The 126,868-nt window shown below is 40.4% G+C and overlaps 3 protein-coding genes across 8 annotated transcripts; 1 reads left to right on the top strand and 2 right to left on the bottom strand.

Moving 5' to 3' along the window:
* Window positions 1-29,597: 29,597 nt before the first annotated feature.
* Window positions 29,598-49,736, bottom strand: TMEM182 (transmembrane protein 182). 3 transcript variants are annotated; one of them, XM_061459613.1, is made up of 6 exons: window positions 49,424-49,735; window positions 48,957-49,056; window positions 47,525-47,623; window positions 40,454-40,591; window positions 38,006-38,066; window positions 30,953-31,342 (listed from the first exon to the last, which is right to left on the bottom strand). In XM_061459613.1, the coding sequence occupies exons 1-6, from the start codon at window positions 49,562-49,564 to the stop codon at window positions 31,297-31,299; spliced, it is 585 nt and encodes a 194-aa protein (XP_061315597.1). In that variant the 5' UTR covers window positions 49,565-49,735; the 3' UTR covers window positions 30,953-31,296. The 3 variants fall into 3 exon arrangements, with proteins under 3 accessions (XP_061315594.1, XP_061315597.1, XP_061315595.1); XM_061459611.1 differs by lacking the exon at window positions 30,953-31,342 and adding an exon at window positions 34,543-34,627 and having other exon boundaries at window positions 49,424-49,736; XM_061459610.1 differs by lacking the exon at window positions 38,006-38,066 and having other exon boundaries at window positions 29,598-31,018; window positions 49,424-49,733.
* A 9,636-nt stretch (window positions 49,737-59,372) lies between these two features.
* MFSD9 (major facilitator superfamily domain containing 9) lies at window positions 59,373-71,653 on the top strand. 4 transcript variants are annotated; one of them, XM_061459614.1, is made up of 6 exons: window positions 59,373-59,577; window positions 61,778-61,865; window positions 63,605-63,648; window positions 65,190-65,319; window positions 67,084-67,293; window positions 67,805-71,653. In XM_061459614.1, the coding sequence occupies exons 1-6, from the start codon at window positions 59,407-59,409 to the stop codon at window positions 68,593-68,595; spliced, it is 1,434 nt and encodes a 477-aa protein (XP_061315598.1). In that variant the 5' UTR covers window positions 59,373-59,406; the 3' UTR covers window positions 68,596-71,653. The 4 variants fall into 4 exon arrangements, with proteins under 4 accessions (XP_061315598.1, XP_061315601.1, XP_061315599.1 ...); XM_061459617.1 differs by lacking the exon at window positions 59,373-59,577 and adding an exon at window positions 59,696-59,925; XM_061459615.1 differs by lacking the exon at window positions 59,373-59,577 and adding an exon at window positions 60,186-60,517.
* Window positions 71,654-75,572: 3,919 nt separating this feature from the next.
* On the bottom strand, window positions 75,573-109,503 carry SLC9A2 (solute carrier family 9 member A2). Its single transcript, XM_061459618.1, has 12 exons — window positions 109,107-109,503; window positions 103,084-103,547; window positions 97,245-97,495; window positions 91,826-92,043; window positions 90,466-90,668; window positions 87,672-87,761; window positions 86,301-86,371; window positions 83,801-83,962; window positions 83,097-83,193; window positions 82,067-82,198; window positions 80,095-80,185; window positions 75,573-78,044 (listed from the first exon to the last, which is right to left on the bottom strand). Exons 1-12 carry the CDS (start codon window positions 109,387-109,389, stop codon window positions 77,674-77,676), a joined length of 2,433 nt encoding a protein of 810 aa, XP_061315602.1. The 5' UTR covers window positions 109,390-109,503; the 3' UTR covers window positions 75,573-77,673.
* Window positions 109,504-126,868: the final 17,365 nt, after the last annotated feature.

The following is a 126,868-nucleotide window of genomic DNA, read 5'->3' on the forward strand; positions in this document are numbered from 1 at the left end:
ACTTTGTTTGAAAATACATTTTGGGAAAAAATACTGCTGTGCTAAAGTGAGTTGTTGACATCTTTAATGATCATGACTTTGTATCAGCTCTTCTTAAAGTTCTCTATTAATACTATCCAACTTTGAAAGTGCTTCAGAGAGGCAGATATCACAGTATCTAAAGCACAGAAAGTTGAAAGGAGTTCCCTATATGCAGTATACCTGACAGTTGAAAGGCTTTGTCCAGGTAAATTGTAAGCAGTATTCCAGGAAACTGGGATAAACATGTAGAAATGATGCTGAAGATGCTGAAATGTCCTCAAAGCCAGCAGTGGGAGTTAGATATACAGGATTATTACGCAACCATCTTTTTTTCTTCTTTTTTACCTACTGCTGAGCACCCTACGAAACCCCCTTTGAAACTAATAACGCTAATCTGTGGTTGCATTTATGCTTCACCATGAAGTCTCTCCACAGACAGTGGTATCAATTCTATACAATAAAGAATTGTCTAAACAGGGATTGCATGGTAGGGAAACAGGAGTATGCAGAAGTTAGAGAATACATTGGTTTTCATTCTGTTTTGGTGTGAAAATATTGCAATCCTCGTGGATTTTTTACAGTTGTTTAATTTCAGACTAAGGGGGAAAAAAAAGTATTGAACTTTCAACCACATACACGTGTGTTACAGACACACATCAGAACCCAATCAGGTGTATGGACACAAGAAGATTTTGACACCATTTAGTGGAAGCATATGCACTCTACCGTTAGCATTTCAGGGCATTTTTTATGGCCAGATAAGAATGAGGTGGCAGTAACATAAATGAGAATCAAACTCCATACCTGTCTGAACAAATTTCTTGCGCTATTGGGTTGAATTACAGGAAATGATCTTATTGCCATATGTACATTTTGCTCCTCTTAACCATATGGCTTTATTGCTAAGCAAAATATTTCTAGATTTCTATTTTTTCATCCTCAAGCTGGGACAAATGTCAGCATTTTGATTTTTTTTTCCATATTAAGAATCAGTGGAGAAAATTGTACCAAAGCAGTTAAAATATTTTTCAGACTTTTATAAAATTTTATAATAGAATTAGCCTGGCTTACAAAGCAATCAGTTATCTTGAGCTGAAAATAGGGATTTTTATACAGAGAAGGTCAGAACAGAATGAGAATTTATCAGGATTTTGAAAAGTTTGAGTTATGAATGAATCAGCGAATTTAGTAAATAAATACTATTTAAGTTGAACATTGTTTCCAGTCATCTCCAAATACATACAATGCATGCTTTATGATTTGAAGAGAAGCCAATAAGCTTTGGTTTAGGGCAGGAAGTGACTTAGGGAAACATGAAAATGGGAGAGGGAAGGCAGATAGAGATAGATTTTGAAGATCAGAGGTTTCAAATCAGGCATGGAATGGGACCACAGGAAGAAGAAAAAAGAATATGAGTAAATACATGGGGAATGGCAAAGCACAGAACATGAAAGATAAGGGAGCTTTGGTAAAGATAAAAAGAGAGAAAATGTGAAGTACTCACTTTGTCATTAACCTAGCTATGACTTGAGCAAATTGTTACCCTTATTTTGGATTTGAGTCAAGAAGGGCTGATGAACCCTGTGGTCATGAGAGAATATTAAACTGTGCCTGTGTTTTCAACACTCATTACTACATATAGCACACAAGGTCAATTCTTGGAGTGCTACCTTCTGGTTTAGTTTCAAACAAAGGATCAGTTTCACATACCCTGAGACTACCCTATGATGTGAACCAAACTGCTAAGAAAAGCCAAAAGCTGGAAAACCAAAAAATGTTATCGTTTCATGCCCGTTCCCGAAGTGTCCTTAGAAAGAGAGACCTCATCCTGTTTAAACCTTCAAAATTGATCTAAAAGCAGAGGCATTCTCTGTATCAGTGAGAGAAAAAATATGGGCAATTATGTATATTTCATAATCATTCTAGGTTTTAAGAACTCAATTAATGCAAAGTTAATGCATGTTTTCCCTGATATTTTTAAAGGTCATCCGTCCTTTTCTTTAAAAGATCAAAAGTATGAGCTAATACCATAGTAAATGTTCAAGCTCCAAAGTGTCCTTCCTCAGTGACATGACTTGGGTTTGTTCCCTTCCTTGCTTTTATCTTTTTCCAGTAGCACACAGGCCCTATAACGTTTAAGTCTGAATTGCACTTGCAAAACCCTAATGACTGAGCAGGTTCAAAACTGAACAAAAGAAGTCTTTTCCATTCATTACTAGCAGGAATAGAGGAGTCTTCTACACTTTACCCTGTCAGCATGGAAGAAGATGTTCATTATTATTTACCTTTAAATTAAAGAAGAGCTTTTCTACAGCTGCTGCTAAAGCTAAATTTTACCAGTTTTGCCATGCAGATGCCCTCAGAGAAAGCTGCTGCGTTCAGGACCAACAGTTCACGTCAGTATTTGTCTGGGAAGAGAAAGATTAATCCTTCAATGATAAACAGGAATTTACCCCTTTTTCTGCCTATAAGGGTAGGAAATTTGCTCAGGAAGCATCTTGGGAAAGAAAGACCTTTGTCTTCAAAAAGCATAAGCTAAGAATTCAGGGGACAATTTAAAAGACATTTAAGGAAAGTAGGAGCTAATGCTATTTGGCCATTATTACCTCTGCTGTATTTTGGAGTATCATTACCTCTAGTGATGCTCTTGAGTCAGAGTCAGCTGCCACTTGCAATGTCACTGTTCACTAAATGGGTAGCTGGTCTCATTCTAGACTAGTTATTTGCCTCATGTTGTCCATTTTCTCACTGCAGACCTACACCATAGAATCATAGAATCATAGAATGGTTAGGGTTGGAAACACCCTTTAGGATCATCTAGTTCTATCCCTCCTTTCCATGGGCAGGAATACCTCACACTAGACCATGCCACCCAAGGCTTTGTCCAACCTGGTCTTGAACACTGACAAGGACAGAGCATTTACCACTTCTTTGGGCAGCCTGTTCCAGTTGCCCAACATACCCCCACAGTAAAGAACTTCTTCCTTATATCTAACCTGAACGTCCCCTGTTTAAGTTTAAATCCATTACCAGTTGTCCTGTCACTGCAGTCCCTGACTAATAGTCCCTCCCTGGCAAGTTTGTAGGCCCCCTTCAAATACTGGAATGCTGTTATAAGGTCTCCACACAGCCTTCTCTTCTTCAGGCTGAACAGCCCAAACTTTCTCAGCCTGTCTTCATACGGGAGGTGCTCCAGTCCCCTGATCATCCTCGTGGTCCTTCTCTGGACTTGTTCCAACAGTTCCATGTCCTTTTTATGTTGAGGACACCAGAACTGCACACAATACTCCAGGTGAGGTCTCATGAGAGCAGAGTAGAACCCAGGAGAGGGCAGGATCACCTCTTTCAACCTGCTGGTCACGCTCCTTTTGATGCAGCCCAGGATACGGTTGGCTTTCTGGGCTGCAAGTGCACACTGAAGCCGGCTCATGTTTTAACTTTCCCATCAGCCAACACCTCCAAGTCGTTCTGCGCAGGGCTGCTCTGAATCTCTTCTCTGCCCAACCTGTAGCTGTGCCTGGGATTGCCCCAGCCCAGGTGTAGGACCTTGCACTTGGCTTGGTTGAACTTCATGAGGTTGGCATCAGCCCATCTCACAAGCATATCGAGGTCCCTCTGGATGGCATTCCTTCCCTCCAGCGTATCAACTGAACCACACAGCTCGGTGTCATCAGCAAATTTGCTGAGGGGCACTCAATCCCACTGTCCATGTCAGCAACGAAGATGTTGAACAAGAAAACAAAAAATAAAAGAACATGGTCATTAAAGCCAGAGGCTGTCAGAGTGAAACACTTTAGCTTCATGAAAGGTATGAAGGTGAAGCCTGAAGAAGGAGAATTAGCCAAAGGACCTTTAGAAGACCCAACAGCTATAAGGTATCCATCTGCAATGCATATGGGAGTTATGAGGTCCTGCACTGATATTATCAAACCAAAATTCACAGTAACTGGACAAAAAGCCTTAATATCAGGCATTGTTTGTAGACTTATTTTCCTGTGAGGGTGAGCTAAGACATTTTTCATCTTTGCTTGGAATGGAGAGTTACTGAATGGTGACAACCTGAATGTTAACCTGATGAAGTCATATTTTTAGTATGTGCTAAAGCATGCTGCAGGGTACACATATGTACCAGCACTTTTTCCTTGAATTTAGAAATATGACTTCTAAATCAGCCTTTATAAAACTGTGTACAGATTTAGTTATTTAACAGCAAAATAATGATCCATTAAAAATGGTCTGGGACAATAAGCAATGAATCTATCTGATAAATTTAGCTTTCTTTTTCACAATTCCACTTATTATTAAAATACCTTTTAAAGTCTCTGAATTGATTTGAAGCAGAGCTTTGTGGATATCTGATACAATCTCTCCAGGAGAATTTGGAGATTACAGAATGTTCTGAAAGAGCAATGAATGTACTGCCCCTTTCCCTGCTGTCAGCAGGTAATGCTGTCCTACAGTGATAGCAGCTAGATCTCAGTAAGAAAAAAGATTGAGAGCTACTGCTCAGTTCTGGGATAGTTAATTTGAGTTTCTTATTCAGTCACCTTTTTTGTTAGGGATGGACTTTGCTTCTAGCCAAATTTTGAGGGCAAACTTTAAAACCAGTATTTTATTTTTGATATGTATGTTTGTATGTTTCAGATTCACTTTAAATTGAATTTATATATGCAATGTAAGGCAAGAAGGATACATCAGACTATAAGAACTCGATTTCTTGAAATGTGACCACAGCAGTATGCAGAAAGTAGGTTTGGAATACTTTTTTTTCCTTTTGTATTGTTTAAATCTGTTAGATTTTGGACCTGTTCTATTTACACATCTCTGATTCAAGAAAAAAAAAAGTTTTTAAAAAAATGTTACCCAGCAAAAGGCACTGGCATATGCAGAATTTTCAGAATTTGCCCAGAAACCATCCTACCAGAAGTAACTGATAAACACAAATAGTTTTTCTGACTCTGCGATATCATGAAATAAATGACAGACCTCATCTTTCTCAGGCAGCCAACCCTCTGCACTAAAGCTAAAATCTTACTTGAGGATTAGTTATCAGAAAGGAGAAAACTTTGATTCCCTAAGTCAGGAGTAGATGAGTGCACGTCATAGCAATGTTATGACCATTTAATCGTTTTTCCATAAGAAAAGATTAAAATGCCTTAGTTATGCTAGATTAAATGCTCATTCGATAATTGCAATGGACAGTATGCTTTCAGAGTAAGGGAATTAAATTAAAAGAAAGACAACTACAGAAAATGTACTAGTGGTAGAATTAGACAATGTTTCATCAGTGCCTGATGTCTCTACAGTAATGAACCTGTCAAAAGATAATAATATTTTAGTGAAAGGTGTGATTGGATAAGTCACATTATTTATTAACTGTTACCCTAAAATATCATTTTTGTCTTATTATTAAAGAATGGTTAGAGGGCAGCAGGGATGCCTGACATAAAGCATTAAAATATGGATTATGGCTATAACAGGCTGTGAAGTGTATATGCTATATTGTAAACTCTATAGCATAACTTGTTCATACCCAATGACTGGGAGCATTCAAGAAACCATAAACGAGCAGACTTTGTGCAAGTTCTTTGGCTTGATCTGTTAATTCAGTGGTGTGTTTAGCTAGCTCCCTGGAGTCCTGTGTCTACATCCTTAGCTTCTAAACTTGATTTTCAAAGCATTGCAATTAAATACATTCTTATTTCTTTTTTTTTTTTATTTTTTTTTTTTATGATGGTGGTAATGGTAATAGACAGGGATGTGTTATGGAAAAAAGAACTATACAGCAGCAAACACCAAAAAAATACTGTTCAAAGATCACAGCAAGCTCTCTGGTACTCCCATAGCACATGCTTTTTATAGCAAGCCCAGACTAGGTCATCTAGCAGTATCTTAAAGAAGGGACCTTTATAAGTCCACTGCACAAGATAATGAAGAGGGAGGAAATAAGCAGTGACACCACAGATGAGAGCAAAAGAGCTATTATGAGAAGGGAAGGATGTGGCTACTATGAGGAGACTATATCAAAACCATAGATAGTATATACACAGAAAGGGTCACTCAAAACATTACTTATTTTGTTTTTGTAAAAGCAGGAAAAGTGAAAAATCAGTAATCCAGACTTCTCAAGCAATGCCTCCCATTTTTGCAAAAAAGCAAGGCACAAATAATTTTGTATTTATTTTATTTTTTTCTATCTATATTTCCTCAGCTCAAAATCGGCAATTACAAGTAAGATTCTGACAAATCATACTGCCCTGCAGCAGTTGCTGGTTACTCAGGATATTCTGTCTTTCCTGTGCCTGTTAGATCACATCACATTGATAAAATGCAAGATACGGAGCTAAATACAGTAGAAGCTTTTAAACAGCAGACTGTACCACCTTTAACTAACTACATGCAACTACCTACATGTGTCTCAACTTCATTTTCAAGGAAAATCTATGCGGAATTTCCAGAAAGTGTTTTAAGTAAAGATGAAAAGTTACTAATTATACCGAGAAAAAGCTAACCTTGTGGAAAAGGAAAAACTATATAAAGTGAACCCATAGTGATAAAAACGCAATTACTCCTGTTCAGTGCAACTTGATCCAAAGTGCTAAGTGTGGGTTTACAATACCTCATGTTTCTTGAAATATAAGACCTTCAATAAGTCAGGGGCACCAGCAAGTTGTTGACTTTTTCCATCATTGACAGAAGGACTTCTGTTAAATGCATTAATTCAGGGAATAATAGGGCAACACTGGACAACACCGAACTGGCAAAGTCCCAAAAGAACACCTAAACTTTTCAAGCCTCGTATGAAAGGCTGCTCATAGACAAATCAAGATTTTTATCACAGGAACATAAAAGGATGCATGACACTCTAGGACAGATGAGAATGCCCATCACCTCAGCTTCATCAGTATCATTGATCATTGGCACACCCTCCTATGAGCCTGCAGATGGGGCATTTGGGGCTGTATGAGACACAACACACACACGTGTGTATACACACTCATGTGGAAAGACAAAATCCCACAGAGTAGAAATGTACATATTAAATTCCCGAGCTTTAATATTCAGTAAATTCCATCAGCTTTTTTTAAATTAATTAAAGTTATCAAAACCAAAGCAGACACTAAATTACTGAGAAAATCCAAACCCTGGAGCTGAGTGAGGCTACACTCCTGTTTGGCTAAGTGTACAAATCTTGTTCCATTTTCCATTCTGTGAAAAACTGAAATCTTGAAAGTCTTCCTGACCTAGTTCACATTTATGAAATTGTAACTGAATCAGTGTTCCGGTACCAGATCTCTGCAATACTCAGAAAGACCATGAAGACCTTTTTTTCATGGCAAACAAAGGCTCATCGCTGCTGAAGAAATGATGTGAAATAGTTTTTACTGTTTGACTCTTTTAAGGATGATTACCTTCAACCTAATGTGCAAGTGGGAGTATCAGAAATACACAGATTATACACATTTAAATCCTAACACAGGATGATATGAAAGTACCTACTATCACAGCGTTTGCCACTGACACAGTATCTTTGAGATAATGTGGCTTTAGCAACCAAGGACACCACGGCTACCATAGTACACAGTTTCATAGGGGGAGAAAAAAATGGACATAAACAAAGCAAATGTGTGCTTCACTGCAAAGCTGAACGAACCACCGCCCAGAGCAAATACAAATGCAAATACAGTCAACATACCCTCCTAATATGGAGACCTCCCCAGATACATTGCAAACCACCGATGACAGGAGCTAAAAAGGAGGTTTCTGAGGTGGTTTGTGTAAGGGCTGTTAAACAGCTTATTTGCACCTTTATGCGTGGTAATTAGATGGCGTAAATACCTAATAACTGAACACATACCTCTACACTCTTACAGGAATACTCTTGCCCCAACACTATACAGTATCCTTCGGAAACAGCTGCTTTTAATGGGACAGAAGGCAACCCACAGCTGAGATTTCTAGAAAAAAAAGATGAAATCCCAGAAAAAAAAAATTTGTTTTCAGCTCACAATAGATGGATACTATTTGTGAAGTGGCAAAGTGAGAGTTAATCTAATTCCTAAAGCTCCTTATAAAATGACAGTTCTTAAAAGGGCTGTACCTACACTTATAGCTAATGATGCAAGGAAGTGGAGAATCAGGCCCACTTGACTCTAATCCTACTGAGTAAAATATATATTTGTACATTAATCAGAGGGTGCACAGAAATACCTATATAACAATACATAAGGAAATGAACGGATTAAGGCACAGAAAAGTCCAGATGCTGGATAAGATTTTGCGTCCTTATTTTTAGCAGTCAGCATCAGCAAGATTGTCTTTCAAAGGAAGGAGAGAAACTGACTTCACAAAGACACTTGTGTTTCAGGTCAGCGGTACTTAGGGAGTATTTCTGTTCCCAAATGGCTTCCTGAGTATATTTATAAGACGCAAAAAAAAAAAGACCTGCCAGTATTTCCGCACTCACTGCATTTTAATCTGGACAAGGGAATAAAGGGAGGTTCTTCCCATTGAGTGCATAACTGTTGCTAACCCACTTCACATAACCGATGCCTCTCTGAGCAATTTCCATGCCAAAAGTACAGAAGATACTTGGCCCCTGAAGACCTACTAGAAGAGCCACAGAAAACTAGAGGATGTACACGTACATCAGCACCAAGGATCAGACAAAAGTTATTGCCAGTCTCTGTTATTTACTCCTGAAATTCTTTGCATAAGCAACAACAATGTACAATGATCTGATAAACAGTACTGTTTTTTTTTTCTCTTTCAAGGTCAGTTCCAAGAAACCCTCGCTAGAATCAGCTAATTAATTTTTGGCCTCTTTAACTACAGGGTATTTGAAGGCACATGTTATGAATCATTTTCAGTTGAGATATTAAAATCAGATTACAAGAGAAAAGCCTTGTAAATATTTGCCTTCAAATGAGGCTAAGAATAAATATATATTCAGTAATTCATCCATATTTAGCAGATATTAAAGAGACAAAGCATAGCTTTAAATTCACTTATCATTTTATACAAAGAGGGGAAATATGAAACTTGGCTTGATTAGCTTGTTTCTTCCTATGCTTTGTAATACCTTATTAAAATTTGAACTTTGAAATTGATATTATCAGTCAAATAATGTCAGCAGAAATATTTAATCTGTGGTTAGAGCTTTATTAATAGAACTTTTATTTGAAGTGTTTTATGTCCAAAGAGAAAAAAATAATAAAAAGAAAGCCCAAAATGGACTTGGAAGGTTCATGCGACTAATTCCATTTTGAAACTTCATAACTTGCGGGTAAAGAAAACTCCCTAAATCTAGCTTCCCACATACATACTTCAGACTTATAAGACTACTGTGCTTTCACTGGGGAAACTGCTCCTTTTTGACTGGGAGGTATTCAGGTCTTCATGCGACACAAGGTTCGACTGGCCTATCACACTAGGCAGAAAAAGACTGTTGTGTTCAGCGGAAAACTGAACTATAAAAAGTGTTTTCTCTTTTTCTCCCCTAATGATACCATTTTAACCATTGAAGAATGTCCATACAGTATAGAAGCGAAACAGGGAAATCATTGCTTCTTGCCAGTTTTAGACAAATGAGTAATGTTAAATAATGAGACAAATCTGTAGACCTGTGATAGATCAAACCCCAAAATTAAATATAATTATTCTGGCAAAAATGGGGATGACATTGCAGAGCCTCCAAGGGTGACATTAGAAATAAAAATCACTTCAGAATTTCACTTATACAGTAGCTGCATTTATGGAAATCTGAGTGACTGTCATTCATAGTATTCCATTTTGTGCTATAGTAATGTCATTGGAAATAGATTTCAGTTTCCCTGTAAAGTATCTTTTCATCTCCACTGACACATGCACCAAATACTGCAGAATGCACCCTATAAAGAAATATATATGAGAAAGAGAATCGAGAAGTCTTGCTGTGCATTCTTATTTTTCCAGTAAATATTCTAGCTTTCAGCCCTGTCAGTTATGAATTTACAAGGATAGGATTTATCTTGAAAATAGCTGAAGGAGAGATATGAGGGAAAAGAAATGGAGAGGGTGAGGGAGAAGGAAAGGAAAGGGGAGAAGGGAAAGGGGAAAGGGAGAATGGGTAACAGGAAAGGGAAAAGGGGAAAGAGAAAGGGAAAGTGAAAAGGAGAAAGGGGAAGAGGGAAAAGGGGGAAAGGGAAGAGGGAAAAGGGCAAGGGGGGAAAGGGAAAAGGGGAAAAGAAAAAGGAAGGGGAAAAGAAAAAGGAAAGGGAAAGGGAAAATGAAAGGGAGAGGGAAAGGGGAAGGCAGAGGGAAAGGGGAAGAAGGGAAAGGGAAAGGGGAAGAGGGGAAAGGGAGAGGGAAAGGGAGAGGGAAAGGGGAAGAGGGGAAAAGGAAAGGAAAATGGAAAGAGGGAGAGAGGAAAGGGAAAGCAGAAGAGGGGAAGGGAAAGTGAAAGGGAAAGGAAAAGGGAAAGGGAAAAGGAAAAGGAAAAGGGAAGGGGAAGAGGGGAAAGGGGAAGAAGGGAAAGGGGAAGAGGGGAAAGGGGAAGAAGGGAAAGGGGAAGAGGGGAAAGGGGAAGAAAGGAAAGGGAAAGAGGGGAAAGGGGAAGGGAAAGGGAACGGGAAAGGGAAAAGGAATAGGAAAAGAAAAGGGAAAGGGAGACAGGGAAAAGGAAAGGGAGAAGGAGAAGAAAAGGGAAAGAGAGAAAAGGAAGAAAGGGAAAGGAAGTTGGAAAAAGGATGGATGGATAGAAGGAAAGAAGGAAGGGAGGGAGGGAGGGAGGAGGGAGGGGAGGGAGAGAGGAAGAAAATACAGGTTATGAATAGAGATATATTGAAAGAATTAGAGAGAAAGGAAGGAGAAAGGAGAATGTGTCCTAATGGACAGATTCCAATAAGACCCCAAGTTTTTTTGTGTATGTGAAGTAACAATGTTGGTTTCACAGGGAATCTGATTTTAGAAGTGTTCAATAATCTTAGACTCTTTTTAAAAATTTACTCTATTTGTTACCTTGTTACCACCAAAAAGTATTCCTTATGTAAGAATAAAATAAAAGAATACTGCATGTACCAAAAAAAAAACCCATACTAATATACCAGACTTCCTTTTTATCACATATGCATAGGTCTGAATATTTGTTTCACACAAAAACTACAGGTCACAGCTCTTAGGAACAAAGAAGGGAAAGATAATGCTTACCACTTTAGCATGGTTTTAGTCAAGCCAAAACCAGTATGAAGTCTAAAAACAAGAGACACCTGAAAAGATCTGACTATCAGACTTTGTTTTGACTAACAAAAAGCCTTTCAGGTCTCTACCTCCCTGCTGATTTGTGAATGCCTGGCTTTGATAATACTGCATGTTACCAGTAGAGGTTATGGCATTATCCACTGTGAGCAGTTCATGAAGACAGGCACTAAAAAGAGAACTTTGAATTCTCTACTTAGCATTTTTCTTTCAGAATGAAATTTATGAAATGTGTTAGAAATCACTCTGTAGTAGCTGGGTGAAGCACACTGCTTTACTCCTGAAAACCTGACTAAAACCACACAGCCACAATTGAAGCCTCTGTCCATAGCAAAGGGGGCTAAATAAATTACTTTCCCAGGATTATGAAAGTGAGGATGAGAAGGGAGGATGAAAGGAGCTTTTTATAAGCATTGAATATTAAAAGACATGACAAAATCACTGAAGTTTGTAACACAGAAGGGTTTACTCTGTTGCTGGTGCTTTTTTGCAACCAGTCTGAAGGAAAATAAAACCTCTATATTTAATGCTCTCCCTAGTGCTGCTCCTAAAAACAACAACAATGTCAAATGGGAGATTGTCAGAAGGAAACAAGGGATTGGGATCCCAAGTGTCACTGCTCTGCAGAGGAAATTCTTTCCCAAAGAGCAGCAGGAGCTTTTCAGAGTCCTTCTTCAAATTAGCAACAATTTTAAAGGCAAGTGTTTCTTGATCGTATCAGCACTTCTTGTATTTTCTCTCCAGCACCTCAGTATACTATATTAATTTAATTCTTCCCTTGGGATGGAGGCATAAAATAGCATAAAAAGATACAAAATAGAAGGATACCGTTTTTAGCAGAGGGGGCTTATTTATGCTGCTCTCCATAGCAGTGCAATCTCCTTAAGAAGCAGAGTGCACAGTTAGTTTAAAACGGCTTGCGTGTGACCATGGCTCCAGTATGCACCCTTTGGGCAAGTCCATGGGATATAGCAACCACTTGGTATTATCGAGATGAAGTGGACATAGACATCTCCCCTGAAAAAAAAAGTAGCTGCGGGCAGAATACTCGCTTTGTTGGGCACATAGGGCTGGCTGAAAATTGTTTCCCACTGGTAGAGAAGCAGCAGCCCAGTCATGCTCCCAACCTGAAAGTTACCTCCCTTCACCTTTGCTGAGCTGCTGGCAGGAGCTGGAACAGGAACATTGAGGACACGGTGGGAGCTGGAGGTTTGGAAAACTGAATTGTGCAGGAAAGAAGTGGCTGCTCAGGAAGGGAGGGAGGAAGGTGACAGCTCACCAGGCTGAGACTTCCGAGATGCCGAGGAGGAGCAGAAGAGGCTGAGAGTGTACTCTTCCAGTAGGCATGCCAAGCATAGGATTGCTGCTGATAGGGAAAGAGCTTCAGTGAACAAGCACATCCTTTGTAATGCAAAGGAGGTGTTTCATTACGAACTGGTTGAGGAGCATAACTCCAGCTCCATGGATGCAAGAAAAGGAGAGGCAGCATCCTGACCCATATGGTGTGACCCAGCTGTAGAAGCACCATGATTGCACGGGCCAGAAAGCTGGTTTTCTGAAAACATAGCACAGAGTCAGCTTCTGGGCTTTTATATTTAAACTTTTGAATTAAAGTGTGTGGCAGCTCCCAGGACTATATCCTGCAGTTGCTCAGTGTGCAGACACAGCTACAACCTTAGCATTTAAAACAATACCTGAAATACATTTTAAGCAAGAAAGCAGCAAAGTCATTCACCCTGGCTTAAAAAAAAATACAGACTAGCTGTCATCTTGTTGGCATATAATACCACCTACATGGCCGCAGTGTGTTTCTTGGCCTGACAAAACCCTGCAATGCTCATGTTGCAAATGTTGAGAAATCTTTAACCTTCCCAAGTGGACTTTTTTATAACGAGTTAAAAATATTTCTATCCAGCATCAGTTCTGCAATTTTCCCCTTTAATGAGTGAAACCAAAGCATAGGGCCCAACTTTTCTGCCACTCGCCTACCATATGAAAATGATGCTGGCATGTGCTTCGCACTGCCTTCCCCCATCACCCAGTGGGTGAATTTTGTAGCTTGCCTTGTTAGTGGCACAGCAGGTCGCCAAAAAGAAACCGAGTTGTTTGTATGAGATGAGATGTTGGGCTGCCAACTGTTATAAATCTTGTGCTACTTACAGCTTCGGCTTTTCTTCAAGCCTACTCCACCCCCTGCTGTGGTTTCGACTGTTGGAGCAACATTAGGAGGCACAACTGAAAGCAGTAATATTGGCATTTGTGGGGAAAATAAGAGAAAATGCGAGGAAGTGGCTAGACACAAATGTTTCATTGCAAGAACTGTATGCATAAGACCTGTAGCCACAGAGATTTAGGTTCTGTGATGGTGGAAAGGGGACTTGCCCCCTGCAATATTTACCTGTAGCTGTACCCATTGCTACAGGCTTGTTTTGTAAGTGTAACTGCTTGTAGCCTCACACGTGCTTCCTCACTGTCATATCATATTAAATGAGCTATAATTGTAGTCTATTAGAGTGCAATAACCTAAAAGTGATAGTGCATGACAGCACCTGTCAACACGTCATGGAGGGCTGTATGGAATGCTGAATTATACCCATTTTATACCACATTAATGAGGCAGCTCATTCTTATCCAGTCATAAATAAACAGGTTTCAATTTCCTTATACACCATGAGAAGCATTTTTTTTTTCCCCACTTTTGCACAGAGAGCCACAGAAGTGATGATAAGGTGATCTATTGCCTGAAAAAGAGTATCTGAGTGTGGTCATTAATGACAGTGATGATGTTATTCTTATCATTATTAATTGCCTTATGAATACATCTTGGTGTGACTGGTTTTTTTCCAGTTTTCTGGAGAATAGAGAACCACATAAAGAGAAATAAGATTGGTTGTCCCTAATAAAGTTTTAATAGAGAATAAATGAATTGTCTGATTGCTTCAGCAGCACCCAAAGGATGGACTGATATAGGAAGAAATCTGCTCCCCTTAAGATCAATGACTGTGCTGGAGCCTGGTTCTCCTTCATAAACTCTTTAAGTCAGGTTTGAAATGGGAATGGAAAGAGAAAAAAGGGAAATGACAGTAGAGAGAGGAAAGACAGAGTATGAGAGGCTTTCAGCCAAATCAAAAGAAAAGTAAACGTATCAAAGCACATGCATAGTGCCCATTATTTTCTGTAGCCTAACAATCAAGGTGTCTTCATTTTGAATAGCTGCTTAGGCTTCAGAGCCATAAATACTTGTCTGTACTCTTGTGCTGAGCCCATGTGTGGAGAGGTCAATACAGTGCCCCACAAGTGAAGATCTCTCGTCCCTGAGGATGGCAGAGGCCCTGTAAACCAAATATACCAGTCAGTGATGCTGAGAGATAGACATGGGAAAGGGCGATCATGTTAGACAATTTCTTTCCTTGCTCAAAGTTACTCAGCTAATGCAAGAAAGAAGTAATCTATTCAGGATTTTTTTTAAGTACATATAAATTATGACGTGCAGAAATACAGCACACATCTTAAAAGAGAGTACCAATAAAGAGTAGATGGCATTCATAAGACAGAAAATATTTTCAACATAAGGAAAATTAAGGGTGGGAAGGAACCAGCTCCTAACCAAAATGACAAATGAATCCTGTTTCTTTGCAGGCACTTCCCACAGGGCCCATGTAATGGGTATTTTTCAGGATCCCGGGAAATAGCGTCTGCTCTTTCTTTGATCAACTGTTCCTGGAAGAAGAGTAAGCCTGAAAGCACAGCCCACAGGAGGCATGCCAGCTTTTCCCTCATGAGTGGAAATGAGGGATCCAGCCTTTGGAACTGACACCCAGGCAGCCAGCACGACTAGACTCTGATCTCGCCTGTCCATGGGTCTACATGGGACCCCAGAGTAGCACTCTGCACCCAGGGAAACCACCAGTTTGCTGCAGGAATGATAGCTTGTAAATCCAGTGCAAATCTGTGACACTTGTCAGTGCATACTCTGACAGAGCATGATATTTTATTCTGGTTTATTTCTCAGGACTGGTAATTGGTAATTTTACCAGTAGTGGTTTTGATGGACTGAAGAAGAGCTACTTGCTTCATTTGTCAAGCTTTATTTATTTATTTGCATATTACTTAAAAAAAAACCACAAAAACTAAAGAATTGCTTCATTTGAACATTTTGTCTGTAAATCTTAGCTTTATAACAAAGTGTTGGTTTAGAATTATGTCCTTTGTCTCCAACAGAAGTGAGACAAAAAATCCTCATTTAAAAATCAAATCATCATTTCCCTCAAAAGTTGTTTGCAACCCTTCTTTCAACAAATGTACTATCATCGTGTGAAAGCAAAGTGGAAGGATAGAAGGAACCAGGGGCATCAGGTACCAGATAAATAGATCAGGTCCTGATTCCAGCTTAATGTGGTTAATAATTTTGACAGAAAAAAAGGTTACTTAAAGAAAGAGAAATGTTTTTCATATTTTCACAGTATTTCAACATTTTGATCAAAAGTTATTATTTTTAAATTTCTCTAAATAAAAAATGTGCTTAACGAGCATTTCAGTTCCCCCAACTAAATGAATCATTTGACTTCAACCCCGAGTCACTTTCTGAAACTTTTTTTCATTTTGCCAAATAACCCAATAAAATTTTATGTTTCGGGTCGGACCAAAATGAATGGGGTTTTTTCTTCAGTTTGACCAATGAATGGAAAAATCAATTATTCACACAACCCTAATTCACAGAACTTTAAAATGGCTTGGAACTGTCTAATCGTGCGTGTAGGTAGTTACTTACTGTGTGATCTTATTACTACTCTTGTGATACTTGCTCTTTCCTCTCCTAACTGTTGTCCTTTAAGTCAAACCATAGACTGTTACAGGCAGACACTTTGCCTTCCTATATGTCTGAAATGTGTGTGTAAGGCAATTACCCCTATACCAGTAGTATGTAAGTGGCACAGAGCTGTGTCCATTACATGTCTATCAGCCCTCCCTAACACCTAGATGCCTTCCTGTCACTGTGAGTGACATTCTCAGAATGCAGTGCTCATGGACTTCTATTTTCTCCTGGAAGTAATAATTCAGTTTTACAGACTAATCATTTGACCTTTCATACTGGGCCTGTCCAGTGCTATGTTAACTGGAGGCCAACTCATGGAAGGAAACACAACAGAAACCTTCCAAATCTCCATAGCACTAGGAAAGCTGTTTGATTTCACAATTGGAAAGCAGATGAAAGAAGCAGCAAATGACAGAGAAGGTTGGAAGAGTTTCATTCCTGCTCGCTCGCCAATGCTGGCAAAGGAAGAATAGATAAACGAATGAATGGCTTTTGGTGTAGATATAATTACCAGATCATTCAAATACATCTTTATTTTTCACTTTCTTCCAGCTTTTTTGTTGTTTGGTTTGTTTGTTGGTTTTTTCTTTCTTTCTTTTTCAAAGAAACATGTGGTACTGTTTTCTGGTCTCTGCTTAAATTGGTCTGAGTTTATTTCATGGGACTTACACCTCATTTTCAGTGTGGTAGCAAAGCCTTCCTTGCAACCCAAGAACAACACTTTAAGTAAGATGATATGCGCTGTAAAAATGTTTGATTTCTTCTCAAAACCAAATGGATATTTCACCTTGACCTAGACAAATGGCAGATGCTGCCAAAAGCTCTCTATAGCAAGCAGAGACAGAGGAAAAAGCAAAGTTTCACTCTTACAGTAGCCCCCAGATTACTCTTAATGATTTGTAAATAACGTCTGTGTTGTTTCGGGTTTCTTTTAATGATTTTTAGTGTCCTTATAAAGTTTCACTGCAGCCCTCTTCACCCTGTTCCTAACAAGACAGTTGTAAGAAATCTGCATTCAAACATGATACAGAGCCTGAAAAATATGTTTCTTTCTGAAAGGGGACTCACTGGCAGCTTATAAAAAAGCCCCTTTCTATCTGTGAAGCATTTCCCACACATCCTCTCTACATATAAGTCATAGCCCTCTGCCTCTGTGCCTGACAGAAGCTGACCCAGAATCCATGCATGAGACAACTGGATAGTGTTTCAGTGCATGGAAGGAACACTGGTGGGGATGACCATGAGCAGTTGGCATGAAGATTCTACAGAAATCCTGATGCTAGGCTTGAAAAGTTACCTTCCTCATCCTGTCCCCTGCCCTCCACACTGTTACTTTTCAACTACATGAAGCTGGAACTTTGAACTGTGCAAAGAACTATGATTGTAGACCTTCTTTGGGATCCTAGTTTACAAGGTAAGAGATGGCAAAGATAGCCAAAGAAAAACCATCACAAGTCCAGACCCCAAGTTCAAAAGAATACTCAACATTTTTGGTGAGCCATGGTCTCCACAACCCTGGGTGCAGGCCATGGTCTTGCACAGAGCATGTGAGAAGGAATCAGTACCTGAGACAAGGACCACGAGGAACAACTCTGGAAGCAACATCTCACATCACTAGCAGAAAACTACACACCATTTTTTATGTAGAGAACATACTATGGAATAAATTGTACCTACTTAATTAACTGTACTTTGCAGTTCTATATTATTAGCTGCTGAGGGTAACTGGCAGCTTGGCACTGTAGATGGTGTGGATTGCATACACAGCCTGAACCTGCTAATTGAGTACGAGCAAGTGTATGCAGCTCAGCTGGCGGATGTCCCAGACCCTCCCGCACTGCTAGCGAAGGGTCTCAGGGTCTTCTGCTGGACACCCGGTGCAACTGTGTAGGTTACAGTAGCATCACCTCTGTCAGCTATGCGTGGGGAATCACTTACAGAGCACTTGCTCACTGCATGATGCCAAATTTGAGCCCTGATTTGCAAGGGCTGGATATGGAAGGAGGTTTTCTTCTCTTTGGCTGCATTTCTAAATGAATCTTTATCTGACACCCAAGAACCACCCACATTTGCCAGCTGACGTCCTGCTTCAGGCGCTGCTCCTGGTTTTGTAAATTCCAGGGAGACCCCAAGGACAACCAAGTGCAACAGTAGATAGATCTTGGGGCTTGGTTGGGGGTTTTGATGGGTTTGATGGAGTTGGTTTTTTTTTTTGCTACTCCTTCTCTATTCCAAATTAGAAATTTAGAATTCTGAATTTGAAATTTAGAAAGATCAGTGAAAACGATACAGACGTATATAATGCTTGACATCAATGTCAGCAACATCTGAGCTCTCTATAAAAGAAGTTTGCGGATTAATTAGAATGGCTTACATCCAGCAAGTGCGTTCAGAGTAAACAAAAATTAGAGCATGGGGATCATTTTTTTTTCCCCTAATGGTAGCTTAAATAGGGAGAGGGGAGAATTTAATTACATCCACACAGTCCGAGTCTGTTTTAGAAGCATACTGCCAGAGCAGATGCTTGTGGTTGGTGGCCAAGGGGAGATGTCGCAGGCTAAGTTAGGTGAGGCGCATGTTGTCCAATGTGACAGTGGGAAAAGGGAGGGACCTATACTAGGCCTTTGCCCAGAACCCTTCTTTTTGTGGTGCTGGCTCAGCATCAAGTACAGGAAAGTGTATGTGAAGCCTCATTGTCTTCATAGTTTATTTCCTATCTTTTGAACTCCTCTTCCTCCTGAAAGTATCATGGCTTAATAGCATTAGCTTTGACGTGAGCCTTTTCCAGTACCCCATAAAACACACCAGGGCACAAACAACACCAGTAAATGGGTGCATTTAAGGTCAGGGTTTTATGAATCCATCTGCCAAACATTTTTTCACAAGAGGAGAAATACACTATGAGTTTAAGCAGATGCTAGGTCTCACCAAACTGTTCATTGCCAGCAAAACATCAAGCCATACCCATGTTTTCTTGACCTGGTTGCTACATTTTGGAACTGAATCTGAAGAAATCACTGAGGTCCTGACTCTGAAGGAGCACTTCAGGGCATGAAGCATGACAGGAGATGATGCTGAGGGCACTGAAGTATTTTCTCTGTTCACCCTGGGCCAGTCATGGTCCTCACCTGCAGTTTTCTGAGTTCCTCCTAGGAACAAGGAGAGGGAAAATATATACCAGATTTATAATCAGTTGAGGGGATGTCACATTCAGCCTTCCTGATCTCTGAAAAAGGCAGAGCAGAAGAACAGGCATTGCCACTACATAAAACTGGTAAATGGCATGCGGAAAACATAAAGGTGTTGCACAAGAACATGAATAAGTAAATGTGACTCCACATTCATAGAATTCATAGAGTTATTTTAGTTGGAAGAGACATTTGGGGGTCATCTGGTCTGACCACCTTCTCAAGACTGAGCTAGTTTTGATATTAGTAAATCAGCCTTACCGTAGTGAGGGGGTTCAATCAGTCACAGAATCATAGAATCACAGAATGGCGAAAGTTGATCTCATGTCACAGCTATCAGCCTTTTTCTTCATTGTTGTGACCAGTCTCATAGAATCTTAGAATGGTTAGGATTGGAAAGGACCTTAAGATCATCAAGTTCCAACCCCTCTGCCATGAGCTGGCCTTGAACACTGCCAGGGATGGATCTTTTACCACTTTGGGCAACCTGTTCCAGCGTCTCATCATGCTAACTGTAAAGAACTTCTTCCTTATATCTAATCTAAACTTCCCCTGTTTAAGCTTAATCCCATTACCTCCCATTCTATCAGTACGGTCCTGATGAAGAGTCCCTCTCCAGCACCCTTCAAGTATTGGAAGGCTGCAATGAGGTCTCTATGCAGAACAGGCTTTCTAGAGCCCTGATAACACACTGACACCTTCAGTCCCCTGGAACAGACAGAAGTTCCTTTGAGGAAGAACCAGGGAAGGACAAGTGTCCCAGGCAGAGTTCAAGTTGCCTTGTAGCACTCATCAAGCTTTACCATTTGACTGGGACAAAACCATAAGAACTGGGCCCAACCCAGATTTCCCAGCAAGAGAGGCAATCCAAGCTAGGCCCAACATTTGTGCAACCAGTGTGTTCAGAGCAGGTGTAAGATGCTGAATTCCTCTCTGCCTCTCCATATAGGCTGTGCTTGCTGTAAGACATACTGCACAAGGGCATTCAGGGGTCAAAACACATGTGAAATGTCTTCAGGTGAGTATCCTTCCCACTGTGTCCTATTCCTGCCTTTCTTCTCTCTTCTGCTATTGCTCTTGCTGATGTATAAACTGCCAGAATTGCTGACCATTTAGCTTCCACCTTCTCGGGCCTCTAAACACCTCCCCAGCTGCAAACAAAAGGGCAGAGCACAGGTACACCCTTGCCAAAAGGGCCCATGCCCTGGGAGAGATGTACTATTTGCACAGTCAAAAGCTCCTCCTGCACACCTAGGTGCCAGCAAAACCTGACCACCCAAATGTTTGTGCAAAGGGAATAAAAGGAGCAGGAACGTGATCAGATGGAGTCGCTAGCCAGCTTCAGCAAACATGGGCTCTAATTAATTTTTTTCCTCCCACTGTTTACCCAGCTTTGTATGTAACTGACAGCTGAACTGGGCTTATCAGTAATTACCAACAGTTCTGGAAAACTTACACGTTATTGTGCTGCGTTACTACACAGGGTAGTGTTCCATAACGGTGGGCGCCTCTTTGCTACGCAATGTTTAAAGAAAGACAGAAAACTTTTCTGACCCACTATTAGGGTTGTTGTGATGGAGGGGAAAAAGGGGGGAAAGCAGAGGGAGGCTGCACATCTGTTTCAGGTCTAATTATGAAAGTTTTCCAGACACGGTGTCATGCTACCTCGGTGGCAGTGTCAGAGGATGCTCTGCCTGCAGCCAAGCTCTTTTCCCGGCCCTGGAATTGCATTTTCCCATTCCATAGTGACACCTGCTGGGAAGAACTGAGCAGAGACTCTCCCACCGCCCTGTTTGGCGAGGGGCTACGGAGTACAAAATGAAGGGCCCACAGCAATCAGGCAGATTGATTCCCCTCCTTTCCTTGCAGATTGAGCCAGGCTCTTATCAGAGGGAAAATGGATCTCTGCAGCATGATTAATGCTCAGAAATGCCCCGCGAGAGCAGCCCCTGGAAAGCAGTGCTGGAGCATAAACCAGGGGCCTGCAGGAGAGAGGAGATCAGAGGGTTGTTTGGGTGAAGAGGCACAAATGTAGCCCATGTGGCAAGGAGGTGAAAGAAGGGGTGAATTTGTCCCCTTTGTAGGAGCTGAAAAGACACATTACACTTGCTGTTTGCTGACAGTCTTTCTGCAGATACTGGCCACTGAAGGAGGACCAGTACCTTTGTTCTGATTTGATATGGCCGTTCTGATGGCAGCCCAAAGTGTGGCTTCCCTGTGCTTTCTATTCTCCTTTTCTCCTGAGAATTCCACTGCTCCTGCTCAGCATTTAGAACCTGTTATGCCTGGCATGTGGGCTGCAATGCATGCATGCAATAACCAGGGAAACTGAAAAATCTTGCCCTAACCCTGCACTTCCTTTTCCCCCACTCAAAGCTGAAGGGAAAAGACAACCTGGCAGAAAAAGTGCCAAAATGTTTTAGAAATAAATGACAGACACCAGAGTCATCACACATTTTCCTAGGCAGGATAGTAATTTCTGTAATGTATTTTTAACGGTGAGGAGTGATGGGAGGGAAGGCACTTAAACCTAATGCAAACGGAAGATTTGTCAGTTATGCAGTTTGTATAATGTCATACATAGAAAAATGTTATGAAAGTGGAAGGGATTATGGAAAGGAGAGACATTTCTAAAATTGGAGGCCTCCTTTTAGGGCTTTAGCCCCCTCAGTCTTCCAGATCACTGGGAACGTTTTTCTCCAAGGAAGGGCAGGAGCCTATCTCAAAAACTGTGACAGCTCTCTAAGCTACATGTTACTTGAGAAACTTCACTCTCCTTCTCACTGCTACCTCTTCCAGTTTCTGCCAATTGCTGCTCCTCCTCATTTCAGCTCTTCAGTCATCCCCAACCACATTAACCACGGAGGGTCAGTTTCCAAATGCTTCCCGGCTGTTTCTTTCCCTGTATCAAGGCAGCAGCAGCTTCTGTGACCAAAAACCTTATCTAATCCAAAGGCTTCCTGCTGGTTTGGTTTTGGTTCCAGCCTCTGCTTGAAGGTGTTGGAAACAGGAGCATTTGACCGGCTGATGAACAGTGACAGCATCAGTTATGAGCATGTCTGGAAATTCTTCACAGCAGTGGTTCAATAGGGTTAATTGTGCTGACCTCATTTAAAAAGCACTTTGAGATCTTATGAATGAATATAAGTGCTTTTAAAAATCCCTCTATTATAGTTATAAATATGTATTACTCTCACGGCTACTTATTTAAGCAAGAAATTATTGAAGCACCCGTTTATAGCAAGAAGTAGAGCAGCACTGCAGGAACAGGAGTCTGGTAGGCTATAAAGAGCTTTTAGCACAACATCTAGGGCTGTCCTGGCCCAGAAACGGCCTTTGTTGTTCCTAAAGTAACGCAAGACTCCTTTGAAGGGTGAAACGTGCTGAAGTGTATTAACCTCAACTCTTGCTAAGGCCGACAGCCTTGAAACCCCCCAGAATAAACAGGGAGGCCGAGATACCTTTAGATGGATAAACCTGAGCCAACAGCAAATGCTCCACCACGGGGAGAGAAAAGCCAGACTCTCATTAGCGCTAGCAAGCCGCCTGCTCTGGAAGGAGCTCCCGGCAGATCTGCTTTCGAGGGGAAATGAAGCCCCCCAGTGGCAGCCGAGCGCCTTGCAGCAGCCCTCTCTGCCCCCGCTCCGGTCCCGCACGGCTCCCGGGCTCCTGCGCTTCGGCCCCGCGGCACCGCGGCCCTGCTGGGAAGCCCGCGATGGGTGCAGCAGCCCAGCCGGCCCCTCGGTGTGGGGCAGACCGCGCCACAGTAACTCACCCCTGCCCAAGAATCCAAGCCAGGCTGAACGGGGCTTTGAGCAACCTGGTCTAGTGGGAGGTGGCCCTGTCCATGGCTGGAGGGCTGGAATTAGATTACGCTTAAGGTCCTTTCCAAACCAAACCATCCTGTGATTATATGACTCCCTCTGCAAAACTTTTGTCGTCACAGTCTTCTTCCTTCAGCCCACTTTTATGAGTCACTAAGTGAGAATAAACAGCAGCGGGCGGACAGATGTAGGCATCAGCTGAAGGGATTTCCATCCTGTGTGTGACAGACGGGTTGTGGCTTGCGCAGGGGTGACATGGCTATTACTTGTGTACCCTGTTAAACTGAACAGCAAATATAAATCTCCATAACTGTGATGCATGTTGCAGCTCTTCTTTCACAGAGAAAGATGATGGTCATCCATGTCTTGCAAGGTGGGATTGGTTTTGCCAACTCTTTGTCTTAATGCTGGAAGGACAGGTAGTTCAGAGGCTCAAGTAGCACAAGTGTCCTTTTCAGACTTAAAACCACACCTTCGGCATTCTTCATTAAGTAGAATCCGGGTTCACTGGAAATCTGGCATGGGCAAAATGTTTTTTGTTAAATCACTCTCTCAGGACCCTGTCTTTTTCTATTATTGAGCAGTTCCTTAGGCACTCTTACATCTAAAGGTATCCCTGTGTCTAGACATACAGGTGATAACTGAACTGGCAGTGTGTTTGTGCTGGAATAAGGATCTGACCAAATAACCCAAGCATATGACTGATCAAAGAGTTTCAGATATCAAGATGCAGGGCATTAGCTTCTAACTGGGGCTTTTTCTTTGGTCTCTCTAGTTCATGAATTTCTTCCTATTCTGAGTGCAGAAGCTCCTTATTAAATTAAAGAGCCCATAGCTGATTCATGCAGAGTCGTTAAGGGATGTGCTCATTTCACTACTGCAGCAGCAGAGATACAGGCACAGATTACCAAGGGCAATCTGAAGGTGATTTCACTGTCATTGAAATATGCATAGAATTTGTTGGGGCTCTTTTCTTCAGGGAAAAAAGTCAGATATACTTTTGTATAGCAATTAATAATTGGAATATAATTACTTAATATTCCCATACACCTGTATTACCAAGTAATGTTTCTTACTGCAGAAAGGTTATCCAAATATTTTCCTACTGGGTGAATCACAGTTTAAGACTTGTAAAATGGTCTTATGTACTAGAACCAGCTGTCACCATCCCGTCTTTGAGTGTGTATGTCATTGCCTTGTGACAGATTTCTACGTGACTGTTCGCACAATAAGGTACTACTAGGTTTTCATCAGGACTATTAAAACTAAGCTGACAGGAGTTAGGGATTTTTTTTTTTGTCAGGCTAGAGGTTTTTTTTCTGATGGCAACTAGAAGCAAGTGCCTCCAATGGATTGCATTCTCTGTAGATACAGAGTCAGTAGCCTATCATCAGAAACATCTTCCAAGGGAATATGAAGCTTTTGCACAGCTTCTGTACAGTACTGTACAGATTCAGCAGAGGATCCACAGCCTATACTATATACCATGTTCTGGTATGAATCCCACCAGGCTCATGTCCTCAGACACGTCTGACATTTGGGAATCCCATGAATTAACGGTGTATTGTGCAACTTCAACGGCAAAACAAGCATTTGAAGCTGCAGTGATTCAACCACAGTACTGGCAGTCTGGGCCTTGTTTCTGTAGGAAAGGTAGCGAGTAACTGTCCAGGTTACAGTTTCTCCTCTCTCTTTGACTAACTGCCTTGATACCACAGCATAGTCACCATCAGCTGACAGAGTACTCAAGCTAACATTTTCGGAGCTAGTTGGTATGATCATGCTACCTTAATACATAGACATCTCCAGGGACTGAATTTATGCTGTATCCTCCCATGCCTGGACCCTGGTGTGGGTCCTGGAGCAGCTCACATAGCTGTGCAGGCTCATCTCAGCACCAAGTGTGCAGCATGGCAGCAACACACTGGTGCCTTGAAGCATGTGGTGCTCCAAGGGAGCCTTAACATTTCTTTCCCTAAAGCCTGCTCCTTGAGGAAGACTGCAAAGGTACTTTTGTATTGGATTATGTGATTTACGTGCCAAAGAAACAAGTTATGTTATAAACTTAGCATTACTCCTGGAATATATAGATATGCTGTTCATGCTGCGTTGACTAGTTGCTATTTAAAGTTCAAGGCATAGCTTTAAACCCTGAAAAGGTTTTGATGTAACTGCTGGACATGGGGGGGGGGGGGGGGGGGGGGGTGGCAGGGACAATGACAAACAACACAGACAAGACTTCAGAAAAAAGAAGTGAAAGAAGGATTACATACAAAACTTCAGTTTCCTAATCAATACCCACCAGAACTTCTGGGTAAGCACTATCCTATTTATGATCACTGGTCATCTCAGTACCTCGATTTAATATATCTATTAGGGTTAAAAATGACCTGCGTATGCCATCAGGCACTTTATTCCCTATGGAAGAGTATCCTATTCTCCATTAATAGAAAAAAATTCAATTCCCTGCAGGGTATTTATTGGTTAAGCCTTCCTGGGAGTCGCTTGTCTTGACTTTGTTCAATGTTTTGTAAAATTCAAGATTAGGCTTATCATATTAAGAGCAGGATTCAAATCTATTTCAAATCTCATAATGGCATCCTCTCCTGCTATAAAATCTCATCCTGGACTGAATATGGGAAGACAAAATTAGTCCTTTTCAAGAAGCAACCATCAAAGATCAATGACCATCAAAGTGTTGGGGGGGGGGGGGAAGAAAGAAGCCAAATTTCAAGATACCACAGACTGTCAATGAGACTGGAGTGCTTGGAGCTGGTGGAATTTTTTTAAGTCATTCACAAATACTATATCTACCCTTGACAGGTCGTTTCATTCTATTTAGCGCTTTTTATTCTCTGTGGTTTATAAGCTCTTAAGCAAATGTAAGAGGGAGGAAAAGCTAACGCATCTGATAATACACTATATCAGGCTGACAACCTAACTAAATTTCCCCTGAGCTGCTAGCAAAATGCTGCTCCAAAAACTAATAACGCATACAAAAAAAAAAAAAGAGAGAGAGAAAAGTGGAAAAAAAAGGATCATAGAGATCATGCCGTCACATTTAATTTCAGAGAACAAAACCTGAAGCTGATTTCTCTTTAGATCAGTTGTATACCAGTTGGAACATGGGTGCCTAGCACTGCGACAGAGTAATATGATCTGAGCTTTAAATAGCTGCCAAATAACCATGTGGTGGCTGGCAGCATTAAACGTGTTGCAATGAGAATGATCTGTTTCAAAGTAAAGCCACATAACAGAGTCAATCTGATGTGGTACAGAAAAGGAGGGGGTAACGTTTTTCATTATCTTTCTGGGTTTCTTTCTGTTTAAAAACTGTTTCCATCTTAAAGATGCATTAGTTTAAGGTCTTTTTCTTAACCATTTTAAAACCTGAATCACGTGCAGGTCATTTCAGAGAACATCTCCTCAGGCACCCAGGCACATGGTGGAGGGGGACAGTGTGCCAAATGTGAAGCACCACCACTGAGACCGTTTCTTTGCTGCAACCCAGTTCAGGGTGGCTGTCTCCTGCTGTGAAAAGCACCTTCCCCGTCCAAAGGCTCCCCTTAGTTTGCACCAAATACATGCTTGGCTGTTTTTCGGAACAGATAAGGAACAGATCTACAGCAAATAACATGGGGTGACTTCTGCTCCTGGCCCTCCCCTTATCCTTACAGCAAAATGTGGAGTCTTGCAGTACTCCGTGAGACCCCTCTGGTCTCTTTGGGATGTAGGCAAAAATCAGGTGCAGAGTTTGGGTATGTCAAATATAGGAGATGCTGCCAGCCCTCCATTCCTTCTTACCTTCATGTCAAACGGTTCTCCTGATCCCTATTGTCAACATGTCTCCTGTGCAGATGAGTCACATTGTGGACTGGAAAGATAGACCAGTTAAAACTGGTAATGTGAGTAAGAGACATGGAGGGAAATGCAGTACTGTAAATACTTGTGATTCCTCATCCCTTCTGTCACTTTTGATTATACATGATCAGCTTCTGTTTTCAATTTCAGTGTCTCCACCAACAGCAGCAGCAGCAGCAATCCAGACTTACTTTAAGTTAACACCGCTGAATTTCACGTGAACATACTTTATCTAGTCTTCAGTGCTGGGAAATCACACTGCTGAAAGGACAGGCAGGAATAGGAGAGCCAGGGGAAAATCCAGCTGCTGCATCAGAAGGTAAATAGCTCATTTACGAGGTTAAATATGACTTCTTAAAAAGATACTGAGCAAACATACTTTGCAGCAAGTTAGGATTTTGCCGTAATGGAGACAGCGATACAGGCCCTACTTAACAATTGTCCTACTAGCAGTTTACTAGCACCCTATAGAGTACAGTCTCAGCTGCAACAGCTAGGCACCCTCCAGAGAAATAAAGTAGGCTTTATTTTGCATTTCCTCAAAGGAGAACATTGCTTTACTGCAATAATGTAAGCGTCAATGAACAGCCACATACTTCATGAAGCTCATCTCCAGTGAAAAGTCCAGCTGCCACCCCAATCAGTAACAAGGATAAACTAGGGGCAAATCCTTCTCTGACTGTTTTTGTCTGCAGTTGCCTTTGCCATGTTGTGTCAGCGCATCCCCCAGGAATCCACAACAGCTGCACAGCGGGCTGGCAAAGGCACCAGAGGGACACTCACCCTCCTTTCTCACCTCCATCCCCTTGTTTTCTCACTGCCTCCTGTGTCGGTAGTCACAGTCCTTACTATGTTTGCACTGGACAAGCAGACAACTGCCAGATTGGAAGTAATCAGAAAATGCTTCTCACCTACTTGTTTCTTACCATCATTTTCCCAAACATGTTACTTAAAAAATAAATTAAAAAAAAAAACTGTTTTTTTCCCATTTGACCTCAGGCTATTAAGTGGCCAGGCAATTTAAAAAGAAGATCCCAATCAACCAAAAACAAGCTCAAAAGCCCATAGATTTGTGAGGAACATGTTTTTTTTACCAATTTCACAGAATATTTTGATTACAGTATTTAATCCCTTTACAACCTTTTATTCAGCTGTAATCATGAAAATCCCTGTATTGCCACCAAGGATTTGCTAGACAAAAGCATATCTGGAAGAATGCCATGGGGTGAGTCTCCTTAGATGGTTTGCTTTCCTGAAGTTCTTACAAAACCATTCACCTGCACATAGTTCAGAAGAACAGATAGACTGTGCTTTTAGGTAATATCCATACAGAAATGCCTTCCCACCACCCTCAACACCATTCCCTGGTCTGCGGCAGCCACCTACTATGCATCGTGTGTTTTGGAGGGAACAAGCAACCTGTCCCAGCTCTTTCAGAAGGAATCTGACTCTTAGTTCTGCTGTTAGGAGAAGGTGGCATCCAACTGAGGCAATTTGATGGAGCTACAGACTATTACCAAGACTGAGTTTGAGTAAAGAACTGAGTATTCAAGCAATTTCTACCGACACCAGAAAGGCCTCCTGAAGTTTCTTCTCAAAACACCTTGGATCTTCAATTGCCATTACATTCACAGCCTGACCCAAAGAGTTGTCTCCAAGACAGGCTGCCTCACACACAAGAGTGTAACTAATTTAGCTGCATAATGGAGAGAGTTCTGAAGATGCACATGGGCTGAATTAAAGTCTCCACAGGAGCTTTTGGCTCATTCCTTGCAGAGTTTATTAGTTGCTGCTGCACACATGGTTAGGTTTTCTGGCAGAAGTCCAGCTCTGAGGCACCTCTCAATTTCTTCAGCTTCTAAAAGTTGCAAGAAAGTGGCTCTGTATTGCCCCCTCTAAGCTCTTGTGGAGAAGGACTCTCCCCTGCAGAGAAGCAGACAGGGTTTGGGAGGGGCACCTAGTCAAATAACTCTTGATTATTGAATTTACCTCCACAATTACCAGTGAGTATCCTAGACTGTAAAGAGGGTAAATACCAACAGATTGTATTATTTGAGAAACAGTATGTGATTGTGTAATTAAGGGCAGGAATATAATACCATATGCACAAGGGTCAGGGTTAATTTCAGCATTTCCTGACTAACCAACGGCATTATGGTGTAAGCCTAATGTTCTCCGGATGGCTATCATTTATATGGAGTTCATATATATGCTTATGAATATTTGGTTAAAATTCACCCATCATACTCTCTGACACAGTAATTAAAAACACCATGTTAGCTGCCAATAAAAATATTTTTGTGATTTGGTAATTATTCCAGATCTCATACTCCCAGCTCCCCTACCCCCTGCCCTTGTTGTCTTCCTGTTCTAAAATGTATAAAGCTAATCTTGATGATGGAAAAATAAATAAGTAGCAGGGAAGGCTGGAAAGTTTCCAATCACAAAAACTCCCAAAATGGAAGCAACATCCAATCTGGCCCACCACATCTTCTAGGTGGGCACTCCTTTCCTGCCTTTTAGTGATGCTTTCAGTATTCATAACAGCTGTGGAATTAAGCATTATGAACAAGAAGAAACCAACATGCAGTCTTTACTTTTCCCCATCAGTCCTAAACTATTCCTCATTGAGTTACAAAGTGAAAACCAACAGACTCTCAGATGGATTTAATTTCAACTTGGGGCCAATGCCAGACAGTTTCCCCATTGTTAAAACCCCACCCCATCTTTTTCATGCCATGCATACAGTCCCATCCTCACCCCATCTTCCAAATATACGTGCACACACATATACACAGAGAACCAGCCACTCCTACAATCAATACAGAACCAAATCCATCTCCCCTGCTAGGCTCACTGCTTTCCTTGGGATGACTAGTAGGTGAGTTGGATTTGGTCTTTAATGTGGATTTTTAATATTTGAGAAAATGAAGGCTACATGAAATATACATTTTCATGTCCTAGATATTGTCTTCATAATAAACCTTTTTTTAATAAAAAAGTAATTTTACACAACCAGGAAAATGTTTGTGGAGAAGCCGACTATTCCAGACAAAAATAAAAGGATTAAAACTTGGTTAAAATATTAATGCTATAATGCAAAGTACAGTTTTGGCATAACTTTAGCTAGTGATTTAACTATGGCATTTTGGCTTATAGAATCATGCAAAATATGTGGATTTCAGAACACAGAAGTATACAGCTTTCAAATGCATACAGAAAAGAGAAACGTGTAACGGAAGCAGTTAGGCTTATACATGTACAGACTAGCACCAGGTCGCTGTTCATGGCAATTGTCTTCTCTCTCGTCCTCTTCGCACGGATGCTGTATGAACAACTGTACTCTATTTTTATGAAGTGCAGACATGTTTGCTTATACTGAAGCTAAGGCAAGAAGTGGAAAACAGAAGAGAGGGCAGATTGAATTACTGTGTGTGAATGCTTGTTGTCTCCTCTGCCTTGTACCATTTTCCACAAGTAGAAGCACAAAAGATGTATAAAATGTTGACTTGGCACACTTCATGTTGGGCTTTAGGCTGCAGAAAAATTTTGCCTTTCTCTAGCTGCAAAACTGCAAATATGTTGCTAATAGTACAATATGGAGAACCACAAGTGTACTTACTAAAGAATTGAAAACAACTATTTGAGGCTAAAGGTGGTTTCCTTTATGAGTTTTGTGTCCTTTACCCTTAAACAAGTAACAGAGAACTTCCAAAAGTCTGCAGAAGAACTTCCAAAAGTCTGCCTGCACACTTAGGGTTGCCATAAAGGTAATGTATAAAATTGTGTTCCAGTGATGAAGCTTTACTAGGATTTCTTTCCTACTGTATTGCCTTAAGCAGTGTACATTTAGTCTGAGTGTAAATAAATGGAACGGCCTACCAACAAAAACAGCATCCCTGCTAATAAAGCAAAAAATACTCCTATAGGAGCCAGCATAAAAGACCAGCCATAACGCACATAAACAGCAAAGTCTGGGCAATCCATTTTTTTCATGTCTGTGTAGCTTTCCAGATCAGCCATCGCCTGGACCCAGATGACATACATCATGACTACCAGCGAAAAAAAGACACCTGGAAAAGAAACACCAGGTTTTAACAACAGAGTGTGAGACAAATGCTGGGTGCATTTACTGTAATACTTAGAAATCTGTCAGTACTTCAGGTCCCATCTGCAAGACAGTCAGCCACCACCTGGGTATTTTTTTGCCTTTGGCTTCCTCTAACAAGCCCCATCTCGATCTTGCTTCTGATTTGCACTGAAAGGCATACTCCCATAATAAAGGATTTCTCTGACTTTGGTAGGCAGACTGAAACCCAGGTGTGTTTAGAGACGAAATTCAGGCAGGTATTTACTGTTCTGAATTCAGGAGCCAAGGGAGGATGGAACAGGATGACCTGGAAAAAAATACCTACTTTTATTTTCCATTTTCCAAACTCTGACATTGTTCATCTTGCAGTTTTTTGGATGAGACACGAAAAGGGGGAAAGGGCAGAAAAAACATTCTATCATCTTCATTTGCTACTTTTTTCTTATGAAAAGGGCTTTGTTTGGAACATACTACCTTCAGTGTATTCTAGTCAAATATTTAATTCAAGATCCTCCACATTAGGAAAGAAGTTCCCGTTGTAGTAACAAAACCCAACAATAATGAAATAATAGCTATGAAGCAAGCTATTAGTATTAGCCTCAGATTGGATACAACAGTTTCCTGGAATTAATCCACCACATAATTCACAACCTTTTCCCAACCTCTCCTCTGAAAAGCCTTTGGATTGTTTACACATGATATTAATAGGAGCACATGTTCTTACAAACTTTGTTAATCTTTCTGTTACTATACACCAGAAGGAGATATAAGAAGAAAGTACTTTCCAAAGTATCAGTTGCATTCCTAACATTTCATTTCTCTTTAGAGGAATGTGGACACTTGAGAAATGCAAGCCTGCAGCACAGATGCTCCAGCAGAAGATGTGCTAGAAAACTGAGGGCACAAGTCTGAATATTTTGCGTGCTCCATCCTGTACCCACTTGCCCCCTTAGGTCCAGCTGTCACAGCACAGTTGCAGCAGCAAAACGATCTATGCCAATATTAAAATATTTGAAGGACACCACCCCATCATGTTTTTACCCAAGGATGCTTACATGCCTCATTAGAACCATAAACCAGTGCATACTTCTGGGAACCCTTCTTGCCAAACCTGAGCCTACAGGATGTAAAGCTGCAGAGCAGAAGTCAAAGGTATTTGTGGTCTCTTCCCCACCCTCCTAAATATTTGCAGTGCAACCATGAACAAATGTGACACTTGTGGCAAAATCCGCAAGTGTACTTTGTAAGCACCCATGGACTAGCATTTGCTTCCATCTGTCCTGTGAATCTTTCATGGTTACCTTTCTCCATCCCCATCTTGAGATGCTGCTTCACCACCTTCTTTGCCTGCCCTTACAGTGATCTGCTGGTGTTCCTGTTAGTGCTTTATGGTCAAAATGTAATAGCTTTGCATCGTGGACATCCTGAATATCTGACAGGTGAGAGCTCACAATGCAGTCCCAGTGAACACTACCTTTTGAAGCCCACCAAATAATGAGCTGAAGTAGTTAACCTAAGGCATAATCAAAATGTGACTGAAAATCCCAAAGGATCTACAACTTTTATGAGGCTGAAAGAAAGTGGAAAAACTAAATAAAGAAGGAGGCAGAGACATTTCCTTTCTATGAAATATACTTTCAGGATTACATTTTTTGCTAGGGCTCAAATTCCTAACAAAGTTTGAAAAAAAACAACACTCAGCTCTAAAAGGCATAAATTCATTTTGAAAGTATTTTACCTGAGTAAAATTCAATTTTGATGTAATTTAATACTGTGCTTGTATTAAACATAAAACCAGTGAAACAATCAGAGAAAAGGATCACCTTGGGGCCAGACATGAAGACTGAGAAATTAAATTGAAGACACTCCAAACGTAAGTCAAATTGAGAGGAAGATTCCTATAACAGAACATCTAATGATAACAGATAATGCAGGCAACATAGGAAAATTAGAAGCAAACAGAGCTAGTAAATTTTGATGTAAAAAGATTCAGGGCCAAATTTATAAATGGAGTTATTAGAAACATAGAGTTTGTCCAATGTTTCAAAATGTCAAGAACAGAAAAAAAAAAAAAAAAAAAATATAGCCCAAAGATTTTGAAATATACATTAATAATATTACAAAATCCATACGAACATTGGAATTTACCTCTTCAGATGCTGTGTCATTTTCAAATATCTGTAGTCTTCTGTTTATTCTTGAGGCAAACTTATTCCAAAACAATAATAATTACAAAAAGTGGTGATGCATATTCCCTTACTATAGTAGCAGGGAAGTATAACTGAGCTTTGCACATCCGACATGACCTCTGGCAACCTAGGCAGGTGCAACACTAAGTAGCTCAGAAGCATCTGCCATGAAAACAAGAATCTATTAGAGTGCTTAAATCTCAGAATGGGCACCCCTTGCTCTTTGGGCAGTCTGAAACAATAGCTAGCTGGTTAAAACAGAGCCAGCACCATGTAGGTGCAAAATAGCAAGGAAGTGCTGCCAGTGGTCAAGCGACTTCAGGGAAGCTAAAATCCATCAGGTGATTTCACAGCAAGCTGCTAATACCCGTGTGTGGCAAACTGGTGGCAAACTATTGGGTATGGAAATTTGCTGAAGAAATGTATGTCAAGCAGAGATAAATGTCCTTTTTTAAAAGAGAAGAAAAGGAAAGGGACAATATGTAAACCCTCTTATTTAATTAAAGCACTAAAGGAGTATTTAAGGGTTCTCACTATCTGTTAATGGAAGCTAATTAGTAGGTATATTGCCTAGTGTGTTCAAGAATTGTCTTGAACACTAGTATCAGGCTAAGAAAAAACTGACCATGTCCTATTGCCTCCAACAGCATTTCTTTCATTAGTGCTCCTTTTGTCTAATTTTCACAGAGTTGTAATTTCATGGGAGTTAAGCACTTAGGAACATACTAAATATACATTTATTCTGGGAAATCTGCTCCGGCAATCTTGCACTACCTATTTTGAATGTTATGAACTCTCATAGCCAAGCTCCAGGGCAAAATTACTGAGATTGAAAAAAAAAAAAATCCACAATTTCATGAAGCAAATATTTTTAGGAACAATGTGTGCTATGATGTATTTCTACACTTTGGGCATTTAGACCTTTTACACAGTGTGCTGGTGTCCATATGCCCTTGCCTTTTAGTGAATATAAAATAAAACAGCAGTTGCATGAATCAGAATGATGAGGGAAATTATTCTTAGAACATGAAATATGTCTGAGAGAGATTAAGACAAATAAATACTTCCCACCTCCTCCTTTTTCTCTCCTTTTTGTCGTTTTGCATTTTTTTTAAGAACACACATGTTTGATACACAGCTCTGTGCAGTGTGATAAGACTTGGACTTCTCCGAGGTCACTCTTTCTGTCTTTTGCATTCATTCTTTTGAATTTCTTTCAAACAAACACTTGTGCATATTGCAGAGAAGAATACAGAACCTTTAGAAACGTCTATGAATTCAAGAAGCAGTTTGCTGGCCTTTAGTACTTATTCTTCCCACGTAGAAATGCCTTTCACTTGTCAATGGTGAATGGCTGTTTATGGCATGAATCTTTTACTATGCAGACACGAAGACAACAGGTGCTGTAAAGAATGATGTGAGCCTTTTACTTGCGCCTAGAAGTTTAGAACTTTTTATCTCACTTGAGGAAAACTTGTGTGCATGTATATATATTTTTTTTTTCAGTTGCATTTTTATGTCCTTTTCCTTATTACAGATTCTGACACCTACCTTGGCCTCTTGTGACCTTTATTTAAAAAGTAGGGTTGGCATTCCACTCTGAAGTACATGCAGAGGATCCCACTTAAGTGTTATGGGAGTTGGCACATATCTCTGAAGACAGATTTTTGTCCTTATCTAGGAGCTAGAATTAAAATATCAGCTTTTTCACTCTTTTGGCAGGAAGCAGAAGTCATACTGGTACTTCTAATCTTGCTTCTTTATGAGGGTGTGATTCTGTAATGCTCTGTGCACATCCTGGAGGCTTGATTGCTGGACATCAGTACAACAGGACAGTTTTCACCACTAGCCAGGCCCAAGGTAATTATGGACTTTACTGAAGGATGTCTTAAGTTATTAATTTAGGACAGCTTTCCCTTCGTTTCCTATGACCTTTGAAGCAATTATAAGGCTTCTTATGGTTTGCATTACTTTAGCTGCTCTTGGTCCACCATCTGATATTGTAGACATGGAGGTGAGGCTGCAAACACAGCACTCAAGTCACTGACTATAATATTTTTTAACTGATATGCTCTTTCCCTTACAGGTGTAGCATCTGCAGCCTCAAGGAGATAATGTGGCTACAAAGCTTAACAGAGGAAGCTGCTAGTCAATAAGCTGCCACAAATGCCAATAACTGTGTATGCCTCTCCATTTGTACTCCACTGAGTTCAGCTGCAGCACTCAACAAGAGAAGTGGGCAGCCTTTCTTAAAGATCGGGATGAAGAAAACATAGGTGTGTGACTCTGCCACAGATCAGACATCATAATTGCTCTGTGGGTAGGTTTGCTGCTATTCTGAACCCCCGATATGTGATTCTGCGGAGAGGCTTCTGAGGTCTCTTTGGCCGTTGGAGACCCTTTGTGGTTCCCCGTGAGCACCAGTGAAGCTGGCAGAGAGACCTTGAGTGAGTAATTGCAGGGCTGTAAGGGTTATAGGCAAAGGTATGTGCCTCTGGTGATGTTGGTCTCAAACCTGCTTCCCAAACAATAAAAACTATACAAATGTTGGTTTACACTCTGCGTCAGCTCCTAGCTTTGTAGTTAGTCTTGCAAGCAGGGCTTGGGCTTCTGTAACCATGAGACTTTCTCTGAGATTTGAGGATTGCTGGAGAGGGGTGAGATCCATCAGACAAGGTGGGAAAAGAACAGTAAGCTCAGTAACCTTGAGAAAAGATGAAAGCAAGGACCATCAGTAGACAGACATTAAAGCCTCCAGATAAGCAGGGGGAAGGGAATGGGACAGAGCAATAAGGGAGGACCATACACTTCCACTAAGAAAGCAGCACAGCTGAAAGCCCATCTCAAATGTGTGTATATAAATAAACCTGCTGTTGGAATAACATAGGAGGAATTCTAGTGGATGATGCCATTTCAGCTGCAGACATGGTAAGACAGTTTGCTTGACTGGAATGCTTTGCTGGGTGCATACAGACTCTTTAAGAACAAGCAGTTAAGATGCGGTGGGATGGCTGCAGCCTGTCTCGAATGGACAGCTTATGGGAGTCATGGGAGTCATGGGAGCTTATGATCAGGGTTAAGATCAATAAGGTGGACAAAAATGGTGTGATCATGGTGAGCACCTGCTACAGGCCACCCAATGAAGAAGAAGTAGTGGACTGGGAAAATAGTAATGATTTCTGGATCTTACCAGAGACTCAGCCACCCCAATATCTTCTAGAATCAATGATAACTTTTTGAAACAGGTGTGGAACAGACAAACTAATAATGGAAGTGTTTTGCTGGACCTGCTATCCACCAATAAGGATAAATGGCAAAGTTTAATATCCTAGGAGGAATACAGAAGGTGAGCAGGAGATTAAAGACCCAGAACTTCAGGAGAACAGACTTTAGCCTGTTAAGAAACTGGTAAGCAGGATCCCAAGGAAGGTTGCTCTGAAGGGCAAAGGATGCTCTGAAGGACAACAGTGCCTAAAATATCTTGTTGTTCCTCACAGGCAACTTCCTTAAAGCATAAGAATGGTCCCTCTCAGTTCAAGCAGGTCAGGCGTAAATGAAAATAAACATCATATCTGGAAAACTGTCCAGTTTGGGGCTCCCTGGTTAAAGAGAGATACTGATAAACTGAGATGATGACCACCATGATGGCTAGGGGCATGGAGGATAAGGAGAGGCTGAATAAGCTCAGGAAGAGAAGAAAAACAGACTTTCTAAATGGAGTTCTAGAGATGATGGGGATAGACTCTTCAGAGGTCTGCACACTGAAAGGATGAGACACAGTGATCACAAACTGCAGCACGGAAAATTTCAGGTGGATACACAGAAAAAAACAAGTTCTCAATTAAGTTGGTCAAACTGAGACAAGTGTCCAAAGATGCTGTGAAGCATCAGTTAGTGGAGTTTTTAGAAACTTGACTGGATAAGGCTCTGAGCTGCCTGATCTAACTTTGTAGCCAGCCCTGCTTTGAATCATGAAAGGTCAGACCTGATTGACACAAGAGGTCCTCTCCAACCTAAATTTATTCTGTGTCACTCAGGAGCTCTGTCATGGCTTCTTTTACAGCTACCTTCAAAAGGCAAGTCTAACTGCCTTAGCTCAGATAAGATGGAGTGTCCCTCTGAGAGTGTGTTTCTATTGATGGTAGAAGTTTAAGTATTTGGTTCAAAAAAACACTTAGCTTTCAGATGGCTGAACAGTTGGCATGGATTCCATTCCCAATAATATCTTCAGCTGCTTTCTGAACCCTAAGATGCCACAGCAGACCATGTTACAAGCTGTTCTCTTCAGTGGAGGCAGAGCTTTTATTTGCCATCTAATTTGTCAGTTGAGGTTGCAAAAGATACTTCAGTCCAATAACAGGTATTAAAATTGCTGCATCTAATGTTTTTCTTTAAGGATATGTAAGTAGAAAAACGACTGATTTTCCCATCTTCTACCAAACTTCCACAGAACTATCTTGTCTAACTTCTTTCTCAGAAGCACACTATTCTCTCCAGTATAACAGCTACTCAATTTTTTTGGTATGACAGCATTCAGGCCCTTTCAAAACAATGTATATAATTCCTTTTATTCTTCAAATTATTCTGCTGGTTTCTGTTTTAAAAGAACTCTAACTTCACCTATGATTTAAGTCACATCTTTTCATCTTCCCCTAAGGTCTGTGTTTAAATAGATCATAGAATCATAGAATGGTTAGGGTTGGAAAGGACATTAAGATCACCTAGTTCCAACACCCTGGCTGCATCCTGATCACATATTGGTATGAATGGTAAATATGTACCACTTCTCATCACTTCTCCCCTTCATACCCTGCTTTCCTTTTATTTTTAGCTCTTCTAGTTCTGAAGGAGATGGTTAGAGGAACAGATCAGGGCAGCAGGGCACACAGTAGCGCACACCATCCTGCCTTCTAAAGGCAGGCTAAAACCTGCCTCTTCTGCATCAGGTTCTACCTTAGCTCTGCCCCCAAGTTATCCCAGATTTCAGGTATTAACTACTACTACTGGGAGAGAAAGAAATATAGCAATTTCACGCTGTCATACCTTTGGGTCAGAGAATCCCTCTTACTCCTCATTTAATTCCATTAATGGGCCATTGATCAGTAATACCACAGTTAGTTGGGAAACTGAGTTGTGCCCAAAACATGTCACAGAATAGAGCTTAAATGATATCAAATGCAAAGGATTTATAAGCAATTCTTATGTCAGCATGGTCACTCCCACAGCATGATTTTAATTCATGATATAATTAAACCTTCACCTTGGTAATATGAGTACTTCTGAGAAGAGCTGAGAGCAACAAGCTTTTTTCAGTGTCTTTGCGGGTGATCTTCAGTGTCGGGTAGGATCATGATGTTTACAATGAGCACCTGCCTGGGCAACTCCACCCTACTGGTGAGACTGGCAGTAGATACAGAAGAGCTTGGTCAAGAACCATGTCCCCCTACCCAAGCCAAAATTTCCCGTGCAAGCTGAATGGCTCCAGGGTCCTAAACTGTGCTGTCACCATTACCTTTTGGCAAATTATAGTGGGATTTTGTTAAATATCTTTGCTTTTCAACAGCAATAATGGCAATAATAAATATAACACAGCTCTTCTCTGAAATGCTGATTGAGAACAGTTCTTAAGTTGAAAAATACTACATACAGAGTAGGAAGTCATGATTTCCCTTGAATAACATCTGCTCTAAAGAGACAGAGGGTGAGAGGGCCAAAGAGACAGGCCCAAAGTCACACACTAGGATAACAAAGCTCACTTAACTTCACACATCTAAAAAAAAATAGCCTCTCTACATTCCCTCAATAAAGGAAACAGAGGTGTAGGGTTCCTCCACAAGCATTCATCTGATCCAATTAGGCCCCTCTTTCAGGACGAAATGAATCTGCAGCTAGGGGAACTTCTTACGTACCTACTGTTTTTACCGCAAATGCCTCTTTTATTGCCTCTTGCAGGCCTCCTAGGGAAGACAAAGGAGACTAGTGCAGACTTGGGGATCTAACTTTCCCCTGCCTAGAGGAGGGCAGATGAACTGACCCAGAGAGGAGAAAAGACATGTCGCTTCTCACCTCTGCCCATCAGTTCCTGCTGTCGTTCAAGTGCCCTTTTCCTCTGTAACAGCCTCTGCTACTTTCTAGTCACAGCTGAGGTTTTTTACAATTACAAATGCAGAAAGAGTAGGGCACACATGGGCTCTTACCCTGCAAATTAGTGACAAAAAGCACTGAAATATCTTGTGATTTCCATCAGACTATGAATATATTTTGTATGTCTTTTAAAAGTGTGGAGGAGTAATTCTCAAGGGATCAAATTCAAGTATGCAGGAGGTTTTTCAGAAAAAATATTATAAAATACTTCCCACACTTCACTGAGGATCCTTTAAAATGGAATAATCATGACTTGCTGTGCATGAAGAGCTGAGAGGTGAAGTTGGTAAGCAAGGTCAGCAGGTCAGTAACAGAAGCAGAAAAAGAGCCCAGGCCTTTGGGTCCTGACATGAGTGGCTCTAACCTGTAACAAAACATTGCTCTCACAGGGCTGCCTCTCACCAGGCTATATACAAAGGAGAACAGTGACTGAGCATATAATATCATTTACATCCTGCACAACTGTATCTTACACACCAGTGTGACATCTTCCCAGACTTTGCAAGGTTAACTGAGCAGCATCCCAGAGAGCTGCCCATATCACCTGAATCATGGCAGAGTGCATCCTCCACAGTACATTTGGGTTATGAGGAAGGAGGAAGTTAGGTTATTTGTTATCTTTCATTCACAGAGGTTTAGAGCTCCCACTTATTCATATGTGACAACTATTTATTGTACTCTACTGTTCTCTGTCTTCCAAATTCCTTGAGCCCACCATAATGATCTTTTCTGTCACTTATTAAAAAGCACCTCTCTTCAGCCTTTGAAATTCCTATAAGGCAGCACCCCTAAATATGCATTCTTTTTCCTGTTAAAAGAGTAGATTGAAATTGCAGTGTAATTCCATGATTTGTCCTGGTTTTTTGTTTGCTTTTTTTTAATCCAAAAGCTGCTTTTAGAATAGTTTCATGACTAAGTAACTGTGGAAAGAATTGTCTCCATGGCAGGCACTCCACAAGCCAAAGGATAGAAGCATATGCTTTTTCTTTCTTTTAGCCATGAATAATATAATTTTGGGTCAAGGAAAATGGAAGAAATACCTCATCTTTCTATTCTTTAATTGACTGAGCAAACAGTATACCCACCAGCAATGATGAAAAAGCCTCCTCCTGCTTTGTACAGAATGTGGCTGGCAAAAGGAGCTGCACAGATGATGAAGAAACTAGCCATCACGATAGTGACTACTCCCAGGAGCATAAGAACTGTCCAGAAACCTCGATAAACTGGAGAAAGGGAAGGAGGAAAAAAGAATACAATACTTTTTAGAACTTAAACAAGTGGCATATTTGGCTAACAAAGACATTTAATTTCCCCTTTTGTTCTTACTTGCCTTTTTAACAAATGAAACATTCATTCTATTGTGCCTACAAGTTATATGTCATGTGGACTAAATTAGGTTTGAACCTCAGTCCTTATCTGATGATCATGGAAAATAGGTTATAAATTGCCATGAATAAAATCTGTCTGCTTAATATTTAGCAGTGACTTGTAAGATAACAACTTGACCAAATTTATGCTCTTTAGAAAATGGTACACCAAAGCTGTAGCAATGTTTCTTTGGGATAAATGACTAGACTGAAAGGATGCAATTGTTTTAACCCAATTGCCTGGGAGAAGCAGAAAGCTGCAACATCTTGACATTCTTAGTGCTCAGACCATATCACCAATAGCAATCTGCAAGTTCTCTACAATCTACAACTGGATAATTCCCCTTACATACAGTTATATTCAATAGATGAAAATCTAAAGCAGGTGGGGGAAGAAATTCAAAAAATGTAACCCAGCTTTCTGAAAAATGGTTACGTATTTTAAGCCAGCCTATTCCTGCTCTAAAGCTCTCTGTATTGTATTAAATTTAAAACATGATGTTTCAGAAGCCCTGTTAGTGCCAAGCGGCGCTGAATTAATGGATGCAGCTTGTGATAAATGAGCCGAGAGTTTTGTGACATACCCTGGCCAAAAGAATCTTTCAAACAATTATTTTTTTAGCTGATTAATTGCACATCCATTTAACAAAGTCATCATTTTACAAATGCTACAAGAGTGACATACATTTCTCCCATGAATTTCAAAATTGGTACATTAACACAACCCATTAGTAAAATTATGAGTTGCGAAGATCTCCATCGTCAGATCTGAAAATCTTGAAGCACTGACAATTCAGTCAGTGAAAAACATTTCCACCCAACTGAGGGAAAGCATATAAACCAGCTGTCAAGTCAGGAAAAGTGAGTCACAAAAGAAACTGCCAGTTATCATTTGACAGCACCTGCTTACTGTTATGGCAAAACACAACCAAGAAAGTATTACGCTGGTTCTTATACTTAAAAGTTTCCCATTCATACAGCTTGTTAGAGCCAGCTTCTGGAAAAATTTGGGTTTGCCCCCATCTGAAATCTGGAGGTGCACTACACATTATCAGCTTGTGCTTCCCACTATTGTGTTCCAAAAATCTATAGTTTTTAACTTGACCAGCTTAACTCATGCTAAAGTATATACCGTCTTGCGTCTATGTTAGCTAGATCACATTCACCACATCACATTAGCCACACTTCTTAAATAACATCCTTTTTAATCCATGCAAACATTCAGCGACATAATTTTCTGCCACACTGGTCAGCAGATCTGGGGATGAAAGGATGAATGTATCTGAAATAAGCCGGCAGAAGGGTTAAAACTGTGTTTTGGTTCATATCCAATACAACTCCTCTTTCCACATAAACAAAAAAGAATATGGAAATAATAGGTAAGAAATAAGGTCGTGGTTCAGCAAAGCAGTTAAGTGTATGTTCTGCTCTAAGTACTCTATCTCTTACGGGATTTAGGCACCTGTTTGAAGTTAAACTCATAGTTAAATGATTCACTTAAAGCAAATGGACAGTGAATGGAGACCTAGAGAGGTAAATCTCTCAAGTCCTTCAGTCTTGGGTTTCTGAAGCAATTTCATATTATTTTACTCATGGGACTACTTTGCTAAGCTTCATCGCAGTCCCCAAGTCCATGGGACATTACTTTCTCATTTAAAACCTAATACCACTAAATCAGTCTATAACCACCCAACTCTTTTACATGGATGGCCCAAGGTACTTCAAAGTCATGCTACATAATAGGACACATTGGCCAAAACGGACCTTGAAAAAGCTTTCTTCAATACCATTATAGTCAGCCACCTGAATCATACAACATTGTTTCTATTTTCTGAACGGATGAGGATACAAGACTCTCCAGCATTACAAAATCAGTATCCGGTTTCATTATCTGTTCCTCATACAAGAAACTCTGAAGTCTGCTTTTAGTGAAATTTTACCAGAAAAGCTTTATTTGTTCAAATATTCCTGGAAACATAACACAAAAAAGGAGTACATATGTAACTGATGAAGATTTGCTTAAACCTCTCTGTAGCTATACAAGACAAAAGCTGTTTCTATGCTCCAACAGCATAACAATTTTATACATTATACATGAAATACTGATTTGACCTGGCTATCACCTGAAATAAGCTTCCATTCTATTTCTCTAGAAATAATAATTTACTCTAGAGATTCACAGATAAATTCTGATGACCCTAATGCTTGTTTATACAGCTAACTCTCTCATTAAACATCAGTTAGAAAACACAGTATAGTTGGCAGGTAAAAAGTCTGCAATGCTCCCAGATCTGCAACTGTTCAAGCAAAAGACTATCCCCTCTAATTTGCAAGACAGTAAGTCATTTGGATCATTTGTGGCACAGGTCTGAGAAACATCTTAAGAACATTTAGACTTTTTCGTTAGCAAGAAGCCATTTTTCTGCAAAGGCCTATTTTTGCTCAGACATTTCCCATCTTCTCTGCCCAGATGGGCAAGATCAGTTTCTACAGGGCTAATAAGTCAAAATTACAATGCAGCCCTACTGTCATTTACCTTAGCTGGCATCTACAGATGGATGCAAAAGAGCCGGTTGAAATTAAACCTTCCTAAGAATGAACTTACTCTTCAAGTCAAAGACTTTGCTGCTCTGAGACTGAGGTAAAACATGACAACTAAAATGCAACAGAAGATGCTGCTCTGAATTATGCTTCTTTATATCCCATGAAAAGGGCTGACACTGTGATCCAAGAAGCCTGTTTCAAGAAATAATGGTTCAGTGCACTTACGCGAAGTGTTAACATAAGTTTGCACCAGTTAAAGCCTCACTGAGGCAGTTCTTAAGGTAGCCCATATTCTGGTCCAGATGACAAAGAGCACACTTGCCTCTGCAAGGTACTTCACAGATACGTTTGTTAGCTACCTCAAATACATGCATTAATCAAAGTATTTCTTACAACAGAAGAAATAAAGTACAAGCACTACTGCAGAGTCCGAGGTAAACCTATCTGCAGCGTTAATCTTTGATACCATTGCTCTGTGTTGCAAGACTGCTAAGCAGAAGGTTCTGTAACTTGTCTTGGTAAGCTGCCCCTTTGTCGGGTACAACATTTGCCTTGGCAGTGACATGCAGGCCTAAAAATAAAATAGTACTTATCGGAAAACAGGAGTACACACGGTATGCTTGTCTTTGAGTTCTGCACCATTTGGCCTCCATATTATGGGAACATTCTAACTGCAGTATATTCCTTTAAAACTGCATGACCTGTAGTTTTCCCTTGCTACTTGTTTTTCTCCCTAAAGATGCTAATTTGGGTCCCTCTGGAGACTTTTGCATTGTTTGAAATCTAGAAATATTATCTGGTTTTGAATAAGGGGCCAAATTTTTGAGAAATATCTGAAAATTATCTAGTACAGTAAGTCCCAGAACTGATTATAAACTAAGACATAGATTTATATTTTAAGAAGTTACTGCTGCGTGACATGAAAGAGAAGCAATAATGTGTTTTGACAAAGTTCCATAGCTGTGTCACCTACAACACACACTTGTGTAGTAGTTATACATATACACCTCTGAAGCTCCATAATGGGTTATTCAGGAACAGGTTAGCTAAAATGACAAAGTGACACCCATCCACTATTGGAGAGGTTAACATCAACCTCATGAAACCATACTACATATCTTATTGTCCTTGGTGACTTCAAGTGTTTTAAAATCTCAGCCATCAACCCATACATTTTCTATGACTTATAAAAAAAAAAAGAACAAACCCAAAACCCAGACACTTAATATTAAAATTAGTATCAATACAAATTATTAAGCACTAAAAATGCTGAGAAACTTCCGAAGCATGTGTGAGTACAGTGTTGCATAAGCATCGCTAAGGACCGGCAAAATGACTTGGGAACGTTGCCTTGAATTTTCACCCACAAGCTTACCTCCTAAATTGAACTTTTCCTGTGATTTAACTGTGGAGTGCAATTTAGAATATGTCTTTTTTACCTCTCATGTAAGAGATATCAAAATTCATCTGACATGAGTATTGCCACTCACAACATAAAATACTGTGAAATGTAAAGTGCCTGACCTGCTCTAAATTAGGAGTATCTATCTTCTCTGCAGATAAACAACTATGAATGAGGTCAGAGATCTCATCAGCACACAGAAGACATACCTGGCAGCACAGTAAACCTTGCAAGACTTTTCTCAGTTTCACTCAGTACCCTTTAATACCCCTTAGTAGTAATAAACCCTTTTTTTTTAATAATCTTAACGGTAAAACAAATACAATATTCACAGTAGGAATATATTACTTTTTTTAAATACTTCTTACTTTATCACTGCTTAGTGGCTGGGGTGTTCTCCTTTAGTAAATGTACTGTATTACAGCCTCTCATGGGCAATTATGTGACTGTACTGCATAACACCATTTTTTTGCCCTAGAAATAGGCTACTGCTAACACTTCACTGTACAATTTTTATTCCCAGATTTCATTGCTGGTATTCTTTAGATTAGTTTAAGTTAATTTCAACCCAGTAACAAACCTGCCAATAAATTTGATCACACCATTTTAGATTTAACAGTTGCTGAACCAGAATTTCACTTCAGTCTTATAAATGTTGTGTATTCTACATTTTATTAGGCATTACTTCAAATCCTGGCAATGTGCCTGGTACTAGACTAAATAAGGTACTAATAGTCAGGAAAAAAAGTATTAGCAGCTACAAATCAGAGTATTAAACTAATGTGTCAGTGCAGCCCCATTAAATGTCTTCCAATTTAGCTTCAGAAGGCGCTGGGGCAGTTTACAACAGCTAGGGAACTATTGTTCATTTCCAAATAAAGTTAAAAAAAAAACAAAAAAAAAACAAACCTCAAGAATAAAATTAATGATTTAGCTAAGTGCTAAATTTTGCACTTCTTTGTCTTAGGAATAATCCCACTGCAACCAATAGGACTCCCTGTACAAATAAGTACTTTGTACATTTTTCAAAAACAGGCCTAGCATTGTCCTGTAGTAAAAGAGTTGTATAAAAGTGTGATAGTCCTTGAATGTCACTGTTAAGTAATCTAATGCCATGATACTATGCAGTAATCTAGCTAGCAATTAATTAAGTACTATATTATTATGATTTCAAAATAGCCTGACCGGATAACCAGTCTGATTATGATTACACAAATGCATGTTTATTTAAGGATGCAGAGTTCACTATTCTGGCACTTTTATTCTATGGGCTAAATTCATATTTTTTTATTCCTAGGTTGTAGTTTGTTGCACATACATTTGTGAGTCATCATATAAATGAATCTGCTGGTAACACAATGAGGTGCTGTCTAAGTCTGCTTAGGAGCTGCACACTATAATAGCTGTCACTATAAACCACTGTACCATCACAGAAAGTCACTAGAGTCAAGCTTCCCCGAGTTCATTTAGATACCTGTTACAGGTTAAGATAAATAACATGGTGTAAAATTTCTTTAAAGCCCTTTAACCACAAACAATGTCTAGCACAGCTGTGGACACCACACCTTACACTGCAGGTGGGTGAAGTCCTCACCACTGTGCCAAGATGCTGAACAAAACTGGTGAATGAACAAAACCAGCAAGTTTTAATGAGCTCAAAAGCAATCCAACAGTATCTATTTATATAGCAGGAATGGCTTTGAGTACACCCTACCTGGGCCAGCATCCCTACTACAGTTCTGTCTATTTTTAATCTTCTTATATGAAGTATATAGATAAGAAAATTATATTTGAGCACTGGTTCTTTTGGCAAACATAACTAAAATTAATTAAACTTTTGATGATATTCATTCTCCTTTCTTTATTCTTTGTTTGTCCACTTCTGTGTAATCATGTAATATGAATTGAGGATCTTTTGTGAATGTATGAGTGAATGGTGGAATATAAACTCTGTCTAGATTATTGGGACCTGATGACTCTGTCATTTCCAAATGGAAAGATAAAAATGTTCTAGATGTGCTGTAAAATTACAGATTAGATCTCTGAATGGTGAGGTCTGAATTTTTCCTGGACAAACAGCTCACAATTTCTAAAGATTAAGAGAATCATTATCAGTCCAACTTACTTTTTCATGTCTGCAGCACAAAAAATGGATCCTGAAGACACTTTAATGTTAGCAAAGGCATAATTACAGCTTCAGGACAGGAAAGGATCACTGAGTGAGCTCAGAGACATGCAGCAACCACACACTGTGGGTTATTTTAAAAAGTCCTATGAAATCATCAGAAACGACAAAACAAAACTGTCTATTGCAACATTCTTAGGCACACACTGTTGAGAGTAATTTCAGAGCCTCAGCTCCCTATAGCGTCAGTGTAGAGGAACTGGCACATCCAGCAGTTAGTGCAGTATATCTGAATTAGTTGAATAAACTTAGACAGTATTAAGGCCCCTCTACTCCTTCCTCATAAAGTAAAACTGCAATATATTTCCACATGTGATTACTTAACAATAACAAAAAAGGTTTACTGGAATGCATGAGAAGTACTTGTTCAAGGAACATACTTTTTATGTGAGAAAATAAAGAACTTAAAAAGGAAATATCTCTTTAAAAAAAAAAAAATTACCATCATTCTGCCATTATGCTTAAAGCTAAGCATTCATTTAACTACTTTGCAACTTAGTGGCTTAAATTTGTATGCTGTAAAATAATGAGAAGTATGAAACACCAAAACTATTAATTAAACTCTGTGGAGTGATAAGGAAGTTTTACACTGAAGCATACAAATGGTTTTCTTGAAACTATAGGCATTGAATCCATTTGCAACCAAAAAAATACTTACTGATTGCAGAATCATAGGAGGTTGAGTTGTGTTCATCTCGAATAAGAGGAAATGGTGACAGATAAGCATGTGTACAATTCTTAGAAGGCGACTGGTTAGCTAAAAGTGAAAGAAAGATTAAGATTAATAATTTATTGCCTTAAAAATAAAATATTTTAAGCCTGTTCTTCAAATGGGCAAACTGGGTTCCACAGGTCAAAATTCCAGTTTTTTTCCTCAGGCAATAACTTACAGTGGATTTAGTTTGGTAGGAGATACCAGCCTTGTTATCCAGCCAAGGATATTCTTTAAAGGGCAACACAGATTTTGAGAACAGTAAAGCAGCCTTGCTGAAGGCACACTTCAATTTATATGCAATGCATATGTATGTTTTTACATGCATATATATCTTTCACTTGTGAGGGTTAATTATGTGCATCTCATTATTGCATGTCTCTCTCAAAAAAAAAAAAAAATCCCAGGAAATTACTTTTTGTCTCGTGAAAGAAAAATGAAAAATATCAAGCATCTTCAGAAAGTTTACATATGAGTTTAGTTTACAGAATCAATATCCCCAGAGAAGGGTAATTTCACCCTTTATATTAAATGCTTATAAAAACATCACGTTCTTCCTTGTGAAAGATAAAAGCTGACTATAGCCTAAATCACATTTAAATTTCAGATACCTGACCGCAGAATTCTCCAGATAAGTAACAAAGGAAAATTAACTACAGTGAATATTACATTTGCCACCTAAGACCAAGCAATATAGTTAGGAAAACATGGGTTATTGAACTCAAATTTGTATGATGGCATCTGCTTTTCACAAGGATTGTGTAAATCTTGCAGTAAGGAGAGGGAGCTCTGTACCTCAGAGATAGGGTCAAAGACAGGAAAAGATGTTTTGCTTGACCTCTCTTCATGGGACATTTTGGTTGTAAAATACTATCTGTATGTAGTGAAAGAAAGGGAAGGGTCATCTGTGCGTTTAGTAGAGAAATTCTTGTGGAGATGATGTGCACAGTTTCACTGTTTTCACAGTGAAACTACCCATGTCATCCTTAACCCACTTGTAGCACTAGCTGGAAAAACTCTCCAGACGAAAATTCATGGACCATCCTAACCACTAAGCTCTTTTCCCCACACTGCAGAAACAAACAGTCTGTTTAACGTAAGTGGCAAGAGACTGTCCTGATAAGAATGGACTCAGGTTAACAGAGCAGCCACAACACTCACAAAGCTGACAGTTAAACGTGTATCATTTTGTCCCAGGGTTTCCTTTAACTTACAAAAATGTGTCAAGAATTTCTTTTAGGGTAGCTAAAGAACCTGATCACTGAAGAAGCCGTAAGAAACCCAGTGATTCATAAGATGGGAAAAAAAAAAACACCAAAACCACAGCGATTTTGAGAACAAGCTACTGGAGATAATGTAAAATGAAAAAGTTACTTACTATACCAGAAATTCCACATGCTGGCATTATTCTCTCCTACATTTCCACTAAACCAGCACCTCCAGAAGAAACCTTCATGATGGAAAGTGGCCTTCTCTCCCTATGGGCAGGAAAAAAATATATACAAAAAAAGGCATTATCATACAACTGAAATCAGATGTTGAGGCACAAAATACCACCCTCATAATGAAACTCAGCCTATCGGAGTAGAGGTTGGCTATAGCATGTCAAACCAGTTGTACTTCATTTGAAAGAATCTCATGTTGCCAAAGTAGTATCACAAAATACAAATCCATTTTAGAGTTAATTATACCTGATTACAACAGGGTTTGAAGTAGGCTTAGAAGTCTCCAGAAGGTCAAGATGAGAATATTCAGAAGTTCATACAGAAATAAATTCTTACAAAATAAACATCCAAGAAGCCTATATATTCAATTCTCATTATAAATAAAAACATCCATACTAACCCCAGCATCTTCAGGTGCTTTTGAACACGTTCCTATTTCCGTAGCAAGAAGCCAATAATCAGTTCCAAATGCCACCAAAAAAAGCAAAACCCCCAGAGCTGCAAAGAAGCCTCCAAAAAATACCCCCACACTTAGTCTCATTATCAAAGTTATCTTACAAAAAACCTTCTTAAGTACTTTAGTAAAATAAATAAAGTTATTGGGAAAGTGACTAATAAGCTGTTTGGAGAATACAGCTCATTTCTGAAGAAGTTTCTCTACACTTGACTTTCTGCCTGTGCCTTTCCTCCTTAATGCCCTGTGATTCAGTTTGCATCTCCTAATTTGTGTTCCATGTGGCTGGCTCAAGCCTGACAGATGAAAAGGGCCTTCTATTTTAGGACACTGATGGCAGAGCTTCATTCTGTTTCTCTGTCTGGGTGAGGCCAGTCAGAAATAGCTGACCTTCCCCTAACTAATCAGGGATTGACTTGAAATATTATTGCAGTTGGTGCATCAACATCAGTGGAGATGGAGGTGCAATGGCTCCATCCATCCACGTGAACAGAGCATGTAATAGCAGCAAGGACTTCCAAAGTTCAGGCTTGGTGGTGAATGTTTCCTTAGTCGCTAGCAGGGAATGAAACACATGCAACACTTCAGAAGTTACTATGTCGTGTTAGTAAATGAAGGCTGAGAATTTTTTTATGGTAGCCAAAAAGAAGAGATGCCTTTGAAAACTCTAAACATTATTATAACTGCAGGTAGCTATAAAAATTTCCATCTTACTGTTAATGTAATAACTTTGACAACACTGAACTAAGCATTTAACGGCTTTATTTATTCATATGCATCTTATTTGCATACATCAGAAGAGCATGCAATCAAAATTCCTCCCAACACCTGGTAAGAAAACATCAATCTTTTTAAAAAAGAAGACACTTTCCCATTCATGTGCTTTGGCCATTTTGGAAGATGATGAGGTAACACATTTAAATTCCAAGGACACCCCCAAAAAAAGGCTTTTCAACAACTTCTATTCATGTAAAACAAGCCTTCCCAAACATATCTAGTGGATTATATGCTTCTGTAGATACTTGTTGAGTTTATACTATGCACCTTATTCTGCAGTCCTTACCCAAAGTAGAAAATATTCCACGAACATCCTGTGCTGGGAAGTGCTGGGATCAAGAGAAGGATGAAGTCAGTTTACTCCAGAAAACATTTGCCATGTAATCTTATTACAAAAGACTTAGATCTCCAGAGGGAGTCCTTCCAGTATCCCAGTATTTCTTTGGAGTGCAGCAGTGTGCTCAAGGAGAGCAAGGAAAAGACCTCACCTCACTTCCAGACAGACAGATGAACCAGAGATATGTTCTTGGTGTTTGTACATGACCTACCTAACACCATATTCACTTTTGTTATGAGTCATATTTTATTCAAACCTGACACTATCCTTATTTCTTACACTATAAGAGCATTTTGTGGCCTTTTTGCACTGCACAGTTTCAGTGTATGCAGAACAGTAAATGATTTTTCAGTCAAACAGACTCTTTTTGCCATATTTACTTTCCCTGCATTCATTGATGCAGATCCCTTTGCTACAGCAGAAAGTGATCTTTCAACACATCACTTTAGAAAGTAATGTTTTATTGTTCTTTATTAAAGAAAAAATATCTTCAGGAAAAAGAACAACCCACTGAATGTGCTATAAAAGAAAACAAGGCATATTTTTGAAAAGGATTACTTGCAGTTTAGAATAATGCTTTAACTTTTGGTCAGCCCTGGAGTGGTCAGGCAGGTAGATTAAATGATTGTGGTAGGTCCCCACCAATTGAAATATTCTCGTCTAGTCTCTCCTATCTTATCCACAATAGAACGAAGGAAATAAGAAAAAAAAAGTTCAAGACTAACACCCAAATTTAGACAATTTCACACAAATTTGTATTCCAATTTGTATGCTATTATAATGAATAGCAGTACAGTCAGAAGAGCCTGGAGAACAGTTCAGCACAACCTAGATAAGACTCAGAAAGCTCAGTTTAATCACTCAAGCAGACACCTAGCTCTAGTTACTTCCCAGGGTATCCTGCTGGATTATTTTTCCAGAAGGGCATATTTCTCTCCCAGTTTTAACCACACCTGCCAGCCCCACACAGGGGTCTGAGGTACCTTTTTTCACCTCAAATGGCACTAGCAGCCAACATGGTGGTGACTGAAATATGCCTAGACAGAGGGATACAGTTGCCTTACTGTCATTTCCCACCACTGGATGCTCCAGGATGTCTAAGGCATCTATATCTGGCAGACAGGTATGATAAAAGGATTTAGAGGAGACCCACACCTTTCTTAAATTACAATTACAAGCCAGCTTCACAGTACCTAAAAGTTGGACAGAGCTATATATGAGTATAAAAAGGGACAAACCTGAAGTTGGTGAATACTGAGAGTGAAAATAATACAAATACTTTTCACTGACATGCTTTACTTCAACATTCCCAAAGCTCTTTTCAAAGATGGTTATGCACTGCTATTATACTGCCATATACCTATAGCTAAGGAAACTGTGGCACACAGTGGTGAAATGACTTTTTCAACATTACACCACAAGTAAAAAGAGAACTCCAGCCAGCAGACTCAGTCACTGAACCACGAAAAATCAAAGAAATGAAATGTCTGGTTTCAGTCTTATTGCACCTACCTAGCTTCAGGTCAGAAATATGCCAGTGACTCCATGAGCCCATTTCTGCATGAGAGTAAGTTACTTTCATGAGTAGTCACTGAAATCAGCTTGCATAAAAAATTTCCCTAAATTCAAACAACAGCTGAACCACCGCCTGTGCAGTACACGTATTTATTTTTAATATACTGTACATGCACTCTGGTCTCAGTTTAGCATGTTCATCCTGAGAGAATCTGACTTAATTATTCTCTTTTATATTTATGGCACATTCTCTGGCAATGCTATCTTCTAAATACTCTAACATCTCTAGTAGTATGCCTGGCTATGTTAGGAATGAATCACAAGCCATGTTAAGACTTGTTATGTCAGCTTAAAAATTCATGTTATCCACTGCCTGAATACACAGAAAGTCTTGGGGCACTTTGTCTTCAGTTAAAGTAAATTCTGACGGTTCTTCAATAGAAGAGAAAAAGTTTCAGGGCCAGCAGAGGTAAAGCAGGGCCAGGCTTATCAAGAAAAAGAAAATCATTACTCTGAAGCTTAAACAAGGTCATGATGCAACTCCTTCCAAACCTCCCAGATTTCTACAGAAAGACTAGCATTTTAAACCAAAGTGATGTAGCCAAATTTATCCCTACTATAATGACAATTAAGCAATTATATCAGTTTTAATGTATGATCAATTTGGCCAATTAAGCCCAATATTAATTGATTTTGTTGATTCACAGTGTGAAGATTGAAGGCCCCCACATAGTGGAGGGATTCCAATTTCATTTAACAAAGCTGGCAAAAGCTTTATGATTTTGTTTTATTTTCCAGATAAATAGGGCTAAACTAACTCCTAATCTGCATATTTTATTTATGTATCTAAATAGCTCCAGCTTCAATATAGTATGTGTGCCCCTCCTTTTATTTAGAAATAGGAAGAAGAAAAAACAGACCAAAACAATAGCAGGCTGTTTCTTTCTTCCTTTTTCATCTGAAGGGAAAAAAAAAAAAAGCTTGATTAGTTTATGGGAGGGGGAGGTTGTTTATTTGCTTGTTTATGTTTGTGTGTGATTGATTAAATGTCTTGTGTGTACGCCTGGAATTGGCAGGCAGCTCCTTATCTATGCTGGCAGATATGTCCATGATCTAAAAACAGCCTTTTAGAACTGGCTGCGTGTCTCACTATACACACCAAGAAACAATTTCAGCAGCTGCCTCAGAGCTGAGTCCTTCTGAGACCTCAATGCCCATTTACTGTCTAAGAAAAACATTCTGAACAGCAACAGAGTATCTCACCCACTGATTCAGATCCTCACCCTGTCCATCTTCCCCAGCTGGGTAGTATGTTACCCTTTGCACCTAGTGCACCATTGCTGACAGTCAAATGTCAGCAGCGTGCTGGGCAGACACACAGTCCACCTAGTACACTTTGTCCATTAAATCTTTAGCTGGGATTCATTTTACCTAACACTAGACAGCTGCAGAGTAGCTGTCTCCAATTAAAAGCTGGTCACCTCTGGTTACAGTTGTATCAGCACTTTTGTGGCACAGTCCCTCTGACCTATTTTTGGATGACTACTTCAAAGTGCAATTACTTTGGGGCTTTTTTCCCTCCACTGATTAAAAGGGGGCCTGGAATAACTAGTTTGAGATAAGACCACTTTAATCTTAATACTACAGTAAACCAGGCCACAAATCACAGAAAGATCGAGGTTGGAAGGGACCTCTGGAGATCACCTCGTCAAAGCCCCTTGCTCAAGCAGTACCACCTAGAGCTGGCTGTCAAAGACTATGCCCCTGCAGCTTTTTTAATATCTCCAAGGCTGGAGACTCCAGAACCTCCCTGGGTAACCCATACTAGTCAGTGTTCAGTCACCCTCACAGTAAAAAAATTGTTTCCGGATGTTCAAAGGGAACCTTTTGTAGTCCAGGCTGTGCCCATTGCCTCTGGTCCTGTCAGTGGGCACCACTGAAAAACGCCTAGCTTTGTCCTCTTTATACTCTCCCTTCAAGTATTTATACACATTCAAAAGATCCTCCTGAGCCTTGTCTTCTCCAGGCTGAACAGTCCCAGCTCTCTCAGCTTTTCCCAGTAAGACACATGCTCTAGACCCTTCATCACCTTAGAGGCCCCTCATTGAACTCTATTCAGTATGTTCATGTCTCCTTTGCACTGGGTACCCCAGAACTGGACTCGCCACCCCCACTCAGCTGTGGCCTCACCAATGCTGAGTAGCGAGGAAGGATCACCTCCCTCAACTTGCTGGCAACACTTTGCCTAATGCAGACCAGGATACCATTTGCCTTCTTTTCAGCAAGGGCACATTGTCAACTCATGTAATATCTGAGCAGAGATTTAAGATGGTACAAGTCCTCTACACATGGATGAAATCAAGCCATTCTGAACAGAGGTACCACTGAGTTATTCGTTCCACACAAGCTCTACTAAGCACATAATGATGGTAACTACCTTTCTTCTGAATTAAGGACAAAAGTAGCTCATATCCCAGCAACAGCTCCAACAGATACTTTAATAAACCAACAACAATCTTCATGAGGCATTATATCTACACATTTTTATCTACCCAGGATCCATTGTTACAAATCCACATGAACATGTGATAAATTCACAGCCACCTAGATGAACAAACCTGCAGCGTGTATATCCTATTTGGACCATCTCATACCCTTTCATACTCAGAAATTTTGACACTCTGTACAAAGCATCACAGGTTTATTCAGCCACAGACAGGAAGACAAAAATTTAGTACTGTTTCATGTATCCCATTCTGCATTATATCTTACATTAAAGCTACATTGGATAAATTAGGTAAAAATAGGGCAAGGCATAATGTTTTCTGAGTCATAACACTGGTTCATCAAGGTGTGATGAATCCGTGTACCTGCAAGCTGGCAAAGTAACTAGAACCATCAAAGGTGCATCTGAGTTCCTCACATCCACGGTGAGTGCTCTAAACTTTTCTTATAATTATTGGATAGTCAAGCCAAATGACAGAAAGAGAGAGAGATGGAGAGGGAGAGAGAGAGATGGAGAGGGAGAGAGAGAGAGAGAAAGACAAGGGTGCATGTGTGTGTGTGAAAAGTCATCTAGTTCAGTTCCCCTTCAATGAGCAGGGACATCTTCAAGTAGATCAGAACCACATCCAGCTTGGCAGTCGCTCTGCCATGACCACCGGTACTTACAGCTTTGAGGGTGGAGTCAAAAGGTTTCTTTCCAGATTCCTTAATTCTGCAGACCTTTACAGAGCGATTACACTTTAAATGTCCTCATGATTAACAACAGTTTCCAAACTCAAGTTCATTTACAGTACATCTTCAAAAGTTCTGGACCACTGGATTGTAACTTTTTCTACTGGGCTCAATTTGTATTTGAAAAGTTGTAATGACTGTTCAGTGTTACCCTAATGGTCTGAAGTGGTAAACCAGAATGAAGTCAGTCATTGTTAGGTTCACTAAATTTGGTGATAGATTGTACTTTTGGGGATCTTGACCTTACCCATTTGTAATGCTGGAATACAAGAATACATTCCATTTACTGCAATAAAGTCCTATAGTTCTCACAGATCTGTCTTACAAAAGTATTTTACAAACTTTATTTAAGAACTTATAAGGTTTAACAGTTTCTCCCCCACTGAAGGAATGAAAGGCTCTTTTTTCCAAAACTGTTAGATTTCAAATGACTTTCACCAGTGCTTCCACTTTGTCATGACTTGGAGCACACCCAGACACAGCTGTCTCAACCCCTTGTTTGGCATTTACCACAGTGAATGTTTGTAGTAAAGGGCTGCAGATCCCTCACACCTTCTCCTCATTAGCAAACTGAACTTCAGACATTCTCCAGCAAACCAGTTCTCCTCCCATTCGTAATTTGAGGCAAGGCTAAGTACAGTCTGATCTCTGGCTGCCCAAAACTGTAAGAAAAATTTTTACTGCCATTAAAGCATGTTTTTTCCCAACCCTCTCCATTTATTCAACATTGATCTTCAATTAGGACAGCTGAACTAGATACCATGTTGCATTAATACTTAGATCAAATAACTGATACAAACATACTGAAAATTTTCCTAGCTTACTTCCACTACTTCTATTTCTTATCAAAGGATGGATATGGCCCAAAATTGTTTTTTGGGCCACAGAATAGCAATAAAAACTTCTGGTTGCTGGTTATTTACTATGACTACCAGGTTCATCTCATAATCACTGACTGCCACAACAGAGGGGTACACTTCCTAAGTGTGCATCATTCTTTCTTTGTAGCTGCGCTTTTCCAGTCAGAATACTTACATGTATCATGGAAGCTAAATGCTCAGATTTTCTTGTATCAGCAGTCTGCCTAATTTTCCTGGTGCTAGGATTGTCCATAAAAATCAATAATTTTGATTCTATCTCTTTTTCCAGGTCATGGAAAAAGGGTCAGATATTAGAAGACTATGCAGAAATCTACCCCCTCATCAGGGAAGATTATCCATTCACAAATACAGTCTGGAGACATACCAAACAATTCTGAAGCCACATGCTGTTTGCTATTTCTGAGTATGTATTGCTCTACTGCCTTTTAGGAATCATACAGTAGCAAGTCAAACACCTTAAAACTGCAACAAATCAAATACCTTAAAGCTATGTAACTGTACTGTATTGATAGTACTTTAATCAACCAACTGTGAAATTCTGCCCCCAAAGATATTAAGACTGGTTCTGTTTTCCTTAAGACTGTGATAAATTCTCTTCTGCATTTCATCTGTTACTCGTTTCCTTTATCAGTCATACCATCACATTACTTGGGAACTTCAGATTTATTTGGGAGCCTTTATCTTAAATTTTGTAATTGCAGTGACAGAACATGAGTGAGAACCTTCAAGGCTGCAGGAACCACTTGCCTTCAGTTCAAATGCAAGAGATATTTGCCATGTTACTATATATTAACGCTTTTCTCACATATTATACAAAACTAAACATGCAATATGCACAATTCTTTAATGATCTGATTAAGCTTGCCAGTATGTAAGCAGGAAAAGATGTGTTAAAGGAAGTGACATCTATATGTTTTCTAAATTATTTTTGTTCTTGGACACACAGTTTGCACTGACACTGTTATTGGAGCATCAAAAAGTGGGCTATTCTCTTTAAAAGCCATTTATTCTGCTTTACAAGGCATTCTGCATGGAGATTGCTTGAAATAATAGGCAAAACTAAGGAACAGTTTCATTGTCAGGGAATCCAATATTTTTGCCTACAATAATTTGTCCCCATTACATTAGATCATTTTTATCTTCAGAATCTAAGAAGAATGCAGAATTGCCAAATCCAGTTTCTGAGACTTATAGCACAGACTGACATTTACACAGAACCTCAAAAATTTCACCTGGGCTCAGTGTTTGCACAAAACTCAATCTGCCTTATACCTCAGGGAGAGTACCTAAACTCTTGCAATATCTTTTAATCATCCACCTCCTTAAGTTTCCGCTGATAAATCTTCAGGCCCTTTCCACTTCTTGTATCAGATAAAACGACCATGACTAAAACATAGTGCAATACTGAGCAGACAATATACTGTCAATTCCCATAATGCCTTCTCTCACTGAGAGGGTTTGTTATTCAAAGTGGCCTCAGAGAGCTAAATTAATAGTATGCATTGGTTAAGCCAACTATAAAATATCATAGCCACTGGGATAATAATCAAATCATTGTAGAGATTCTGAAAACATCTTTTCCCTATGCATATGCTAGGCTAAACTTTGCCTTAGTGTCTTATGAATAAGCTGCATATAGAGGCACACATCTTGCTTTCTACATTTTTTGGCTGGTTGGTTGGGTTTTCTTAAGCTTAATTCTTCATAATCATAAGGAAAACCACATTCCCTTCTACTTTTTTGCGACCTAAATCTGTTGAAGACCCTTGATCCTGTAATATTTATGTCTTCTGAAAACATGAAGACAAAACTGAAGTTACCCTATTGCCAGTCATTGATTAATCATTCTCAAACTTTATCAACTGGGGGTAACTTTTAAAATGTGATTCATTATAATTTTTCAAAAGCTTTCCTGATAATTAAAAACAAATTAAAGCATCTGTTTCTTTTAAAAAAAGTATTTAAAACTGCAGTCCCTTCATTGATGCCCAGCTTAGCAGCTATATATAAGGAAAAAATCCCTTCCACCTCCAACATAAACTGCAGAATCACAGAAAGGCTTGGATTGGAAGGGACCTTCAAAGGTCACCTAATCCAATCCCCCTACAATGAGCAGGGATATCTTCAACTAAATCAGGCTGCCCAGAACTACATCCATCCTGTCCTTGAAAATCTCTCAAGGATGGCACATCCACCACTTCTCTGGGCAACCTGTGCCAGTTTTACCACCCTCACTGTAAAAAACTTTTTTCCTCACATCCAGCCTGAATCTCTCCTCTTTTAGTTTAAAACCATTACCCCTTGTCCTGTTGAAACAGGCCCTGCTACAAAGTCTCTCCCCATCTTCCTTAAAGGTCCCTTTTAAGAACTGAAAAGCCACAGTAAGATCTCCCGAAAGTCTTTTCTTCAGACTGAACAACCCCAATTCTCTCAGACTTTCTCTGTACCCTCTCCAATGGGTCCATATTTTTCCTGTAGTGAGGACACCAAAGCTGGACACAGTATTTTGCATGTCACAATTACTCCACCTGTGCATCTGAGAGATTTGAGAATGTTGTTTTACTACTTTGGATGCTAATACGTTATAATAGAATAGCTCTGCACAATCCAGCTACCCCTGACTTTAACAACGTGCAGCACAGCTGTGCATGTGCCAAGGATAAAGAAGGATGCCCTTCTTCCCTGGCTCAGTACAACAACTACCAACCACCCAACAAGGCAGGAGAACGCTGCCATCAGAAACACCTGGCACCTGGCTGAATCCCATGAGAGGCCCAAGAGGCAGCAGTGAGGCATAGCCACCTTCCGCATGGATAAGGCGGGCTCGGCAATGCCCAGGTTCAAAAGTTGTATTTGTATAGCAACTAACAGAAAGGTGCAATGGGACAGTTACCACGCTCCCATTCCAAAGGCCCTCCACCCTATCTAGCTTTTCCTGCTTTCCTTCGAGCTCCAGGCCCTGAATACACAGGTTGCAAAACCCTCCACATAAGAAAACGCCAAGAAGGGCAAAGTCCTGCAGGGTAGCGGAGGAGGGGGCAAGGATCCTTATTCTTCCTCCTCGCCTGAAAAAGAGGAAACACGGAGAGTACGTCCATTAACACAACCACACCACCAAACTTTGCCACTTCCCCCCTACCCCATCACCTCCATGTTTACCCGCCGCGCCCCCCACACTGCGCATGCCCAGCGCCGCCGCTGCGGAGCGCCGGTCCGCGGCCGCATTTGGCCGGATGGAGGAGGAGGAGGACGAGGATGGGGGCCGGGGAGCCTCGGAAAGCGCGGCGGCAGCGGCGGCTGCTGCTGCAACGTCCGGCCGCTTTGTGCGGTGCCTTTACGCGGTGGGCTTCCTGGTAAGCGGGGAGGCGGGGTGCGGCTGCGGGGGTGTTCTTCCGGTGCGGCCTCCTTCGGGCAGCTCTGCTTGAGTAGGGAAATCCTCCCATCCCCACCTCGCAGGGCCCGCTGCCAGGCCCCGTGGCAGGAGCCGTGTTAGAGATGGGAAAAGGGCGATGGGACCGTAGCTTGTTTCGGAGCCTAGAGGTCCCCTCGGGAGATGCTGCAAAGCCCGAGGACTGTCCCCATAGGCCCCCGTACTTTCCTCCCCGTGGCCTTTGCCGGGCTGAATCTCGCGGGCACCCTCGGACCCCGGCTGGTAGCGGTACCCCCGGCCCATTGCACACCAGATCAGGCTTGGGTTTGAAGTACATCCCTTCACCTGCCGCCTTCTTGCAGTTCCAATGTTGGTAGTGGTATTAGTTGGTTGCTACTGTGTTGTCTTACCCGTGCAAACAGTCGTGCAGCTTCATATACGGATATGGTTTTCGTTCCGTAAATACAACGGAGTAGTTTAGCACCCTGAAAGCTAAGTCTTGCCTTGTGCTTGTCAGAGCTGTTCTGTTTCCTTGAAATACCAGTGGCTGATGTAAATTAAAATAAGTTAAAAAGTCCATGCTTTTTCGGTGAGGGGAGGAGGGCGATTTTTAGAGAAGGCTTGTATTTTGTAGTGATCCATGAGCCTCAGGAAAATGTTATTTAATGAATTTAAAACTAAAAGGTTTGACTTGGAAAATGAGTACAAAATGAGTATGACCGTGCACCGTGAAATGTGGATATATTGCCCAGCTTACCTTTAGGCTGGGACGTAGAAACAGTGCAGTTGATTTGTGTCCTGGAGCAAATATTCTAGGAAAGAGTGCATTTAGGATAAGCTTTGCTTCTTAGCTAACTTAAGTACCAATCCTGTAATAAGTGTGCTGACACTGAGCTGGTGTACACACTGAAATCAGTCAAGAAGTGAGTATCCTTTTAGAGGGTGCACCTTATGGTGAAATATCATAATGAAGAGCTGTTGCCTGTGACGCAAGCTTCCTGTAACCAGGCAAATACAGAGTATTTATTATTTGACCTAAGACATTATAGGTGAAACGAGAAATAACTACCCATCAGAGGATACTGGTTAGTAGGTCTTGCTCTACCTATATGCTTATAAAAGTCCAATACTGCCAGGATGTATTTGGAGACTTGGATGTCTCTATTGATGACCTGGACAAAGTCATTGAACCTCTCTTCAGGTTTGTAGAGGACACCTAAGATTGTGTCATTGAAGATCTTCATAAGTTGTGTGCTCTGTTTGCTGGAGCTAATATATTTGATAATGATTCTAACCTTGTAAGCCTCAATTTCAACCATCAAAAGGTACTTAATGACAGCCTGTGAGAATTCACGTAGCAATGCACATTGTTACAGTTATTCAGGCTATGGGCTTTAAAGCCTTTTCAGCTTTCATACTTTTTCAGCTCAAGTAGTCCTTGATAAAAGGTGATCTTACTCCACTAAGTCTGTAAGGTTCTGCTCTGATATAGGATACCATATACTGTGCCAGGTAATAGTAGCAAAAGAACTCCTGAGTTGATGTGGTTAGCTTAACAAAAGTTGAAAAATCAAAAGGAGTAGGAGATTCTTCTACTGCTAAGGATGGGCAGTGACCTTTGCCCTCCTCTTACAAAACATTTATGACTTAAGCTTTGCTTCCCCCCCCCCATGTGTCTGTCTTTTCAGTACATTTCTTAAATTATGCACAAAGACAGTAGGTAGGTTTAGATCTACCATAGCTTCATCCCATTGTGGATGAGAGCTAAAATACTGTAGATTTTACAAGTATACTGTCTTTGCCCAAATAAAAACTATTTGTAGGCAATTGAAATTACAAACCACTTTGAATTTAAAATACTGGTACCAAGTACTTTTCTTGTGAAACAGATAAAGTTTAGTATATATTTAAGGAATATTTAAATATATATCTTAAAAATTACTGTATCTGACAGGGGAAAGAAGATTGCTGTTTCCATAGTTTTAACTCCTTTATGTGTTTTTGCAATTTAGTACATACTGAATGCATTTTAAAAGTTAGAACGTACCACATTGGCCATGAAAAGAATTCTTTTAATCTTCTACTGCTATGGAACTTTATTAATATCGACTGTTACTAAGCCAGGTTGCCATCATCTTTGTAAACGTGATCATTTATGAAAACTTTTCCTGCCTTCTTTTCAGGATTTATTTGGTGTGAGCATGGTTGTTCCTTTGATGAACCTTCATATCAAATCTCTAGGAGCAAGTCATACAGTTGCTGGTATAATAGGTGAGTTGCAGTACTTGACTGATTTACTGAAGAATAAGATAATATGACCTGAATTATGCCTTACTGCAGATTGGAAGTTGTAACATAATTCTTCCTTGCTAGTAGCATAATACAAAGTAAGGCCAATTTCCCAATAAAACTGCCATACTTTGTTAGATGCAAAGACCTGTCCAGACTTGCATGCTGACAGTGCTTGGGAAAGAGCAGTCTTGGAAAGAGCAAGCAAGTCTTGCAGTAGTACTTGTGCAGGTGCTTTTTCAGCATCCAAGAATTCACAGCTCAGCAACTTTATAAGCCAGAGGTGTTGTTTTTAGTTTTATTGTTATTTACAGGCTTTGCAAACAGTACTTCTGTAGCTGGTTCTCCCGAGCTTTACAAAGCCTGTGATTGCTCCCTGTTTGATTAAATTTCTTGCAGCTGTCTTTTGGCAAAATATTTAATGTCTTTACTAGTGTTTACAAGTAAATTCTGAAAGTTTGGAGTTTTATCTTAAAAAATAACTGATAATTTTTGTTGTTTGAAGTTCTTGTTTATATTTTATGGCCCTGTTAATGGTTTGTAATGATATTTTTTATAGCTATGTGGTTGACATGGGCTCTATTATTCAGCTTTTTATTACCATCCTTTATTTTGAATGAAATTTAGCACTTTTCATGAATAATTTGGGTTCTGTGCTGAGTTGAGTATTATTTTAAGCAGCAGTTCATCAAAAATGTGAGAAACAGTATGGCTTATTTACTGATGGGTCTTGCCGTATTGTGGGAAAGCATCAGAGATGGAAAGTAGCTGTATGGTAAGCCTTATGACAAGTGCAAAAACTCCTGAAGGAAAAGGCATGTCAAGCCATTTTGCAGAGGTGAAAGCCATCCAGTTGGCCTTACACTTTGCTGAACAAGAAAAATGGCCAGTACTTTATACTGACTTGTGTATAGTAGCAAATACCCTATGGAGGTGATTGCAGCAATGGAACCAGTGTAATTGGCAACGCAGAGGTAAACCCATTTGGGCTGCTGCACTGTGGCAAGATATCACTGCCTGGATGGAGAGCCTGGTGTTGAAGGTATGCCACATAGATGCTCATGTACCGAAGAGTTGGGCCACTGAGGAACATCAGAACAACCAACAGGTGGATAAAGCTGCTGAGATTAAAGTGGCTCAAATGAATTTAGATCGGCAACATAAGGGTGAATTATTTTTAGCCCATGGTGGGCCCATGACACTTCAGGCCATCAAGGCAGAGATGCAACATACAGATGGGCTCATGATCAAGAGGTGGACTTAACAATGGACAGTATTGCCCAGGTCATTCATGGATGTGAAATGTGCTACAATTAAGCAAGCCAAGCAGTTAAAGCCTTTCCGGTGTGGAGGATAATGGCTGAAGTACAAATACGGGAAGGCCGGGCAGACTGACTGTATCACACTTCCACTGACCTGCCAAGGCAAGTGCCATGTGCTTACCATGGTGGAAGCAACCACCATGTCATTCTTGTGTCATGCTCAGGTCTCTCAAACTTACCCAGAAAGGTTCTGAGTTACTGTCTGAGCTTAAACTGTGAGAGTCCTTGCTTATGTGCTAAATTCTACCCTTGGTTTGTCCTGCTCCCTCTTCCTGTTATTCTAGTAAATTATTTCCAGAATGTCTTTCATGTTGCCCCATTTAAAATTTTGTGTGGTTTTCATTTTCTTAAAAATGAAGTTAAATTTTTAACGTTGTTAATTTTACTTGCTTGTTTTAGGATCTCTCTATGGTATAATGCAACTATTTTCCAGCACATTTGTGGTGAGTTCTAACACTGCATTTCTGAACATGTTGGTATTTCTATGGATTTTAAAGGGAAAAGGGGTGGGGTTAATAATAGCATTTCTTGATGTTTTGAAAACATTTATAGTGTTCATCTAAGCATTTTTACTTGAAGGATCTAGGTTTTAGTTTGCATGGAACATGTTTGTTTCATTTCTAGGAAATTGCCAGATTTTTCAGAACTAAACAGAATACGATCTTTGGTCACAAACTAGAATCCAGATTTGGTCTCAAATACGTTACAGAGTATGTTGCAGTCACACAGGGTTCTTCTTCAATGTTGGTGCTAGTAAAGCTGGAGTTTCCTTCAGTGTGGTAGCCTGTCCAAAAAGCAGTCTCACAAGTCAGCTGTTCATGAGCTTGTTACCTAGAGTTTGCTTTCCCTGCTTAACAAGCAATGCCTTGTAATTTGTCATTTAAATTAATGTAATATATCTTTGAGCTTTGTTTGGTTTTGTTTTCTGTTAGTTGTTGATTTTTTCCATCCTAATCTAAGCAAGAGTGCAGAGACTAAACCTCCTGAATATATGCTTTACCTATCAATCCCTTAGATCCCTCCTTAGCCAGGAGCACCTTTAATATTGCCCTGATACCTCCTAGCCTTTTTAAGAGAAGAGATTTTGAGCATCTCATGAAAAAACTGTTTGGTATGCCACCTGTAATAATTTGCTTCTATGATCTTATGGCATTTTCTTTTGAACTGCAAGACCATTGCCTTCTTTCTCAAAAAACCTGTTGCCTTTTTGGTATCAAGATGATTTACAAGAATCATAGAATAGTTAGGGTTGGAAAGGACCTTAAGATCATCTAGTTCCACCCCCCCTGCCATGGGCAGGGACACCTCACACTAAACCATCTCACCCAAGGCTTTGTCCAACCTGGTCTTGAACACTGCCAGGGATGGAACTTTCACAACTTCCCTGGGCAACCCATTCCAGTGCCTCACCACCCTTAACAGGAAAGAATTTCCTCCTTATATCCAGTCTAAACTTCCCCTGTTTAAGTTTGAACCCATTACCCCTTGTCCTGAAGAATGTTAAACGCAAGTTTACTGTTTGCCCTTCTCATAATTCCTCCCTGTCTGCACTCAGCTGACAAACTCCTCATAGCTAAGATCATTCGTTTTAGGATGCTCAGCAAGTATCTAATACATTGCAACCATTGATGCAAACAAATATTAGTGGTTGGTTGTAATAACATTTTCAGAGTGCCCTTACTACTGCTATTTCATGATGTATATTGCAGGACTGTACTTTTAAAAGAGGAAAATTATTTTTTAAAAAGCTCTATGCATGACATTAAATGGAATCATAGTTTCAGCAGGTGCACTGGTGGCAGGACAGAACTCTGCTTGTGACTTCAGGAATTTAAGCACTTAGGAATGTTGTGTAATAAACTTATTAAGCTTTCATTGACAGTCCTTTCATCTCTTTTCTCAGTTTAATGTAGAAGTATTGGTTGTTCACTGTACATAGTTAAGTGTTTTAAAAAGCTAATCTTAATTTCCTGATTTGTGAAAGGGCTGCTGGAGTGATATAGTAGGAAGACGGTATTCCCTGCTTGCTTGTATTCTTCTCAGTGCTCTGGGTTACTTCGTTCTTGGAGCATCCACCACTGTGTTCCTGTTTGCCATTTCTAGGGTGCCTGTAGGTGAGTAAACACATGGGATTTTGGAGTTTAAATTCCCCATAGTTGCAGTTTGAGAATTACTACTAGGAAAAACATGGTATGTAGATAGCTACATAGCATCATCACCCAGCAGTACCAACCTTAGTAACTGAAAAATCTCCACAAATCGAAGTATTCTCGTGACCTTTTCCTGAAAGTAACTTGAAATGTTGTTGTGGTTTAACCCAGCAGGCAGCTAAGAACACCACTCACACACGTAGCGGTATAGGGGAGAAAATCAGGCAGGGGGAGAGGGGGTGGGAGAGGAGGGAGAATGTAAAATTTGTGGGTTGAGATAAAGACAGTTTAATAGGACTGAAAAGGAAGCAAAATAATAATACGCAAAACAAGTCATGCACAATACAATTGCTCACAACCAGCTGACTGATGTCCAGCCAGTTCATGAGCAGTGGTCTCTAGCCAGCTTTCTTCCTACTTTATGTCCTGAGCATGACATCACATGTTATGGAATATCCCTTTGGGCGATTGGGGTCAGCTGTCCTCGCTGTACCCCCTCCTAACTTCTTGTGCTCCTCAACCTATTCACTGAGGGGCACTCAAGGTGGGGTGAAAAGCTGAAGAGGCCTTTACTTAGTGCAAACTAAAACATCAATGTGTTATCCACATTATTCTCATCCTAGAGCCAAAATACAGCACTGTACCAGCTACTAGGAAGAAATGAACTCTACCCAACTGAAACCAGGTTAACTGTATATTCAACAACTGTCACAACTTTTATGCCACCTTGAATGGCTGAATTATATGAGGAGTATAGCAGTACTTTGAAAGAGGCTATTGTAAGTTTAGTCATAACAGGTACACAACATACCAGGTAACTGCTGGAAATCTTGACCTGCATTTGCAGTAGAGAACAGAATTATATGCATTACTGTTTCTTCTCTTGCTGAAAATATACCTCAAAGTGACACTACAGTATTTGGCTGAAATTTTATGTCACTGCTTCAACAGAATATGTTCTGCAAAAGTGTGTATGTTTGCAGCACAGTTTGTGCCAGGGTTCATTTCAGAGTTCTTAAAATAATCAAACACCTATTGCCTATATTCTGTCATAATAAGCATTGCTATTACTTCGAACACATCTACTAAAGGCCACTTTTATGGCCCATAGTTTTGATTCAGGAGCTGTTAATATTTAATATTTAAAGACAATTTGCTAATGAATTATTTAATTGATACTTGACTGCTTAGTAGAAATAATACTTCTAAATCCTAGTAGCACTGTGATAGCATTGCCCTGGTCAGAGGGAAGGAATGTAAAAGATAGCATTATTAATATTCCTGCAGTCTGCTTACCCTTCTGTGCCCTTCTTCTGCCACCCACTAGTTTCCCATAGAAATTGGTGTGTTACAATCCTGGAAATCTTCATACTCAGCAAAGTTGGTACAGAGCTATGTTCATATTCAGGCAAGCTGTTCCTACCTCACCATTAACCATCCACAAGTTGCTATTGTAGTGGCTATTGTATTCCTAGTGTGCTTCAACACTCAGCTTAGTTACTTCTCCTTTCAGCAGGGCTGTAGGAGCATAACTTTGAGCAGAGGCATGAACTGGTTGCCTTGATCAAAATCACCTAAGCCAAATCCTTGAACAGCCAGGATGGCAGCTGCAGGACTCTAGCATACCAGTCATGTAGATTTTGACCACTGATATTTCAGATAGCTTCTGTCATTTTTAATCTTTTGGACTGAGCAATATATGTTTATTTTGTTTATATTACATTGCAGGTATCTTCAAGCACACACTCTCAATCTCTAAAGCTCTCCTTTCCGACTTGGTTTCTGAGCGAGACCGCCCTTTAGTGATGGGACGCTTCAATGCAGCCTCCAGTGTGGGCTTCATTCTGGGGCCTGTTGTTGGCGGCTACCTGACAGAGCTGAAAGATGGCTTTTATCAAACATCCTTCCTCTGTGCCTGTATCTTCCTTCTGAATGCTGGTAAGTTGTGTGCCATATTTTGCATCTTGGGTGCCTTCATTCCTCACTTTTGTGTTTTTACACTATTTCTAATACCTTGTATTCATAGTGTGTTTATCATATATGGCATACATGTTCTGTCTACCAGTATTACCCTTTGAATTTGAACCTATGTGGAAGGGTGGCAGTTTTGAAACAGTTAACCTCCAGGTGCTTCTCCTTTGTATTCTATGTATCACTTTTACATTCAGATACAGGAAGACCAGAAATCAGCTTTAGCCTTTAGATCTGTTTATACGTTGTGAGTGTGGCATCTTGGTGTATTTCTTCCTTGCTTGCACTGCATTTAAAATTGAACTGATACTGTGAATAGCACTAGACTTAATCTTTGAAAATTTTTAAAGTGAAATGACTGTTAAGTCATTTTTAAACTTTGATCTTTACACTGAGTACATGGTTACAATCAAGCTAATGTCTTCCAAGTAAAATTAATGCAATTGAATAAAATCAGCTAATTTCTTGATCTGTATAGGTCTTGTCTGGATGTTACCCTGGAGTGAAGAAAACACTGGCAATAGGGAATGTCAACAAGGAAAAAAAGGAACAGACAGCTTCTCAGCAAAGGCAAATCATGACCTGCACTTGAAATCGGCAACTAATGGAGCTGTGGCAAGCAACAGTCTTTTCCAGTCTCCATGGATCCAAGTTACAACAGTGCTGAAGAGGATTAAAGGAATTGCGTGCTCTGATCTGTGGGATATATTTTTAGTGCGGTTGCTGATGTCTGTTGCCATACTGCTGTACTACAGTAATTTTAGCCTGGCCTTGGAGGAGAGATTTGGGCTGAAACCCTTGTTTGCTGGATACCTAATGAGCTATAGCAGTGCACTTGGAGTCCTGGCTGGTTGTCTGCTCGGACCAATAACAAGACTCTATCAGCACAATACATACAGAATTTTGTTGCACTCTAGCACTCTTACCTGCACATTGATTCTCCTGTATGCTTCAGCACGGAGCATATGGTTGGTCATTTTGTCTTCCACATTCTTAGCCTTTTCAACTACTATAGGTCGTACTTGTATCATTGATCTTGAGTTGACCATTGGTGGGAATGAGGCCAGTGGTACGCTCCTAGGTGTTGGACAGTCGGTGACATCAGTGGGACGTATACTTGCCCCACTCCTCTCTGGAATTGCTCAGGAGTTCAGTCCCTGTGGCCCTCCAAGTCTAGGGGTTGGACTAGCTTTAGCAGCTATTTTGATAATGAATGCAAACAAACAAAAATACTGTAGCCATGGAAATGTGAAGTTAAAAAATCAGTAGTTGCAAATTTGGATTGCGTCGATGTACCTCAAAGGAGAGGCAAAGTGAATCAACCTGAGGTGGTGCTTAACACTTGCCAGACTTGTACAATAGTAACAGGATCTTTTAAGAGGGCACATTAAGTGCTTACAAATATTTCTGCTGCAGGAATGTTAAATCTAGACAAATGTTATTCTAACTGGTACCACTACAACACTTGTGAGGGGGACAGGTGTTGCTGTATTGTACTGGCTGGGATTTTTTTTACAGATTTTTAACCTTTTTGGAGGGAAAAAAGGAATGACATGAAATAACACAAATCCTGCTTGTAGCTCACATTTGGAACAGTGTTTATATTGATAATTGTTGGAAGACAGAAATTGATTCCGATTATTTACTCAGAGGAGAATTTTTATTATTTAATCAGAAGGAGAACTTGTAATACAGCTCGTTAGCCTTAATTTCTTATGCTGTGGTCTGCTGCCATTTGTCTACCATGACGGTGGCTTAATTACCAGCATGCTTGTTTATGTGATTTTATTAAGCATACTTTGTCTACAAAATTTGCTGCTCAGCAGGATTAGGCACTTTGGAGTGGCCATCTGACTGTGCCAATGCCTGCTCTTTCCCAGGTAACAGAGCTGGTTATATGCTAACTTTATGTATTAGAAGGCCTAAAATGGATAATTTTAGAATAATACGGGGCCATTCAGGCTGAAAATGAGACCAAATGTAAGCTTTATTGAAACTTGAAGTGGTGGTTTCTGTTTAGTAATAACTTCTGCTGAACAATTTTATCATCAATTATTTGTTAGTATTTCCTGTGCAATTTTTCTTCCTTCATTTTAAGAATAAATTTGCTATGACTATTAAAGGTGTACTGAAGCAACTAGCAGTAGTTTGTGGAACTGGATGAATGCATTTTCTCATATCTCTGGAAGCATAAGTGACATTTCAGTGACAAGAGAAAAACTGTATAATTGTTGGTATTATGGTCTTCATTCGTCTACACCACTGAACTAATGAGAGGTTACTCTCAGAACTATACAATGAGTTGTGGCACTCTCCTGTGTTTAATGTTCAAGCTCACATTACTTACCAGTCACCACTGCTTGCATTGCATTTGAAATATAAAAAAAAATGTATTTTGCACTGATAACATTCCATATGCTTTCCCTCCTATTACTCAATGAAAGTATCAAGTCAACTATGTGTAATTTTGGGTTTGGTTTGTTGGGGTTTTTTTGTTTTTAAAAATCAGTTATGTCCTTAAATGCATCCATGTAAATAATGTTGCTGCTTCAGAACAGTCATAGATGGTGTTTTGCATTTTTTTTATTTTTATTTTCTTTACCTTTTCCAGTGCATGTTATTATTTAAACTGTTGTTGAAACCTCAGTGAAACCAGTGGCAGAACCTTAGGGCTACATTTAGAACTCTGAGTTGGTTTAATTGTATATATTGACATAATAAGTATGCCTTATTAATGCTGTGATTTTAGTACATATTCTCAGAGTTCCTCATTATGATAACCTGTGTTTCATTTCTCCCTATGAATGTGAGGCATTTTCAAGTGTCTTATTTCTTCTCGCTTGGTAGATGCCCCAAGACATTCTTTCCCTAAATTTCCTAATTTTTTTTTTTTTTTTTTTACCTAAACCCATCTTTCTGTAAGTCAGGGACTTTTGTTTTGAAACTACAGAAGGGGCTAAAGGAGAAGGACAGGAAAAAAAAAACTCAAAAAATAATATATGTGAAAGATTGAGTAATTTTCCTTACACTTGTTGGTTATGTGAGGTTTACATTTACCCTTCTAAGTTGCTGCAGTGATTAAAGCTGAATTCTGTAAACACCATAAAATTCAGTTTATAGTACCATGTACAGCTGCCTGAATATTGCTTATAAAAGCTTCAAAAACTCACTGGTTTTGTTTATACATAACTGAAAAATGTGCTTTCCATGATCTGCAGATATTTTTGTTTTCTTTTGAAAAAAGTTCTCCATATAAGCTAGTTAAAAAATGGAATTAAATAATGAAATTAAGAAATCTATGGAAGGCTGGTCTAAGGGAGATGTTGCCACTGATGTTACAGAAGAGAAGTTTTTTCTTGTAGGCCAGAATGATTTCTGAAGTGCTGCAGAAACATTTCTTCTTTGTTAAGCCTAAGTTACAGAGAAGTTGCACTACTTTCTTTCTCTTATAATTTTTTTAAGGAATAGAAATAAAGGCATTCCACATCTATCATTTTGTCTCTGTTTGTTGTCCTGTCCTCTGTTCAATCTACAGCACAAGTCGGTATGATATGCGGGTGTTTTATTTTTTTTTCTTCAAGCTGTTCCTTCAAATGATCATTTGAATCTGCCTGCTTTTCACATAAAAGGCATAGGAGTTAAGGATTCAACCAAGAAGTGGTTTGACAATGTATGAAAAAGAAGTGAGAGAAAATAGAGAACCCGCCAGTTCTGAGACAGCATACTTAAAACTACTGTTCTAGTGGCTGTTTGGATCCCTTGTGCTGCCTCTTAGTTGCCATAACTGTGCAAGTTCTGAGAGTGATGAGTAAATGACATCCCTGGAGATGAGATGTGATTTCCCCTTTTAAATTGAGGGAGAAGCAGTTGCAACTATTTTTGGCTACAGTCTAGTGGGTTTTATTGAATTGCTCAGCAGTTCCTTGAATCCAGTTGTGGTATCTGAAGACTAACAAAACAGATCTGAATATGGACTAAAGAAAAAAGTTTCTATCTGCAAATCACTGCAAACAAAGGTTTTTCTCTTGCTTGCTGTTTCTGTTAGTTTCAGATTGGTTTTCTTGAGCTTGTTAGGGTTATTTCTGCTTTTTACCTTTGGAAATTTCCACTTTTTTAACAGTGACTACTTTTCTGACCTTTATGATCAACTGATGTTAAAGAGGCTGTGAATACAATGTAATAATTTGTTTCTGTAAAACAGCTGGTAGCATATGATATGTACTGATTTTGTTGCTTTTAAATGATTAAGCAAATGTAAGGTTTATTCATGTTGATGTATGCTGCATACATTTGAAGAGATCCTTTATAAACACACCAATTCTTGTCCTGCGTCTTGCCCTGTTTTCTCTGAATTTCCTCACCATAGCACCATCGCAGAGGTCAGTACCATTCTTGTTTTCTGAGAACAAGTTGACTAGTGAGCATATAATGAGCAACAAAACAAGACAGGTATTGCTTACTAACTGGCTTGCTCATAACTTCAGGCACTCCATAATGCTATATCTCACATTCCAGCTGATGGGAATCTCTGTGCGTATGTTCAGGAGCTGCTAGCCCCCATTTCACCACAGGTGGAATTACTCCTTTGTAGATGATGCTTCGTATCTTGGCACTTTGGGATTTGAAAACCCATGACTCAACCGTACTGTTACTGCTAGAATTGTAAACACTTACAAAGAGCTGATCATTAATCTTGTAAGGAGTATATTAGAGCCTGAACTTTGAGAGTCAAATGATTGTGAGTAAAGCTTAGCTTGCCTTTGGAACCTGGGCAGGGCTAAGGGCAATGATGGCTGCACACCCCCCCCCCCCCCCCCCCCCCCACCGTAGAAAAAGCCCTTAGGGAGCACCAGCAACCAGGAGCACCACCCACAGGGTGGGCAATCAGCAAAGGTGTGGTGCAGCAGCAGTTTGGGTGGCAGCTGAAGCCCTGCCAGCTCTACCAGGGAGCAGTGGTATCAACCTGGCAGAAAGCCATGACCTCTGAGCTCTGCACCCACCACAGCTGACACAGCTGCTCGGGCAGAGCTCTGGGGGGAACTGAAGGTTCTTGGCTGTGGTGTGTGCTCTGTGGAACTATCAGATGGCAGAAGTGAGCACACCTACAAGGAGGCATGACAGGTACAGGAACTTACAGCTGCAGGAGGAGGTGAGTAGGTTGAGGAGTATCAGGGAGAATGAGACAGGGAGACTACTGGAATCACACTCTACTTTCCCTGAGACATGCCCAGCAGGCAGACGGGACACGATACGGAGGATTCCCTATCTTTTCTCTGCCTGGTTGAACACAGTGACATAAGGGATAGGGGGCAGTGGTGACAAGTTCCTGCCTAGCACAGCAGGTGTATCTCCTCCCTCACTGCCCCACCTTCCCAGGGGCCCTTGCACAATAGGTATGAGGCTCTGCAAGTGGAACTGAAAAACAATGAGGACAATGGTTCATCTAGGGTGGAGGTGTCACCGAGGTTAAGTCAGCCTACACCCTGCTCCCATAAAGAAAAGATAGGTCATTGTCATAGGAGACTCCCTTCTGAGGGGAACAGAAGGCCCAAAACTCAGACTGATCCACTTCTTTGGGAAGTCTGCTGTATCCCTGCAACCCAGGTTAAATGTGAGATGAGGAAGCTTCCTACCTTGGTACAGCCCTCAGATTATTATTGGATTTTTCAGGTAGGTAGCAATAAAGACTTGCAAAAAGAAGTCTGAAGGCAATCAAGAAGACTTCGTGGCCTTGGGACAACAGGTTAAAGAATCAGGAGCACAAGCAGTGCTTTCTTCTATGCCTCCAGTTGCAGGGAATGATGATGGGAGAAACAAGAAGAGCCATCAGATCAATGCCTGGCTCCAAGCCTGGTGTCACTGGCAGAATTTGGGGGTTTTTGATCATGGGTATCAATTTGCACAACACCAGGCCTGCTGGTGATGGTGAAGGATGGGGTACCCCTTCCTTGTCTCAAAGGGGGAACAGGATCTTTGCACAGGAGTTTGCAGGGCTCATGGAAATAGCTTTAAACTAGATTTAAAGGGGGAAAGGGATAAAAACAGGCTCACTAGAGATAAGCCTGGGGGCACCACACCTATGTTTGAGGGACAACATGCTAGTGAGGCCCTTTGGACTGCTGTACCAGTGGAGGTGGCGGATGGAGATCCACCTGGCATCGTAAAACACAAGGGTTATTGATGTGTCAGAAACCACAAAAGTGCCTGAGAATGGTCACATAGGAATTAGAGCTTCTCCCCATAAAAAGGTGGTGGGATCCATAGCCCAACTGAAGTGCATGCACACCAATGCACACAGCATACACAACAAACAGGAGGAGCTGGAAGTCATTGTGCAGCTGTGGAAAACTATTATAGATGCCATCATGGAAACATGGGGGGATGACTGCTAAATTGAGGGATAACATCTGAGAGGAATAAATCTCTCCCAGATTTAAACATAACATGAATCAGGTATTCCATGACCTCTGTCCACTGCGTCCTGAAGCAGTTTCTCCTTCTCACGCTTGGGTTTGATACCCTCTCCATCATGTTTTCCGGCCTGAGCCTCCCATCTATTGTTGGCCTGGCTGGGGCCGTGTATTGCAGATACCATGCTTTATGTACATTCACAAGCCTATCTTTATAGGATCAGACCTCTTGTAGTACAAAAAGCATTCCTCCAGCCAATTTCAAAACACTTCATCTTTTCTTCAGGATGTAGGGGATGTTGGTAGAACTTAGACAATTTTGGAAATAGTGTCCAGCTGAAGCGTTTCTCGCAGTGTCAGCCTTACAATGCCGCTGGTGCCTGGATTTGGTGGACTTGGCATCTCTTGAAAAAGGCAGTGCAGGCTGCAGTGTGTTTGCTCCCAGAGACGCTAACATACCCTTCATAACAGCATGCATGTTATTTTGGCCAAATTTTAAACTTTGTTTCTCCATGTGATTTCTACGTGGCTTCAGTTGAGAAGAATATCAAGTTTCTAAATTGCTATGCAGCATGGTTTTCTTTTGTTGAACACCTGTGGTTTCAGTAGAGTTTGCAGCATACTTTAGTACCAAGTAGTAAAGCCCTTAAGATTTTGCCTTTTATGGCAAGTTATTCTCATTTTCTCTTTCAAATATCTGCTTAAAACACATAACTGGATGTCTATCTAATCTGTAGCCCTTCCTGTACCTACTTTCTTAGGTATATTTATATTAACTTTCAATTTATAGGGCTTTTAGCAGGCGAAGGGTGAAAGAAATTCTTGGAAAACCCTAATTCAGTGTAACATATATATTCCCTACTGCACCTAAAACTGGAAAATTGGACACTGTGCTTCCTTCAAAAGGCAATAAAATCTCAGTACTACACAGTGCATTGAAGAGTCCATCTGGAAACAAAAAAAGAATTGTATGTGGATTTGGCAAGTTTCCCTGTCACTGTTGGAGATGTGGTTTCCGGAAAAAGTGAAAAACACGTTTCCAGTCAATACATGACTTTCTCCATCAGATGGTGCTCGAGGACAGATTTATTTGGCATTTTATTCTTCAGCAGACAAACTCTCATTAATACAACAGAAAGGAAGTCTCCTCTGAGAGCTAAAGTTAGATAGGCTTTTAGAAAGATCAGAAAGTGCTATTGATCTTGTTTTTCTTTTGCAGGATAGGAAAAGGCAAACCCCTGACTCAAACCAGAGCAAGAGTTGAATGAGGAGGGTGACCTGGGACACAGACTGCGTCACCTGCTGCTGTCATTGCTACTGAAAAGGAGAACACCCAGGAAAGCAGTTCGCAGAGGTGGTGAGGGTCTAGACCAGCACTAGCGGAAAAGAGCCTGAAAAAGGTGGGAAGAGCAGAAGTTGGGAAGGGAGAGAGCACTTGCAAGGAGACTTGTAATTCTGCTTCACTGCATAACCATGCTGGATATCTGCCTTGATACTTGTATTCTGTGGATCTCAAAGTGCTCTTTAAAGGTAACAATGTGCTAGCATGTTTCGAAGCACCAGGAACTTATGACCATATTTGATAAAAACAACCTCCAATTTGATCTGCTTGTGCTATGGGACATTCACTTTCAGTACCAGTGATCTGAGCATGCACTGTACTAATGGACAACCAGCAAAGCAGTAAGGTTGCTGAAACCTACGTTCGTTATTTAAACTTCTGCCATAAAAAATGACAACCATTTGAAAAAAGGCAGCTTTCCCCAGATATAAGCCAATTGCTTGGTCATTGCCAGTATATGAATGAGAAAACTCCAGAGGGAGTAAAATAAATGCTGATGTACAACATTATACATTTATTTATTTGGTCAGATTTCAGATGGGCCTGATATAAAACATCTAAACAGTCTGATATGCAAGGAGGATGTGGTTTCAAAACTGAAATCCAAACTCAAGGTTTTTTTCTTATTCAGAAAATAAGATCATCCTGATAATGCAGTGACAGAGGACTCACTGACAATTTTACTGATAAAGCATGTTTTCCTGTTGCAAGACAAATTTAAATTTGTTTTTAAGGCTTGTTGGCTTTGTTTGAACCCAGTTTTATTTCCCTACAGGAGATTAATATTGTCTTCTATAAAAATCATTTGTTGAAAAGAGCCATGAACATTTGACTGAGATTTCAAGGGTTCACACAGCCATCCCTCTGCAGCTCAGACTTCGCATTTGACACACAGCAGAAACTTCCATAGCTGGAACAGAGGAAAAAGACTAAAAGACCTGTGCCAATAAAAGAGTTTAGGAAGGTTTGACATTTCAAATACATATATGAAATAAATATTCTGGAAAAGCTGTTAGAAAAAGGAAAGTCTTAAACCCACATTATAAAACTAAGTCATCAACCCCACCCACAAACATTTGAAAGAAATCTACCCTGTGATTTCAAAAGGAAATTCTGATTTTTAATAGTTATTTCAAAACAAGCTTAAATAAAAAAAAGAATCTTATTGCCCACAGATTTAGAAATGTGCTAATGAAAAAGAAAAGTTATGACTTCACAGTGTACATTCTTCAATGAAAGTTATCAATCTTGTAACAAATAGAATGAAAATGATTTCTGCATTCTGCTGAAATGTGTATCTGTGCTAAAGCAAGCTCAAAACTTAAGACAGATTAAGTGGGACAGAAAGTGCAAATTCCTGAGAGCTACAGTTAAGTATCATTTATTTTAATGCACCCTCCCTTCCCATATGCACTCAAATGGCAGTCATTTACACTAGGATGAAGAAGTCCGTGTTTCTTCTGGGTGTTATTAAGGTGCTCAGTGACTTCAACTGATTCCAGGGCCCCACTGTGCTACTTTTCTGTACAAACAAATCAGATGGAACACTTTTGTTCCTTAGAGTGTATAGCTCAGACAAAGAAAAGATTATCTTTTCCCTTTTACAGATGAGAAAACACAAAGTAAAACAAGTTGACCAGGATCACAAGCATGAGTTTAAGAGCTTTCTTGAGCCTCAGTGGTCCCTGACTCAAACAGACTGCTCGCTTTGTCTACATGCAGCACTTTGCAACTATTCTACTGCTGGGCTTGCACTGCAACCAAGAAACTAAGGTGCAAAAAGCTGTTTTTAATAAGTACATTATTTATCCGCTTGGAGTTTTCTCTTTTTAGGGCTTCTGGTGCCCTGCTAGGTGCTCTCAGCTTTTGTTGACATTACTGAAAGTCAGATTTCCTTTGGTGATCCTCAGTACCTTTCAAAGGTAACATATTGCCAAAAATTCAGGAAGTAAAAATTCAAGCTATTCAGGTCTTGTCTCTGTTACCGCTCTTTTCTATAAACTGTATTTGCAGTCCTGCTCCTACAGCTTATTCCTTCTCTTCTTCCTCTTTTGCTGCATCACAGCTCTTCAAACAAACTGCACTTCAGGAATATATTTATTCTTCTTACGAAGTCTATACGATAGGTGCATTGTGCATTTTCAGTGTTACTCATAATAAAGCTCTGGTTAAAACAAGTATTATTTGATTATAAATAAAATCTGAAATGATACAATTTTTTTTTTAAGAATCCATTCATCACCAGACTTTCAACAATGATTTTCAGTGGATAACTGGGTACTGAACAGCACGACTTGGTTCCACAAGAGATGATGTGATAAGGCACATTTCCATCCTGTCTTAATAGTGGAAATAAAGTAATTAAAGCATTGCTGTAAGTTATTTATAAAAGAGATGATTGTTTTTATATCTTCAGCTTTGCAGTTGCTCCAGTACTCCTTTCACTTAGTTGATGGCATTGACTTTACCCAATGGAAGTGGTTAGATCCACATTGAGGCTTTTTTTCTTTTTTAATGGCTCCCATAGTCTGATCAGATAGAATCCTAATTTGACACATCCGTGGTTTATTACCAATAGTTTTCTTTTTGCCACGTTCAGTATGGCTGGTTCTCAGGCTTGTTTCTCTGCCTCTCCCCTTGCGATGCCTGCCTAACTAACCGCGGTGGTGGCACAGGTCTTGCTGACCCATGGTCTGCAGTCAGATCTTCCCTGCTCAAAGTGCCAAATCTTGGTCTCGTCAGCAGTGGCTGCCTGAACCCAATGGATGGCTGAGGCAAGGCACTTGGCTCCTGCTGCTCTCCTCGTCCATCCTGGCTCCCGTCAACTTCATTCTTCCACTCCACCCTAAACTCAGGCAGTGGCCTCTGCTGTCTCAGCCTCTGGTCTCTCAAGATTTTCCCTGCTCTGGGTCTTAGATTGAGCACTGTGGTAGCAGCATCCATCTCAGAGTCGCTGCTGTCACCCACTGTTAATGGAAAACAAAATTAAAGTTTTAGGTGCAGAATATTACTTTTTCAGGAATATCTGAAAAACAGTATACTGAGCACTAGCAGCCATAGAAGAATGATTCCCTATGTTTCCTAAGTACAGTGCTTTCTGATTAGACTGGTAATAGGCAGTTAACTCTGCCAGGACAGAGGATAGATTTGACTTACAAATATCCTTCCCCTCAAAACTGTGCTCTTTAGAAAGCCCTTACTCAGCTGCTCCTTAATCACCAGGTGCCCCTCCCTGTTTGAGTTGACATTTCCCCAGTTCTGGCTCTGGACATGGAAAAATTGGACATGTCTCTCTCTGAGCTACCTGGCTTCTAGTCTCTGCTTATGTCCAAGCAGGATACAAAATTAAGATTTCTCACCCTCATATACCATGAAATCTAATCTGAGGCTTTTCCAGAGCACAACATGTACAGGGGATATAGAAAGCTGAATTTGTAAAAGGAGTGTCTATATTCCACTGAGCAAAGGATCTCCCCAGGTCAGTGTACAGACGGGAGGAAACACCATCCTTAATACCCCTGAATGTACTGTATCAAAGAAAATCCACAGGGCAAATCTCACAAGTTGAAAGTGCAGCACACTCCTTCACCCCCTCACAGCAGGGTAGAAAACGGTCAAGAGAAAGATGGCATAATCATCAAGCTGGCATAAAGGCTCTAGGGCTCTAAAATGACCACTATTGGGTAAACCAAGCTGACAACTTTCTGGATGCGCACATGTATATGTTTGCCACAACAGACTTATTTTAAATTGATAAACATCTTAATCAAAACTTGCACACTTCAGTCATTTGATATCCATTTTAACAATCATTTATGACTGCCTCAGTTCTATTCTTAGACTTAAGTCAGATATGATGTTTTAAATATAGCAAAGCAAAGACTTGTGTACTGTGCAACTGTCAAAAGAACATCTTCCATTGGTAGCCTACATTTTATTTCTTTTAGAAAGGCGAGGAAGAGGTCAAAAAAATGTATCACCACATAATTGTCCATTCACCCAGATAATTATATATCAAGGAGGTTCTTTGTCAGATTGTTTTTGCAGGCCTTTTCCCCCTAAATATGTCAAATAATGTATTTTTTGACAATTGAATAATCTGGAGGCACATTTCCTCTTTAATTCTTGGTGACAGTAGGTGACCTCTGCAGACATAACTACAGAATAAAAGGCATTCTACATTGAGGAGAGCAAAAATGTAATTATTAACAGACAAAAGCATGGTTATTGCTCAATTAATTTGAAAAAGTGGAAAATATTGGGGTGGGGATCAGGAAATTTTTGTGACTGTGCAGAGATTTAATCTTCCCAGCAAGAGATCTTGATGGTCGCTTGTCACGAAAGGAAGCACTCCTGAGGAGTGCATGGCAATGCAACCAGTAATCAAAAGTAATATATAGAACTGGGCAAAGTTTTCACATCAAATGGTTGCCTTAGTTTTCTTTTTTGTTGTTGTTATTAGAATTCAAGAACTCCAATATAAAACATTTGTGAGTTTAGGCAGAAAAAATAATATAACATGTTGGTAGTACACCACAGCATTTTGAGAATTTCTTCATAAGAACTACAAACCAGATCTCATGTCCTCATTCTCCTCTCTGGTTTGGTTCTCAGAGCACTCTCCTTTACCCTGACCCCTGTGAGAAAAGAAACCAAATAAGCCTATAATCCAGAAGGGAGATCTGGACATTATGGGATAAAGACAAGGAGAATGAGCCATGGCACTGTTTCTGGTGCTGCAGTGTGTCAGGCTGCTGCCTGCTCATATGAGGAGATGTGCTGGGAGGACTATACCACTGCAGCATTTGAACTGGAAAAGCCCCACAAAACTCGGCTTGCTGGGCATTTCTCTACACTCAAATACCTGGTTTAGAACCAATCGCTTCTAATGTTCTAAGATCCTTGCTAAACATCCAAACCTAGAAATATGCTATGAAGGTATTAACACTAGAATGAAAACATGTACACATAAAATATTTTGTATTTATTTGAAAACAGCGGAAACTTTTCCATTACCTCTGGAAGATGTTTTATTTCTCACTCGTAGTTTCTCTGGGAGTTTAGTGTTTTTAGGAAGTGAAAGGAATCTTTTTGTATTTGCAGCAGCCTGTGTGGAAAGAAATATAGGAAATGTTAAGCTATTGCAGACTGAAGTAGCTGCATAATGCATGTTAAAGTACATGACTAACGCTTGAGCAGGTTTATGTAGCTAAAGAGTTGGAGATTAGCTAATATGTGATCTTTTACTACACACTCAAGTTAACACTGATTGCTGGTTGACATCTGTGCTAACTAAGGTAAAGACTGAATAATCTCAAGCATCTTAATCAAAGAAAAGCCTATTGATATGCCCTCTGAGATCAAAGTTTATAAATGTAAGCTCTCTAACCTCAACTTTACATGTACCAATTTTCCTAAAGAAGCAAACGCTGCCAACATGGCATTACTTCATGCAGTTCCAGTTTGAAACTTATTAGTCAGCTGCAAAAATCAGGTTGAGACTGAAGCTCAGGCACTAATTTGTATTCTGATCCTGCAAGCACTTTATACATATAAATGACTTTATACAGTTGACTAATCACACTGGTGTTGATGGGGAAGTTGGGTACCAGCATGATCATTTACCAGTTCAGGACATAAAATCGCTGTTTTCCCCAGACTAAGCTGTAAAGCTGTGGGAGCACACCTCATACTTCCTGGAACATGAGAGGTACTTTCCAGGACAGATTGCATTTTTTTTTTAAAGCCAAAAGTTTCTCAAGGGCATTCTTTCTTACAAAGATTTTTAAAAACCTTTACAGTCTACCAGCTCTCCTCTGCTTCCACCATTCATTGCTGCACATTCAATGGGAACCTGAAAGTTATTTTCCATGAGAGATTTTTCCACTTCAGATATTGTTGTGCTGCTCAAGACTGCTCTGCTTCCCTCCATGGTGGATTTACACAAGGATAATTACTTTTAAAGTTACAGCCTGTGCATTTTAAAAAGCTGATGGATACCCTGTTTCTCTCCCTGCCCGCAAAACGTCTCAATCCTGCTGAGTCTCTTCATTATTCCACCTAGTAAGTAACTTATTCGTATGACAAAGACAAAATATGTAAGTGTGGTTCAGAGATAAAAAATAATTCAGGAATAAATTTATTGTCACAACTGACACCATAATAGCCCTGATAATGATCACAAATGAGATATAGTGCCTATCAGGCACATCATTCCAGCCTCAGCTGCTGAAGAGCAACTCTATCAATGAGGACAACAGTCACTAAGTACTTCTGTAACAGGAAAATACATATTCATAGGGTGGTTAATTTCTCTGATACGCAAAATGGGAAAACAATTTAGGGGATCAGCTTCCTTTCTGAATCAGTGTGCTCCACTCAAATATGGTCTGAAGTTTACAGTGAAGGTACTGCACGACTGCATCAGAGAGCCAAATATTATCATACAATACCATTCCTTGTAAGTGGAAGGGGTTTTCCTATTCTGTGTCAAAACCTGAAGTCCTGACTGCATTTTATGAATACTGAAGAGCCCATAACATTTTTCAAGTGAAAAGCTCATTCTGACTCAATTGAAAGTTCTCTTTCCTGTATTTTAGAGCAGTAGCTTTGTGTATCTGAAAGTCATTTTTGACCCTGATCATCCACTCTTCATCAAAATACTGATAGAGAATACTGACCATACCTTAGAAGTACACTATGTGAGAGCCTGTTCAGCAACTCTGAAAAAAATTTTCAGCAGATACCTGAAAACTTAAAATTATGTCAGCAGATACCACTCCCATATCACATTCTACAAGACTGAAGCTTTGCTGAAGGGGTCAACAAGAAGTCCATGTGTGCAACTCAAAGTGTTAAGTGTGACATTATATGTGCAGTTGTCTTCCAAATCCAGGATTTATTTTTTCTGCATTTCAGAAGATTTTCTTTCTGCATGACATTTAGCTATAAAGAACTGCTTTCTACGAAACAACCAAAATGCAAGTACCGGTCTTTCTCTTGACAGGCTGTTCGTTTTCCTCAGGCTCTCCCTGAGGCTGTGCCGCCGACGGATCAGAATTTCTTTGGCCTGCTTTTCATTTGCATCTGCAGCCAGACTGTGTCGGTTATATGACATTGTCTGAAAAATAAAAGCAGTGGTCACACTCTGAAAAGCATAATGTCAAATGCATTGAACTATGTACCCAGTGCAAAACAGGCTTTTTGCTTTAATGTTTTAATAAGCATCATAAATCCTTGTGAACAAAATCATACTGCACATGATTAAGAGCAAGAACAGTAATTACGCCAGCATTTTTTTAGTCATCCCGTTCACAAGCACCTTTTTTTGTTTGTTGCTTTTTTTTAAATTGCTGATCTTTATAATGAAAGAGAAATACGAAAAAGCTGGCTTCCTACAGTGTTCACCCCCTAATCTCACTAGCTCATTCAGTATGTCAGTAGCGGATGCACCTTGGAAAGCAATGAGTCACCTAGGGGGAAGTCATTTTTACCTCCAGCAAACTGAAGCTCGCTCCACTTTTGAACGTTTTCCAAGGGCTCAGGCATTCAAACTCTTTAGCCCCAGGAGGATAAATGTGAAATGTCCTTTTGCTTTTATTTCACTATTTTTCCAGCTCATCACCTCTGCTCTTAATAAAAACAACTTCACCACTGGAGGCAAATGGAAAATCTAATCCCAAATCATGAAGTGACCAAAATACTGATGTAAGTAGACAGTGTTGGGTTGAATTTGCACCTATGATTCTCTTTAAATAATGTAAGCAGATTGCAGATAATATGACAAAAACATTAAGGTGTATCAACAGTATAATATCAAGTAAGCTACTTACATAAAAGAGTATGAATATGTTTCTGTATGTATGAAAGGATATGGATTCATAGGCAATAAAGTAAGTAACAGTGTTAATTATTGTGATACGGTACAGCAGATGTACTAGCCCAAAGATACGTTAGGAAGGTCATCAGTATATTCAAAGAATATTGGGATATTTAAGTATGCAAAAATTCATTCTTACTCTATGTCGTATTTGGTAGAGATTCTTTGTTAGTATTTCCCGCATATTTTCCATTTCAGTAGGAGAAAGTGGCTTTATCTTTCCTTCATGATATTCACTGTGGCAGGATTAAAAAAAAAGGTAAATAGAGGAGAGTGGGACAGAGAGAGAGAGAGGAAGAATTTTATTTTTATGATTGAAAACTACATTTGAACTATTTCCTTTGTTAGAGTTGGAAACAGCATTTCAAAGCAACTGAGGAACAGATGAAAACATAACATGTCTAGGAATGAAAGCTTGATCTCATTTGAGTCAGTGGTAAGGCTCAAAACTCAGCCTCCAAGATTTGATAAAAATTACATTCAATTGTAAATTTGATAAGGTACTTTTCAAAATGCCCCTCAGGCTTCCCTTGTAGCTATTCACAGCAGATGGGCAGGCACTGGTTCAAATCCAGCTCCGCTCAACACAGCAAATCAATGTTCCCGTGAGCAGCTGCCCTTGTAAAATTACACACCCCAGAAGAGCACAGCTCACCAAGCATTCCATGTGTGAGCTGCAGGCAAAATGCTCTTGTTTCATATCTGCTTAATCTTCAGGTGACATTTGGACACAAGTGTCCCAAGTTAAAGTAATTATTTGATTATTCTGCCTACAGACTGGGCTGTGAAATATATTACGTGACATAGCTGAAATGCTTGGCCATGCTGGCATTGCTTACTTACCTGAGAGACACTGAAGATGGGACCTTACTTATCATTCCACTCTCTGCCATCTCAATGGCATGTTTGATTTCCAGCTTCTTGTATAAAGAAACAATGCTGGATTTGGGCTGGTTCTCCCGGATTAGAAGTCTTCGTAGGTATTTATTGTCAAACTTTTTAAACCTGTATGTGAGGCAAACCAACCCAACCGGTTAATTTTTATGTGCATATTAAGGAAAGCCAATATACTGTAGCTAATGCAATTGTGAAGGCTTTTCTTACCTGGGAATGCGTCTGTTCATATTAACAACCTACAGCTAAGTAACATAAAAAAGGATCAAATTCATCTTTGTTTCAGATAGTCTTAACCTGTGTTTTGGTTAATACATTAATGGACAGTCTCCCTAGCTAACTTTCAGGTATTCTGTGTTATTAGATAATATTATTTTAATTCTCCATTTTCTTGGAGACAAAGAGAACATTAAATATTTACTGTAATAACAAATAGAAGGTCTAAATTTGCATTGCTGCTTTTTCTTTGAAATTTAGCTTGTTCTGGAAGTTCTCCCTTTCCCCAAAGCAACTGCAACCCTCTTGGATGCTTAGAGAAAAAACATTCATTACAGCCAGGGTGATTTTGTTTGTCAGAAAGTATTCTGCCCTCTGGACATTTTGACATTATTCTTGAATTTCGGTCTGAAGGTCATGAAGAGGTGGGACAAACCTTTGCTCCATAATCTGTTCATTAAAGATCTCACACAGACTGAAGAAGAATAAGGCTGAGTAAAGAAAAGTTGTACCCATGTCATGCACCTGTCAGGAGTGTCCTCACTGTGCTGCCCTCAAGTCATTTTTAGAGGGTTCTTCTCCACCCTTCCTGATGGTGCTGTTTCTCTGCGTATAAACCACTTAATTCTTGTTGGAGCAGTGACTAGAAGGTGGGTGAGTAATGCCCATGCTTTGGGTCTAAAGGATTTGGGTGTTAAAAGAGTGTGCTCCTGAGAAAAGGGAGTTAGATCCAAACCAATGATGATGATGATTCAGCAACTAAAATGAAACATGAACAATTCAGGTATTGCCAGTAGTAATCTTCTTTACTAAGTGTTAAATAATACCATCAAGAACTGTGGAGCTGCCTGCCATTAGCATGTCTCATGTACCTCATGCCAGCTACTGCCTTATCTTAGAATCATAGAGTCATAGAATCGTTAGGGTTGGAAAGGACCTGAAGATCATCTAGTTCCAACCCCCCTGCCATGGGCAGGGACACCTTACGCTAAATCGTATCACCCAAGGCCTCGTCCAACCTGGCCTTGAACACTGCCAGGGATGGAGCATTCACAAACTCCCTGGGCAACCCATTCCAGTGCCTCACCACCCTTACAGAAAAGAATTTCCTTCTTATATCCAACCTGAACTTCCCCTGTTTAAGTTTTAACCCATTACCCCTTGTCCTGTCACTACAGTCTCTAATGAAGAGCACCTCTCCAGCATCCTTATAGGCCCCCTTCAGATACTGGAAGGCTGCTATGAGGTCTCCACGCATCCTTCTCTTCTCCAGGCTGAACAGCCCCAGCTTTCTCAGCCTGTCCTCATACGGGAGGTGCTCCAGTGCCCTGATCATCCTCATGGCCCTCCTCTGGACTTGTTCCAACAGTTCCATGTCCTTTTTATGTTGAGGACACCAGAACTGCACACAAATACTCCAGGTGAGGTCTCACAAGAGCAGAGTAGAGGGGCAGGATCACCTCCTTTGACCTGCTGGTCACGCTCCTTTTGATGCAGCCCAGGATACGGTTGGCTTTCTGGGCTGCAAGCGCACGCTGCTGGCCCATGTTCATTTTCTCATCAACCAACACCCCCAAGTCCTTCTCCACAGGGCTGCTCTGAATCTCTTCCCTGCCCAACCTGTAGCTGTGCCTGGGATTGCTTCGACCCAAGTGTAGGACCTTGCACTTGGCATGGTTAAACTTCATGAGGTTGGCATCAGCCCACCTCACAAGCGTGTCCAGGTCCCTCTGGATGGCATTCCTTCCCTCCAGCGTATCAACCGAACCACACAGCTTGGTGTGGTTCTTCCACATCTTCCTAGAGAAAGTCCCAAAGCTTTTGCATGTTTCCCATCAAACAGGAAACTAACCCCTCACTTAACACTGCAAAGACATACAATTTGCAGGAGGAAAGCTGGATGGGATGAAAGGCTTCACAGAAATACAGGAAATGCTCTTAAACAGTCAGAAAAAGGGAAAGGACACACATCCTCAAGAGGTACCATACTTCACCCTGGGATCAGAGGGCTGCCTTTCTTCCCAAACGGAGACTTTGTTCTACTTGCTTGTGGTTTAGTAAAGGACATTGTTTTGCTGCTTTCCCTTTGTAACCCACATGTTCTAAAAACAACCATCCACTTTCAAGAACAAAATGCTGAAAATGAAATACGATGCCCAACAGCCTTTGTTTGCTGCTGCTGAGCCAGTTCAGCCTCTTTTGTGTAACAAAGAGATTTAAATGCCATTCTTACTTATCTCTCCAAAAGTTGTGACCCCAGTGTCCACACACATCTTCAATTCCAGTCTTCACATGGTCAAAGAACTAAAGGGAAACATTGGTTCATTACATAAACTTATAAACATCACCTGGCTTGCCCTTAGACATTATTAGTTTCTAACTTACTTCAAAACAAGCACCTGGTCAGAATTCAGGATAATGCTTCAGTTTAACTAAATACAGTCTAACCAAACTCAGACAGACTCTGATTTTGCACCTGGAGCTTTCTTTAGCTCACAGCCCCAGAAGGACAGAATTGAGCTGCTAATATCCTCAATGTCGATTTTGCTGAGCTTCTGTCTGAATCTGAAGGTTTTCCCCATATTTTTACTTCTTTTAAGTTCCCTAACCCCTCAAGGCTATGTCTGGGACCTCTCCAGGGACTTCCCCAGGCCTGACAGTGAACCAGGTATGACTTTGCAGAGGAGACAGCTTGAGTGGGCAGCAGCTCCCCACATCAGAACCGGCCCATTGGGATGCACAGAATAGGGCTGAGATAACCAGCATTCAGGTCCTGAGCTCTTATTTTAGGGAACCATGGTTTAGCCTCACCTCAAAGCATCCTCATTACCTAATATTTGAAACAGATTGTTCCTCAGCCTATTACGAATTACAAAAGAGTGAATCAGTTCAGCTAAGATCTTCCTTGATCCCCAGAGGCAGCTCATTTAATCCAAGTACTATAGTAGGATCTCTTAAACTCCAGAGGAAATCCTGATACACAGGTCCAAAATATAAATTCTAAAAGGACAGACTTTTAGATGCCTAGATTAACTTCTTTGCTGAATACAGCTGTTATTATTCCTCATTTTTGGAATTCCAAGCCACCTGCCATAGTTATGCTGCAAGAAGACATACATTCAAGAATATACGTAGCTAATAAACCTCAATAACTGGAGATGTACACATACCAAATACAAATCCATAAAGAGGCTGATGATGGGAGAGTTAAGTTTAAGAGTGTTTAGCAGTTTGCATTTGTTTAGTTAAACTAACTCAAATGCAAGGTAATGTAATTGCCTTGGCAAACGTTTCTTTGTGTAACAAATTTCCAAAACAACATGTACCTCATAATGTGAAACAAACTAGAGAAATTTAATTTACATCAAGAAGTGAGCAATTAAGAAACTGAAGATTCAAAAACAGTGATATGCAATAATGCTAATTTTAGTAATTGTCAAAAGTTAATATAAGCTTTACAGTTGTTGTGCTTATAACAGCTAGCAAACCTAAAAGAGCACGTGCTTCTCTGTAATACTGTATAGTGAATCCTTGCCTTACTGAAAGACACCTGGAATTTCATCTGTATGCGGGTTTCATCTATGACACTGAAGCTGCAACGTACCCTGTTATAAATTTCTTCACTGACAGCAGGCTGCTTTTTGTTTGACCTTTTGACATCAAGAAACTCCACCAGTGGGCGAATTGTTATTCCCTGTAAAGAGAAAAAAAAATACATGTTTTTTCCATAAACATACATACATAAATAAATAAATAAATAAATAAATAAATAAATAAGCCTGGCAGTCTTTTCCATCTCTGCCAGAGCACTGAAAATGGCTGTAGATAGCTTAGCTCTGGATACACTTTCACCTTCCTAACCCCAAAATCCAGCCTGGCACAGTAATTATAACAATGAATTTACTCTTGTCATCAGCAGGTATGCACTTAGCTAGGAAGTCCTTGTCGTAACACAGACTCCATTAATACAACAGAAGGAAGGAAGGGGCTCCCTAGAGCTAAGTCCAAGAAGGGCAACTTGGCAAACCCCATGCAGGATATGTCACTTGCCCCATCCATTTTTAAACTTGGTTTGTTGGAGGTTTTTTCAGTTCTGTTATGTATTAGAAAAACCCTCACTTTTTTTCTGAATTAACAAATGGATCCCACATCATTCCAAAACAAACATAGAAATCCCTGTTTTAGTGATTACTTCCAAAACAGGTACTCAAAGATGTGTCAACAGTAGCACTAAAATTTCTATTCAAGATCATGACGCTAATGCTTTTGTCTTTGTCTGACTATTCTCAGAGAAAGAACAGAATGTTTTGGCTATCCCAGAATGATATAATAGTTTTTAATAATTATTTGTGGAAGAATTGACATAATTCGCTTATTTGTATAGGTGCACTGGCACAAGGGAGGGGAATGAATCCATCATGGTGTTAAGATTAGTCCCTACTGTCCCAGACAACCAGGTCACATATTTCTTCTCATAACTGAATCCAGCTTTATCTTAAAAGTAGTTAGGTTTCTCTGCCCCATTGCTCATACTAGAACACTCATCCTGAACTTCATTGTTCTCGTAATCAGAAAGCTGCTTCTTAATTGCATCATGGTCACTTTGTACCACTTTGTTCTTGTGCCAGCATTTGTCTTTTTAGTTTAAATAGTGTTCCTCCTTGGGTGTTCACTCCCTCATATAAACATTAATTATATTGCCTCTTCTTCATTTTGCTAAGGCCAAGGCATTCTGGTCTTTCACGTGACAGGCCTACCAGTCCCACAATCACTCTAGAACATGACACTATTCTCTGATGGCAATACCTGTCTCAGTATGTCTTAAGATCAGCTACGCCTTTATTCTGCTCCCATGGTATTGGTGGCTTAAACTCTACCCCATTATCAGTTAGTGTTTTTTTCCCTATTTTTTTCCAAATGAAAAGGTCTCATTTCATAAGAGAAATCCCTAGTAAGAGAGTCGTAGCAAGATGTTTGCACTTATTACTGCTAAACTTTATTCTGTTTCTACCATATTATCTCTGTTATTCTCTTCTTTCTACATAACACCCCATCTCACTGGAACCCTAAGAACACCTTCCAAAGCCCGCACTCAAGAAAATGAGCAATAAAAAAATCCTGTGTTCATGTGCTATGGTTAGTAATGAGAATATTAAACTAAACCTTCCCCAGGAACCCAGGTTGAACTTCAGAGAAAATACCAGGAGAGGCTGGGGAATCTCCAACCATAGAGATATTCAGAACTCGACATGTCCCCAGGCACATGATTTAGCTTTGAAGGTGGCCTTGTTTTGGGCACAGGGTTGGACTAGAGATCCCCAGAGGTCTTTCTGACCCCTCCCTTTAAAAGAGAAACTGTCAGCCCCTTCCTCATTCACTTTACAATTATCCTAATGTCAATCTAAACCTCAGTTTAATGAGTAGTTAAGCTAACAATCTCCTATGTAGTCCCCTTCCCCAAAGATTTTACAATAGTGAAGTTGGATGAGATTACTCTAGAATATAAACTGGCTTATTAAAGAATAATATCAGGCTTCCCTTTGGTAAACCATGTTGCATTTCATAACGCATTCCATTTATGTCTATATTTTAAATTATTCTACCCTCCAAAATCAATTTTCACAGCTTACATGCTAAGGTCAACTAACAGATTTCCAGCTGCTCCAGCCACCTTTTCCCCTTTCCTAAGCATAAGCACAGATACTTCCCATGGCACATTTATCCATTTAAAAGACAGGCTAAAAATTTTTTTTCCACAGACCTGTAATTCCATGTACTCGCCCTCACATCACTTTCACCTCTCTGGATAATGACTACCCTGAGATGTTTATTTGAGGGTCTTTGCCTCCTCTAAGTTTTGCTGGTTTCAATCATTTCCCTCTCTCCTGGTCACTCCTGACCAGGCCTCCATGGCCACGTTGACACCAGAGTCCAGTTCCTTACTTTTTTCTGCACAACTGGTATTTTTGGATGGATGTCCAGCTGGTTTGCAGCATCACTGCCTAATACCTAGACTCAAACACTCCAGTTCATCTCTCAGTGCCCTCAGTGTCTTCAATCCTCTGCTCGCTGTGCACCATATCCAACGCAAACTCCTGAGAAATGCACAACTTTAAATATTCTAACAAGGAATTAGTGCTGGGGCTGTACCGAGATTACGCTTTATCTCTACCCCAACCTCACTAGGTCTTAAATGCTTAATGCTACTTACACGTTAGCACAAGTACTTAATATCTGGCATTCTTTTGCTACCTGTCAGCGGTCTGCATAGCATTTTCTTTTAAACTATGACCACAGAGAGTACCTTCAAGTATGTTCCTTCCAGTACATTTGGATTTTTATGCACTGCTTATTTACAAACTGTCCAAGAAGTAAGTCCGTAAGAGAAAGCACATTACCTGAATGAAAACGGTAAAGAATATCACCACAATAACAGCAGTGATGAACAATTTCTTCCTGGGAAACACAGCAGAAGGAAGCAGAAATACAAGTGAAAAACAAATAGCTCCTCGGAGGCCTCCATAGGCAATAATAAATTGGTCCTTAAAAGTGAGAGGAATTGTCCGGAACACATTAATGATCTGAGTCAGAACAAAAACACCTGAAAGAAAAAAACAAAAACAAACAAACCAGAAAAGTAAATTAAATTACAGAGATCCTCCACAATGCTAACATTTGTTTTAAAACACTTTATTTGCTTCTTACCTATATATTATTGAAGAAATGAGATATTACTCAGAAGCTTGAAAACACCATGGAAGAAAAATTTCAAATGCCTACAGAACATCATCTTAAACATATTCAGTGAGCTAACCACCTTCGGTCAGCTGGATTTAGGACCTGAAGGAACTAATTAATCCCCACAAGACACCTATCTGCTAGACTCTGCACCTCTAGAACAGCAATAATTCTCGGTGTCAGTATAGACCAAGACTCCTTTTTTTCTTTCTTTTAATAGGATTTGAGGTGCTTTTGAACCCTTTGGCTTGTCACCTCCATCAATCTGTGCTTTGAACCCTGAAAACTTCTGTTCACTTATTTGATTTTACTTGCATAGACAAAAAGGATGCAGGACTGGGGATGGAGGGAAAAGATGCCAGAGCATGCTGGTGTACTGAAGGCAAAGACTCCAAGGCTGTGGTGGAATGGAGTAAAGGTATAAAGGCAGGTAAAGATTGGGGGCCAGGAAGTAAGGGAGCAGTCAGGCTCCTTGGCTGCTTTTCAGCCTAAGGTATTGCGGGGTTGCAGATGCAGGAGGGAAAATAATCAAGATTTCTGCACTGAAGGGAGACTTGGGAGCTGGAAGTAGGGGTGCAGAGGCAGATCAGAACATGAGCTGCCTTGACACATGGAAGGGACTGAGTCATTACAGATGAAACTGGGGTGAGGGGCAGGTTTAAGACCTATGAGCCTTAATTGTTGTACAACTGTTAATTATTTTAAGCCAAATTTGCTTATTTTAAAATAAATATTTACTTAAATTCATATACTGTACTTAAGTGCATGTACTTAATGCACATATAAATACAGCAGACTGCCTCTCACTTTAGATGAGCAGGGTCAGGACAAAACTAATTTTGGGGCTCCATTTTGGGTAGAAGGTGGAAATTGACTCTGCAGTCTAAGACACATTGCCAGTACGAAAACCATTCTTATAAGCGGATGGGACTCTGTCTAATGTTTTGTATTTTCTACTTGAGAAGAGGTAAAAAGTTTCACTTGAAAAGAATACTGATACATGGACTGGTAATTGCTTACCTAGTGCCCTCCAGATTAAACAGAAAAGGAGGGTGAAGCTAACGAAGGCCCAGTTCCACTCATGGTTCTTTCCAACTGTAGACACGCCCATAAAGATGAAGATTAATGTTTCACTGACACTGCTCAGCATCTTCATGAAATACTTTATTGTTGTATAGGATTTTTGAGAAACATTTTCTTCCACATATTTATTCATGGTCATGGCACAAGCTGTAATCCTGAAAGGCAAACATTACCCTGTATTTCACTGTTTTAATGGTTTTTTTTGTCTTTCTCATAACTGCAGAATATTATTCACTTTTCCACAGTTGTCTTTAAAATACAAAAGCATAACTTATTCCATAACCAATCTCAAATATATAGGTGTGGTGAACCTACAGTTTTGGGCACAAGAGTTTTTTTCCACAGCGGGGAGTTTTCTGAGAAGACATTAGGTATGGAGTTTTGTCATAGTAAATCCACATATTCTCTGCAGATGTCACACTAACTCTGTATTTTGAATGAGGCAGAGGTGAGGAGAGCCAGGGGCAGCCCTGGAAAATGGGGTGCTGCTTCTCTTGCTGCTGAAGAACACCACAAAGGATGTTCCTCAAAATTGCATGTCGTGGGGCAGAGCTTCCCTCAGTTCCCACTATCAGCTGTCTCACTAAACCATTCCTCTCCTCAGTGACAGTAGTCAGCTCTTCTTTCCAGGCAATCTAAGAAGCAAGGCTACAGATAATTTGTCATCCTCTGCCACTTCAGGCCACTGTTTGCTTTGCCTCTGCATAGGGCTGCAGATCTAGTCAGCACAAAATAAAATAGCCATTGCCATGCAAAAACTAGCTCCAACCCTAGGCAAACTCCAAGACTAAGAAGAAGGAAAGCTTGACTAAAACTATCGCAGAGCCCCATCTGCATTTCACAGAATCATAGAATCATTTAGGTTGGAAAAGACCTTTTAGACCACACATCCTCTGTGGCCCAAGAGTAGCATGCTGCATGTGAAGCAGAGCTCATCATGGTAACATGGGTCCCACCAGAGAAGAAAGGATGCAGATGATAAGATAAGCATGTGAGCTTCCTCCCTGCAACACTCAGTGTCTTTAGGTAATGTTTCTAGTTTGAGCATGTGACTGGGACAACAGAGGTCCTACATTTTTGACAATCCTGACAGACTGCCAATGTTCTTCACAGCTCTCCTCCTTGTTCTTATCTTACAGTTGCCCAAACCGGGTATTTGTCATAGATCCCGCAAACATATGTGCCTGCACATGTCAGGAAAGAAAGTGGGAGAGGACCTGGGCCATGCATGGATTTTGTCCTGAGGACTGATGACTTGGCAGGACATACACCCGAGCCCGGAAGCTGTCAAACATTCCCAGGTTCTTCGGTTTACAGATAGCTCTGGTGGCCAGCTTCAAAAGAGTATGTAAAGAAGGGTCTCAAACCTACTTAACACTTTCACTGTCCAGAACTCACATATTCAGTGGCAAACCAGCTTTTCACAAGCCACAGGTTGCACTGATGATAGACTTACAAATATTTCCATTTATGTCATGACAGCTCTCCTGTGTATGCACTGCTTATCTGCACAAGTATAAGAAGTCTGATGCATCCCAGCTACCTCCAGCCAACTGTGCATGCAGTGGAGCTGGCAAGTGCAGGGGCAGCAAATGCAATGTAGCAAGAATGTAGTGGGCAGGCTGCAAAACAGCCATTTCCAGACCCACAGTTTATGGGTCTCAAAGCTGCAGCTCACTGCCCAAAGCATTAGGGCTGTCAGGTCTGCATCAAAGGCACTGCAAAACGCTACTATTTATTAGCTTTTAAAATAAATAGTTTTCATGATTATAGTCACTTAGGAAAGCCCGGCAGCCTGGGGAATGGGGAAGCATGCTCTGGACATGGTTTGTTTTTGGATCCTGAGGTAATGGAGACACTGTAAATAGATGTCTGATAAGAATCTGCCACCAGATTAATCAGGATCCTTGCAAGCTGTAACTTAAAACATCTACTATGCTTAACCACTAGACTTTAAAGGGACAGCACTCTTATAATATTATTTTCAGACACATTTTGCGTTCATTAATTAGTGTTAACTAATTGATGAATTGGTTCAGCAGTATAACAAATAGTGCTGTACAGTATTTGTTACTCTTCAGTTAAGTAAAATTCCACATCTAATCACTGCTCACTTTATGAATCTGGTATCTTCTCAGAGTACTAATTTACATGAGAAAAAAACCCTAACCCTGTTGAATTATCTTCAGTTTTAAAATAATATGGCAGAGTAGTGTTAGAGTTTAATATAAAATCAATTTCTTTGAATATGCAAGATTTTATGCACATTATTATAATGCATTCTTCCCAAACTAAATTTTTACTATCACCATAATCAAAACAAAAGCTTAGGTGTGTTTTATTTTACATTTCTTAACCACATACATTAATTGTGGCTTCTACTTCTGCTACCTGAGGTAGTTGCCTTGGTCAAGAATGGGGAGGAGGGGAACAGACAGTTAGTTGCAATTAATCTGCAACTTTGCGCTTCTGAAGAATAAAAGTCCTCCTGTGCAAACAGTACAGTTTCTGTCATGACTGCAATAAACTAGGCCACCAGGTTCAATCCTCAAGTTTCCTTGACCTACTAAACTTACAGTAGTTTCAATGTTCGTTCCTTTCAGCCTGCTAATTCACTGTTGAAACAAACAAACAACAAAAAAAAAAGGCACATATATGCTTAGTTCTGCTGCATCACAGCCTTTATGAGAAATTAGTAAGCAGAAAATGCAGCATTGTAATTAGAAATGGAAGCAAGCAAATAAAGTTCAGAGTCACATCTGTATGTTTTACACCCCTGATCCTGATTCAAACCTGGCTCTAATTACAGTAGAAGCTCTTTCCTCTCTTTCGGAAAAGGATTTTCTCACTGGAGCTCATCAGGACATGGTTCAGTCCCCTCACTATTTCAGCCAGGTGATCTGGTACTGGGGTTATACAGGGATGCTTCAGGAATTGTTTGTCCTCAGAATGAGTACACAGACTTATCAGAAGAGGGACAAGCACCTTACATTCCCCTCTACTCCTCTGCCAGCGAATTCCTACTTGCACTTGGTGTATCTATCTTTATTATTTGGTAACACTGTACATTCCTGCTCATATTCTCCCCCTAAAGTATGGTACAACACGTAACCACAAGATCTTGCTGAGTATCTTTAGAAACCTGCTAATGCAGGAAGTGGGAAATCAGTAGTTTAACAGACTCATGTGGATATGGGTGAGAAAGGGGAGATCAGGCAATTATTCCCTATAGGCTGAACTATAAATGGCCACAGAAGCATATAATGAATAAACAATCTGGGTTGTAAGGGACGCTCAAAGGTCATTTGGTTCAACTACGTGCTCAAAGGAGGACTGACTTTGAAGTCAGTCCCAAGCAATCCTGATGTGAGTCACTCACTGCAGAAAACGACAGGGAACTCAATACTGATGCATGCTGTACTGTGACACAGAGCAAAATATTCTCTGCAGTTCAAAGACCAGTGAAATGTGAAAAGCATGGAGTAGATTTACACCAAGTGGATGAAGAGATTACAGGCGCTTGGAACACTGCTAGGAGGGGGCACGCTTTACATCTCTTGACAGCTGAGACACTGTATGGCTGCAGAGAGCCCTTCCTGCTCCCCCCAAGGCATTACTGATGTATCCAGCTCTGTTAGCGGTTACAAAATACATTTAGAGTTAAAAAACATACAGGACATTTTAAAGACAACTTATTTTCTATTGCACTGTTGGAGGGAAAATAAATACTTTGTGTTTCCTTTTCAGTTTTGCACTCGCTCAGGATTACAAATGAAAACGACTAGGTTGTTAGTGCCATTGGAAGCACCAGCATGCTGTTGCAGGCACTGGCATGCAGTGGGTCCACTGACCCACCAGCTGACCCAGTGTGCCCTTTCCATTGTATCCTGGGTGAAGCATGTCCAAATCAGTATTTTCATGCACATTGCCACAATCTTTTTCCATGTACAGTTTAGCCACACGTTTTTGGTTTAGAAGCCCTTTAAGTATTTGATCATAGGATGTCAAGGACATTTGACTTAAGAAGTGGAGGAAACTAGAAACCACACAAATGCTATGAATAGAAGCTAGGGAAAGAGACGGCATATTTATGAACTTGGTCAAAGTGGATGCATATGCTGCTTTATTTAGACTTGTATCAGAGAAAGAAACCCATGCAGTCTTTACGTATATTAAAGTACTAACCCCTCTTGGTTCATGGCATAGCTCTATTTTTATACCACTGAAATCATCAGCTGTAAATGGCCAGTAAATTGCTTCCCAGTCCCAGCAAACCTTATACTGGCACATCTATGATACCAAACCTCTCACTCGCTTTCCTAAAAGATGATCATCAGATAAGGTATTAACAGTATTAGTGATACTCAGAAGTAACATCTGAGTTTTCATAAAAAGCTGTGCTCCTAATTCCCGAATACTCCTATTTGCCACTAGAACAATACAAAATCATTGAAGAAGGTTGGCCTTTAAAAATATTACTTGGAATCAGAGCAAATCATTTAAGTATATCAAATGTCATAAAGGCTCTTTCTAAAGTTGAGGTTGTTACAGTATAAACAGCATCAAGCTAGAGGCTGTGTTCTCTCTTGACTGAAGCCCAGGAGTGAAAAAACAGGAGTGAAAACATTTTTATCTGTTGGAAGTGGGAAGAATAATATTGTTTTATACATAATGATGTGTAGAGACAGCATTGGAACACACAGGCGCACGTACCAAGATACTAAACTAAAGGGTTATATCACCATAGGACTAGACTCTGGAAATTTTACATTCACTCAATCCTTACTGTGCTTGTAATCCAGCAGGAGTTTGCCTTAATGATATATGTATTGTCTTCATTGAATGGTACTTAGTAGATGCTCACATGACTAAGTGTTAAGATGTAGTTTCACAATATGTAGTTTCACAATGGCATCAGAAGTGAAGCCAGTTCACAAAGTTCCCAACAACCACTCCCACTCCCTCCCAGTCATCGCTGCCCCTACATCACTGTGGGCTACCCCTCAGCCATGCCCTTATGACTAGTTGTAGGGTCACATGAGGACACAGGTCACCAAACTGATTTAAGAATAATTCCACTGAAAATACAAGGGATTATTTTTAACTTGGAGCATTTCAAAGATACGGTTTATGGTGTGATGCCATGACCAGCTTTAGTGACACAGCTGGTGTGGTGGCAAGCCAAGAAAATGGGATGGAAGCGGGAGGGGACAGGCCGGAAATCCTCAAGCCAGCATCACTGCTATGCATAGTGGAATGATGCCATATGGCAAAGTTTGCAAAACCTGGACCATTCTGCAATTTCCTTTGACATTCTTACTTGAGTACTATTAGTACTGAAGTTCGGGGTACTTACGCCATGATGCCTGAGAGATGAAACATTTCAGCTGTTATGTATGACAAGTAACTGTACAGGAAGACAAAGAGTGGCTCAATCACTCGGATTTTATGGGTGAAACGGGTGGTAAAGGCTGCTACAAATCCCAAAAGGATTCCAATCAATACTCCACCGATCCCCACTATAAAGAAGTTAGCAATCCCAGCGAATATGTCAATAACCTTAATTGTGTGCATCTGGCAGAAAGACTTGAACAAATTGTACAGGACCTATGAGGAAAAAAAAAGCACATTATGTTTCTGAACTTTTACATTCCTCTGCTTCAATGTTGAATTTTGAATTTTTCTGTCTATCTTGAGCTCACTTTTAAGATAGGCTGTTGTTTACCTCTGGCATATTACTTGTCCACTACAGATATCAGGGAGATACAGAATCATAGAATCATAGAATAGTTAGGGTTGGAAAGGACCTTAAGATCATCTAGTTCCAAGCCCCCTGCCATGGGCAGGGACACCTCCCATCAAACCATGTCACCCAAGGCTCTGTCCACAAAGAAGAGTAAATATAATTATTTCCATTTTTTGCAAATGGGACAGGTTTCTTAACCTGTGCCATTCTGCAGGCCAGGAGCCTAGATCTATCTAATCTTTCTTTAAATCCATTTATTTGCAGAGCTTCTAATTTCTCCACAAATGGCCATTTCAGATTTTCTCCAGATAAAAATAAAATTTAAAAAAAGGAAAAAATACAGTTCCATAATCAGTGAAAAATCAAGAAATCAAGTTCTTTCCAAATTATTCTGATCCACATAAGATATTGAGAGCTGCAGAACTTAACTGAACCATACAGATTCATCTGGCATGGGGTGAGGTAGAGAGATGATGGACAGTGACCACCCCAAGGAGTACAAGAAACATGAAACAAGAAACAAGGCATCCATGAAGTACTCTTTCTCTAATTAATTTCTTATTAATTAACTAATTCCTAATTAACCACTAGGAATCCAATAGTTCAAAGACTTTTTGAACTTCAGATTACTTCTAGAGATTGGGATTTAGTTCCTATTAGAAGACCTGTTATTGTGTGTTTCCCCAGATTAATTTTCGAAGTGTTTGTAACCATCCTCCAAAATAGAGTCCATAGGATTACCGTATTTTCTTAGCCAGACAGCCTTTATGGTTTACACAGGAAACAGAATGATGTGAAGTCCACATTTCTCTAATATCAAGTATTTCAGTTACTACAAAACAGACAATGGAATCACTTACTCTTAAAGAAACCTTAAAGGGTCTCCCCATCTGCAGACTTATTTGGGAGATTTAAGCATTGCCTGGTGCTGCATGTATGCTCCTAGCCATGAGATAATGTGAGGGCTACGTAGGTCACTTGTACAGATTTAAGCTTGGTCGCAGGCACTCGTTCATGTCACAGTGGGTTCACAGGCTAAGCCACTGTGGTCACAATAAACACTTTAAACATCTTAGACAGCTTGCAGGAGCTAAACCTCCACTTTCTGGACTTCTTAGTAAACCTAATAAGTTACTTTATCAGAAATGGCATTTGAGAGAACAATGTTTTATCAGTACTTGCATTGTGGGAACAATGTAGGTGTTTGAATAGTCACTGCTAAGGATTTGTCATGTTTTCGGTCTTGTTCTCTCTCACGTGACAGAAAGTAAGTTGTGCGGCTCTTCTTGGCCAAAATTGGTCTTACAGAGGTAAAAGTTCTCACTATAGACTACTGCAAAGGCATGGCCTATCATGGGTCCTTTGGGATAAGTGAAGGGAAGGAACTGAAAGAGAAAAGAAAAAATATACTCCAGAGCAAGCATGGAAAAAGGTTAAATCAAGGGCAGCATGGCCACCAGTCATTTTCATTACAAAGCAACAAACAGGACAAGAGCAGGAGCATGAACTATTTAATTGATAATGATGCCCTCAGGAAAGTGCAGCTGGGCGTAGGTAGTGTCCTTTTTCACCTGCACAAACCCCTTCATCTTGCTGCTCTGAGGCAGACTCACAGTCTTTTTGCCCTGCTCCTTCTTACTATGTCCTGTGCAGGACAGGAAAGTAATGTCATAGGCTATGCTGTTTTTCCACCTTGCTTTGCTTTGTGGGCCTTATGGATTTGCATTAAGCATCCCAGAATTAAACCTACTGGGAACAGGTGTGGCTTTGTTGGTCACTTTACAAGGACCTCTCAGTCCACAGACTCCCAGGATGCCTTGAATCATAGACTAAATACTGTTGAGTTTCATTGTTTGCAACGAGAGGAGTTCCCCTGAGTTACTTGCTGAAACTTGGGACCACCCCAGAGTTATGCTGTTCTTCAACACATCTACAGAATTTGACCTGGCAGAATACTTCCTTGGTATGCATCATGGAAGATTATTATTTTCTTTAAGTGGAGTTTTAAGCAGCCTTTTTTATATTTTAAAAAGTAACTATATAAATATATATATAAAGGCAAGTCTTCAAAATAAGGCCACTAAGAGCTGCTTGTAAAGAAGCGTATAATTTTGATCTACTCAAGCAATAGCCTTTCTATAACATCACTTCAACCTCACAGCAAAGTATTCACCCTGCGAACAGAATGGAATCTGTTGTGTCCACATCCAGACATCTCCATAAATCTCAAATCTGCTGTCGTAAATTATTTGAAAGAAGAAAAGCAATGTTCTCTTTTGTACCTTGGATCAAAACCAGTTTGCCATGATAGAAGCAGCAGCTAAGGCTATGGAACGTCATGAACATGATTTTGATCATGTTCCTATTGTTCTTTATTTACACTGCTGTAAATGAGATAAAAATCAGGTTCGCTTCCCTTTTACTCTATGGCAGTTCAGTTTTACAGCCCTCTCTAAACTTTCAGGTGAGTTAACATCAACTCTGGTCACAATTTGAAGTGCATTTGTTCTGAGAACGTTGGGGTTTTTTCCAGGCTCAAGATTTGCACTTACTCATCATCCTTCAGCTGAACTCACTGAAGGCCACACCAAGAAGTATTAGTCAACAATCACTTTTTAATCTTGTCTCACACTATCTCTGCTCTACCTAGACACTAACTGCTTATTTTCGTCAGCTCTCGGATATTAGTTTTTCATTTTGAAATTACTTTAAAGCACTCTAAAATAATGTTTTCAGCAGAGGCAGAATACAGTGCTCTGCTGTAATGTTTTCTAACACGGGAATAATATTATTGTAATTACACTGGCTCCTTCTTTGTGATTTTAAACCTAGAACTGGAATTTGAACTGATAACACTCCACTTCAAAATATGATCTTGCCATTTAATATCACTGACCCAGTCTTTCGCTAACACACCAACTCTGAACATGAAGCCAACTAGCAAGCATTGTCCTCAGCTGAATTCAAGCTCCAAAATTCCATCAGTGGGGAATAAGGATCATTCAAATGCACAGGCTTATCACAAAAACTACCAGGCATGAAAGACCACATGAGAAACACAGAAGAGCTGAGATTCCTAAGAAAACACGCCTCGCTTTGCACCTAAAATGCAGAAGTGGTAGTATGTTTTCTGAAAAGAGAAAGCATAGATGACACTGCTATTCTAGTAAAAGCTTTTATTAGGAGCAGCCAGGCAGTGCAAGCAGATAGGAGGAAGAAGGGCTTAAAGTATTTTGAAAGCATGTTTACTAAAGCCACTGTTCTGCACTGCCCATCTGTTCAGCCCCTGGGTTTTTTGATACTGCAGGGGCTGTAGGCATTAGGCAGCTTCTGTGGATGGCCCGCCCGCATTCATCTCTGCTCCTGCTTTGCCTCTGCACGCCACTGGAGCCACCTGCCACGGCAGGTGAAATTCAAGGGCTCCAGCAGATGAAAGCTGGAAGGTTCTGCACTCTTCCTTCTAGCTGGTTTTATCAGCTGTCCCAGTAACACAACAAGGGCAAATAAAGAGACAGTATTTACAAAACATCATCTCCTTTGAGCAGATAGCTGAGTAACTCTGGCAGCAAGGACTGGTCTGGCAGCACTGCTATGGGCATGGGGTTCCAGGTCTTTTAAGGACACCCCATGGGCAATCTGTGTGACGGCCTGGATCATGTTCTGAGTATAATCACATGATCGCAGGTGTGCAAAATCATAACAAGGAACCATTAGCAGACCACTGCTTAGCATGTAGAAATCACTTGATCTTCTGCCAAGTGCTACCTTTAAGCGATAGCTAGGAAGTAAGACCAAAGGTACTCTAAATTCCTTTCACTCCCTCATGAACATATGTATGGCCAGTGCATTACTGGGCTGGCTCTACAGACTCCTCAGAGTACCACCCCTGTGCTAGGGCATCTGGGCAAGCGTGCCATCAGAAAGGACTACCTCCAAAGAAGGCAGTAATGACACCTACAGGAAAGCCATGCATCATGATTATTAAATTGCTATGCCAGCACCCATAAAAATGGTGTTTTGTAGTAATTTGCCATTGAATTATGGCATGCATGAATAATTCCATCATCAAGATTCAGTGTTTTCCTAGCAAATCCTGCTGGATTAACTGCTGCTCCAGTGGAAAGGTGACTGATTTTTGCAATTGGAAAAAAGTTATTTTGGTTGGAAAAATACACACATGCACACAAAAAACAAAACAAAACAAAACCCAAAACAGTTTTACATTCACATAAAAACAGACCTTCTTCCCCCAGAAAAACGTGTATGTAGAGCTCCACCGCAGAAGTGGCCATTAGGAGTGAGAAGACAAGGCATGGCTGAACTGATAAGCATTCTGAAACCTGGTATTTACATTCACTAATTTTCAGGACTGGCTTAAGTACCAGGTAGTTTCAGCTGTAAGCCAGAGAGAAAAGCTAGGCTTTAAGGCAAGCCCATAAGAGAGAAGATGATTCAGATGACTGGATAGCAAGAGAAACAGGTATAACATGAAGCCTAAGTGAAAAAAAAACAGTACTCACAACAAACAGTACTCCCATGGGCAAACAAGAAATGGTCAGTACAAAAGCTCAAATTAAAGGATGAGATACACGTGTCAAGCACATGAGGCAAAGTCCTAGAAAGAGGGAAAACTGAAGGACAACAGTGCATAGAACGGAACAGGGTTAAGAAGTGAGTGCCAGAGACAGAGAAGATGCGGACCCAGTTAATAAATCTTTCTGATCCTTCTAGCATATGAAAAACTGAATCTCCATGTCCCACAAAACAGGAAGCATGCCAGGACACAGCTGTCATGGGCAGGTTTTCAAGTAAGGCATGGATAAATGGGAGTAATGTCTGAGACATGTTGTCATCAGGTACAAATAAGGGGCACTGGGGTGTTAATGGAATGTGAAGATTGATGCCCATAGGTCAGAACCACAAACCAAGTTCAGCTAGTTAATGATTAGAAATTACTGCTTCCAGATGGCCGTCCTATCTCATCTATAGCCTGTGAGGAACATATTGGTAGTCTCAGGGTACTTCCAACTGGATGGGCAGATGCAAAACTGTGTCCTGCGTTATCTCAATGATTTGCCCACTCTCCTGTGAACATGCTGGGACACCCCACATTGTGCCTTTTCCCTCTATTGTCCAAAGACATTTCTGCAGTTGAGGAACACCTCCAGTTTCACTTTAGAGAAATAACAGAATTCAAAGATACAGAAACTAAAGAGATCAGGTAGTAAAATCTGTAGAGTAAATATGTTACCGTTACACATTACTCTGGTGTAGTAAGATTACCATACTTTCTAAATCTGAAGTTTAGAGAATTACATAAATACATTAGCACTCCTTGACTTCGGTCTATTGGCAAACTGTAATAACCAGATACAAAGAGATATAGTGGAGTGGCATGCAAACAATCATTTATCATTTTTATCAACTAATCATTTATCAAGTAACTTACCACAGTGATAGCATCATTCAGCAAAGACTCTCCAAACACCAGGATGTAAAGCTGCTCATTGACATGAATATTTTCAAAAACGGCTAACACCGCCACAGGATCCACAGCTGAAATGAGGCTGCCAAAGAGCAAATTCTGCAGCAGTGTGATATCAGTCAAACCAAATGCACTGATCTGGCAAATTCCATAAAGTGACATCCCAATGCCGATGGCATTCCAGAGCGTGCCCACCACAGCATACCAGAATATGGTACCAAAGTTCTCAAAGAAAAGACGAGTTGGCATAAAATATCCAGCATCAAGTACAATGGGTGGTAAAAGATACAAGAAAAAAACATCACTGTTCATTACAGGTGGGGACTTCTCCTCTGCTCCAAAAATAATCCCACCAAGAAGCAATCCAACCAGAATAAGGAGACAGCTTTCAGGTACAATTGAGGGCAACTTGTGATAAAGATGAAAGCCTTCAAAGGAAATTCAAACACAAGAAAGTGAAATGGTTATTTATACAGAATCCAAAAGATTATTCTGGATTCTGCTACCTTAGCTTCTATCGTAAGCAAGCACCAATCACAGAGCAATTTCATTTTAATTGCAAAGACTGAACTGGACAGCCACAACAGGTCAAGGCAAATCTGTTGGCTAGGGTAGTTAATTCAGTTAATTTGGTGGAGAGACAATTTAGTAGATAAACGTTCCCGTTTATTAGCTAAGCTGGTGGCAGCAACTCTGCACAAGTGTTCTGTTTGTGGAAGTGTGGGTATTTTGTAATGTGGAATCCTCCAGAAACACAATCCAAACACTTTTCTAGGGCAAACTACATCTAAATAGAGGAAAAAAATACTCATGCTAACCACCCCTTCCTCCATGCGCAGCTTCACAAAGGAGTTTAAAACTACATTCATTTCATTTTTAGAAGTCTTTTAGAGTCTCAAAGCTAGGGAGGGGAACTAGTACATGTGACCTGCACCCAGTCACCCATGGTCACTTCACCAGCCACCATGAGGAAGCATTTACAGACACAATTATTGTTATTTTAGAGGCGTCTCCAAATTAATTTCACAAGCAGCAGCATGTTTTCCATAAAGTGACAAAAAGATGTAGCCTATGTTATTATGCTTATTCTTCTGTATTATATTCATTCTAGAAGTGTCAGGAGTCTCTCATAAAAATCTGTGCAAAGTACTGAAAAAAATGAATTGAATAAAGGTTCTGAATGAGGACTTAGTGGTTGAATGTTCCTTAGCCTACTAAAATTCTCAAAGATATGCAGTTTTGACTTAAAGATTCTCGTTACTTGCAAAAGTTGGCTGTTGTAAAAATAATTTTGGTAATGAATGGGGTAAGTTTTGAAGGAACTTACTCTGGACAATCTAATGGAATGATGAACCTTATGCACCAAGGTCACATTCCAGCTCTTGGCGATGCCAATCTTTTCCAGGCTCCTCCTTATCTATATTTGGCCCACATAATTATATAGAAAACTATACACACCCACAAGATCCCACAATTCCTGCCTAACTAAAAAGCATTTAAATCATTTTAAATGAGAGCTGCATGGAAACACTGGGTGTGGTAATAACGGGCATCTATTTCAGTAAAACTATTTCAGTAAAAATCACACCTGTCATGGAAACAGTTAAACCAGTTTAAGTTTGGTATAGTTCACATCTAATTTCCCAATTTCAGGCTTCTGTATCTTGTAACACCTATTTTGTTAATTCTCCTTTCATCACAGATTTTTTCCAAGTAAAAGAAAGTCTGAACTCAGCCAAAACAAATGGCTAGGAAGGACCAAGGGGAAAGCTGTTTTAATCTATGTTTTTTTAACTTGTGTATTCTATAACTATTAAAGCTATTTTAAAAAGTAAGCAGTTCAAGCTGCATTTCTTTCCTTTCTGGTTGATACAGACTGCTTTTCAATATTTAGAAACACGGCCTATGTGACTCATTGAAAGCATTGCCAAATTGTCATTCTTCGAAACCGGAACCACCAATATGATATTGGCAGAACAGGCAGTGACCCTGGAAATACAAGAATTTGAGTTGAAGACTTGACTCTTCACCTTTCAGCCACTTCCACATAAAAATTTTATAGTTTCTCTTAGTTTCTGCAGTGGCAGGATGCCAAAATTTCCAATACAGTGACTGAAGTTTCCCCCAAGTAAACAGATTTTGACAGAAGTGTTTTAAGCCCTTCAAAATACCTTAAATCATTTTCTCCATAAAAACTGAAGAGGAGGAGATTTTTGTAAAAGCAGCTTTTAATGTAAGCAAACACTGTCCCATCCAGCTGGAACACAATGGCAATGAAATGTCTATTGAGAATATAAAAGTAAAAATCTTTTTCTTTTCTTCTTTACAAGTCACCCTTTGAAAAGTTCATACCCTCTCAGAACTTTTGTGACTCCACCTCATCTTTAAAGCTAATGGAAAGGCTCCCACTAACTTAAACGTGCTTTTTATCCATGCAAGCAGCACTAAAACTCCTGAAAGACTGCCTGCCTCCACACAAAGCATTCAGAGGTGATGAGGGAGAGGCTGTGGTTTCCCATTTAAGGGCAGAGAGCTGGATTTAGAATCCAGTGCACATCCATCAGACTCAGGTGCCCTGCAAGATGAGGGACATCTTCCCTGCTCTGAAAGATGTACAGCCACATGTTCACAAGCGCCCTAGGAGCAGCCACATGGTCACAAGCACCTAGGTCACAAGCACCTGCAGTACATGAAAACTCAGACTTCTATGCTGAACCCAGGACTACAACTACTTTCCCCTCTTCTGACCCTGTTCTGGGGCTCCTGACCATTCAGTGACCCAGCTTCAACAGCATGGAAGATGTTTACCCTCAGGCCTTTGGGCAGAAGACAATCTGCCTAAAATGCAAGTTCTATATTCTTCAAGCTAAAAGTCTGCAGAGTCCTGGTATACTACTTCTTGGGTGAAATCCAGTGCTCTCTGATGCTGGAAATGCCACTCAGATCTGTGCTTCTGATTACAAGGGAGTTTTCTAAGGAGCCTCTGAACAGCTTATGCCATTTTTAAGGAGAGAAGTGTTGGAAGAATATCAGCTCAGTTCCCAGAAGGAACACTTCTAATTGTGCATTTGTGATTAAATGTAAAACTGATGGGAATCTGGATCTGCTATACCAGTTAGCACAAGAATTAAGCAAAACTGGGAGGTAAATAGACTAGTCTCACTGCCTAGACACTGCAGCATACTTAGGGTGCACTGGGTCCCACTTAACACACTCATGGAGTAACATACCATCTATACTGTATCAACACATAAGATAATAAGTAGACGTAGCCAGGAAATAACAAGGTTGTTCAAGGCAATTTCTTGAAAATTGATTTCAAAATGTGCCCGTGTTCTATGCTGGAATAAAAAGCACCATGTTTCTAATGTCTTCGCGAAAATGTACCTTGTCAAAATGTTCAAGTTCTGCTTGCCAGCTTCAGGTTTTCCTTTCTCATGCTGTCTTTCTTGCTCCCTCTAAACCTAGCCTACAATGACACAATCACAGCCAGAGTCTGAGAAACCTCTTAGGTAAACCCACTATAAAAATTAGGAAATGCTAAAACATTTCAGCTAAAGTAAAACTGCCCTTCTGCAAAAACACATTTGTTCAAAAAGAGTCTTCAGGCAATAAGCAAGTTCTGCGATAATGGGTTTTTTTTGGGATCCTTCACGCACTGTGAGGGCTGTTACTAAATGTGACCCTATCTTCTGGGCTCCTTGCAGCTGAAAAGACCTTAGGGCTCCACTCATAAAGGTTTGCTACTTGGCAGTGCCAAGCGTAAGCGTTCAGTGCCTAGCCCCAGAAAGGAATTTGCGATGCCAGATTAAGCACCAAAGTTTCCTGGGCAGTGCATGAGTCTCGAGGTAGATTTCATGCTGCTTGGCATGAGGGGCGAGATGCCAGTGCTGCCCAGCAGGAAAAGCTGGGGAAAGGAATGCACTGGAGAGCCTCCTCTCTCACAGGGCCTCTCTCTTGGGTCTATAGGCAGTGAGATGGGCTGGAAAATCCCCCTCCATCCCTCTGAACTGAGACACACGGCCCACTCCTTGTAACAGTAGGAGGTGGCAGAGATGACATTTCTGTATCTATCTTGGTGGTTAGAGAGCTGCCCATCAGGGCTACCTGCAGTACAAACCAAAGCACAGGTGAGTAAAAAATTGATGCTGTAGGAATGTGGCTTAGGAGCGACAAGTCTGTCCTGGGAAAGTTTACCTGATGCACTCACTGGATAAGGAATCACAGACAGAGCTCCAGGAGAAAGAACTGGATGTTCCTAATTCCAGTCCCGGAGTTAGGGTGCCTGCAGATGGGTGTGGCAAAGCCGAGCACTGCCACACCTAGGGCCTCTCCTGGATCCAGCCCTCATTGGTTAGCGCATGCACACTTCTAGCAGCATGCCCTAGATTAGCCACATTAGCTGTAGTTTGGTACAACTGAAGGGATTTAAACATTATATGCACTTTTTCCTCATCTGTGCTGTTTGCTTGTTTAAACTGCATTGCAGCCAGATCAGAAAATTAAAGTTGTCAAGTAACTTCTTTTTTTTTTTTTTTACTTTTTAGATGCCTATGCACTTATGAAATATCGTAATAGTTAGAAAATACAGTCCTACAGAAAATTATATACTATTGTGTATGTCTGTGTGTCTACACGTTTCAAATGGCTTCCCTGTAATCTTAAATAAAATAGATTTTTTTCACTAGTCTTAGCTTATTCAAATGTTCTTACTGCATCCATGCTCAGAAGCCAGAGCAATGTTACAATACTCAGCTGGTTAACTTCTTTAACAAACTCTGTATTTTCTGGCTACTGGAGTCCATAATATACTTGAGTATATGATATTCTGATTTGCAAATGCCTAAATACATACTCAGGACTAAGCATGCATCTTCAATGTGTTATAATACATGTATCAAGATACATGTACCCTTAATGGGAGCAATATACAACATTTCTGCAGAAAGTAATAAAGCCATAGCATGCTGTTTGGATAGAGCATCAGGCCCCCAAATACAGCACCAGCCTTGACAGGAGGTTAGTACAAATCTTTCTTCCTGCAGACTCCTAACTACCTGATCACTAACCAGAATGTGACACAGTCTATTTAACTATCACTATCATCAGAAGTCAAGGTTGCATGTTTTATGAAATTGTTTTACCAGAATAAGTATGATCATAATTTTTTATGGAACTCTACTCTCCACTGCAAAATCAGAGTCCTGAATCAAACAACTGTAGTATGAGTAAACCTTTTTTGTTGCTGTTGCTCCCATGCCTTTATTTCTTACCTTAAGATTACCTTCTAGGTAAGATACAAAGTACACCACTTACAGAGATGTGCCAATTTTTAAATAGCTCTCTAGTACGCCATTACCTGCCATTCTTTAGATAATTACATTGTACGTATGTTTCTGCTTGGAACATAGAAAGCTAATTGAAAACATTATATATAAGCTGCACAAAACACAGTGAAACTATGCAATACAAATATTTTCCACATGAGGGAAGAGGTGGCCTTCCTTACTCATGCAGTGCTTTTTTGTCTTTTTAGGGACATAAGTCAATGGTGGGAAAGTAGGACAGGGAGACTTACTCTAACCCCATAAAAACTTGCTTTGCATCGATCTGCTTCCTCTGTTCTTAAAGTATTATTATATCCGGCGTTATTTTAAGAAAAAGAAGACAGTGCTCAAATGACAGCTCAAGGAAAAGGCAGAGGTGCACGGGGTGAGCGCTGGGGTGTAGAGTCTTCTATAGCCCGGGGTTTACGCCTTGCCGCAAAGGGCTGGAGGGAATCTCTTTTCTCCACCGCGCGTTCCCTAACCGAGAAAACCCGGTTTCCTACCAGCCAAATCACGCCCGGGCATCCCGCCCCACGCAGAGCATCACACTCCGGCCCCGGCCCCGGACCGCACCGGACCGGCTGCCGCTGCCGGCCGGGGAGGGCAAAGGAAAGCAGGGAGAGGGGGAAAGAAGGAGAGTCGCCTGACGGCCACGCTCACCGATCTTGGCGAGCGAGGCCAGCAGGATCCAGAGCGTGATTTCGAAGGGAATTTGCACGTGGGGGTAGTCCAGGGTGAAGACGTGGAGCCTCGTCTCCTCGAAAGTGGTGCCGCTGGGGCTCGGCGGGGTGCCGGTGCCCATTGCCGAGGCGCCGGGCAGATGGCTCTCCGAGGTGGCCCGCGCCTCTGCCGCCCCGGCCGCCAGCACCGCTAGCACCGGCACCAGCGCCAGCGCCGGCGGCCGAGGCGCGGCAGGGCACGGGGGGCCGCCGCGGCTGCCCATGGCCTCCCCGCTCCCGGGACCGGCGCGCAGCTGCCCTACGGCCCCGCGCCGGCAGCCGCCACCATCCCGCCGCCGCGGGCACCTGTCGCCGCCGCGGCCCTGCCGGCTCCGCCTCCTCCCCGGTGACTGGGCGAGGCCGGGCCCGGCGCCGCCGGCCGCCAGCGGCGTCCAGCTCCCCCCGGGGCCGCCCCCGCGGGGCAAAGCCGCGGACCGGCCCCGCCACCGCCCCTGCAGTCCGCGGCCGCTGTCGGAGGCCGCGGGGGCGCCGGGCGCGGGCCGGGTCCCAGCCGCAGGCAGGTGCTCAGGCCGCGTGAGGGCCAGCGCCGAGGAGTGCTCTGGCACCCAGGCACCGGCTCCTAACACCCGGTACATGCGGAGAGGGATGGGTCTGAGAATTGCAGGCACTGCCCGAGCGTACTCCTGCCTCTACAAAGTGCCTTGAAAGAGATTTATTTGTGTGCAGTCATATAAACACACATACTTATATATAGATATGTGTTCATATAAACCAATGCAGAGAGTTAACACACTCTGTGTGATATGTACACGCCTGTATATGCATGTGCATACGTGCTTATGTAGTCTCTATATTTATCTAAAAGTAGCTTAGATATAGTCTCTATATACGGAGATATGTGTATGTATATTAGATAACTATTAGATATACAGTCTCTTTTACATATGTCGACATAGACAATATGGGCATGTATGTGTGTGTGTATATATATATATATATATACACCTGTGTCTGAATGTGTGTATATATACATACAGATCTGTAGATGTATTTTAGTTAAGATTTTAATAAAGAAGTTTTACATACTTTTACACATGTATAGACATACGTATGTATATAGATGTAGATGCAGATATAGATGTATGTATATAGATGTAGATGCAGATATAGGTGTAGATGTTGCCATTACCAAATACAGGAAAAGTGCTGCTACCAAATATATGAAAGACAATATTCTGTTCCCACTAATTAGTTAAAGTATAGCTATATATTTAATATATAAATATATAGAGTTAATGTTTGGAGCTAAACAAGTTAACTTCTGTTAATTTTGAGAGTGAAAAGAACTAACTGTATACATACATGTATATAGGTTTATATATATGTATATACATGCTATACAATATCTTATATGATGATGGCTTGACTTTGCAAATGAAGATTTGGGAAGGGCTTTACCCATGCTTAATATCTTATATACTGTATAATAGACGATACATAATACATCCTATTTTATGTAATATAGTACTACATAATATATAGTATATGCATATATGTTACCCATATATTGCCCCTATCAAACACGTGATAGGCACAATCCTGTTCATATTAATTACAAGATTTACATTCTGTTAATTCAGAATTAAAATAGCACACTGTATAAACGTATATGTGTTCATACATATATTCTCCTGTGTGCATATATAAATACATTACTAATAAAGTATTTACATGGGGGGGCGGGGTGTGTTGCCAATATTGAACATGTGATTGGCAGAATCCTGTTCCTGAAGGCTCTGGGTTCTGTTTCCGTCAGATACTGCTGAGCACCAGCTTTCTGTATTTCCTGGAAGAGTGGAATCTCACCCACGATTTACTCGTGACTTCACTACTCATGAGTAAGACAGTATTCCAAACCTCAAACTCATAAAATCTTTATAGCACATCATTCTGCGTGCCTCTATAGCGAAGCATGTCTTTCTTGACATCAAATAAACCTAAAGCAGGTAGTAGGAGCTCTCCCTTTTTCCCCAAATGGCAAAAAGTAACCAGTGGCTACAGTTTCTGTAGGGAATTAAAATTAAAGCTCAGAACCAAGTAGATAACATCTATAGCTGTCATTTACCTCTCCCCCTCCCTCCCAAGCCTGAAAATAGGGCACTAAGCCTATAGTTTTAAGGACAAATTTTAAAACATGACAGCAATAAAAGGTTTTTCTTTTTTTCATCTACAAGTCAGCCAGAAAAACACATTTGAATATCAAACCAGTGTCTATACCATCTAACCCTCTACCTGCATGTGATAGCTTCACAGGTCCTTTTGTTTGTTATATTAGAGTCTCTGAAATAAGAGAAACAGATAAATATTGCAAATTCTGAGGATATTTCCTTCATATGGAAAGAAAATATGAAAAGAAAATGTTCTTTCTTTCCTGAATCTCCTGGTCCTGGTCAGAAGCCCATCCATAAGAAGAGAGGTGTAAGCCTTCCATGAAGGACACATCATTATCTCTCACATGCAAGTCAGACTGTAACTCATAAATTTAAATCAGTCTAAAATCATAACATCTGTAATTGTATTTGCATGTCTCATTTTATGATTTTCCTGCAGATGAAAAAAGCCATTTTGAAAAATACAGTTATCAAAGTGTCAATACCTGTTCTCCTAAAAGCAGTGTTTATAGATCCTCCCTAGTTATCTGCCTGCAGGATATTGCACTGGACTGAGAATTATCTTCAATAATGCCAATGAAAAAACATCGGCAAGAGAAAGCTGGCTGAGGTTCTTGTAAATATTGTTATTCATATACTGGGCCATTGACCTTTTTCTCTGATATCACCTCATAATCCCTCTCTGTGCTGGGATTCATATCCCCATTAATAGTCACCGCAGAAATAGGTTGTAAAGCAGGGAACTGGACCACCATCTCATAGCCCCACTGGCTGCCTGAGCACCCTCTGGAAACTGAACAAGTGGCTGGGGATTTTCAGTTTGCCACAGTAGGGGAAGGAAGACTTTGGGTGAGAAAGTGCTGAGGCGAGCAAAAGTGGAGGAAGGTCCCTTCTCATGGAAAATGTTCTTCATGGCTGTCCTTTTCATTGTAGGCAGTGAGGGATGACGGAGCCTGGCTGCTGCATACTGGCAGAGACAGAGCAATGCTTTGGCACCCAGGTCGTGCCTTTACAGTCACAGAGTTTCTGCCAGACAGAGGAATATGCATCCTTCATTGGGGCACCATCCACATATTTGCCATTATTTGTCCTCTTACTTTTCTCCTCTCCAAAACTTTTAAAAGAGCACATGCAACAGAAATCCTACTATCTCTGACACTGCTGTGGGTCAGGGAGCTAAGCTAACTTTTTTAATAACAGTATGAAAATAAGAAGTTAGTAAATGGGAAAAAAAAAAAAAAAGATGAAAAGACATCATTAATCCTGAGGCTGGTAACTTCCATGCCAGTAATAAAAAGGGAAATAATACACTGACACACACCCAAAAAAACTGTGAAACTGAAGAAATCTGGAGTTGAGATTAATTACTTGAGTTGATACCGTCTATTCTTATACCAAAATAATCTATTTATGGATGGAGTGGATAGATGAGAATGTCAAACTTTTGAGTAGGAATTGCTGAACCCAGGACAACAGGATAGCATGATGCAGCTGGGCAGTGGACCATGTTTGACTTTGGAGCTTGTTGAAATAGATGCAGTGAAGCTCAGTACAGTATAATGTGCCAAAGGTCTCATGGAGTTTCTCTTCATATTTGCAGCATGTACTGGTTTTCATTACCACCAGCCCTGTGCAGCTGATCCCACAGATCCTGAAGGGTTTCGGAAGGGTGGAAAGTCTTTAAATCTGGGCAGACATTTGCCTGAGACAGCAGAGCAGGGTGTGATATTCCCTTTATCTCTGCTTCACCCAGTCTGTATGAGACAGCAGCAAGAGCTTCACTTCTCTCCAGCATCCCTTGCACTGCGCCCAGCCCTGCTGGTATCTGCACAAGCAGCAGGTCCTGCTGAGGCCGTGACCAGGGATGTTGCCATAAGGAGAAAAATATTCCTCAGTGTCAAAGCTGCCTGGGGAGGGGAGGGAGAGGGGGGGGTGTCTTTTCAGCCACGGAGAACGACTGAGGAGACGTGAAGGTGTGTCCCTGGCGCCATGGTGTCTCGTCATGGCTCTGCCCCTGACAGCTCAATGCATCTGCTCCCACTTCAGAACAATTTTCTGTCGGGTCACTCCGCACCATTTCAATGATAGCACAAACAGAAAGCACGTACACTGCACTTGCTTGATTACAACTGATCCATAGAGGACCTTCCCACAATGCCCCCACCGATGCCTCATTGCCCGCACTGTGCTGTGCCGTCTGCACCAGGGCGTAATTTCATCTCTTTCATTCTGCTCACAGGCATCATCTGTTATACCAGATACAGTGCTAACAGCATTTCACGTGACAAAGTGCATGCTATTTCGTACATCAAGATGGTAACTCACATAATTCAGTTCATTTACCTTTTAATCCATTTATTGATTACTACTGGAAATTACTACCAGAGCAAGGAACTGCTCAGGCTACCCACAGTGCAGTGTTTGGTGAAGAAACCATCAGCCGTCATACCACACAGGTTTGCAGTAGCTCAGGTGGTTCATACAGGTGTAAAGACAATTTAATTTTGCTGTAGTAAGCATTGGGATGTCATTTGGGTTACAGAGTTGTACATAATCTGTTATTATTAATCCAGCTTTATCTAAATAATATTTATATATATCTATATTTTATCATAGAATCATAGAATCATAGAATCGTTAGGGTTGGAAAGGACCTTAAGATCATCTAGTTCCAACCCCCCTGCCGTGGGCAGGGACACCTTACGCTAAATCATACCCAAGGCCTCGTCCAACCTGGCCTTGAACACTGCCAGGGATGGAGCATTCACAACCTCCCTGGGCAACCCACTCCAGTGCCTCACCACCCTTACAGGAAAGAATTTCCTTCTTATATCCAACCTAAACTTCCCCTGTTTAAGTTTGAACCCGTTACCCCTTGTCCTGTCACTACAGTCCCTAATGAAGAGTCCCTCCCCAGCATCCCTATAGGCCCCCTTCAGATACTGGAAGGCTGCTATGAGGTCTCCACGCAGCCTTCTCTTCTCCAGGCTGAACAGCCCCAACTTTCTCAGCCTGTCTTCATACGGGAGGTGCTCCAGTCCCCTGATCATCCTCGTGGCCCTCCTCTGGACTTGTTCCAACAGTTCCATGTCCTTTTTATGTTGAGGACACCAGAACTGCACACAATACTCCAGGTGAGGTCTCACAAGAGCAGAGTAGAGGGGCAGGATCACCTCCTTGGACCTGCTGGTCACTCTCCTTTTGATGCAGCCCAGGATACAGTTGGCTTTCTGGGTTGCAAGTGCACACTGAAGCCGGCTCATGTTCATTTTCCCATCAGCCAACACCCCCAAGTCCTTCTCTGCAGGGCTGCTCTGAATCTTTTCTCTGCCCAACCTGTAGCTGTGCCTGGGATTGCTCTGACCCAAGTGTAGGACCTTGCACTTGGCATGGTTATCTATGTATATATGGATTTATAATGTCCATCTTTATCCGTAAGACCTATTTTTATTGCTATTATCAAAACTCTGCTTTTGTAATATATAAAAAAAAAGCTGATTGGAATAAAGCAGAATTTTCACTGTATCATAAATTTAGCTCCATTTTTAGGGATTCCCTAAAAATCATAAGGTCATGTTTTTTGTACTTAATTTTCTGACCTCTCTTTGATATCAAGGAAACATTTCTGGAAAATGTTACTCTTGACTATTTCAATAACTGGATTTCCTACAATTCCTAACAGGCAATTTTATAGGTGTTCTCTAGTAAATATGATGAAAAAACCCAAAATGCTCAGGGAAAAAATGTTAACTATATTAATAAGAAAATTTCCATCATTCTCACTGCTGTTTTAGTTTGATAGATATTTTTTCAGCAGATAAAAAAAAAAATGTTATATTCTACTGATTTTTTTTTTTTTTAATGGAAATTAACTCTGTGCAGAGGAGCATTTAGTTTTCATATGTCTTACATTTTCCCTGACACAGTCCAGGGAAAAATCTCCATTGTAAAATCTCTATTCCTGGTTCAGAAGAAAAGTATAAATTTCACCCTTCCCCCTAGCCACCTCTCTAAAACAGACAAAAATTTCATCCAACATTCCCTCAAAGTATAGTACAGGAGACATAAACATGGATCATCTTGCTGGAATACATTAGTGTTACTAAAATAAATTTGTTAAAAATTCCAGTGTTTCCATTAGAACAAAGAAGAAAGCTTTCAGGTTACCTTGGGTGAAAAGAGAGTCCTTCTTGACATCTGCAGCTGCACACTAATCACAATAACACAAGGAAAACCTGTGCCTGTGCTACCTGCGGCCAGGATGTTCAAATTGTTAATGGAGAACAGACATCAAAGAGGCAACATAGATCTTTTTCCTTATTTAGAAATAGCTTCAGTGAAGATTTAAGGGTTGTAAAATAAAAACTCGCTTGACTGAGAATTGCTTTCTTTGGGAGGGGAGTTGGTAACTCACCTACATGCATTACATTAACAAACGTTTCTCAAGATCTCTCTTCTGTTAGGGGTTAGACTCTTTTTCTGAGTGTTATGTCATTATGGCCTTCACTGCGTAACTCTGTCTCTAAATACATTAATTAGTGAAAGAATATCTCAGCTATCTAGTGATTTATGAAATCAATAGTCCATTGAGGATGTGTTTTTCCAAAGCCTTCTCCAGGGCTGCTTAGCAACCATCCCCATAAAACAGGTCCACCAGAGGCATTATGCCTTCCTCACATGGGCACTTTAATGGCAGCAATTTAGTTGTGCAGGTCTGAACTTTGGTAAGTTGTTTTAAGGCTCTTATGATGTTAAGTGTTATGTCTGCATGGGTTTTAAATTGGAAAGGGTTGAGAAAGGGCACAAGTACTGGCAGCTGCCTAATCTCCCAGAACTCAGCAAGTGGCAGAGCAGCAGGCTGCATTGGCTACAGGGTGTGAAGCACAAAGGAGCATAGCTATGGTTTTAACCTTCAAAAGCAGACCCATGAATGAAGCAGCAATGAAGCCAAGCATAAGTTTGCGGTGCAGAGTGGAGACAGCCAGCACTGAGTTCAGAGTGACGAATTCTGTTTTTTTGAGGGTGGTCTCCTGAGGCTGCATGTAGAAGCTGCTGCCCTGCATGAAGCCCTGAAGGAGCAATATGCTGCTGCCTCCACGGATTGTGGGCAACCACTTCCCCAGAGCCAATCTGGGTATCAGAGTAATTGCACCCATGTGAACACTCTCCCAGAGACTTCTCCCTAAGGCCTTCTTCAGCCATTTGGTGTGTGTACAGGCACTTCTGCTCACCATGAGTAAGCATCTCTAGCAGGTTCAGGTACAAAGCCCTGGGAGAACATTTTGTGTCTCGTACCAAGTAACTGAGGTGTTTTTGAAGGGCTGCAGGGCACCAGCATTAAATGTCATCCCAAAGAACAAAAAAGGGACCTGCCATCAGCTACTGCAGGAGAGTTAAGTGATGTTTCTAGCTCCACAGGGACACTTATAACCCAGAAAAGCTAATAACCCATGAAGTTAATTTTTGCCATTACTTGAAAGGGAAGTGCAATTCTGCTGTTCTTAAGACAGGCAAAATCGAGAAGAGCTGCCTGGAGAGGGGTTATGCTGTTTTTTTTTTTCTTCCATTACTTGTATTCCAGGTGATCTGGGTATCGCTGTAAAATGACATTGTTGGGTACATTTGCTGGAAACCCAGAACCAGAGATGACATACTGGTCTCCTCATAAGGACTGGGCAGTCTAATTGTTTAATAGCTAAGCAACATGTTTAATGTTTAAACTGTAAATTCCCTCTTTAGCTCATTCTACACCAGGACACTTCATCGTTGAATGATTTCTAAGGCTGTGTCCCCAAGCTGGCTGTCAAACTCAGCCACTGTTCTCAGGCCTAGCACTTGTCACTGCCATGAATACAGAAATACTAATTTAAATGTTTAACTTTGGGGGAATAGAAGTTAATGACTAAAAGAATGACCCCAGTTTCAGCTTTACAGTGGCACCATAATCAACAATGAGAATTTTCCTTTGAAAACAGAGTTTGATAGGTTTATAAACATAGTTTTAAATGCCTTCCCAGGAGTTCAACCGTTGGAGTTGGTGACTGAAGTGATTCCGTTAGTGGTATAGCCTATATTTAAAACTTTGGCAACCTTTAAAGCATAGAGGTGTAACCTCTGTTTGCAAAGGGCAAAGTAAAGGCTGACCCAGTCCTAGAGTCCTGGGAGGCCTCCTGCTAAGCTACGTTTCCTACTTGGTCCTTGTCAGTAGATTAGTAACACAAGCATGTTAAACAAATGTTGCTTTCAAACCGGTGAGGGGTTGTGTTGTTTTTTGGTTTAGTTTTTTTCCTGAAGAAAATTTCATTTCAAAATAAATGTTACAATGTTTTACAAGCAGATCTGGAGCAAGCAAAAAATGTGCCCAGGCTGCACTCTGTCTTGAATCAAACCAACTGCCTTATTCTCAGGCTTTCCTACCATGATCTGGTCCAAGAGATTTCTTCTCAGTGCTTGCACTCAGCTCACAAGCATAGCCTAAAGTCTGTTTTCCCCTTCACTGATATGAGCTGGTTTGTATAAGCACAGCAGGTTAGATTTGGGCCCTTAATAAGGGCTTTTCTAAGAGGACTCTGATCTTCAGGAAAGTCTGGAAATGTCTGCTGGGGTGCCTTACAGAACATGATTCTGTAGTCAGTGATGCAGGTCAGCTTATAACCAGGATCTGGAATTGTGTGTGTTTGGGTAATACAGGGAGCTGTTCACCCCATGGCCCCTTTCTCACCTGCCCTTTATCTCTGACATCCTCTTGTCTCTCACTTTTCATCAAGAACCTACCTGCAAAATACGAACACGCACACCCTGTGCTTGTTCAGTCAGAGCTGATCAGTGCTAGTCGTCACTGAGCCAAGAGTAACCATCCTTTAGCAATGGCATCAAAAACTACCTTAGAACCTCCACAATCCTCAGAGCTGATGTTCTTTCTTCAGTGATGCTATATGTATCCTGCTGAAGCCAGAGAATTGTTCCTGACAGCTGAAGCAGAAGCAGCCTCAATACAAAGAGGGTGTTTTGCTGTTTGAGTTTCTGAATTGCTGCAGTGGTCAGCCAAAGAATTAATTGCCTGTATTCTGTGTTCACAAGGGTTGAATTGTGAGCATTTGTTATCTAGAAAAAAATAAAAAAGAGAGTAGGTGATATTTTCTATACCCTATGTATAACTTTCTATAAGGGTTCAGGAATACGTATTTCAAGAGTTACTGATATCTTACTTCTTTTCAGTGGCTTGAGTTTATGTTTTGCGTATCTTTCCCCAGTTTTCCTATTTTTTATTTTTCTTTATCCAGCCTACTCCCTGAGGTTGATTAGCCATTGCTTGCATCTCTTATGTCACCATATTTTCATTGCAGAATGTTATTAAACACTTGCAAAGTCTTTAACTGTTGATCTCAGCTGCTTGGCTTTATGACCATTAGACAGCTGGTATGAACACAGGTTTTCCCCTTGACTTGGTGGAAGTTTGGCTTTAAATTTTATACAGAACATTATATATGGCTTCTTTTCAATAAAAAATTAGTCCCATTCATTGTTGTTCCAAAGTCATGTGCAAAACCTTTCTCACCTCTTCACATAATCCTGTCCTTGGGAAACTTAACATGGAACAATCAGGTAAGAAACTAATGAAAACCACTCATTCATTCAAGAAGAAATATCACAGGAAAGTCCACCCTCTGCGGCGCTGTATAAAGGCAAAGTGTGTTTGGGAGAATACAGTCAGTGAGGCTGTGAGAGAAAAGAAAGTCTTTGGTTTGAGATTACCTGTAGGCATCATACCTATAGAGTCAAAAGGACTATGGCTGTTAAACTCTGCTCCTCTGGAGATAAAGGGTATTCAGCTGCACGCAAACCCCTCCCTAATGTACATTCTCAGTTTTAGCACTTCCTAAGTGGAATGCATCAGTATATGGGGTTAACAGAGCCTCATTCTAAAACATTCAGTGTCGCAGTGGTTAGAGCAAGCAGCAACCAAGCATCAAAATCCTTTGTTTTATAGAAAGACCTTTCTCTTGATCTCAGAGATGATATGGTTTGAACCCCATGCCTCATTTAACATTACAAACAAGTGTAGAGAGAAATATGAAATATTTTAATTACCAGAATTTTCCAAATAAAAAATGAAAATTTGTAGGATTAATTGCTAATATTATGAAACTTTTCAAAGACTTTTAATGGCATTTTAAGTTGGAAAGATGGATACAGGAGCTTTCAGGAATTGAAAATGTGGACTCTTCATTGGAATAATTCCAGATGAGTGGAAACTTTTGTCAACATGGTTGCTGACTGCTGTAGAAATGAACTGGAAACACTGGCATCATGAGAAAGATGGTAAATTTTCTTTGTCTCAGTGAAATGACTTCAGTTAACTTCAACATTTGCTAAACTTTTTAAATGCAAGACATGTAACTTACACCACTGGAAAGATCTGATGGAACTTTTCGGTGGTCACAATCCTCACAATCCTTTGGTGATCACCAGTATCACTTTGACTCCCATACCCTCCATGTCTCCCTATATTCTAGGTTTGATCATAGTGGAATACTAACAGTTTAGTAGAGAACAAATTACTGCTTCTGCATGATCTAATGCCAGCCCCTTTTCTTTTTTGATATATAGATAGTTAATATTTATATCTATATATTTACATGCACACACACATATGTGTATATAATTTTATTTCTATTTTATAAATCCTCAATATAATTAGCTGTGATCAACAGTCCTACATTTTAAATTGTTTCTTTCCTAATTCATGCAGATATTGCAACTGGAATCTGCTCCCGTGTTTTTAAAGCATTTCAACTAGACACTTAAATGTTAGAGTTCCCAAATTAATCCAAATCATTTACAAGTTATAATAAAAAGTAGTAGGATTTGATCTCACAATGATATATGGGTATCAAAATGTGAGCATACTTTTTAACCCAGGAAAAGGCTACACAGGGTAAAAAAAAAACAACCAACCAAACAAAAAGACTCTGAAGAAAACCATTTCAATAAGCATAGCAGGAAAGTGCAGAGGAATGTGAAGTGCCTTCTGATGCCTACAACAAACAAATCAATTCACAGAAGCCATGTCAGGATAGCATTACTTTACTGAGATGATTGTACCCATTTCCTTGTATTTTAACCTGCTTCTGATTGCTTTCTTGTGTAACAGACTTTCTTGGAACATTACATCATGGAAAAAAAGGTGGAGCAATGATGTTCATAGTCAGTAACTACAGTATTTTTTTTTTACAACTCCTGCATGTCACTCCATTTATTTCCTGAGGAAGGAATGTACTGCAAAAAAACAGAATTAGCAAAATTTATAGCAGAATTGGCAAAAGGGGGTGGGACCTCTTGATACACAGAAACAAGTAAATCCCCTTTTCCATTTGCAGGTACCTTGGAAAATGCGGGAAAGTAATTATGTCAGTTCTGAGGAGAGGAGCAGAGGCTGCATATCTGGCCTGTGCAATCAACATCCTCTTGTCTTGTGGTGCAGTAAGTTTGTCACATAAGCAGTTTGGTTCTCAGCTAGACCAGCTTGCTGGTGCCAGTCCCGTAATGGCAGCAAACCCCATCCCACAGTGTTTGAAATAAACCAGAGCAGCTAGTTACCTGAAAACCGCAGAGAGGAATCAGTCTGACCTGCATTTTCTACTGTAGAAGTCAAATGCTTCATAACTTGAAGCTGCAGGAAGTTCAGCAGTGAGGGACTAAAAAATTTTTGATCCAGCATGTAGTCCAGCCCTGGCTGGACAATGCACAGGTGGTCAGATATGCTCTTGAGCAAAATAGCTGGGCTTCTTAGATGAACATGGGCACAGGGCTCATGATAGAGATGATGATGATACAGCTGTTATGTAAATTGCTTTTTTTAGAACTAATGCAAGTGTCTGGGTACAAAACAACAGTAAAAAGTATCAGAACTGCTCACAAGTTCAACCCTAGCATCACATAAACTGTGTACAGATGCTGCTCACATCAAGACCAAAATCTCTTAAAACCCCTTCAACGCCTCAGTAAAAGTTTGTCATTATTTTATTTTCAGGGTTGCTCATCTGACCTATATTTAGGTCTCTTGGAAAGCAGCAGGCACTTCAAAGGGCCTGCTTGCTGCTTCCCAGTAGAGGCCCATAAATCACCGCCTGTAGATGCTGCCTCTTACAACTGAGCATGAAAAGAGCCCCATATTGATAGGCTGGCACACAAAACTGAAGCCAGATTTGGTATATTCCAGCCCCTCACTTGTCCTGCAGCGGATACTAAAATCACAGGCAAAGCTGAGCAAGGTGCCTCCTCCATCATTGTTCACTGCATGTACTTCTTCATGAGTTTGTCTTATAGTGCTGAGATAGAATATCAGTTTTGGACATTGCTAAGAGACTTGTAGCTGTGTGCAAATGACTCTTCACATGAAGGGAAAGGAGCTATGGATGAGGGGTTGGACTAGATGACCTTCAGAGATCCCTTCTCAACCATTCTGTGATTCTGTGATGAGAAAGGGTTTTACCTACCAACTTTGCAGTGATTGCTATTCTGTGAGCTTTTGACAAAGCCTTCTCTCCTGGTATTGAGCTTCAGGTTTGTCCCACCTGCAGCATGCTAGAAGAGGATGGGCAGAGAGATGCAAATTGCCAAAATCACAATGGTCAAAAGAATGGCAGGTTCAGATGCAGTTTCTGGAAACAGGCATAATTGTTATCATTCAGAGCTGGCACTGACCAGAGAAGCCGGCTTCTAACTCAGAAGGTCACTCAAACACTGGTTTGGCCTGTCCAGTTTACCCTGAGAGATCATGCCCAAATGCTTCTGTGTGAGGCCAAAACCAGAAAGTATGTAAGTCTCCTCGCTGTAAAAAGTCAAACAATTGACCCAACCAGCAATTACTGCAGGATCCAGATAATCTCTACATACACAGAGGAGGAGAAGTTTGGGGCTGTTTGAAAGAGAAGATCCTGCCTTGTTGAACTCAGTTGCAAAAAAATTCCAAATCCAAATATGATTTCACCCTATATTATACTCTTGCCAGTGTGGAGATTTTTGGTTATAGATAAGGATCAGCCAGGGTTTATTGCAAAGTTTATTTTGTAGTTAGTCTGTAGCAGCAATTAAAGTTCCAAAACAGTTTTCACATACTAGTAATTTAAAGAAAAGTACATCTCTGAAGATGTAATTTTCCATTTTTAATCTCCATCCAAAGATATTCTTTAACTTTGAGCAAATTCCTGTCAAACAGTTATAATTGTATGAAAAAAGATACTATTGCAGATGTAAAAAAAAGATGACTGCTGACTTTTTCCTTTCTCTTCTATAAGAAGATAAGCCAAAAGAGCTGACCTCTGAAAACTGGTACATAAATAACCACTCAGAAACTTGTTCATAAATGCACTGTAAGATAAAACTGAAAGAGAACTTAATTATAAAGTCTGAATGCTGCGTAATAGAAATGCATAGTAGAAAAATGGCAATAGATATTTTGATTCCTTTTGAGTCACAACCTCCTACCTAAACTATACCTGAGGTAGCAAAGCTATGTGGAACTGGGGCTCAGCTTTTGCACAGATATCAGAGCATGGGTGATTTCAGCCTTCCGTGCAAAAGTTGTAGCTATAAACATTATTTACAAATGTTCATTTTAGAATTATGTCAAGCAACCTAAAAAAAAAAAAATCCTATCACAAGGTAAGCTTGGAAGAAAAGAATTATTCTTTGCATAGAATGGTTCTATCTGATATTCTAACATAGAATTAATTTACTTAATGTTTAAACTCTCCAAGGAATAGAGCTTTTTCTTGGGTTATCTTCAGAAAAGTGAATGGGTAACTGAAGTCCTTTAACATGCAGAAGTCTTTGTAGGATACCAAATATACTAAGGCAACAAAGTCTTTGATCCAACCTACCACCCAACTGTACTGCCTATCTTGACCACTCTCCACCAAAAAAAAAAAGTCAGACTCATGCAGAGTGAAAAGAAATAGACATGGTTTCCCAGAAGTCAGTGAAGGTCTTTGCCAGGATCATTAATTATATATGAAAGATACATCAATACCTCCTTTATGCTTGAGAGCATGAAGTTCTCAAACAGGTAGCTATAATGTTTGGCTTAATTGTGAAATTTGTGCACTGCATCAGTAACATGTAAACTAGGACTGATTTTAATACTTTACATTTTGTGTATCTTGATGTTCTTAGCAGAGCAAGTATACCTTTAACATCTAGTTAATAATACCACAGTGACCTGATTTATTATTTCTTTTTATGATTTTATCTATATCAAAATAAGATATGGCTTTATATACAGCTTTTCATACTTTTTATTAAAAAGAGAGTTAACTTAGGTTTTTTCCCTCCTTACACTTGAAGAAATTATTCTTTGCAAAGCCTGAACAAGGATACCATAGTAGATACTAGTAAAACGTCATTACCCATATCTACTTGTCTCTTGTGAGAAGGATGTTTTAGGATCAGAGGGATAGCAGTGATTCTGGCAAGCGTACTGAAAGTAAAACTTCTCAGGCTCTGGTGGAAGCATTAATAAATTAAAATACCTGAACTGGGAAAACTCCCAGCTTTGTGATCATGGTCAGACCTGCCATAACACCAGACACAGAAGGAAAAACGTACCAGTTTCTAGTGCTGTGGCTCCTAGAAAAGCCTAACAGTGTGGGTGCCAATTGTTTACTGGGTAGCTTGGAAGCACAAAATGACTTTAACTGTACAAAGCCCTGACCCTCATTTATGCTTTTCTTGAATACTGGGTAGTCCTTAGCAAAGGCACAAGTCTGAAAAAAAGTAAGGACATAAATACCCTCATTTCCACAAGCTACTTAGCTCTTAATGGAAGTTTTCTTATTGATTTCAATAACTTTAATCATACAGGATCAGTCCTTAAACGCTTGGCTTTACTGAGACTATTCCCAACCTTGAAGTTAAGCATTAAGATCTAGATCCTTGTGGGTATTTATGTGTTTAATTATTTTCCTGGATCAGTACTAGCCCACAAAGACATGTTCCAAATTCTTGGTCATAAAGGCATGACAGTTCCTAGATACTTCACTCTGCCACAGGCAGCCTGTCAACTGGAAAGCTCCTTTGCCTCAAAACTTCAACACTGTGTGTCAGGGTGGTATCAGGAACAGGTCCCTAGTTGAGATCAGGTAATGCATACAAGCACGATGTTTTCTTTTGTTGATATAAACTCCTGGAATGCAGTATGGCACTACAAAAAACCCACATCTTCCCTAGTATGTTATGTCCTCTGTCTTCATGCCAATGGTTTTTAATTCCACAGTGAAAAATAATTCTCAAAAGGCAACTATCCTGATAAGGATCCTGTCTGCAGTGGGAGTTGGGAAATAGTCTTTTTCAAATGCAACCTGAAAGCCGCTGCCTCTTAGCATGGTTTTCTTTTGATCCTAGCACTCAAATCCTCCTAGCAGAAGATTTTAATGTGACACCTTTCCTTTCTGGCTTTTTAAATACGCTACTTAATTCCATCAACAGAGGTCACTGCAGCTCTTTTCCTCTTCGCCGAAAGTATGACTTTTCCATCAGATAAGGCAGCACTAATGCTCTCATCGAGCACAGTTTTAATTTAACCATTAGAGACTGGTACAGGAAAATCTGCACATAGTAGGAGGCTGGGAAAAACCAACCAAACAAACAAACAGCAACAACAAAAAAAACAACAACAATAATAATACTGATAGCTCTTTTGAGCTTTGGAACTTAACCTAATTTATACAAACTTGTCTATAGTGATATTTTGAGCTTTGTCGCTACATCTATCTTTCTTTTCATAATCTGAGGACAAGACCTGTAAATCTGGTCTTGGCACCAGCTTTTTTATCAGCTCTGCAGCTCTTGGTAAACCAGTACCAGGCATTTTTGCATTAGATAAAATAAGAAAAAAGCTCCTGAAAGAGCTCCTTCAAATTGCTAAGACTTGATTAGCAAATTTGTCAGCACTCATCTCTTTCATTTGAATCCATGTTTGCATACTTATGAAAATAATGGGGGAAGATTTTTGGATATTTGTCATCAGGAGGAATTCAAGACAAAGGGTCCATTTAAGCCACCAGTAATGTAAGCCTTGCAAATTTCTATTGCTAAACCCATTACAGAAGATTGAGCCAAATATGCTTACAGGCAGAAAGTCTTCAGAAATAGAGTATAGGAGTTGTACACAGTTAGACATTGTTAAAAAAGTACATATATTACCTTTTTATGTGTACATGCACAAATGGCTTAATTTCTTGAGAAGGAAAAGATTAATCTCAAAGCTAAAGAAGTTATAACGCCTATCTTTGGAAAGATGTTTTTCATTCATACATGCCAAAATTTCTTGAAGGGTCAGGACTGTGGAATTCCACTTCAGACTCAGTAAGCTGCATTTAGATGCTCACCATGAAGGTGTCTGCATGTGGGGTAGATGGCTGAGCTCCCACTGGAGTCAGTGGAGGCTGAACTGTTCATCAGATCCCTGCAAGACAGCCGTTCACATATGTTCAACTGGTTTATGCCCTAAGTGCCATTGGCTGCCTTTTGTAGGTCCCCACCAATGCCAGCCCCAGGGGTGCAGTCCAGCTGCCATGAAGGTGCCCATGGGGCCTCCCTGGCCTCTGGCTACTTACCCAGGGAGCAGTGTGCTCCTTTGGCTTCTCTGCCAAATCTGGCAACTCAGATGTCTTGAGGCATCTGCACATGACTTAGCCCTGAGTTTCAAGGAATTTATCTTAGGTCTAACACCTGTGCTAAACACCTACATCCTCCCTTCCTCGTTGGACCAAAATGCAGTAGGAGCAGCAACTTACACAAGTTTTTTCATTCTAGCCTCCAAGAAAAAGGTGTATTTGTTATGGTATATTCACTTCTTACAAACCCTTTCAATGTTACCAAGTTTATGTAACTATACAAAACATGCAGAACATTATATTGGTTTTTGAAAGGAACAACAGTGAATGTGTTGGGGAAAAATGAGTGAAGAATTGCATCTTTTTTACCTTACATATATTTTACACATAAATGCAGCAAAATTTTATGATGTCTTTTAGGAGTGTTTGTAAAGAGCAGGTCATTATGCCTGGCTTGACGCAGTACAGAAAGAATCTAATGTCTGTCTGGATTGTTCCTTTCTGTGTGGTGTGAGCTGAATGAACTGTTTCAGTCTGTTCTTTTGTTCCTTTCTGTAGGTTTCAGCCACCAGAAAGCCTAAGAGAAGTAAAAGTAGACTTGGGGTCAAGGGAGCAGGGTCTCATGTTCAGTTCCTGGCACTGTTCCTGTGTAATGTTTACACACAGCTCATTTGCTCTGTGCAAGTTTCCCCACCTTTCATGTGGGGATTTAGCAGTGGCATAACGCACAGGATGCCCTGACTCTGAACTGTCTGTTACTTGTGTTCATACAGCACCTGGAAGACACTGTGCACCACTGCAAGTATTACTAATATTCATATATTCATAGAATGGTTTGGGTTGGAAGCAACCTTTAGGGTCATCTAGTTCCTACCCCCTGCCACAGCAAGGACACTTTTCACTAAATCAAGTTGCTCAAAGTCCTGTACAACCTGGCCTTGAACACTGCCAGG

The sequence above is a fragment of the Pezoporus flaviventris genome, unplaced genomic scaffold (assembly GCF_033815535.1).
Source record: "Pezoporus flaviventris isolate CSIRO_AGI_PZ_B2104156 unplaced genomic scaffold, CSIRO_AGI_Pfla_v1 ptg000030l, whole genome shotgun sequence".
Taxonomy (NCBI): Eukaryota; Metazoa; Chordata; class Aves; order Psittaciformes; family Psittacidae; genus Pezoporus; species Pezoporus flaviventris.

Coding starts and splice junctions, on each gene's coding strand:
- MFSD9 (XM_061459614.1), top strand. CDS start 59,407: ATGCCCAGCGCCGCCGCTGCGGAGCGCCGGTCCGCGGCCGCATTTGGC. Junction 61,866..63,604: donor TACAGTTGCTGGTATAATAG/GTGAGTTGCAGT, acceptor TGCTTGTTTTAG/GATCTCTCTATGGTATAATG. Junction 65,320..67,083: donor CATTTCTAGGGTGCCTGTAG/GTGAGTAAACAC, acceptor ATTACATTGCAG/GTATCTTCAAGCACACACTC.
- TMEM182 (XM_061459610.1), bottom strand. CDS start 49,564: ATGAGACTAAGTGTGGGGGTATTTTTTGGAGGCTTCTTTGCAGCTCTG. Junction 49,057..49,423: donor AAGCACCTGAAGATGCTGGG/GTTAGTATGGAT, acceptor TCCTGCCCATAG/GGAGAGAAGGCCACTTTCCA. Junction 31,019..40,453: donor AGGCTTTTTCATCATTGCTG/GTGGGTATACTG, acceptor TTTCTTTTCCAG/GTGTCTTTTTTTCGCTGGTA.
- SLC9A2 (XM_061459618.1), bottom strand. CDS start 109,389: ATGGGCAGCCGCGGCGGCCCCCCGTGCCCTGCCGCGCCTCGGCCGCCG. Junction 92,044..97,244: donor CATCTCTCAGGCATCATGGC/GTAAGTACCCCG, acceptor TTTGCCTTTCAG/GATTACAGCTTGTGCCATGA. Junction 80,186..82,066: donor GCCTGTCAAGAGAAAGACCG/GTACTTGCATTT, acceptor CTTTCCACACAG/GCTGCTGCAAATACAAAAAG.